Source organism: Apostichopus japonicus, chromosome 1 (genome assembly GCF_037975245.1).
Source record: "Apostichopus japonicus isolate 1M-3 chromosome 1, ASM3797524v1, whole genome shotgun sequence".
Lineage (NCBI taxonomy): Eukaryota > Metazoa > Echinodermata > Holothuroidea > Aspidochirotida > Stichopodidae > Apostichopus > Apostichopus japonicus.
This window is the reverse complement of record NC_092561.1, coordinates 10,940,280-11,053,842: the sequence shown is the minus strand read 5'-3', so window position 1 is coordinate 11,053,842 and position 113,563 is coordinate 10,940,280. Positions and strand designations below refer to the sequence as shown.

The window sequence follows — 113,563 nt, the reverse complement described above, 5'->3', positions numbered from 1 at the left end:
AACCAGATTTGTTCTATTTCTGAAATACAAAGAACAATGATTGTACTTGCATCTATATAGGGCCTACTGTTATATGGGTCTATATTAGGGACATGGTCAATCTTAAAGTTGTCGTATCGACTTTGGAGAGGTACAGTTGAAGTTTCAAGATGTTATTGAGTTTTCCAGATTAAAAGTTGTAATGTCAAGATATGACGTATTTTACCATGTACCTGAATACGACGCAACAAGTTCAAAGTTGCTATAACGGTTTCAAATTCAATAACGAATCGCTACATCATAATAACGTGTTTCAAATTTGTTATAACAAATTGAATTTCAAACTTGTTATTACGAATTTAGAATTCGTTACAACGAATTTCAAACTATAGTAATTATATGAATTGGAAAGTACGTAAACTACGTACTTCCACAGGTTCCTATACCGGGCCACCGTAAACTAGCTACACAAACCAGTGCCTAATTGGACACTGTAATTCTCTAGCTATCTAGCTACCAGTTGAATTTGATTTATTGTACAATTGTGATATTAAATACATCACTGAAACAAAATAGTGAAGTAGAAGGAATAAAAGACAAGCAATGCCAGTATAATGGTTATGTGCTTCTTATTACATATAATATACTTTTGATTACAACAAACATTAGTGTATTCAGTCCACAGCCTGGAAGATCATCTTAAAATCCTTACTACAATACTGCATAAAAATAAAAAAAATCACAATAGAAAAAAAAGAGAGAAATTGTTACATATCAGAAGGGAATGTGATGAAAGAAAATACCTTGTTGGAAGAAATGAGAAAAAAAATTGTTAAAAAAGATGTGAAAATTGCAACAGTAACTCCCTTCCATCTGGCTAAGATTATGAGATGGTTTGATTTATTCTACTTTTTGTGATTTTAATTTTTCTTACATCATGCAGATTTCACATAAAATTCAGAGAATGAAGAAGTAGAAAGAAAACTGCAATTGAAGTGCCAGAAGTTTATTTACATGTTTTTTTTTTTATATTAGATATGATGTACTTTTGATTATACAAAAGGCCTTAAGGGGTTTAATCTATGGACAGGAAGATCAATTAAAAAAAATATGAGTACTGCAATGATTGAAAATGAAAATACACAGTAGAAAAGAAAAAAAAAAACAAGAACTTAATTATATCAGGAAGGAATGTGAAATAAATAAAATACTTTGTAAAGGCACTGTTGGTGGTAAAAGCATTTAAAACAAAATTAAAAAATGTAAAAATGAATGTCTTTTAATCCTTGGTTTAAACTATGTAATAAAAGTCAGTGGTTTTCATTAGACCTAAAAAAAAAAATGCTGTGCAATGAAAACTTATGACTCATTTATGACAAAAAACAGACAGAAGAACAAATAATAAGTTGTTAGTAGCATATGTTGAATTACTGCTTACAATACCTCATTCTGTGCTGAGAATTGAATTACAGCTTTAAAAGCACCACACTGTGCTGGGAATTGGTCACAGTAAAATGGAAGCATATTACACTAAAAGGAAAGATAAACTACTGAAAATCAACTATTTTTTTGAAATCATCCAAATGTATTTAAAGATGAATCTATCTTAATCTGTTTGCATTGAAGAATTTGGGCTGAAGTTGTTTATTTCGTTAAATGTGGTGATGAATTATTAGTTAATACAATTAATTTCTTATGAGAGGAAGAATGACTTGCAGAACACTGCACAGTTAGTAACTTCAGAAAATCTTGTGGGAAAGGAATATGAAACAAAGATAAAAACAAACTACGTTTTATACTTGCTAGACAAAAATATTTATTTACTCTTAATTTTGTAATTCTTATTTTAAAGAGTACCATAATGGTATGTGATTTATGAATAAAACATGAAAAAGACGATAATTGATGAAGAATAAAATATCTCATACTAATAACATTTTATTTTCAGTATTGTTAGAGCTAAACATTAAAATCTTTTAAAAAACTCTTGCATTGACTAGTTCACACATATATCCAGCAATGATAACAACACAGATAAAATCAATTGATTATTTCATTTGCCCATCTAAAATGTTATATGTCTCAACTCTCAAAACCATTCTTCAAGATGGAAATTAAACCAGTGTTACTTTGTGACTAAATCTGGACCTCTAAATAGCATATCTATCCCTATCCAGGAATTCAAGCAGAACCTGTAAGCCTTAGCACAAAACAACTAGTGTATCAAGTTTGTTGCTGATACATCAAAGACATATTTAGTAAGTGTAATATCATTTTTTGTTGTTGATAAATGGTTGACAAATTAAAGAGAAATACCAGACATTTACAAGCTGAATTACCCTGATAACATCATCCATTGTGTTTTTGTCACATACATTGACAAAATATCACAAAAGTTGAATTTCAATATCTTCACAATACAAAATGATATAAGTATCTGGTTTTGTCAAAAGATCAGAACTTTGGCTAAGAAATCAACTTCAGCTACCAGAATATCCTTGTCGTTGATCACTGCATACTTTTGATGAAGCTAATTATCATTCTTAATATTAAGATAAGATCATATTCTGTGATAGTTCAATTAGTTTACAAGGTTGGATCAACTTGTTTGTTAGTAATTTAGTTCAGTTTTAAAGGGTAGTAGGAGTGTAGGGTAGTAGGAGTAGTTGGGTAGTAGGAGTGTTAGCTCAGTGGTTTACGCCGGGCCTTTCAATCATAAGGTCCTGAGTTTGAGACACTCAAAGATTAATGTATGTTGTCCAGTTACAGAGTGGTTGACAATTGACAATTCATAATCATGGACGTTAAATATAAATCTAAGAGACTGACTTGGGTCAGCTTGCGGCTTTGATAAGCCAATGATGGCTTCTTCGCAAGTTCCTGCTTGCAGGAGGATCTTAAATACATACATACCAAGGGTAACACAAGCAGTTTTGAAGTAATCCTCCAAGTATAACATCACAGCTTATTAAACAAATTTTAAATTCACAGACGCTGCCATCCCTTTAAGAACCTAAACACATGTAGGTAAGTTTTCACCAATCTAACTCTTTTCCTTTCCCTTCCTTGTGTCAACTTTAATGGATAGGTTTCAACATATTATATAAAGAAGACTGGTTAGTACTTACAGTAATATTTATGGCAAAGGATACATTTTGATAAAAAAGTTATTAAATTCCTGTACAAATTATGAGGGCATTTATTATCCTACATACCCTTCTAACATACAAACTCAATGCTTGGTGAATTGTGTTTACTTGTGTATATTTCATTATATATATGACATGTAGCCATCATGCTCTTCTGTTATATCATGAGTCATGACAGTGACTGGTTACAGTACTGCAGGTTAAAAAATCTGCTAAAATGTCTGCAGCATTACACATTTGGATACAAGTCAAGGTTGACAGTGTTATTGAGGAATTGTATAACTCCAATGGGGTAGTTTCTGAGACCACAAAATAATGGCAAAGAAAGGATGAATGTGGATACTTTATGATGTAAAGTGATATTAAAGTAATGCCCCCAAAAACCAACATAACGCGAGCACACAATGTAACTAAAATGCCTTCAAATACCGCCCCCCCCCCCCCACACACACACTTCTCTCTTATTACTTTTAAAGATAATAAAGGGATGACAAGAGATACAAAGCTGCTATTAATAGTTTCAAAGATTCAGGAATCACATTTTCTACAACAACTTGGATTCATGTAGAAATGCAGGGACATTTTTGGAGAGAGAATTTTATTACAATGTTACAAACATGTATAGAGTTTTACTCTGTGAAATCAAATTAAAAGCCAGTGAGGAATGCACATTTTACCTTTTCCTTCGTGCTTTCAGCATACAGTTTCTAACATATCCAACATGACTGGTACTTTAAGCCCCACCTCTGTTAAATGCCTAGCAGGTTACATGCATCCAATGTTATACATAGTACATGACTATCCTCTTTCAGCAATAAGCATCAATGGAGAAACTCAAGCACGAGTCAACATTTTACCATCTTCAGCAAATTCATCGCCTCTGTGCTACTTGTTGAAGTAAGCTTTGTCACTTTGTCCTTGGCAGATCTCTTCATTCAATAAATGGTCACACTCATACTGCGGTTGACTTTCTTACCAACCATTCGAGAACTGTTTACTACTGGATGTTGAAACTTTGCACTTGTCTTGTCTTTGTCTGATGTGGCATTTCTTGCTTCTTTAAGTTTTCTGTCAAAAGAATCGTTGAATTATGGATTAGGATTCAACCTGCAGTAACAGCTGGCAGACAATTAACATTCATAGTCAGTGTCCTTACTGTGGTCCTGTGAGTTAATGCAGAACATTCATCAGGCTGGTAAAGTAGTAAACAACCCCCCAAAATCCCTGCCAACTGCTAACACATCATTTACTATTGTAAACTGCAGCACTACAAATTTACCGTGTGTTTGTCATTGTGAACTCTATCTATAAATACTGAACGTATGTGTCCCTCCCTAACAAAGTCAATCTTTTCAATACATATTCCTGAAATAAGTTTCATTGCTTGCTTAGCAGCATGCATTCTACTATACTCAAACCCCCAAAATGTTGGAGGCTCCTGTTTTCTACTGGCAGCTTTAATTCTGTTCGTCTACACTCTTTTGCAGCATTTCTCTATACATTTTGCAGTAGATAATCAGTTTGTTAACAGTTTTAGATCTCTTTGACTTTCAATATTCCTGTAATCCTATCCCTTCAAGTAATCATCCATATTTATTTTTTCCTCCTTGGTCCTTTTTTCTCTTTCTTCTATTTTTCCTGTCTCCTGTCGATGTGTTCATCACATCTATGCTCAACCCACAGCCGTTTCAGAAGCCCAACAATCTACCTGTGCCACTATCGACTACAGCAGAGCTATTAGTAATTTATCGTTCCTGCTATATACCTTAAATGTGTGCTAATGTAGTCTTTTTTTGTTTCAGTTACATGCAAGGATCGAAATGCCAGGCTCTCTAATTTTTGTGTATTTAAAGTTCACACTGGGCTCTTTGCAGTAGATATGCAGTTTGTTAACAGGTTTTCCTCTCTCCTTGTTCTTCTATACTTCATGTCCTTCTCAGTTTACATGTAATATTGTAAGAACATAGTACATTTCATGTCAGTGCAATGTACCTTTATGTAACATACCTTGATAACACAACATTCTGGAATTTAGCAGCATTTAATTCCTTCTTCAGTTCTGTGAAGATGACATTGGACTGTTGGCATAGAATTGAATGCTTGACCAGGGTAAGAACGGACGGTCTCTCTGAAGGGTCTGATGCCACCATGTCCTTTGGAAAAAAACAAAAACAGTGAATGATATGAACAACAGAACACCATTTAGATTAGTGAAGGAGAAATAACTCACACACAGAAGAAACCCCACAGATGCAAACACTGTTCATATTCTAGTCTCATTCAAATTAATTTCTTTAAACATACTTAAAACAATACTCAGCATATTGGTAACAGCTAGGGGATGTCTAAGTTTAATAAGCTGTAATTATTGTAACAATAGCATTTTTGTAATCACACATGTGAATGTTAAATATATCTGCAAAGCATTTCCACATATTTTGTCTTGGTTCCCTCTCTCATAAAGCAGTTTGCGATTTTGGTTTTGAAATTATATTTGTCACAAAACAATTAAGATACCAATTTTCTGTGCATAGAAACACAGCTAGACTGACTGTTGTTATTGGAAACCTTCAGTGTTATACTTCTACAGTGACTTTGCACTGATCTAGCCCTCCCCAGTGCTACCTTTTTACATTTACACAGTGAGTGTACACTATGTAGAGTGTTACACCAGTGCAGTGTCAGTACACTGCCTAGGGTAATACATTTGTACAGTCATGGTAAATTATCTACAGTGTTACATTTGTACAATGCCAGCACAGCACCCACCATGTAACATTTACACAGTGAGTGTAAACTATGTAGAGTGTTATATCAGTGCAGTGTCAGTACACTGCCTAGAGTAATACATTTGTACAGACATGGTACATTACCTACAGTGTTACATTTGTACAATGACAGCACAGTACCCACCATTCAACATGAGTACAGTGAGTGTACACTGCCTAGAATAATACATTTGTGATTGCCTACTGTGTAACATTTGTATAGTGACACTAAGCTGTCTTACCTTTAACAGTTCATTCAAATCATGAGATAGATGTCTGAGTGGGCCAAGCATCCCTTCTCGGATCCTGTGCCATTCTTCACCATTCTTGGGTAATGGACCCCCACCGGCACACTCATAAACTGAGAGGGCCAACGAGAAAATATCCCCCTTTGGGAGATGAGAGTAATCCTGGAAAGAGAAAAATACAGAAATTTTCTAACTTTAAAGCCAAAAGTTTTAGCTATTTTCTGTTAATGATTACATTCCCAATCTAAAAGATTCATCTAGTTACCACAAAAAATGTTTCAAAAACATGAAAATCATGAAGTTCATGGCCTCCAAAAATATGTGGTTAGCCAGTTCTCAGGCTCAACAGTCAAGGCCAATAGAAATAAAACATTGAACCCTAATTCTTAAATGCACCAGTAGGCTAGTTACAATCTAGTCGAGGTGTTGGTGTTACTTGCCTTCAAGCCAACACAAACATTTCACTTACCTGTTGTGACATGAACAAGCAAACAACCAAAATGATTCATCTAGCTCATTCAATTACAAAATGGCCAAATTGCTAAATAAATCCACAGATGTTTATCAGGATTTTCTTACAGAGGAACCATAGTAGTTTATAAAGACAATATTTAAACTAAGAACTGCTACAAAATGGTTGAACACTAAATAATTCCCTGGTGCACAAAACCAACCGTTCTGTCATTTAAAAGTATCTCTGGGACTGAGCTGGGCCTGCGGCCTCATACTAATAGAGTTATGGATAATGGCACTTTAAGAATAATATTTGACAACATATGTCTCAACTCTTCAAGAAATATGGATCGGTATGAATTATAAGACAGGCTTGTATGCTTTTATTACAGTAACGTAAAAAACATGACAGATCAAGCCAGTTATCGTAGAAGTGTCTAGAATGACATTTTCTGATTCCAGACAAAATTCTAATCCTGCTAAATGCTTTGGGTCAAATACAACATGCTTCAGAATGACAAAACTTATGACGTCTTTGATGGCTTGACTGTAAAGGATCAATATATTTGCATTAGAAGCTTCTAATTTACGTGGATGACAAACTTCTCATTTAAGGGGACGAATTCCACTTGATTAAAATTGAAGAAAACAGGAAAGTTAATATTAATGATACAGATAATTTTAATATTATTATGTTGTAGTACAACTGCATGGCAAAGATCTGACTTACCTCTTGCAAGATTTCATTTGGTAGGTATCTTATATCACCCTCTTCAACTTTTGGGTCTAGTACTGAGGTCACATGACCAAGATCACCTACAGACACACAAGAAAAATGGGAGTAAAAAAAGTTCTATAAATTAATATGTGATGAAAATGTAAGTTATCTTATTATCTGTTTAAAATCATGCTTTGATATGACATGGCCATCTCTGATCAAAGGGGAGGTCTACTCTATGTTTGTTTTGTCAGATAGATGAACCAATAGCAGACAAGCTGGTTTTGTTCCACAAAACTGTGGAAACTCAATACTTTATGGTGACTGCATTGTCTGCGGAGGACAATGACATTATCTGTAACTTTTGACAGACTTACATCAACAAACAGAAAATAAATGAAATCGAACTTTCTTACTCTTAATAACGTGGCATTGAATCATTGAACAGACACGCTGTAATTTGGTACTTGTACCCTCTCTGTAAGTCCTGTGGAAATGGCAGTCAATGCACTATACTGGAAATGTATCAAGCTTGTGTCCTACTGATCTATAACAATTCTGAATGCACACTAACCAAACATACTTCTTTTTGCCCACAAAAAAGTTACCATACGTTGTGAAAATTACCAACAAAATAAATAAATGAAAGAACAAAAGAAAAATTTAAATGGTATTAAATGGCATAAGAAAAAAAAAGAAAGAAGAGTTGTTACCAATTTTATAGATGGGTGAGGTTGGTGATGAGGTGAGTTGCATCCTCTCATCCTCAGGGATCTCTTGGATATCTTTAAGCCTATCTTTCACACCAGACTGATGGGAGATGAAGATGTTTCCTATGAAAGGATAGAAAAAAAGTAGGATGGTGAAAGGAAATCTTCAGTTCAAAAAGCTGTTGGCAAATTTAACAATCCTTGTAGATCTTACTCCAAATACGATTGCAGTTAATTAAACCAAGAGCCCTTCCTATACTTCTCACCAAAGAAAGTTTAAAAAAAGCTTTAAAATGAATTCATGTTATCCGTCACTTTTTATATAGCATTAGTTTAAAAAAAGCTTTAATTTAAAATGAATTCATGTTATCCGTCACTTTTTATACAGCATTAGTCAAGTGTGTCAGCAATTTGGAAATTGCTTTTGTTAAATATTAAATTCATTACCGAAAATGAAACTATTGAATCTATGCAAGATTGAAACAAGCTAGAGTGAAACAAGATAAGATTGATGCCTTTAAGAGAGAAAGAACAGTACAATGACAAAAGTGTTCTAAATATAACAACACAGAAGAGGTCCCACTGGCATGATCAACAAACCTGAAGTAGTTTCTTAACAAGCAACGGGGGGGGGGGGGGGGGGGGCAGGGGGGGCAAGGCTGATCAAGACAGGACCTAGATAAGTATCAATGTGCCAAATTGATAAACAGTTTGGTATCTAGTGGTCTTCGCACTTTCCTCTGCCATCTTCTCTCCTCATACCATTCTCCATATTTTTAAGGGACATTTGAATGATTCTTACCTGGTTTGATATCTAAATGAACGAGGCCTTGGTTATGGATGTATTCTAACCCTTTAGCCACTTGGAGTAAGATCTCTTTGAGTTGTGGCTCTGAGAACATCTGTCCCTCTACATGATTCCTGGCAATTACATCAGCCAGGCTACCACCTGAAAAGGATAAACAGAAACATTTGATAAATTACAATAAAACCCAGAGAACCAAACACTCTAAGGTAACATCTAGCACAACTGATCGATCATTATTTACAAGGCCTAGAAGGTTTCATTAAAAATTACAATTTATGCCTCCAATGAATGTGAACACTTTCACCAATTCAAACTTACAACCTGTAACAGGAGTAAAATGATTATCATAATATACTTAGTTGATTTTCACTAGTAACAATACACAATAGAAGTTAAGCTTTTGGATCAGAATGGTATGGCTCAGCTGCAGCAACTCAATCGAGAGTTCGGACCAAACAATTGTTGTACATTTAAGTGAACAAGTTCAGTTGAGACATTTACAACAGGTTCCTATAACATTAATTAAGTTACCACATATCATGCTGGTATATTAATTTCTCGCTGTGCAGTGAGAGTTACATTCATGAAAGGTGTCTTAAATCATTTAAAAGTAACTCTAGACTCACCATTACAGAATTCATTCTGTATAATCATGTGATTATCTTCAGCCCATGCTGAGAAATACCTGACTACATGAATGTGAGCCCCTAAAACTGCATGTGCATAAACTTCATTTAGAGCCATTTTCCTGTAGAGGAGAAAATTTGATGAGTATTCGAGCAAGTTTTAACTCATAATATTACCTTAGAGAGGAATCTTTGAGCTGCACTTCATTAAAAAAATATATATCACTATAGAGAATAATATTTGTTTTTTCATAAGTGATTTTCTGAGCCCAGTTTGACAGATTACATTCTAAATATCACAATAAATTTGTAAAAACCTGAGAGTAGCAAGCAAAGAGTTTTCAGAACACATACATCTGTTACGATGTTAGAAGAATTTGTAATATGTAATACTATCAATTTCAGACTAACAGATGTTATTGCAATACATAGTATAGCTCCATCTTGCACTAAATGCAAAAAACCGTATGTTGTTGTGCCTGGCGATACGGAGCTCTGTTACATTGGACACACTACCAGCTGCATTAATATACTGTAGCTGCAGCCTTGCATTAAAACCAGATGACAATTCAAACTGGAATTATTACAAGAATGTACTCTAAGAGGTCTAATAAATATGTCTGATGTTACAATCAGCCAGTTATTGTCTTCCACCATTTCATCATAACAATGACTAGGGAGTAACAGTTGCAATGTTTTAACATTTGATTATAAGGCTAGAAGACAAACTGCTCCCTTGAAATACATTGTCATTCACACACCAAATGCTGATGTTTCCTTTGAAAGCAAAAAGACTGTCCCAACATTTCAGTGAATGTTGCGATATTTATACAGTACACTACCAAAGTGGTATCTGTTCAATAATGTGTTTGTGAAGGATATTAATGCAATGGCAACCAACACAATAATCAGAAGTTATCCACAGAAATAACTAATTGTAATGTTGAGGCTGTGTAATAATATACTTTCCACAGAATGATAACAATATGTTACACACCAATGACTGCACAGCATTAAGTTTTGTCACATGTGGTCAATGTTTGCAGGATAAGAGGCATCAAGATTGAATGTTACTACTTCAGAATCTGAGTGAAACGGCCTACAATTACCTGATCATTATTAATATTACTGTAGACATTCCCTCAAGGCATTTATGTAAGTACTGTTCAAAAATTAATAGAAAACTAACTCGAGAATTGATCCAGCCACAGGCTTCTTTGACTTCTTGACAGCGTAAGTACAACCATCCAGTCTGTTGACACATTTATAGACAGAACCAAATTCACCGCATCCGATCTTGCTGATCTCTACAAACTCTGCATTGTATCTTGATATGTTACTATCATGGATAGCAACTCTCTGTCAAACAGAAGGAAAAAAAGGGCCTGCTTGAGAGGTATTGTAAAGGGTCCTGTTGCCTTGACAACTACAATAAACTTTCAGCTACAGCTTTCAATCTGGTGGTAATTTACTTTAAAGGGTGTGAAGACTTGCGCAAAAAGAAACGTCTAATGCCGGTAATCTGACCTAGTTTCGAATGAGGTGTAACAGAAGTGTTAGGCACCACCATCGATCCCAGAAAATACACACACAGTTTGCTACCTTCGGTACTTAGACACTAGTGTACAGTCAGTTCATACAGCTGCAGTCAATCCCCACAGCACAGTTTACACACGATAGATACAGCGATGGACATCTCAGGTCCAGCTAAAGATAACAAGGTATCACGCTTCTTTACTGTCTGCATTTTGTAGCGACAGGAACAAAACGTCACTTGCAAGCAACGGAAAGTTAACTTTTTCAGGTGGCCGCACACGGTTTGGGGCGAGTCTTCAATGCCTTTAAAAATTAAAGACATGATAAAGTACATGAAAAGTCAAAACAATCTCTTGTAACCTTTTTCCTAAAAAAATCACAACAGTAATGATGAAACTACAGAAAACCCTGAAAGATTTGCCATTGCTGTAATTATTCAAAGCACCACACCTAATTTGCGGGACACATCTTCTGTACAGAGAACAAGACAAGTTTATAACTTAATACTTAGAAGTCTTCTGCCAATGAGTGGTAAGGAAGTGAATATCTAGCTTGATTGTTGGTAGCCAGTTAAGGGGAGAGTCCAGAGGAAAATATATTTTCGACTGATGTAAGAGGAACACATTCTCAGCATCCTGGTGAAATCTTGCATTCAGTTCCTAAATGGGTATTTGCAAGACACTGATAACTGAAATGACTAGTTTTAATGTACTTAGTGTTCACTTAGTGTTCTTCAGAGCCAACAGGTGTGATGTCATAGTTGCAGACTGACAGCATAATGTTTTGTTTCACTTTTTCATTTTAATGTTTTGAAACTGGATTGGATAGGGGTTTCAATGTTACCTGTGGGATGTGAAGTTAACAATATGCCAATGTTGGTACAGTATTCATGCTGAGATGCATCACAATTTTGAAGCAGAAAATTGCAGTTTAACTTTTGCAGAAAAATTTAAAACAAATTTGTCAGAGTGCTTTTATGACATCACACCTGTTTGCTCTAAATTCAGTTCTGTTGAAAATCATGTGAACTTCAATTGTTGTCATCTTGAAAATGGTGCTTAGGCATTGAAATCGGGATGCCATATGTTCCTATAGCTTTCATCAGTCAAAGCCAGGTAACTTCTTTTTTGGACCATCCGAATTTTAAGTAAAAATATTTCTATGACCTGATCACAACTAGTACAAGCATGATTAAAAAAAACAAAGCTTTTACGATTACAATGCACTTTATATCTTCTATGCAAAGATATAGAACTGATATAATTTAAGAGGCATATGTAGTTCAGCATGTGTTTTCTCAAGTTCTCTTGCACAGTACTACCTACATGTTACTACAGCTTTTACTTGTGACTGAGATGATTACATAGGTCTGTTTATATGATCACTTGTTAGATGTAGCCTCTAGGGGTTTTCCTATTGCTTAACAATAGTAAAGAAAAACAATTATATTCAAAGTTGAATTTCCCCCTGAAACTTCTACTGACTTTTGTTGAAACACCATTGGAGATGTATTTTGTAAATAAAGTTCTGAAAGAATTGATGTATGGAATTTAATTTGAAGAAATTGAATGCTTAGTCTTTATCAATTATAAATCTTTCCTAATGAATGTCTTCAATATACTGATTATAAAAGTGTAACACTAGTAGCTTATTGGATCTCTTCCAGCTTCAGACATCCAGCTTTTTTCTAAAACAGTGGTACTTGATTGTGTGAGCCTTTCTAGTTGTAACTTCAAAACACTTCAAATACCTACCTTGGATGGATTTTCAAATTCAGTGTCACTAAGATCGTATTCATCATCCATTGGTTCAAGTTCATCTGTGATACTATTTCTGCAAGAAAGAACATTGTAAATATAGGCTATGAATGCCACATTGACTCAAGTCATAATTTTTGCTGCATGTGTACAATGAATACTTTATTTGATTTAGCCTAAGAAAGTTGATTCCCTACCTAGTTAAAACAAAGTTCAATAGGACTAGGCTACATGTGTATCATGACAAGTTTCCTCAGAATATTATTTCTACATGTGGCAAATTATTGATATTACATCTGATGCAAGTGAACATATAATAGATCCATGTTAGGTGGTGCACTGAATTGTCACAAGGGGGAACAGGTAAGTAGGCTAAGGCAACATTACACAGCAAAGAGCAATTACATTTGATTTTAGACTCCAGTAGCAACAACCCTAATTTCTGTAAAGTTAGACTTAAATTTTATCTTACTTTCTCTCTGGTCGTTGACGTTTCTTAGCAGCTCCGCTTACATTCATAACAATTTGTGGGGTAAAAGGGTTGACATTTGCTGCAGCTCTTCGACGAGTTCGAGGTGCTATCACTCCTTTCGTTTCTCTACTTCTTGTGCCTCCTGAAAACAATCTGCCTGCTATGTTACGATTTCTTCTCCTTTCACTACTTTTTTGTTCTTGTTGCTGTAACAAAGACTTCGGTGTTTGAGGAGAATCAAACAGGCGTAAATTTTTCAGCCTCCTATGAGGCGGAGTGCCATTAGTACTAGGCCTAGTATTAGTAGTGTAACAAGACCTATCACTAGTATTGTTGGACATAAACGAGATGGTTTTAGAGTTGCTAAGCATACTAACGTCAGGTGAGACTTGGATACCTAAATCTGAGTCTACAGGTGATTCAGACCTTCTTAATGTCCTACGAAAACTGTTCTTGGAGCTTGCTTTTGGTGTCGCTAAACCTGGACTCCAACAGTCTGGGCTTCCTCCAAATGAAATGTCCCTGTTTTCGTCTGACAAATTTAAAATTGAACAAGAACTGTCCAGTGAATGGTAACCAGAACTTTCGTCCCCATCATCACTGTCACGACTAAAATTAAGCCTTTGAACTGGTGCTTTAACGTTAGGCATTTTCAGATCAAGGATAGCCTAGGCTACTTGCGAAAGTTTAAAATTCCAGGCTCACAAAAGTCAGTCTTTCTCTATCTACTGCTATTACTAACAAGCCTAAGCCAATCTAGACTTACAAATTATACAAGTTAAGATTACAGAGTAACGGTAATCCAGTCTGAGCACTTAAATTTAAAATAGCTGTCTTGCGCAACTTCAATCCCGGTTGATCACCAACAGTGATAACATGTTATAACGTAAACTCCAAAACAACATCAGTGACGTGCGATCATACTGTACTTGAGGTATGGTGTGTATGCAATACATATACACAGTACAGTATGGTAATAATACCTTACATACACTCACATACGTACACGTTGTACATGTTACTCTTTCATAAAATGGCGCCGACGTCTCTGTATGCCATATGACATGCGCGCGTTCAGAAAATCAACCAATCACTGACAAGGAATTGATTTACGATTTCTAAAGCGGTTAACTATAAAGGTTGTATTAGGGATTGAAGACTCACTGAAAATGAATCACAACAAACATCTTCGGCCAAATAAAACACGAATGGTAATTTTCAAGCTGATCAACTTATAACCCTTATATCCATTCATTCATTACTAATAACATACGATTTGTAGATGATAAACGCACATGAACTAATATCCAAAATTTGTGATTAACTGTTTTCACTTTTAGGGCATTACTGGATTACTAACACCATAGTGACTGGCTTCGTGAATGAAGAGGCGTGATTTCCGCGTGACATCATTGTTATGGGCGTGTAGACATGGCGGTAAACATATCTGTTGGTAAATAATGATGATTCATTTGCCCTTATTATGTGATGTCAAAAGTGACGTGTCTGAAATGACGAGAATTCCAGAAAGTTTACTCGTTCTTACGCGAATTCAAAGGTTACGTCATTGCCATTTGACCTTTCATACAACTATAGTGAATCCTGACAAATCACCAGATATGACATAGCAATTTTTCACCTTCCCCTCAACTGCAATATGTATATCGATCCCTTCTGTGTTCTGAGATGAAGGCGAGCTGTTCTAGTACAGGAGTAGTAGTCTTGGGCTCTTAGCCAAGTCTCTTTTTGTCAGTTTGTCGCGTGCAACCGTACATGCCTCAGTGTCCGTTTCTGCCTACCACGAATGTGCTTTCCCACTGTATTTTACATGCCCGAGGATCTGTCCGATACAAAGGTTTTAGACATTTCCAGTAGGGGCTATAGCGCTAACAGAGGCTAAATCTCAAGCAGTAGTACACAAATCTCGACTGTGTCCAAATCTCACATTGACTGCACGTAAAACTAATCTAAAAAAAACCTTAGTCCGTGATCACTGAGAGGTTGACAAAGTTTTGGCCCCCACGGGAAAACGCGACAACCTTTCGCCCCCAAATTCATACAACGTTTAGAGGGTGTATACGAAATTTATCACAACCCCCTTCACCGGGCTAATTCCTTTGTATAATAGGGGCAAGGGTTTCGTCAAGCACGAACGGATCACGGACTTAGGTTTTTCTTGAAAATCGCTTTACTTGCTAAGTCAATGGGTGTAAAATTGGCGCTATAGCCACCTCTCGACATTTCTCCAAAGAGGGGCGTGAACTTATACAAACTACAAAAAACTTTATTCATATTATTATTACGAATTTGGGTGTCAAGTGATACAGGGACGTAGCCATTGGGTGGGGGGGGGGGCGGGGTGGGAGCAGGGGGAGTGACGGCTTCTTTTGCAGTGTCGATTTTTTAACTGTTGTTTTTTGCCGGTATTAATTCGATGTAATACCGGTATTAATTCTATTTAACGTCGATATTGATTCTATTAAACGCCAGCTTATGAAGCTGCATGGTGATTGGCTGAGAATTAATGCTGGTAATCAGTGGGGTAGGAAGGTACTTTTGAGTGGGGGGCTGAAGACTGATGGCCGGCCTGGGGGAGGGGTCTAAGGGGAGGGGGTGTCCCCCTCCCCTTTGGAATTTTTTGCATTTTCAGGTAGCCTCAGATGCAATTTGGTGCAATATAGCACACTTCAACACCCACTCCATTTTGTAAACTTAATTTTGTATTTTCACCAGGCCTTAGATGCAATTTGGTGCTCCAAATGAGATTTTTTTTTCTCATTTGGAAATGAAAAAGGGTTTTTTTTACTTGCGAAGTGGGGGGGCGGAACACTTCCGCCCCTCCACATTTTTCACTGGGGGGGCTGGCGCCCCCCAGCCCCCCGGTTCCTACGCCCTTGCCGGTAATATATATAATTGATACCGGTAATAATTTAATTTCGTGAGGACAATAAATCAACAATTACTTCCCGTATGGCCTACCATACTCGAAAAGGTTCAGATGAGGGCTACTAGGATGATTAGTTCCTTAAAGAGTGTTCCTTATCATAGACGGTTACAACTGTTGAATCCCACCACACTGGAGCTTAGGAGGTAACGTGCACGACTTCATTCAGGTTTTCAAGATATTGTATGGATTTGACAATTTATCCTTCACTAACCTTTTCATGTTTGTTAGTAATAGTGGTTGTACCTGAGGTCATTGTCTTAAACTTTAAAAGTCACAAAGTAGGATTAATATTCGGCATAACTTTTTGGCTAATAGGGTTGTGAATGAGTGGAACGGTTTCCCTGAGAAAGTTGTACTTGCAAGAAGTGTGAATGGGTTTAAGAATGCTTTGGACAAGCACTTTAAGCATTGTAATCGGGTCTGAGTGTTTGTGTCTTCAGTTTTTTCCCTCTCCTATAGGTAGGGTCCTTGATGGGCACTTAATGAGTGTCCCTCCTGATCCTTTTTTTCCTACTTAACTAAGCTAAAACATTATAAGGCCAAGCGATTTTTCACTGAGGGAGGCAGGGCTTGGATAAACATTTTGGGGGAAGTGGGCCCAATTGACCAGTGGCGTAGGAAGGTACTTTTGAGTGGGGGGCTGAAGACTGATGGTCGGCCTGGGGGAGGGGTCTAAGGGGAGGGGGTGTCCCCCTCCCCTTTGGTTTTCTTTTGCATTTCCAGGTGGCCTCAGATGCAATTTGGTGCAATAAAGCACACTTCAACACTCACTCCATTTTGTAAAGAATTTTGCATTTTCACCTGGCCTTAGATGCAATTTGGTGCTCCAAATGAGATTTTTTCTCATTTGGAAATGAAAAAGGGGTTTTCTGACTTGCGGAGCGGGGGGCGGAATGATACTTCCGCCCCCCCATATTTTTCACTGGGGGGCTGGCGCCCCCCCCGGTTCCTACGCCCTTGCAATTGACAAACCTGATTTCTTCTTCGCTTTCCGAAGCAAATCTTCCAAAATCAAGGGGGGGGGGATAGCTTGGGAGAAATGTGCAAGACCCTAGTATCAATCGAAAACGTTGCCGTGGGCGTTCTATGGGCAGTACAGCAAATAGCTACGGGAAAATAGCTATGTGAAAAAGAAAGGTACACTAGCTAGGCTGTTCATACTAGGTCTTAACAAGACTAGTACAGGAGGGGAAGGGTCGGACCCAGTGGTTGTTTACAGTCAATGAACAATTCTGCTAACATTTGACATAGTCCATTACTAAATTCAAATATGATTTGAAATTCAGGAACTCTGACACAGGTTTGAGATTGGAGTAAAGGGGGGGGAGGGAATCAAAGAAGAAGCTTAAAGGATCTGAAGACTCGCGCAAAAAGAAACGTCTAATGTCGGTAATCTGACCTAATTTCGAATGAGGTGTAACAGAAGTGTTAGACACCATCATCGATCCCAGAAAATACACACACAGCTTGCTACCGTCGGTAATTAGACACTAGTGTGCAGTCAGTACATGCAGCTACAGTCAATACCCACAACACAGTGTACATAGCAGCGATGGACATCTCAGGTCAAGCTAAATTGATAACAAAGTATCACGTTTCAGAGAGAAATCATGTATCAGGGACAACGTTATTAGTTCATTTACAAGGCTTCCACCCTTTGAGTTGACCCCAAAATAAATTTGGTTTTCATGCACACAATAGGTTTTGCACTTACTATGGTGTATCAACATACCAAGTTTATCGTTAACTAAACTGTATGTACAGTTGGGGTTGTGTTTCCAAGGCAGGTCCATATGCAGCTTTCTGTTGGGGGTGGAGAGGGGGGGGGGTGGTTGGGTTCAATGTTATTAAAAAAGGAACCAGAATGCAAAAATGCATTGTGGTTTCGATGACGTAACATGAGCAGTTTTCTTATGAATCTGACTAAATGTATAGTGAGGGTGTACATGTTTACAAGGGTTTCACGATTTGACCTCCAAAGACTTCAAATGACCAAACACAATAGGCTTCTTCATCTCACTGTGGTACTTATACACACTAAATTAGAGGTGGGCCCAAGCTTCCAGTATTGAGATATCGTGATTACAAGGCTTTTACAATTTGACCCCTGGTGACCCCAAATGACTTCCACCAAAAACAAAAGGTTTCTAGTACCTAATGTGGTACTTCTATACACTAAGTATGAACTTGGTCCGACTTTGCCTTCTTGAGATATCGTGTTCACAAGATTTTCACAATTTCACCAGTGGTGACCCTAAATGACCTCCACAGAAAACAATAGGCCCTTATGTGCACATCAAATATGAGGTGTGCCAAAGCTTCCCTCCTTGAGACATTCTGTTTACAAGGTTTTCACAATTTGATCCCTGGTGACCCCAAATGACCTTTGACTACCACCAAAAACAATAGGCTTTTTGTACTAAAGGTGCTACTTCTACACACTAAATATGAGGTCCTCCCAAGCTTTCCATCTTGAGATATCGTGTTTACAAGTTTTTCATAACTTGACCCTGGGTGACCCCAAATGACCTTTGACTTCCACCAAAAACAATAGGCTTCTTGTACTTAATGTGGTACTTCTACACACTAAGTATGAAGTTGGTCAAACTTTCCCTTCTTGAGATAACATGTTTTCAAGGTTTTCCTTATTTGACCCCTGGTGACCCGAAATTACCTCCACCAAAAACAATAGGATTCTTGTACTAAATGTGGTACTTCTACACACTACATATGAAATTGATCTGACCTTCCCTACTTGAGATATCGTGATTACAAGCTGGGTGTCACAAATGCACTCACACACACACCATCATGAAAGCATAGGTTACGATTATCATCGAAACCAAAAAGGACCATTTAATTACTCAATATGCTGTTCATGTAGTGCGAGCTAGGGGGTCTGAGGCATATTATGATATTTCTGACGATGACACTCCCATACTATATTTAAGCAAGGAGCAAAGAAAAATTAAGCTGTTAAAAAAAAAAAAAAAAAAAAAACAAGGCTGAATTGAACTAGCACATTTTTTATTTTAACTTTGTGTAAATAGTAAATGAAACCTTTTCTGATGCTAATCTTAATCAATGAATACAACTGTGCGCAAGATTATAAGGTAAAATATGCTGTCAAAAGAAGGAGGCTGTCAAATGAAGGAGAACAGCTGGCAAATATCTAAAGTCATTTCTGGTCCAAGAACACAAAATAACTTTACATCAAATCAAATACTGAGTTGGTTCAATGTGGAGCAAACACCTATATATAAATGATCGAGGTACACTGGTCTGAGTTTATCAAAATATGGCAAGTACTGAAAGAAAATGAGAAATAATAGAAACAAAATATACTTCTGCAAGGTGTGTAGATGAAAGTAACAAAATGTGGACCTATATTTGTGCTCATAACTTTTGATGTGCAATAAAAGGAATCGGTGTCTTAGCCAATTCATAATTGTTCATGACACCCCCAGTTTGTAAACACTGCATCAGACTGTTTACAATTCTAGTCTGTAGCTTCTTTTAAAATCCTTACCAAACGACCAAAATATACTACAATGGTCACTTAAAGGGGCTTTCTGAGTTGAGCATCACAAAATGTTTTATAAATGTCATTTTTAATAGAGAAAGTTTTTCGGTAGCATGACTAATCATCTTTCAGTCCAAACATTATAAAAAAAATTGGGTGATTTGTTTTTTACTTATTACAGATTACGAAAAGTGTCCGGTTTACAACTTGTTTAAGGTCAAACTAAATGTTTTTAGTGCCCTGTTAAACTTTAATGTACAAAACCTAGGTGGACGCCTTTATTTGTGTAGAAAATTTTATTCTTATTTTGAGTACTATAAGATTATAGTGAAAACCATACTCAATAGCCTGCTTTAAATAATGTGAAAAATGTCAGGTTGGTAGGTTTAATATGTTAACGTTTTTCGGTGAATGGATGGGTTCCAATTACGTCATTGGGTATATGAGCAATTCACAATTTATGCAAAAGGACGTATAATAACTTTTAACACTCCAACAATTATCATTTTGCAGCAAAACCCATGAATTGTTCACTTAACATAAAGTTGAGCTATTTAATACTTTATATGATCAATATAATCCTACAATTGGTGATCAATAAATTGAACCAAAAGTGAAGAACTTGTCAAATATCTGCAAAAATGTCAAACTGCTATCTTGCAAGGGGACTAAACCAAGATTTTGCAGAATTGTCATAATTTGTGAAGTACCTGAACTTGTTGTCAACATTGCTGACATAATAGGTAACTTAAGCTCATGTTTCGACATTTCAATTTGACATAACTTTTTTTGTAACTTCTAGCAAAACCCCTGCTTTATGTCCATATTAGTAAATCAAATTGAAAAAAAACATGCAGTAACCAAAAGTATCATACCAAAATGATTAAATCTCTCATTTATGGACTAACAACCACCCAATAATAAATCTCATGTGAAAAAACTATTGCTGCCAATATGCTAGAAAGCTCCCACAATGGTCACTGAAACTCATGTGGTTCAATTAAGTATGGGTTTCAAATCACTCTTGGTCTACCCATGGAGCTATAAACAGATCCATGGTCTACCTAATTCATTGACAGGTGCAGCAAACAATAGCCCATTGTCTGGAAACAATTCAAATACTTTATCCCAGCCAACAAGGTGAAATGTTTCCCAAATGGTTCCATCTGGACTAACTTAGCAGCTCCATTGCCAATCCATTTAGTCCACATCAACGCTTTTTAAAAGTGCCAACTTAGAAGGAATATCTGATAATACTGGGTTCCAGATGAACCAATCAGAAAACACCAAACAAGTACTCATACAGAATCCTAGCTTACTGTACCTCACTTGTGATAATTCTGTAGAAATTACTTTCAAAACATGCAACTTACTGATATGTCTACTGGAACATGGAACATCATTAACCAATCTTGTCAGATGCTAAACAGAATTGATCACATTTGTCTCGTGATAAACAGAAATAAATGTTGTAGGGTTTTTTTTTGGTTGGTACAGAGTATAATATTAAAAGCCCTTGTTAAAATGTCATTATTAAAATCAGATTTAACAGTTTATCACGTCAAGATTGTAATAACATCATTAGTAGCAACAATTATACTATAATAGGGATTTCAATATTGCACTTGAAAAACAGCTTACGAAGGGATACTTTGTCTTGACAGAATCTCCCCTCTGCAGACCGTTTAGAAAAATGATTTCATCTATACCCAGCTACTTGAAACCCCCCCCCCCACCCCCACTACTACTCATCTAAAAACCTCACGGAAACAGAAAAAAATCGAACTCAATTTGGAAAAATATCAGCTGTGCAAGTGAAGCTATCAAAATATTTAACTAATGCATAATAACTATGTTTGAAAAATGATTTGCATAGTTCAGATGACAAGATCTTTGTAGGATATCAGGAATGTTCATTGGGCAAGTAAGCAATGCAGAATGGTGTCCATTCAAAGATATATAACGACACCAAGCCTAAGTCTGTGTACCGCCAAATCTGTTCAAACAGAATGACGATAATTGGATACACAAAATTAACAAGAAAGAAAATACCAAAAGAAGAAGAGATATAGTAAATATATGAAAATGACAACATAAGGAATGTATAGTTGTATCTGGCAATTAAAAGGACTCAAAGTAGCATCATAACACATACTGTAGTTGCCTAATATCACATTTTTTCTGACACAAACTAATTCTGTCAAAAATACTGAACACTTTGAAAAACATAAATTTATAAATTTTCTGAAGTTTGCCCCTCTTCACATATTTTGGCAACTGGATGGAATCTGAAACTACTGTATGAAAGAACAAAGGTGGTATAATATACCAACCACATGTATGGCATACTGGCATGGGTTAATTAAGTTATATCAGGACTATCACCTGTCCATAACTCCTTCTGTTCCACTAACAGAAGAAGTTCCCAATACTTCTTTCCCCAATATGCCTCAATTTCAAATGAAGTTTAACAAGTGCATTTCCCCTCACTAAGCAGAATAATTAACTTCTAGAGTTCTAAACCTCAGAGCACTGAGCTGTATATTCTTAATGCCCTATAGGAACAAGGAAAGTGAAAATAATTGATGAACAGTGATAAACCTGATAATTTACAATAAGAAACAACCCCCCCCCCCAAAAAAAAAAAAAAGAGAGAAAAAAAAACTGAGAGTTGCATAGATGATTTTTGGCAAGACCTTTTTGAGGGCTTTAGAATGTTTGACCAGAAAGAAGACATTAATGTATGAGTGGAAAGACTAAAAACAACACATGAAACCTATTGAAACAACTGAAAGTTAACTGATACCCAACTGATCTACCCAATACCACTGAATGTAACCATCATGTTACCCCCATCCCCCTGCCCTGTCCCCTACCTATTTTGCAACCGTGCTCAACATTTCAAACTATGCTCAAGAGATTTCCCTTACAACCCTTTTCATGCAAAGCCACTGGTTTTCTACTTACTCAAGGTTTTAATGTAATGTGCACATTGTACTGTATGTCAAAGTAATGTGGGTTTGTTGCACAACTTTGAGAATTATGCTAAAAAGCAAAATGCTAACGACACCAATTACAATCATGGACACACTAAAAATCTATACTTCAAGCAAATTTATTTTGATAAATGACTAAATATGAAAGGAACTGGGATTTAAATCAAACTTTGAAACTTAGGTTTATTTACTTGTACAGAGAAGTTACCCCAGAGCTAACATGCAGTTTGCTATGTACACTAGATCCCATGCGTAAATGCACACAAAATAAAAGATAAAGGCTGTTTACAAGTTGGAAATCCAGTCTGAATCTTACTTAAAATTTTGGAAGTTACCAGCAATATTCAAATCATCCCTCATTCCAACTGGATCACAAAGGCTGCAAAGTAAAATTGGTAGCACTTGAATAACATAATTTTACAATCTTTTTCAATAAAAACACTTAAAATTTGCTTACCCAACAACTATAAACTTCCAAAATGCAATAACAGAGATTACAATTATCCTGATATGGCGGGCCAACTTCAAACAATAACACACCATCTTCCCGACGCTTTAAAAATGAAACTGAAACCGTCTGGCCAACACTACCACTTCATTTCTCCCGCTCCAAAATGATGGCCCATAGCCAACCCACTTCATAAAGTTTAAGCTGACCGGTGAAAATCCTGTTGAGGGTAGATCTACCTTGGTAACTTGGTAATGTAACAGACTATACCCTTTAGCTGCTTGGAGGGATTCTTGCATCACCCTGCGTTGCTTTCCAAACCTATTATCGATGTACAGCACTAAACTCCCCGAAGAGACACAGGAGAGGATGTTGAAAATGGAGGTCTGCTTCACCATGCCGTCAGAATGGAGACTGCCCATGAGCCTCGTCGGTTTGACCGTGGACAACTTTGTTGCTACGGGAGACATGGATTTGACAATGGTGATGATATCAGCCGATGAGATGATCCTTATTTGTTCAAGAGACAGATTAGGGTTGAGGTAGTTGAAAGGCACATATTGGACATCTAAGAAACAACCAGCAATGTATGGCGGTAACTGCTGTACGAGGCTGTGCCATGAGCGCTGCCAGTGGCCACACAGATCTAATATGTATGCTCTTATCTTGACTGGGTAACGATTAGCTCGGAGAAACAAGGCTAGACCTATGAGATCGCTACCGGGACCACCTCCAATGGCACAGACGTGCAACACACCACCAGGCTGAGCGCACTTTTGCAGGAAATTGGCCGAATACAATCTATTGTGGTCAAACGGAAAATTCCATTCTGCAGGTATGGCAGGATTTACCCCCCGATAGAACGCCCTCAAGGAGTGTAATACCAGGTGTGCATGCCGCATCATGTACATGAACATGTAACCCCATCTAGGTTGCCAGTCAGAATAATCCTGACGGTCATCCTTGGAGACCAAGTTGTTATGAGAATAAGAACGAGAAGTCCTTTTCATTTCCATAACGCAGCGATCTTTCTCTGCTTCGTAACCCAGCTCTGTCAATGCACGGCAGTTGAAGTTAAAGATGTTCCTAATGCTCAGAAAGATAGAATTCAGATCAGTTTGGAAATGAGTAACGGTCCGCTGATCGCCAAACTTCAACCTTTTAAAGGGCACCGAGGTAGGCTCGCAACTCTCTAGCTTTCTCTTACGCGGTCTATTAGGCGGTGGTGTCATCAAGGGCTGCATGGGCAAAGGTCCTTTCAGATAGGAATTTCTGGTCAAGTGTCTCCTGGGTTGCTGAGATAAAGCAGGTGATATTGAAAGAACCTTGGTGTCTGGGGAGGATACACATTCTCTGCCAAGGGACACTCTGCGGGTGACATTGGGCATGTCTGGTGTTAAAGGCTCCTTGATATTAGGCTTCCCGGTGAAGTGACTCTTCGTCTGCTGAGATGAATCAGTTGACGATGGGATATGAGGCGTGTCTGGAGATAGAAGCGGACTATCGATTAGAGATTCAAATCCAGAGTCCTCGTCGATGATGCTTGGTGGTGTACTTCCGTGAGGGACCAACAGATCCCGGTCTTTGTCATGAAATGGGCTTACCTTCTCTGCCAGACTCACACTGTCAACATTAACCTGTCCTTGTATGACGATAGGTATCGGGGAGGGTTGCCCTACTCGAGCAGCAGTTTGTGGATGAACAAATCGAGGACTGGGAGATGATGTGTCATGGTAATCCGTGACCAGAGGTTGGAATGAATATTCGGAAGGACGCGGTGGTAATTGTTGCTTTTGAGGAGATTGGAAAGGAGAAAATCCGGATGAAGGAGATGATCTCAAGAGAGCAACACGGTCAACCCTGGAACTTGAGCGTTGCCATGGTAAATTCTTGTCTGGAAGTTCCAAAGGGGAGTATGTAGACTGAGGGAATGATTCCAAAAGAGGTTGGACTTTATCATCAACTTCAAAACTTGAGTGTTGCCACGGTAATTGCTCGTCTGGAGTAGGTTCCGAAGGAGGGTATATGGATTGAGAGAATGGTTCCAAAAGGGGTTGGATGCTATTATCAACTTCAAAACTTGAGTGTTGCCACGGTAATTGCTCGTCTGGAGTAGGTTCCAAAGGAGAGTCTATGGATTGATAGAATGTGTCCAAAAGAGGTTGGATGTTATCATCAACTTCAAAACTTGAGTGTTGCCACGGTAATTGCTTGTCTGGGGGAAATTCCGTGTATACTGATGCAGAGGATGATGGCGAAAGATTGACATGACCACCTACCGGGATATAGTCAACTGAGTATGATGAGGGCTTTAAAACATCCATGCTGGAACCTGCAAAGGGCACTCCAAATCTGTAAAAAACCAAAGAAAATGAGATGAAAATAATTCACAGATATTACTCAGACTGTCAAATGCATCATTCATAGACCAAGACAGGAAGAGCATTGATCTAACTCCCAGAATCATCAATTGCGATATGAAGTATTTCAGGTTATTTGGTTTAGTTTAGTCAGTGCATTTGCCTTATGAGCTTTCATGGCACAAGACTGCATGACAAATGTTTTTATCTTCTTTTATAACTGCAATAATGATATAATCTTGAAAACTCATTTTCAACTGTGGGGATATCATTGCATGCGTCGTCAGGATCTGATCCTGATGTCAAGATCACAGAGCTCTGTAGTGTAAATGCAGTTCAGATCCGGATCTGATCCTCCTATTTTGATGCTGGCAGAGACCAGGATCTGATCCGAAGGTCGAGATCAATTTTGTAATGTAAACACTCCCGCATCAACAGTGACCCAAAATATCCGGTGACCTCATTACGTCACATGCATTCCCATGTGAAATTCCAGTCCTAATTATCATCAGTGAGTTGTTATAGAACAACTCCCTGGTATCATGCATGTGCTAATTCCTACGTACAGTAGGGTGCTTTTACACTAGATCCCGATTAAATCCCCTGATGTTATCAGCCGATCATCTCTTCATGGGGTAAACTTGTGCATTGATCCGGATGCATTTACACTTGTGTCATACTCTGATCCTGTCCCGCTATTCACCGGATGTTGGTTAAAATTATCGGATTGGATATGTGTGATATGCAGCCGGGGATCATGTAGTACGTACACTCCAAAACGTTTGTTGTCATGGTTGCATTGCCTGAGGGTGACAATACTACGCTATGTACCGCCCACACGCAAACCATCTTAATTTGATCTCAACAGAAAACATCAGTTCTGGTACTCTGGCACTTAGGTAAAGCTCCACACTTAGTAAGAATTCAGTTTAACCACCTTTATAATTGGAGATTGCGTTGATAAGGTTTTCAGACTCAGACCTCTGGGGAATCCAAATGATAGTTTGACCTCCACCAAATATAACTCAATAAAGTGGAGCTACACGCTACTTACTTTATGAAATTCATCCAAGCTTTTACTTTTAAAGTTAGCGTATTTACAAGTATGTAAGACTTGGACCTCAAGTAACTATGGAGATATTCCCTCTATAACAAACAAAAGGGTCCCTGCATTCACTAATTGGAACAATAGGGTCACTGCGTTCACTAATTTGGATCCACAATCACAAGTGGAGTTCATGCCAGTCTTTGACCTCAGTCGACTTCAATTGACCTTTCACCGGAGTAGATCAAAATAATTACTTGTACTCACCAATGTGGATCTACATACCGATTATGTAGCTCATTTTACTCTCGGTTGTCAAGTTACGTTTACAAGGTTTAGTCTTTGACCTTTGGTGACTTTAGAAATTAACCTTTAACTTCTACAAGAAACAATGGGATTGTTTAATCCACAAAAGGATGATTAACTATTAAGTATGGAGCATGTAACTTCATTATAGGCTAGACGGACGGGGTCTTTTTGACCTTTTTCTGTCTGGAGCCAACTTTGGGCCCATGCCATTTCTTAATTAATGCATTGGTGGGCTTATAATTGCTTATGGGTGTAAACATGCAACCATAGATAATACCCAAGGAATATAGGATTCATGTGACCCCTCATGGGGGCACAGGGTGACCTTAAAAATCACAAAAATCATTTTCGGCTGAATAAAGTGCCTACTTTGGGTGATCGTAAGTTTCGTAACCAGAAAAATAAAGGAGATACAGTTAAATTGAGTGCAGATTCATGAATTTTGGCAAGAAGTAAGATACAGTAGAATACCGAATTTGAGCTCTCTACCTGGTACAAAGACTGAATTATGAGCTTTCAAAGTCGGAAAATATCACAAAAGACACTTTTCGCGAATCGCAAAATGGCCATTTCGACCAAATTTCAACGGGCCATATCTCGAAAACGACATGGAGTATGATTTTAATTTTTTGTATGTGTTCATTTGGGACATACTCAATCATTCTTACAAAATTTCATCTAATTCTGAGAGGGTCACCTGGGAACTTTTCAGAAAATTGGTTGATTTTAGGCGGAATGACCCAACTGCCGTAGTAACGATTCCAAAGTCACCCATTTCGAAATAAACATAAAATTACAGATATTGGTCTCTTTAAAAACTTGTGAGTTTGGCATACAATGAATTATAGTTTATTAGATTTAAGTGGACTGTCATTCAGTTTGTTTTAGTCTCACAAGCAAAGAAATATGAAATGGGTTCATGTGCGTCGTTAGGTATTGTTTCTGTTAAGAAAGGCAACGGTCTGATATTTGAACCAGGGTGGGAATTTTACGGTACGCCGGTACGCTAGCGTACTGGAATGAAAATATGGCTTACCAAAATAAAAAAATCAAATGGGCCTAGTACTACACACCCTTGTAATGAGCGTACCAAAAATTCTGACCGTAAGTGACTGCATCGGACTGTAGTAGGCTTATCTGCAATCTGCTTCTAAGTTACGGAGGATTAATTTGTCGCGCAGCTAGCAAAAAGCACCAACGAACAGGCCGCACACAGCTGGCTGCTAGCTCAGCGATCGTGCCTGGACCGTCACATACCTACGACTAACTGTGTATGCATCGCAAATTATTCCAACTTCACACATGAATTTCGTAAATTTGAAAGACCGAACTTACTTTTCGTACACAATTGGTAATTTCTCTACTGATTTTCAGAGTTTTTTTTACGATCTCCAGTCGATACATTTCCTTTGATCATGTATTTGAATAACTAATACCAAGTCGAGTATTCGACCCGGTATTGTCTGGTCGGAGAGTTCAACGTGATGGACAGGGATTGTAATTATTTCGATCGAACATGCATTGACTGGATTACCTGCGCCGCCGCTGTCGGCTCGATATAAAGTACACTTGTGCCGCGAATCAGGAAGTTTTCACAAAAGGATAACAGCGTTCAGGTCATTGTGCTGTGCTTACCGATTCATGAATTGTGCTTACCAACTGAGAAATCTTGGCTCATGTTGGTAAGCACATTTCATCAAAAAATGAAGAAATGCTTACCAACTTTTTTTGCCAAATTCCCACCCTGATTTGAACAAACAAACACAATGTAGGTATGCCTCACTGATCTGTACACTGTGTCGTATGCCTACTGCACGTTACAAAATGCTAGTGTTTGCACGGGTTATCCGGGTACCCGGGTACCCGCCCGACGCAATACTACCCGGTTCCTAATTAATTACCCGAATCCTACGCAAAGTGTGATTTAAAAAAAAAAAAAAAAACCTACGGTTAGGCAGATTTCCCATTGACTTAGTGTGGTGTTAGGCTATCATATGTCGTCGAAGATAACAGCAATAACGAAGGAACCCGCCTGACGCGATACTACCCGGTTCCTAATTTATAACTTGAATCCTACGCAAAGTGTGATTTAAAAAAAAAATGCAAACCGATGGTTAGGCAGATTTCCCATTGACTTAGTGTGGTGTTAGGCTACCATGTGGTTGGAGATAACAGCAATACCGAAATTATTCCATGGATATCTTATAACTGCGTCACAATTTCAGCTACTGTAGTAAACAAATGGCTATGCTAGATTACCCCATTGACTTAGTGTGGTGTTAGGCAACCATGTGGTCAGCGTAACAGCAATAATGAATGTGTTCCATGGATATCTTATAACTGCGTCACAATTTCAGCAAATAAGCAGATGGTTATGGCTTAGCTTGATTTCTCATGCATTGACTTAGTGTGGTGTTAGCCTACCATGTGGAAGAAATGATTATTTATTCATTCGTTCATTTCATAGAAGGAAAGGCTGACAAGGAATTTTACGACATGCTTATGGATTATAGATGGGATAACTAAAAATAATAATCGCAAGTGGCTTTTTACTAATCGTGTATTCCAAATGCCATCAAATTGCGCGAATCGCGTGGCTAATGCATGATAGATAGTAGTAGTAACAACTGAGCTAAAGGGATATTTTATGTTCTAATCCAATAGACGTGGAGAGCAAGCATAAGCAGTGGCGGCAGTGCGATGTTAACAACATTACTTCTAATTAGTATTAATGTTAATTATATTAAGTAATTAACAAGTTTATGACAGAAAAAAAGCAAATAGAAAATATTGAGGAAGGTTTTATACCTTACCTTACACATACGTTTTTGAACATGAAAACATTGTCAGTAGAGAATATAATTCATTTATCATAGCATCCAATATGTAATTTCTTGAAAATCGTGATACACGAGGGTAAACGAGTTTTTTCCGGGTACCCGGATACCCGACGGGTAACGGCTCTCGGGTACCCGGTTCCCGATTTTTGGACCTGTGTAAACACTACAAAATGCCCCCCAAATTTCAACTGGATAGAGCGGATATTATAACTTAACCGGCAATCTCGGGTCACCATAAGTCTGCGACCGTTCACATTACACTTTCTAAGAGCTCAAGAGGGATTGGAAGACATCCCGAAAAGAGGATTTTTCTTGAGAATGCGCACAGACTTGAAGTACGAGTACGCAAGTGTTCACACTAAGGGAATTAATCGCCCTTGCAGACTTGAAGTATGGGTGCATTCTTATATGGGAACAAGGCCTACTTTCCTGTGTGTGCAGACAAATTTGGCTTGACCACTGAAATTGTACACTGTGTGTTTAATCATGAATTTGTGCAGAGGTGCGGTAAGTAAAGCTAGCATTACCAACTCCTGTAGATATTTCATCTCCCCTGTTTTTGGCCAAAAACAGGCGACTTGGGTGGTATTTGCTATAGGCAAGGAAGATCGTAATGAACTTAACCACTTTTCAATAACTGCATTGAGACTGTTAATCAGTTCAGCTGCATGTTATACAAATACGCAGTACTTACCCGCCAAAATTTAAGAAACACTTCAAATTACATCTTACTAACATACACATCATGTGAAGAAATCAAACTACAGATGCAGAAAATGTCCAGAATTTCCCAAGATATTAAACTGTTTTGGTTGCTGTCTTTCATGATGGTGATTTCACAATATTTAACCAGAAAGCCAGAATGCTTCAGGATTCCTTGTCTTATAAGTTCATATTTAGCAATCACCTGATTGATAGAGCATGACCTGAGGAAAATTTGTCCTCAAGTCAAATACCGGAACATCAGAGAGACATACTGAGTTCCAAATAACTTGACCATTGCAAACATATATCCTTCTGAAAGTTGTGGACAGCAACGTAACAACAACCCATGCCCAGGCACATACCCACCAAGTTTAAAGTCTATCAGCATTATGGTCAAGGAATAGTTTGCCAAAGACTTTTTCTGCAGAAATTTAACCATGTTTGACATTTGACCTCCTTTGATCATGTTACCTTTGACGTTTGACATTAATTGATACACTGTAGACATATTGTCTGTGATAACCTAGTTGTGTAAGAAGAATTGGTCCACTTGGTACACATGTAATGGCCACAATGCTGGTTATTGGTTATTTGTCCTTTGACCCCAACATTTGAACCCATGACCTCATAAGTCACACACCCACTACAACCCTTGCCCACACACGTACCCATCAAGTTCATCTGCTTGTGGCTAAGGAATAGTCTGTGAAATGCTTTAGCACACAATATTTGCCAAGTTTGACTTCCTTTGATTATGTGACCTCTGGAGTTTCACATAAATAATACACTGTAAACTTGCAGCTTGATGTCCCACATGAATTAATGGGTCTCCGACAATTGTTTCCCCAGGCATAAAGGCCACAATGCTGTTTTGGGTTATTTGACGTTTGACCCTATGATAGCACAAATCTGACCACAGAGGCACTACTGTACATCCCACACCCTTACACTCACCCACCACGTCAATTGGCTTTATGATATATAGGAGTTTTTATTGACATTTATGTTTTGACCCCCACTTCAAAAAGTCTATCTCAAGCCAACTGACTCCTCCACATGAACAAAACTGTCTATTCCCCATGAAAACACGAGAAAACACAAGTCCATACCATATACGCATAGCAGGACCCCTAGCTACGGCCATCTTTATGAGTGAATATCGAAGTCCCATGTTTTAGCCAACTTGGTATGATTAACTAAATACTGATATGATAAATATTGTTTCCATGTTCCTGTATAAAATGTCAACTCCGCAAAATACAATTAGTTGTGTTTTTGTAGTTACGTGAGATCCTTAACCACCGAGGTGATTAGGCTATTTGCTATACACCTAACCATAGGCGTACGAGGCGGGGGAGCAGACTGCCCCCCCAAATTTCCAGAGGACAAGAAATTCGGGCAAAAGTCCTGAAAAATTTGGGCAGCCTAAGAGGAGAAAATATATAAATATATATATATATGTATATAAATATGCAGTAGCTTGCCCAAATCTTTTTCAAATTTTTGCCCGACAATTCCATGATTTTCTTTATTTAGCATCACGATGCCCGAATATTTCCGTGTAGCACCACCGTAAGCTTTTTGCACGATCAAAATTTTTTTTAACTAGTCAACTGTATACCTGGACATCCCCGACATTAGTATATAAGAAACATTTTCTTTTTCATGAATGGTGGTAGGGGGGGGAGGGGGAGTGCCTACAAGCCTAGAAGTACAGGTTTATCATATTCTTTGTTATATTTAATACTTTTTTTGTGAGACAAATTTCAGTCTCACCCGACACAGCGACATTATCCCGCCTACGTGATGTTGAACAATGTATGTTTTTCTGGAGGTAGCTGAGTACTGTGTTAAAATAATAAACACGGTAACTAAATAGGAGCTTAAAAAATATACTGTCCTATTTTTCACCTACAAAGTGATGTTTCAATTTTTTCTTCTTCTAATTTACCAAATTTTGGGGGAAGTGTAAACTTCTAAAACGTGAGATTATAAAAGAAAGAATGTTTAGATGCAACTTGCAAGGCCTCAGAAATGCCGTTTCCGGCAATCTGAGAGGCATTTTTTGCCCAAAATTTTCTTGTGCGCTACGCGCCAACCGATGGTGGCGCTCCGCTTAGATAGTGTCACAGGAACTTTCGGGCACAAAAATTTCTGCCCCCCCAAACTGAAATGGTCCTGTATGCCTATGCACCTAACTATGATAGGATATTAGTTTTTCGTATTTTGGGAAAATTCTAGAAAATACTTTCTTTTGCCCCTGCAATTAACACCAGATGTGGTCTTATATTCATAGATGGGTGTACTAGAGCCTTGTTTACATGGCATGAGTTACATTTGGCACGATATTCCAGTTTTGCGTGAATTTTTCGAAAGTTTTTTGCTCGATCTTACTTTTCGTACATAATTGGTAACTTTGCTACTGATTATCAGAGTTTTTATTTCTATACGGTCAAGTGAATAAGTTGTGCATTCAGTATAACCTCATCGCGAATGCAAGAAAACGATGCGGGGATTTCCAGCAGACAAATGTTTTCTTTGCATGATTACCAGTTGCGTCGCCATAAATTCAATCTTGGGGTGGGGAGGGGGGTGGCACAATGTCTATTTGTGATGCCGTCCTGGGAGAGGGGTCTAAGGGGAGGGGGTGTCAGAAACTTTTGATTAATTATGGGTCCTGAGATGCAATCTGGTGACATATTATAGTAACTTTTTGTTCAAGAATTTTCAGGCTTAGTCTGTCCGATATTTATGTTTTAATAGAGGCGGATAAAAAAGCTATACAAAAGTTGGAAATTTAAACCTTTTGTTCTGATAATGTTTTCAAATAAGAGTGTTGAAAATTGAAATTCATGCAGGGTAGTAGTGAAGTTTAAGCACTGGTGATTCACGCCGGGGCCTCTGTGACCTTGTTAGTGAGAAAACAGCTGGTTATTGTGATGGTCTGTGGAAAGAAGTTTTACTAGAGAACATTATACGTTTGTCCTTTGTAATAAATTCCATCTGCAAGGGTGCCTGGGGGGGGGGGGGGTGGAGGGGGCACAATTTTTATTGGGTGGGCACGTTCTCCCAGCCCCCCTCTTGGCAACACCACTGGGGATTACCATGTCAGTTGAAGGGAATCCCACACCTTAGAGGGAACACTGAACTGAATTCAAATTCATACCAAAGAAAACATTTACTAACATACAATAAAACTTTAAGAAAACGTGGAATGGCAATAAATTGCTCAAAACATTTCCCTATGTTCTGTTAAAGACTTGTAAGAGCCCCTTCACAACACTTAACTCAACTTGACCAAACTATGTTCACCGAAAGAAAATCATACCATTGGAGAATTGACAGATCTATTTATTGTAGCTTTATGTTTGGAGTTCTCATATTTGAAAGATTTTGAGACTTTGACACCTATTGAGCTCTCTTGACCTCTACCAATTTCAATCATGGGACATCTATCTACCAAGTATGACACTGATTCAACTTGTGGTTGATGAGATATCTTGTTTATAAGCTGTTTTTGACTACTTCCCATTAAGCCCCATCAACTCATGAAGGTTATGAGGTCAAAGTTGTTGTTGCAAAGAACATATACTTAATATGTAGTTACATCACCATACCAAGTATGAACTAACCCAGACATACAGTTGAAAAGATATTGCCATTATAAGAATTTTATGTCAAAATTGGTTCCATGAGTTTGTCCAGGGAGTGACATAACAACTCCTTGGCTCCCCATTAATGACCTAGATGTGCACATCAAGTCCATTTGGACTGTCAAACCACAACAACTCCCTGGTCAAACTTACAGCAGTAATAATTGACATAATTTTCCACACTTTGATACTTCAACAGGTTTTCAGTTTCCTAAACTTTGCAAGATCAGAAGATAACAATCCCAATGCAACCTGATCTCTGATGTCCCCTGTGACCACTCTACCCACAAAATTGTAACCAGTCTGTTTGTGTTGGCTGTTTGACACATGAGAGGTGAGAAGGCCACTGTGCTGTGAACTATCACTTGGTCAGTGAAGTAGAAGTTGTTGAAAGGATTAATTGCTTTCCACACAACATATCTTCCTAAGCTGTATCACACTGGAAGGACTTTATCATTCATTGGGATGTTAAACAGGAACTTCTTTCTCTGAGGAACTTGTGATAAACTTATGAAAACTAAATGTTTCACAGTTGACTGACTGGAAGAGTAAAGAACTGAACACAAGCTATAAACTATGTATTAAACTGGTTACAGAATGTTTGACCAACTGGTGGTTACATCAAAGAAAGTAATAAATGGCATGGGTTGAATGAGATAAAACGAGGTGAAAGGTAACAATGGAAAGATTATACTAATACCAAGGAGTAACAAAGGGTAACCCTTAATAGGCAATACAACTATTGTTCCCTTTGAAGTCCTGTCCTCTGTAAACTCAATCAAAACAGACCCCTCTATGCCCAATAAACTAAATTTACAAATTGGTTTAAGTCCCAATTCCTTTGTATTTTTTACACACACATACAGAGATAATTTTTTTTTTGGTATTGCAATATACTATGCAAAATGGACATATTGCTAAACAAGTTTAAAGATGTACAGCATTTTTTTTGCACACTGGAACCATAATGTTTTATGAAAGTTTAGGAAAGGTGACTGGATAGTAAGTCAAATAAACAGACAATTATATCAGTTCCTCACGTGCAACACAAAAGTCAATGGGAAAACAAGTCTTTAATGGCCTGATATGACATGTTCATCATAAATTTATCAATAATAATAACTTAGATTTATAATGCGCTAATTATAAACAAAATAGTTGTCAAAAGCGCCAATGGCAAATGGTGTTGAATGCCATGCACTCTTCTTTATATGTATCTAAGTCATCTACTCTGCATTTGATTGGGCCTTGAAACATCAACTTCGGAAGACAAACAATTACAATTATCAGGCATAACTATCATCAATACCAATAGCAGATATGGTATTATATACATCACTTTGAGCAAAAATCAATATATCACTTTAACTTCATTGTACAGGAGAATGATACTATAGTTCTGTTTTAATATTATAGCATTCACAGTACAGACAGCAATGAGTAATACTGTAGATAAAACAGTCAGAGCCTTAAAGGAATACCATTAGTACTTAAACCACCTTGCCTTTTACCACTTAATACACCAAAGATGTAACCACTTTCACTATTTAATTCATAAGGGAATACAAATATGAGCAGAAAATACAATTAACCTATGAACTGTGTTGGAAAATCCAAATGATTGATTATAATTCAGGTATGTTAATGGTCCTATGCAACAGAGAATGAAACTTATGCCAAAAGATATTGCATGAACTTTTAACCTCTAAAAGGGATAGCCTATAAGAGAGTTAAAGATGCTTACACAGTGTATGGATATACCATATGAAACAAGCTCAAAAGTAAACACAAGATTCAACTACTTGAAGATGGTATACCATCTGTGACAGAGTAACTTCTTAGAAGTCAATTCGAATGAATCACTATTAGAAACAGAACACATGGTGAACTTAATCCTATGTTCTCTATATCTCTAAGAGCCTAACAAGTTACATTTCGAATAATTATCAAAAATATATTAAGAGTTCATAAAATACAATTTTATACCAAATAGAAACCTACTGTAGATAGTTGATAACATGTTAACACAGAACTTTCCGTTGAACTTTCATTATACCAAACCAAACATGTATATCATAGCAATGATGGTTTATACATGGACAATGATACAATATCAGATAGGTTACAAATACAAGTAATCTTAATTGAACCAATTAAGACAATATCCAACAATTCAAATGATGAATTCCAAGCCATCGATGTTTACTGAATACACATACTAATTCAACTTATACGAATGCCAATTATTGAAATGACACAAAACCATGAAAACTTACCCTAGCCCTGTTCCTTAAATGAATAAATCAAGTAGAATTTTTTACAGCAATCTTTTTGATGCATGAAAGAACGAAACTAGTAAATCCAACGAATAGAATCCATAAAATGCATGTGCACACAATGATCTCAAGATGAAGAGTGGTAACACATGGGTGCAAACAGACAATCCAAGGGGTGGTGCATAAGTCATCACCATGAATTGTATAACTAATATTTAATAAGAATTCTCAAAGGTTCATTAACACTAGAGCCTAGAGGGCAGCTTAAACTAAAACTTAAAGGGGGTTGGGCTATCAAATGCCAATGTCACACAAGGCATATACTATTACTAATAGTCAAGTAAGAATTAAGACACAGCAGCCTATACTTCGAGGCGTAACATCATGTGCTACGTGTTTCATAGGTTAGCTGAAAATGGTTAAATAATAACTTTACATCGCTGACATTTACTGGTCAGAATTTTGTATAATAATTAATATTACTTGGTTGGCCCTGGCGGATGCTAGACCTAGCCTATTAGCCCTAACTAGTAGCAGTACTTGGCTTAGTAATACGACTAGTACTAGGCCAAGTAATTGGCCTAGGCTGCTACTGCTAGCATTATTATATGATTTGAACAAATAAGATTTATCCTTACTGTTGAATGTTGGTACAGGTACGGTCGCAAAATTTTGACTGAACAGATAATCACAAACTGCTGGGAAATATGGCGACGTTTTCTTCAACTTTTGAAATGATACCGGTTTACAAAATTCACCGTGGTTTTGCTGCAACGCAGTGTTCTCTACGTAAAGAGTCCGTTGTTTATGCAAGCAGACCACTTGTCTTTAAAAAATTTCAAACCTTTAATTCGAGTGCACAATGACATGTGGAGGAGTAATTCAAACTTTTTGCTCTGTCGCATTTGTGATTGGCTTTCAGTGTCATGGGCGTGGTCGCGAAAATACTGGGTAGGCATACCAGCCAGATATTTGAGAGCACGTGATAAGTCTATAAGCGGGAAGATGTATTACGCTCTTTTCGAGGGCCTCGATCTTGAATGATGACCTGGCTTAGGGTAAGAGTTTAGAATTTAGATTACGTGCATACAACCAGTGGCGTAGCCAAGGGGGGAGGGGCGTGGGGAGCGACGGCCCCCTCATGAAAGCTTTTCGCCCCCCAGTCGCCCCACTGGGATTTTAGGTGTCGAAAAAAATTTACATGTGCGAAAAATATATCACTGATCTGAATGGTCTCGAATCTCCATTATGACCACTCATGTACGACCCTTCGACCGTATGGAAAGCCATTTTAACATTTAATCGGGAATTTCAGATATCTTAAATTGTTTCTTATTTAAGATATCTAAAATTCTATTTCAGATATCTAAAATTAAATTCGAGATATCTTAAATTTAATTCGAGATATCTGAAATTTTATTTCAGATATCTGAAATTGAATTCGAGATATCTAAAATAGATTTCGAGATATCTGAAATTCTAATTCAGATATCTGAAATTGAATTCGAGATATGTGAAACTGAATTCGAGATATCCGAAATTGAATTCGAGATATCTGAAATTCTATTTCAGATATCTGAAATTGAATTCAAGATATCTGAAATTGAATTCGAGATATCTGAAATTGAATTCGAGATATCTGAAATTGAATTCAAGATATCTGCAAATCTAATTCGAGATATCTGAAATTGAATTCCAGATATCTGCAATTGAATTCCAGATATCTGTAATGCATATGCAGAAATTCCCGATTAAATGTTAAAATGGCACGTATGGAAAGCCATTTTAACATTTAATCGGGTATTTCAGATATCTGTAATTGAATTCGAGATATCTGAAATTCTATTTCAGATATCTGAAATTGAATTCGAGATATCTGAAATTGAATTCGAGATATCTGAAATTGAATTCGAGATATCTGAAATTGAATTCGAGATATCTGAAATTCTATTTCAGATATCTGAAATTGAATTCGAGATATCTGAAATTGAATTCGAGATATCTAAAATTCTATTTCAGATATCTGAAATTGAATTCGAGATATCTGAAATTGAATTCGAGATATCTGAAATTGAATTCGAGATATCTGCAATTGAATTCGAGATATCTCGAATTAAATTTCAGATATCTGAAATTCCCTTGTATTTCGAGATATCTGAAATTGATTTTAAGATATCTGCAATTATTTGTAGATATCTTAAATAAATTGGAGATATCTGTAATTTAATTTGAGATATCTGAAATTATTTCGAGATATCTGAAATTCCTTATTAAATGTTAAAACGGCTTACCATACGACCGCGGACCTGCAGTAGGCTAGAATTGCTGAAAAACCGGACGTGACATAGCGCATAGGCCGGGTTTTCACTTCTGGGACGTACCCTGATGCTCTTAAAACGGCTTAAAAAACAAATTTTCAAGAAAGGAGACAATACTATTGCTGAGAATCAGTCTATCACCCTAATAATGTTTCAGACGCAATATTTGATGTCAGTTTGACTTATAGTTCGGTCATTCAGTATGTTTCTTGGCGAAAGCCCAGTCAATCTTTCCTTATTTTCCACGCACAATTTGCAGATTTGTTGAAAAATGTCAATGCCAGTGTAAAAACTCACAATTTTGTGGTATGACTCCCAGGACGGCAAGTCGAGAAACTCACATGCAGTCGCGGCGGATAGCTTCCTTCGCCTATAGTATGACCGGGGACATTTTGGGTTATCGTTCCTATATAGGCCTATATCTGAGGCCCTGGGGTCATTCCTTGACCGACTTGGTGCAATATAATGTGCCCATTTCGAAGTAAATTTATTCACAGATTGTTAGTTGTCATGGGTTCGAGCAAATGAGGGGTATTCTATCCTGAAACATAGGGCAAAATGGGGCTGTGGTTTCCAGTTCGCCGCATCATTTGTCAACTTGCACTGGGTTCTAATGTTGATGTCAATTGGAATTACTAATAACAGAAATAATCCACCAAAAATTAAGGCCGCACATGAACTTTATTGCAGATTTCCTGAGTGACGAATTTGTAAATTTCTCCCGAAATCACGCAACTAGATGGCTACTATCCAGCCTGGCAAGTGCCATCTCCAGCGATTTGGCAGGTATTGAAATCTGAAATTTTCTTGGTACGCTGCGCGCCATGCGATGGTGGCGTTCCGCTTAGATAGTACTTGCGGCCGGAATACTCGAATCGATTAAGTCCACCTCCCCCCCCCCCCCACACCATGTTTCAAATCGGATGGACGCCCCTGCTTACAAGGCTTTGGAAGTGTCATTTCCGACGATCTAGGAGGCCTTTTTAGCTAAAAATTTCCGGTACGCTGCGCGCCAACCCATGGTGGCGCTCCACTTAGATAGTAACAAGAAGCCCTCCCAGGAAATTGTCAAGCCCCCCCAGCGCCCCCCTGAAAAATCCTGACTACGCCACTGCATACAACATAAGATATTGTTTGATCCATGGGCGCAGATCAGTCTTGAATAATGGTGGGGACGCGTGTCTGTTCTCTGATACTATATCTAAGTGGAGCGCGACCTGGTTTCGCGCGTAGCGTACAAGACATTTTTTGGCAAATATACCTCCCAGATCCCCGGAAATAACACTTCCCAGACCCAATGATGCTCCCAAACCTCCTTAAGTTTTAGATCTCATGGCTCAGAAATTTAGTTTGGGAAATACATGGGCGTCTGCAGAAAAAAATCAGGGGACAAATAATCCAAGTAGACTTTTGTATACGATGGGTCTGGGGTCCTCTCCCAGAAAACAATTATAGACTGCCGCTAATGCGATTTCCGTCCTATATTTAACAACTGTTGATAAATATAATAAAATGAGAATTACTGATAATTTAAGTTACATCGACTTATCTGCGCCCATGGTTTGATCATATGTTTTTCTTTGTTTCATGAGTAGACTGTACTTACTGAGTGTTTCAAAGTTACATTGAGATCAAGACATTTGCTCGCGCATGCGTCCATTAATATTTTGTTTCGAATTTTTCATTTGCTCCTTCTCTGTGAATGATCCGAAAATGAAGTTTGAAAATAAAAATGAAATATCCTAGAATTTGTTGAAACGGTACTGAAAATGCTAACCTATAAATCACTCGTGCAAGTCAGACGGCATGCGTCTTCCTTGAAATTTATGCGTCACTTCAAAGTAAAATTATACTTCTTTCCATTTTCTTATAACAAATTGGTTGCTTCTACTTTAATGATGTCAAGAGGTCAAATAACTTTAATCAAGTCAAATCAAAAGTCATTTATCGCCAAGTCACGTCAACTCACAAGTCAAGAAAATGTGACTCGAGTCAACAACACTGCCTCAGGATAAGACGTCCATTCGAAATATAAAAATGGTTTAGGAAGCTATCACAAACGTGAGTTCACTGTGAGGGGGGAGGGGTATGTGGGTGGGGATTTCCCATAAGTATTCGGACATATGTCTAACATTTTACGTGATTCGGAAAGCTGAACTGTCACCCCCAACCAAATAGTTTCCATCCTTATATAATGTTGAGTATTGATCTTTGCACGTGTAGAAAGTTTCATTGAAGAGAGGGCGTACTTCTTTTTCCTTTTTGTCGTAGATAAAAACGACTGAATCAAACAAGCGGATCGTGTATGCCACCCTTTGACAACACATGGTCGAAGATTCGAGAAATTCTGGAGTGCTGTTCGTGTCCAAAGTTATAATTTCTTGAGTTCAAAACAATACAGAGAAACTATTGCAGCAAAGATGGTAATTTAACATTTATGTAAAGTTGATTAAAGACTGGTCTTCAAAAATGAGACATTAACATCATGGTTTCGCCCGAGCCAATAGACCGTTAGCCTAAAGTAATTGTGTTTCACTTGCCCACTGTTTGTGTTAGGCAAGTAACACCATCGTTATGGCTACCTCCAGCACAATGTGGGTCGAATCTAGCCTAGGCTAATATTACTAGTAATGACTAAAGGCTCATTCCTACCATTACGCATTGTAACTCAATGCATTGTACTTAGGCCTAGCCTACCTCCGTACTGTTCCCAAGTTTAGAACAGTACTGATAGTGATACGGATAGTTTCGTGGTTAATTGTACAACTTTCAACCAGCAATGCAAGATTTAAACTATGAATGTAGGCCATATTTCAAAGATATGAGTGTCTTTGTCTAATGTCATGACTTAGGCCTGGCCTATGAATTTCAATTTCAAATTTATTTCTCAATTGTTTTTACAAGATACATACAATATAACATCACAGTAGAAAGGTTGGTACTAATTTAGAATCTGTACCATTCGACCCTACTTCCTAACCCCTTACCCTATTCCCTACTTCCTAACCCTACTCCCTAACCCTACTTCCTAACCCTAATTCCTAACCCCTAACCCTACTCCATAACCCTACTTCCTAACCCCTAACCTTATTCTGCCGATTCGAAGTAAGCTTTCCCATTCATATGGTACGGATTCTAAAGTTAGGCCGAAAGGTTACCATATGAAGGACACTAGAAAAACAGCAAGGCGGTTGTATCAGCTAGTGACCAAGATGGCAAGAATAATTATTACGATAATTACGGAAGAACACAATGATTGTATCCTCACTTTCCATTATTTGAAAACGAATGTAGCTAAAAATTGAGAATGATGTTAGTGATTGTTACAAATTGGCAGGTGCGTGCCATATTTAACACAGCACAGTGCTCGCACTTTGTAGCATTGTGAGAACCTGTACTTTAGCAATATTTGCTGACAAACTGCTATAGTATTTTTTTGATAGGTTAGGCTATTTCTCAAAAGCAGATTATGTGTGGTGCTAGCTTGTAGTCGAGTAATCGCAACTTAGATTTTTTGCGCGATTAATCAAACTTCCAAAGTGTAATCGTGTAGACTACTGGCGATTAATCGATTACGACTATACGATATTTTTTCGATTGGTCCCAGTGTTTTCTTTAATGCCTTACCAAGTACAGTAGGCAGTTACATGCTTGTCGACAAACATATTTTTATCAAATTGGCTCATAATCGTGAACGGTGGGTTTAATTCTTGTCATATCACTTCTAACAGCCTCTAATGTCAGTAACTCATTGATAGATTCATGGGTGAAACTATTAGGTTAAAACCTACTCAAACGTTTTGTAATTTGTAGTCATCTTATAATCTTATCTGTAAAAACATCAGGGGTTTGCACTAGTTAATTTAAATAGTTTACTAGCCTTGACTGAAGTTTGTGGAGTTGCCTGAGCTTAGTCAAGCCTGTCATGAGATCGGTGGTCAAAAACCATTTTCAATTGGACAGGAATGAATAAATGAGTACCACATTTTTGTGAATGAACTTAAATCCCATTTTAGTACAATTTTCTCAAGCTCAGTCCAGATAATTAAAGGCAATATTTGATTTAAATTGATCATTGTTCTAACTTCTCTCTGAAACTTTTTCAACTGGAGCAAATAATGCTGTGTGAAGTTTGTGAACATGAAAGTGAACCACGGTATTGGTTGTTGACAAAAATCAGCTTTGCAGTTTAAACTTGCTTCAGACTTCGCTAAGTACTGCTTTTATCACACCTAATACTAAACCGGGTACCCCGTATCCGGGTACCTGCCCGACATGATACTACCTGGTTTTTAATTTATTACCCGAATCCTACGCAAAGTGGGATTTTTTTGGTGTTTTGGCAAACCGACGGCATATTCCCATTGACTTAGTGTGGTGTTAGGCAACCATGTGGTCGAACGTAACAGCAATAACGAAAGTATTCCATGGATATCTTAACTGTGTCACAATTTCAGCAAATAAACAGATGGTTAGGCTTAGCTAGATTTCTGATTGACTTAGTGTGGTGTTAGGCTACCATGTGGAAGAAATATGAAAGAATTCTCACAATTATTACTTATTCATTCGTTTATTTCATAGAAGGAAAGGCTGACAAGGAATTTTAGGAGATGTTAATGGTTATAGACGAGATAACTAAAAAATATTAATTGCAAGTGGCTTTTTTACTGAACGTTTATTCCAAACGCGGCTAATGGGAACCCTGGGCCTGCATAATAGATAGTAGTAGCAACAACTGTTTAAGAGTTAATTGGATATTTATATGGTCTGATCCAATAGAGGTGGAAAGCAAGCATAAGCAGCGGCGGCAGTGCAATGTTAGAAGTGATGTTAATTATATGAAGTTATTTACAAGTTAATGAAAGAAACAAAAGCAAATAGAAATTATTGAGGAAGGTTTTATACCTTATCTTACGCCTAAATATTTGAACATGAAAACATTGTCAGTAGAGAATATAATTCATTTATTATAGCATTAGCATTATTATAGCAATATGTAATTATATGTAAATTGTGATACACTAAGGGTAAACAATTTTTTCCAGGTACCTGGATACCCGACGGGTAACGGCTCTCAGGTACCCGGTTCCCAATTTTTGGACCACTTGTAAACACCATGTTTTAATGATAGTCTTAGTCTTGGCTAGTAAAAATACTGATGGACTGAAGTCTGACTAGCTTTTGAGTCCCTTGCCAAAATGTCGAGCATAGTGTATTGTCTTGTCGCCGGAACCAATAATCTACTCCCCAATAACGAGTTGATGAGCATACTGTTACTGAGGCCTAGTAACTGCGGAGGGAATGCTAGTGCATTAAAAACTTGCTCATGATAGGATCTCTAGGCCTAAGTTTCGTCATGTAGTAAATGTGTAATGTTTGATCTTTGTATGACAGGTGTCACTACAGCCACTTCAGGTCCTTAAGGATAATGCCGAAGAAGAGAGGTCAGAAACAGCTAGGTTATCCAGCTTTGTTGGAGCCATTGCTATTGGTGACCTGATCAAAAGTACTCTTGGACCAAAGGGAATGGTAAGCCATATTATCATATATCCGTTTTCATTACAATTGACTTGACTTTTAAATTTACAGTATTATGCAGCTGGCCAACAGGTATTACTTTATGGCTGCAGAGTAAAAGAATAGAGAGATGATGCTGATAACAATCATCTCAGTCTGAATCTAGCCTAGAATAGACTACACTAACCACAGTTAAATTAAATTTAAAAAGGTTTTAAACTTAAACAAGGTCAACCGGATTGGCCCTACACCAGTGTAAATCTAGACAGAATATGTACATATGTAATAAAGATACACAGGTCTCTATATTTACAGTAGAGTCATTGAAGCCTAATACAATCAGTAATGGACTGCCACAAGGTTTATGGGAGATTCTCACCGGGGCATGAGTATGAGATTTCTTGATCTGGAAGCAAAACCAGTTTTCTGAGATCTTGAAACTCTTAAAATCTCTGAAGCAAGTTCAGGGTTGGTCTAACTGCTAAATTTATCGCTAGCATCTTCTTTCATTTTTTTTTCTCAAAAATCCTCATTTATTATGACATCAATTATTATTCCAAGGACTGCTTTACATAGATACTTTGTAACTGAAATCTCATATTTTTGTTTTATTTATTTGTATCTGATCTAATTTGGTCTATAAGTTGAGTCGTGTAAACTTGTATCTTTCTTGCAGGATAAGATTCTACAGTCAACTGACATGAATGCAGCAGTCCAAGTCACCAACGACGGAGCTACCATTCTGAAAGCAATCGGCATCGATAACCCAGCCGGAAAGATTCTAGTGGGTAAGTAAAACTACTGCAACCGGCCTGAACACATAGCAAAGTTCCTTCCCTTTCCACCCCCACCCTCCTATCACCAGGACGACCATTAACATATACTGATTTCACTGATTGAAGCTTTCAACAGAATCATTTTATATATTCTCTACGTTAGCTGCGACTTTAGCTGTTACAGATGATTCTTTTCCTCTTCATTGTAGATATCAGTCGTGTTCAGGATGATGAAGTAGGTGATGGCACCACATCTGTGACCGTCCTAGCATGTGAACTGTTGAGGGTGAGTCAGATGTACAAAGTGAGAAGGGGCATTTATACAGGCTAATGCAATAACTGCAGGAGACAATGGCATTTACGCAGGCTGATGCAATAACTACAGGAGGCAATGGCATTTATACAGGCTAATGCAATAACTGCAGGAGACAATGGCATTTACGCAGGCTGATGCAATAACTGCAGGAGGCAATGGCATTTATACAGGCTAATGCAATAGGTGCATGAGACATTGGCATTTATGCAGGCTTATGCAATAACTGCAGGAGACAATGGCATTAATGCAGGCTAATGCAATAGCTGCATGAGACTGGCATTTACGCAGGCTGACGCCTTAACTGCAGGAGACAATGGCATTTACGCAGGCTGACGCAGTAACTGCAGGAGACAATGGCATTTATGCAGGCTGATTCAATAACTGCATGAGACAATTGCATTTCTGCAGTAACTGCATGAGACAATGGCATTTATGCAGGCTAATGCAATAGGTGCATGAGACATTGGCATTTATGCAGGCTTATGCAATAACTGCATGAGACAATGGCATTTACGCAGGCTAATGCAATAACTGCATGAGACAATGGCACTGATGCAGGCTAATGCAGTAACTGCATGAGACAATGGCATTGACGCAGGCTGACGCATAACTGCAGGAGACAATGGCATTTATGCAGGCTGATGCAGTAACTGCATGAGACAATGGCATTTATGCAGGCTGATGAAATAACTACATGAGACAATGGCATTTATGCAGGCTGACGCAATTACTGCAGGAGACAATGGATGTAACATGATAAAAATTAATGAATTTTACTCATGGTTATTGGTTGTGCAGCCACTACAATAAACTTTTCAATTCACTGCAGATTTCACATATTCACATACATAAAATGTCAGATACTTTAATTACAAGCCATCGATTGTCGATTAACAATCAACATATCAAGTTTGAATTTTGCTGTAAAATTAGTCAATGGATTGACTATAAAGTAACTGACTAACTTTGGCTATAATATCCAGATTGGAAGAAACCATGCCATCTGAGAAGTTTCTTTGAAGCTCTGTGTAATGTAAATGTTACAGCCTGCTAGTTTGCAATATGCCTGATAAAGGAATGTGCAACTCCAGTGCACTCCTACTGTAGATGAAAATGTTTGCTGCTTGCCTACTTGACTGTTATCCAATTTGTTCTGATTTATGTTTAGGAAGCTGAGAAGCTAATAGGGATGAAGCTACATCCTCAGACCATCATCGCCGGCTGGAGGAAAGCTGTGGATACTGCAGCAGCTGCCCTGGAAAAATCTGCTACAGATAACGGGTAATAATATTTGCTTTTTATATAGCGCTTTACACCAGCGATAGGTCTCAAAGCGCTTTACAGACGTTATATTACCCCTGGTCAATGATAACCTGTCCCAGAGACAATCCCTCTAGTCGGCTGCAGTTATATACTGCGCCCGATGACAAGTTATCTCACAGGTACCCATTTAACCCCTGGGTGCAGAGAGGCAGGTGAGATAAAGCATCTTGCCCAAGGAGACAACGTAATAAACTAGGCAGGAATCGAACCAGCAATCCTTGGATCACGAGTCCGACGCCTTAGCCAATTGGCCACCATGCTCTCATTCCGGGTAGGGAGCATCTGATATGCTTAGTCAACAATTTTCAGCAATTTTTTGGAAAACTGATGTTATTTTGTTATTTTCAGTAAGAGAAAAAAGTTACTGCCCATGGAAATTATGGAATACCATGTATCAGAAGATAAGGTCACATTTAGATTTGCTACAACTCGTATCCTGTACAAACATTGGTTTTTTTTTTTTTTCTATTCCCAATTTTCTTTTTAGAAATGATCCAGAGAAGTTCAAACAAGACTTGTTTAATATTGCTCACACCACCTTGAGTTCAAAGATAGTCCAACAAGGAAGAGAAAAGTTTTCTAACCTTTGTGTCAAAGCTGTGATGAGACTGAAGGTGAGTCAAAACTTGAGCTTCTTTTTTTTGCTCGAATAATGAGGATATCTATTCTATTCTTTTGCCAATAATTTCCATTATATCTGAAAGTTTGTGGGTTATGAAAATCAAGATGAAGCCTTAGGTGACACAGTTTTTAGAATGGCATCTTATCTATATAACTTTCACGAAGGAATAAACATTCAATCAGTCAGTATCCTTCCTATCTTTCTCTCTCTCAGGGCAAGACAGATTTGCATGCTATTCAGATCATCAAGAAAAAAGGTGGTAACATGAATGACTCATATTTGGATGAAGGCTTCCTACTGGACAAGAAGGTTGGAGTCAACCAGCCAAAGAGGATTGAGAACGCTAAGATCTTGATTGCAAACACAGCAATGGACACAGATAAAGTCAAGGTCAGTTGTATATGAAAGACACTTTGCAACCTGATGTAAATTAGCTAATCAGTTCCATGATTTACTCATGTGTTTGTTGAGTTCCAGTGTCAGGTGATGTGATACAAACACTTTCATTATAGTGTTCTGTGTTCTAGTGTCAGATGATGTGATACAAACACTTTCATTATAGTGTGCTGTGTTCTAGTGTCAGGTGATGTGATACAAACACTCATTATAGTGTGCTGTGTTCCAGTGATGTGCTGGTAGGGTGAAAATCATGTTTAATCCATAAAAGCAAAATTAGAAAACATCTGTGGATAGTTATATCTTTAGAGCTACGTGATAAGTATGAATGAATATGTTTAAATTATTGACTAATACTTGAATGATACTACTTCAATACTTCCATACTTGTAGAATAGATTATCTGAATGAACAGGTTTCTTACACCTTGATGGCCAGTTGTATAACCCAATGCTTACATAAAACAGGATATGTTGTGAATTACACCACTGTCAACATTCTTAACATATATTTACTGAAGAAGCATAACAGTGCAAGACTACACAACCTATGGCTTTAAGATCAAAATAATCTACTCGCTTAGTTTATAGACCTTAAAATTTTATGAAGAAACAATTTCCCTTCGGCCTATCCATCTTGTGAAATGAACTTGTGTATGAAACTGTGTTGTTTTTGTGGGCTTTGGTTACTTGCCATATGCCTATAGCATATAATGTATTTAAAGGCAAGTAACTGCTGGGACGGGTGTACCTCTGGTTTCTTTGGTTGCGGTTTGTTAATCTGGTTCAGGTCTTTGGACCTATAATGCTACTTCCTTTTTCTTTATCACATCAGGTCTTTGGCTCTAGAGTGAAAGTAGATTCAACAGCCAAAATTGCTGAACTTGAATTAGCAGAGAAAGAAAAGATGAAAGACAAGGTTGACAAAATCGTAAAACATGAATGCAATGTCTTTATAAACAGGTGAGTGGTTCCCTTACAGTTAAATACATGAAAGCATCCTGTTGATAAATCAGTCATGTAAATGCTGGTTATACATGTATGCATGCAAATAATCAACTTGGTATGAGTATACTTCTTGGTACAAGTTTGATTTATTATTATTAGTTTAGGTATTTCCAGTAAGTTTCTATTCCTCCGAATGATCAAATACGAGCTCTGAATGTGTCAGTGACTAAAATAAGCTACTCTTACGGTGACAGTAATTGGAATGCTGAAAGTTTGATAAAAGAGACAACAAATATACTCATTTATGTGGGAAAAACTGTTTGTTCATAAATTTTAAAGTAGTTAGGCTTTTGCCTTTTGTTTCTTACTTTATAAGTCTATGTCACCTTAATTTACACATGTGTACATCATGTGCATATGAGACATACAAACAACTGTCTTGAAAAGGCTGCATTGTGAATTATTGCATCAAGTAAACAAACTGAACCTGCTTCCTATAAGTCAGAAACAATTTAGAGAAGGTAGCATAGTTTTGTGTAATTTGAGTGATAAAGAGCTTTTGGATAATCTGTGCAATGCATTTTGCAAGCATACAACCCTTTTTAATTCCCCAGTGAATGAGGTCGCCAGGAGGAACATCCTGTGGCGACTAGATCTTTATTTTCCCCAAATTCTGGTCGCCTAGAATGAAAATGTGATCGCCACTTTGATATGCTAAATATTAGTACAAAAAACACTAGGCCTAGGCTCAACATCAAGTAGAACTACTGTCAGCACTGACTACACTAACGTTGAACTATAGTATAATTAAGGTATAATTCCCGCGCTATTATAGGGTTGGGCGATATATCAAAAATTATTATCGCGATAATAATTTTTGAAGACGATATTTTTTGAGGATAAACAAATGACGATAATTTCTTGCAGAAGAAATTTGATATAAATGTGAAAAAAAATGCGATTTTCCTTTCTCCGTTTTATGTGTAAATGTTATTCTAGCATTCCATGGTTAAGAAAGTTGAAAAGAAATAAAGTTTATCAACTTCATGACTTTTGAAGTTCGTAAGAACCCGTCCTTTACAACATTCACTGTATAGAGAACAAAACTCTGAAAATCAGTAGAGAAATTACCAATTGTGTAGGAAAAGTAAGTTGGTACACCTTTCAAATATTACGAAAGATCGAGCAAAATACTTTCGAAAAATTCAAGCGAAACTGGCATATCGTGCTAAATGCAACTAATTTCATGTAAACAAGGCTCTAGTACACCCATTTATGAATTAACCATAAGACCACATCTGGTGTTAAGCGGGGGGGAAACGAAAGTATTTTCTAGAATTTCCACAAAAAAAAGGAAAAATTAATATCCTACCATAGTTAAGTGTATAGTAAATAGCCTAACCACTGCGTCGGTTACGGATCTCACGTAACAACAAAAACACAACTTTAATTGTATTTTGCGAAGTTGACGTTCTCTACAAGGACATTGAAACAATATTTAGCATTAATTAATCATGCCAAGTGGCCTAAAACATGGGATTGCAAGGTTTACTTTCATAAAGATGGCCGTACTGTAGCTATTGAGGCCTTGATATCGTGCTATGTCTGTATGGTATAGACTGTGCCTCGTGTATCATGGGGAATTAATTGTTTTGTTCATGCGGAGGAGTCGGTTAGCTTGAGGTCTGTTTTTACCTCCATGGTTTTTCTGACCTAAATGTTACGGGGATATTTACCTACTTTTCTTGAACGTCTAAGATAATATTTCGCATAACTTTACCGATCCTTTACTGACTGACATAATTAATTCTACAGTGGAGCCAAAATAGTTTACTCCATGAAAAGTTTTTTTTGGAAACGTGCCAAAAATGTTAAAAAACAGGTGTTAGACAGGGGGTTGTTTGGCAAGGTACCTGGTGAAATTTGCAGCACATGTAGCCAGCCTACCGTGATATTTAAGTAGGGTCAAACACTGCAGTTGTAAACTGATGTACGTATAGTGCACGCTGTTCATTGTTAGGCAGTCTAGAAACGGACTTTGCCAAACGTAGTTTGTTTCATAATATCGACAGTTTTGTAAGGGAAATCCATTCAATATTAATTTTATAGCAACGTGTGTCTAGTCAGTAGGTACATTTCAGTTTTTGGTTCCTTGCTAAAAGCAAAGGAACCTATGTATTCAGGTTGGCGTGTGTGTGTATGTGTGTGTGTGTGTGTGTGTGTGACGCTTTAGCTTGTATGCACGATAACTCAACAAGGGATTGACTGATCATGATCAAACTTGGTGGGTGGGTGGCCCATAGTGAGTAGATGAACCCTATTGTTTTTGGTGCCCACAAAGGTCACCAAAGGTCAGTTATGGTCCAAAAACCCAAAATACTAAAACTGCAATAACTCCCAGTGCCAATGTGCGACACGGTTGATATTTTGGGACAAGTTGTTAACTGGTTAGGGGAACATTTTGAAACTTAACGGTCATGTGATCTGAGGTCACCAAAGGTCAATTAATGTTAAAAAACTAGTATTTTTGCGATAACTTGAGAACGAATTGTCCGTTAGGGTTGGGAGTTGCTTCAGTGTAATCCAATTGTCGACCCACATCTGGGTGACCCTTGACCTCAATTTGACCTCTGGTGACCTTTTCATGTTTTGGGGATTTTTACAGTTTCGATGCTATTTTCAGATGTCAAAGGTACCTTCCGATCATAAATATCGATAGGTTGACCCCCCTGTGACCTTTGTGTGCGAACTTATATGGGGTCAAAGTTTTCGGTCGGAGTTAGGATGGCTGTACAGACTTGTCGTGTTGATTTTTGGAATCAGCAGATCAAACTACATTTGAAACCAAGGTCAAAAGGTCAAAGGTCACATTAGAAAAAATGTGCTTAGTTTGGGAGAAAACGGGCGAAAAAGAAAATGTTTGGTTTTGATGCTAGATTTGGATATCAAAGGTACCTTCCGATCAAAAATGTCAATGGGTTGACACCCGGGTGACCTTTGTGTGTAAAGTTATACAAGGTCAAAGTTAATTTTCAGACATTTAATGCAATAACTCCCAGTGCCAAGGTGTAACAAGGTTGATATTTTGGGACAAGTTGCAAATGGTATAGAGGAATATTTTCAAACTTAACGGTCATGTGATCCGAGGTCATCAAAGGTCAATTAATGTTAAAAAAACTAGTTTTTTGGGTGAGAAAATGGGCAAAGAAAAGAATGTTTGAATTTTTACAGTTTTGATGCTATATTCACGTCTCACCAATCAAAAATGTCAATAGGTTTACCCCAGGTGACCTTTGTGTGTGAAGTAATATGAGGTCAAAGTAAATTTTCAGACATCTAGTGCAATAATTCCCAGTTCCAAGGCGTGACACGGTTGATATTTTGGGACAAGTTGCAAATGGTATAGGGGATTATTTTCAAACTTAACGGTCATGTGATCCGAGGTCACCAAAGGTCAATTAATGATAAAAAACTAGTATTTTTGCGATAACTTGAGAACGAACTGTCCGTTAGGGTTGGGAGTTGCTTCAATGTAATCCAATTGTCGACCCGCATCTGGGTGACCCTTGACCTCAATTTGACCTCTGGTGACCTTTTCATGTTTTGGGGATTTTTACAGTTTCGATGCTATTTTCAGATGTTAAAGGTACCTTCTGATCATAAATGTCAATGGGTTGACCCCCGTGTGACCTTCGTGTGTGGAGTTATACGAGGTCAAAGTTAATTTTCAGACATTTAATGCAATAACTCTCAGTTTCAAGGTGTGACACGGTTGATATTTTGGGACAAGTTGTAAATGGTAGAGGGGAATATTTTCAAGCTTAACGGTCATGTGATCCGAGGTCACCAAAGGTCAATTAATGATAAAAAAACTAGTATTTTTGTGATAACTTGAGAACGAACTGTCCGTTAAGGTTGGGAGTTGCTTCAATGTAATCCAGTTGTCGACCCGCATCTGGGTGACCCTTGACCTCAATTTGACCTCTGGTGACCTTTTCGTGTTTTGGGGATTTTTACAGTTTCGATGCTATTTTCAGATGTCAAAGGTACCTTCTGATCATAAATGTCAATGAGTTGACCCCTGTGTGACCTTCGTGTGCGAAGTTATACGAGGTCAAAGTTAAAAAATATTAATGAGGTCACGGGTCAAACGTGAAAAACTCCCAAGTTGCAATAACTTGGCTACTATTTATTGGAATTTCGTCAAACTTGGTTGACGATATTGGTAGATAGTACTCCACACACTGATGTGTGTTGCAATTGATATCATGCATGTTTATAAGGGGGGGGGCCTAGCATTATTTCGTTATGAAAAGTTTGTATGCACAATAACTCAACACGGGAATGACCAATCATTACCATACTTGGTGAGTGGGTGGCCCATAGTAAGTAGATTAACTCTGTTGATTTTGGTGCTCATATCATGAATATTAATGAGGTCATGGGGTCAAACGTGAAATACTCCAAATTGCAATTACTTGGCTACTATTACTAGTCGGAATTTCGTCAAACTTGGTATGATGATAATGGTAGATAGTCTTCACACACTGATGTGTGTTGCAATTGATATCAGGGCTTAGCATTACTTTGGCAACAAAAGTTGGTGAGCATAAATTACTGTTGTTGTATTAGGGCTTTGTTAGAAATTTCCCTATGAATGAAACTAATGAACAGCAGCAAGGAACCATGAAATGTTTTCATTCTGGTTTTGTAAAGCATTGGTGAAATTTTCAGTTGCAAAAACTGATCGCCACAGTATTATAGGGCTGGCGACTAGCATCAATTTTTCGAGAAATTCTCATCGCCAGCCGAGAATTGTGGTCGCCAATGCGACCATGGCGACCGTAATTAAAAAGGGTTGCAAGCATATCAGTCATAAGTTTGTCACCTCTCAGTAAGAGAGGAAAGCACCAAAAAAAAAAATTGTAATGTTTATGCATTTCCATTTTAAGAACCATTGTATACTTTTTAATACTTTTACTTTTTAATTGTCTTTATTTCAACAGACAACTTATCTACAACTACCCCGAGCAACTTTTTGCAGATGCTGGTGTCATGGCCATAGAACATGCTGACTTTGAGGGAGTTGAACGTTTAGCTCTCGTGACCGGTGGAGAAATCGTCTCTACTTTTGACAGTCCCGGAAAAGTAAAACTTGGGCAATGTGACCTGATTGAAGAAATCATGATAGGTGAGAAATCTATGCCATTTAGATGCAGAGGAGGGGTGTGTGTGTGGGAGAAAGGGAGAAAGGAAGAAAGAGGAAACTATGGATGGATATATAGAGGGGAGGCATATGGGGGGAATGTATAGAGGGGGAATGTATAGAGGGGAGGCATATGGGGGAGGGGGTCTTTACAAGAGATATATGGTGATAAGGAATCACTTGAATCTCATCAGTGGAAAAGTGACTCTGATGTTGAGTAGGAAAATGGTACAGAGGTGTTAGCAAGATTAAATTAGTCCTATCATCTGTGAAAGTTGAAAAAGTTAACTCTTTACCGTATATTTTTTTAGGGATCTTCAAGCAGGTTGATATATAAGTAAAACATTCAAAGTTGTATGAAACAATAGGAATAACCAGTTACTCATACAAAATCAAGATTCTGGTTTTTGTCTGCATTCACAGGTGAAGATAGGCTGATTAAGTTTTCTGGTGTCGCACTGGGTGAAGCCTGTACCGTTGTCCTCCGTGGAGCCACACAGCAGATCCTAGACGAGGTTGAACGGTCACTTCACGATGCTCTCTGTGTCCTCTCACAGACGGTCAAGGAGACTAGGACCGTACTCGGAGGAGGTGAGTCTCCAGACCTAGCTTTTAATTTTGATTGAGTCTACTGGTAGAGAGCATGATGTCACTCATCCACAAGTGTAAAAGTTATTGGAATGCTTTCATTGGCTCAATTGTATTATAGCATTTAAAAATGGTGGGTGCTGTTCACCCGATCGTAAGTTCAATAAGGATGGGGCCCTTGTCTATTGGTACGATCGTCTGTTAAATAAGGGGTGCTTATTTACCTGATTGTAGGTCAAATGTATCTGGTTAAATGTAGCTCATTTATGGACCTTCGGGCGATAAAAAAATGGGGATCAGGCCCAGATCCAGGTGGTGGGGTACACACCCCTCCCCCCAAAAACACGTCCAAAAACTGCAAAGTATTTATTCACTTAACATTGGGTATATAGCCACAAACATCGAAAATAGTGGAAATATTATTGCAAGTGTTGCAGTCTGATTTAAGTAATTCTAAACAGAAGAAAAGTCCAGAATCCTGTATATTGAAGGTGTTTATATCAAATATAACCTTAAAATGGCTCTTCATATATTTGTGTATGGCATGCAATTGAAATGATTCAACTTTCTTTTATCAGGTGCCTCTGAGATGTTGATGGCTAATGCTGTTCAAGAACTTGCTTCGAAGACTCCAGGAAAAGAAGCCGTAGCAATTGAAGCTTTTGCAGCTGCTTTACGACAGGTTTGTATTTACCTAGCAGTTCTGCCTTCTCCAGACATCCCCCTACCTATATCCTCTTCCCTCCTTCCATTTCTTCTCCCCATCCCCTAGAAAGTAGAGAAGATCATAATTTTGTTTTTGCCATATCAGTCAAAATTTGTAAATGGTGTTTCGGCAAATTTGTATGCTTTACATTCTGTTTTGCATCCATGTTTAGCTTCCAACAATCATCGCTGACAATGCTGGATATGACAGTGCGCAACTGGTGTCTCAACTGAGGGCAGCACACACTCAGGGACAACTTACACTAGGTTTGGGTAAGTGCAAGATCGTTAATCTATCTTGACAAGGAAAATGATGATGAAGTTGTAAATCGTTTGTGGTTAGTGGAAATTATCTGATTAAGGTAAGAGGGCTGGTAGCTTCTGTTTGGTTTTATCGGAACTTTATCTTCGCTTGAAACCGATTCCATTAGATTTGAAGGTCCATGGCAAGTATTGCCCGGTAGGAGAATGAGTTGTTGCCTGATAACAATACTGATTCTAGATACAGATAGGAAATGTTGGGGCAGGTGCTAAAGTGGTTAGTGTATCCCTTCAAGAATTCTAATACTTGATATTTTGCTTTTCTAGGTGTCAGTTTGTATGCAAACAACAGGATACAAGTGTAAATGCAGTAGTGTTGCTACTTAAGATGTTTTTAATTGGACTGATTTTGGTAATTTTGTTATGCTTGATACTAATGTCCTATTATAATGCAGATCATTAGCATAACAAATGATAACCACCAGATGCTAAAGAGTTACTGCTGTTAATGCATATGTGTTTATAATTTGTTAATGAATTGATTTCCCTCGTGATGATATTTACAGATATGAAAGAGGGCACAGTCGGTGACATGCGCACTCTGGGAGTCGTGGAATCATACAAGGCCAAGAAACAAATGTTGACCAGTGGAGCCGAGGCAGCAGAAATGATCTTACGAGTAGATGACATCATCAAATGTGCCCCAAGGTGAGTTGTTGTCCCATTCTCAACATGTCAACAAGGTAGTTGTCATTGAGACCATTGTGCAGCTATTGAAAGTGTCTTTTTTTGGTACTATAAAAAGTGTTTAACCATTTCCAGGAACCACTGCATCCAAGGTAGAAGTGGATTAATTATTAACAGAGTGCGAGTATTGATGTTGGTTGTATAAGAAGAGTTCATACAATGTCTGTTTGAAGTATCAGCTGTCAAATCCATACATCCATGCTTGCTTAAAATGTAGTCTTCTTGTGAGTCATTTTGATTTAAATTACATTTGATATGTTTATGTTCTTAGTATCAATTATGCATTGCTACTGGTAAGGTAGAAGACCCTGTCCATTAGTTGGTGATAAAGAATAGGGAAGAGGGGAGAGGGTGGCAAGGTGTGCACCAGTTCAAGAATATACAAGTGTTCAACTAACAGTCAAATACAAAGAACCATATGTAAATCAATATAGATTTCTTTATTCCGTATTCCTGTAATCCAAAGATTATTCAACGCAGAAGAAATGTTGAGTCGATTCGTGGTTTATTAGCTTTGATATCTGGTAACTATCTGTAATCTGTTAATCTGTTAATCTGCTAATCTGTCAATCTGTCAGTCTGGTAACTAAATAAATAAAAACGAAACATACATTTGTAATTAAACAATCAGGAAATCGATTAATGAATAAGTCAATTATTGAAGAATAAATACATACATCCAAATCATACAGAATAAATAATCATGTATGCAACAAATATACAACGTTATATCAATAAAAACACGACTTACATAAAATCTTTGGTTTAACACTGGAAAATACTTCTTTCTTCAATACGTTCTTGATATCGACTGAACTCAAATTACGGTAAATGAACGTAAAGACAGAACCAACGAAAACAACAAATTTCAAACACATACTCACGCACGCACGCACGCACACTCGCACAAACACGCACACGCGCAGTAGCACTGCAACTTTACATGACGCACACTTCGTAACAATACACAAACAACACATCGTGTGAGCGCGTTTACACTCCCCCCTGTTAAATCATATGGATTTTACACACATTTACAACCAATCAAACAATTTAGTACACTGAGACAAAGTAATATATATATTCAAAGAAAAATCAACAATGAGACTAATCAGACATTCTCTTTACAATACACAATTTCGTAATCGGTCTTTTGAGTATTTTATTACGAACCTTAACCTCAACGCTTCTTACTTTCCCATCGCTACTCTTGAAAACTGTAATGATTCTAGCTAAAGGCCATTTTCCGCGTGGAATTGTTTCGTCGGTGAGGAGAACTATGTCCCCAATGACAACATTTTCTTTCGGAAAATTCCACTTATGGCGTTTTTGGAGGAGAGGCAGATATTCTTTCCGCCATCTACTCCAAAACAAAGAAGCAAGGTACTGTACTTGAAGCCACCTTTTACGGCCGTAAGAGACTCCTGCGTCGACTGGGTTGTCAGGCCCATGTCTCATCAAAAGTAGGTGGTTCGGAGTAAGAGGTTCCTCATCTTTTGGATCTGAGGAGAAGTCAGTGAGAGGTCTTGAGTTGAGAATAGATTCAACCTCAGCAAGTACAGTAGTAAGAACCTCATCAGTGATCGTTTGCTGCCTCAGGACGCCTCTTAGAATCCTTCTAACCGACCTGATAAGCCTTTCCCATGCTCCTCCGAAATGGCTGGCTGTAGGAGGGTTAAATTGCCACTCACAACCTTTACTATGAAGAAAGGCTTCTACGTCATCTTTATTCATAGCTTTAAAGGCATTTCTCAACTCTTTCTCGCCAGCTTGGAAATTAGAGCCATTGTCGCTAAAAATCTTAACTGGCTGACCTCTTCTTGCTACAAAACGTCTGAAAGCATTAAGGAAGGAATCAGCATCAAGGGATTCACACACTTCCAAATGAACAGCTCTGGAGGACAAGCAAGTAAAAATGCAACCGAACCTCTTTACGGTCGAGCGACCTCTTTTCGCTTCGAATGGCCCAAAATAGTCCACGCCAACAAAACTAAAAAGAGGTTTGTCAGAGGAGACTCTCTCCGAAGGCAATGCGGCCATTATCTGACAAGAAGGCCGTGCAAGGATCTTACGACAAATAACGCACTTACTTACTACACTCTTCACTGCTGTTCGACCATTCAGTAGCCAAAACTTCTGCCGAATGGCACTTAACGTCATGGCCAAACCACCATGACCTACCGACTCATGATAATATCTAATAATGAGTGTGACTACTGCTCCCCTAGGGGGCAAGATAATTGGGTGCTTAACGTCATTTCCCAAATCAGCATTGTCGAGACGACCCCCCGCTCTAAGTACATTTCCAAGAAGAATGGGTTTGAGTTTAAATAATCGCTGGTCACGCTGCCAGGATTTAAACGCCGATTTTTGGACCCACGAAATTATGGTAGTTTCACTCGCTTCGATTTCTGATACAGACAGATTTAATCCACTTGCTGCCAATGAACCTCTAGACTTATTAACAAAGCGAAAGACCCAAGCTAACACCTTGACTAACTTGGTCCACGATGAAAACCTGGAGATTAACTGCTCAGAAAAATTATCATTCACTAAAGTAGTTACATTAAGAACAACAGACTTTCCTATTTCTGTGTCTCCAGACAAATCAATATCATCATGTTTCAGTGAAGGCCATGCGCTTTCTTTCTTCGAAAGGAAACTTGGGCCGGAGAGCCACGTTCCTAAATCATACGTACCCCTCGAGCCATCATCGGCTGGGTTTTCTTTGGAGCCTACATGTCTCCATTGATTTGGAGAGGAGAACTCATGAATCTTGGACACTCGGTTCGCAACGAAGGTTTTAAATCGCTTATCCTCGTTGCGAATGTACCCAAGGACAATCATTGAGTCCGTCCAAAATATTACTTTGTCGAGATCAAACCTAATCTCTTGTTTGATCGACGTGTACAACGTCACTGCAAGAACCGCGCCCATTAACTCGAGCCTAGGAATAGACACGGGCTTCATTGGGCTGACTTTGGCCTTTCCTTGAATGAATGAGCAGCTTGCTTCACTGTCAGCACCTATCACGCGGAGATATGCTACTGCAGCATATCCTCTCTGAGATGCGTCACAAAACACGTGAAGCTGGACGCGCTGTGCGTTATCTAACTGTAGCCAACGAGGGATCTGTATAGATGAAAGAAGAGGAACATTTTGAAGCCACTTCTTCCATGTCACAAGTTCTTCGTCCGTCAAGGGTTTGTCCCAATCAGACCCTTTGCGACAAATATCTTGTAAGAGGCACCGTGCAATGACAACAAAGGGAGCAGCAAAACCCAATGGGTCAAAGATCGAGCTTGATATTGACAATAACCCTCGCCTTGTAAAGGGTTTGTCGGGCAACGACACGTTGAAGAGGAAATTGTCATTTTCGGCATTCCAACTCACTCCCAGTGTTCGCTCAGTTGGAAGAGTCTCCAGGCTATTACGTAAATTTGGAGCTCTTTCGGACTCTGGGATGCTTTGGAGAACGGCACGATCGTTACTAACCCACTTCGTGAGTCTAAAGCCGCCCTTACTTAAAATACTTCTAATGCGTTCCACAACTTCTATTGCAACAGTTGGATCATCGACTGAAGCCAGAAGATCGTCTACATAAAAGTTGTTCCTTATGAACTGAATGGCTTTCTTACCTACAATGTCCTGATTATGTAACTCGTTGTCCCTGGCCGTGCGCTGTAACGCATAGCCGGCGCAAGCTGGACTTGACGTGGCACCAAAGAGATGCACTGTCATTCTATATTCAAGCGGTTCACTTTCTAGATTACCGCCAGGCCACCACAAGAACCTGAAGACATCGCGGTCTTCGCTTATCACCTGCACTTGGTGAAACATTGCCTCTACGTCAGCAACTAGTGCAATTCGCTGCTGCCTAAATCTGTGGAGAACACCCACGAGACTGTTTATCGTGTCTGGGCCTTTCAATAAACACGAGTTTAATGAAGTATCCCTCCACTTCGCTGCACAATCATAGACTACTCTGACCTTGTCTTTGTGGGGATGAACAACTGGATGGTGAGGCAGATACCAAACATTACCAGCCTTACCTTCACCTTGAACCCGTTCGGCATAACCTTTCGCAATGTAACCTTCTACGGTTTCTGTATACTTTTGACGCATTACATTGTCTCTTAATAGCTTACGTTTTATGTTTCTTAGACGTGATTCAGCTAACGGTTTATTGGAAGGCAAGTAATGGTAATCTTCCTTCCACAGAAGTCCTATCTGGTAGTGACCTTCACTAGTAAGTGAGGCAGTAGATTCTAATATACCTTTGGCTCTCTTGTCTTGGACAGAATCACCTTCACCAATACTCGCATCGTCTACAGACCAAGAACTTTTAAGTAAACTTAAGATCTCTCCATTCGAGCAACAAGATATACGATGGATGTTCTTTCTATCGCTACGACCACTGAAACCTGTAGGACCCATAACAGACCAACCAAGGGGTGTCTTTACTCCATACGGATCCCCCGTTCCACCACGCCTCTCATCCATAACCCAAAATGCCTCGGGAACATCCGCCCCTATTAGTAGCTCAAGGTTGTATCTTGAGATATCCCCCCAGGGAATAAGTTTCAAATGTTGCCACCGGTTGAGGTCACGAGCAGAGGGGACACTATCATCACTATTGGGTAGTTTTGGAACAGAAAGAGCAGTTATTGACAAATCATTACTTTCATTCTCCCCTTTAACGGTAATATCAAATGTTGAACCGATCTTAGGTTCGACTCCGTTAACCGTCGAAGACGTGTAAGACGTCGGTTTTCCCTTAACACCCAACTTCTTCCTAAGGGATTCTGAACACAGAGTAGTGTCTGACCCACTGTCCAAAATAGCCAGGGTATGCACCCGATTACCATTGTTACCGGTCACTGTAACCGGCAGAATTCTCAAGAAAACGTTACTACCACAAACAGCGGTGTTTGACATAACAGAGATATTCTCTTGATTGGGTGGAGGATGAAGTAGATCATTGTGTTTGTTAGACTGACAAAACGTGCAAACGGTATCCCTTCTACATTTAGCCACCGAATGACCAGGAAATAGACACCTAAAACACAACCTCTTTGTCCTAACAATGTCTAGCCTCTGGTTGTAACTCATGTTGCAGAACGACTCACAGTCAAAAATCCTATGATCATCATCACAGGCAAAACACTTAAGAGATCTACCTTTCATAAAATTAGATTTCACGCGAGGTTTCTCGTCACTCACTACGCTACTCGACTTGCCTATATTCCTACCAAACATGTTAGACGAAATTTCAGCTTGACCTGTCAGATACGATAGAAGGTCATTAAATTCTGGTTCTCTACTCTCATGTATCTTTTGGGCGACATTTGCCCACCCAGTTTGAAGATAAACAGGTAACAAACTGTGAATCTTAAGAAGGTTACTTGTTGAATTTAGGTCATTTACATACCCCATCTGAGTTAAGGTAACGTAACACCTCTGCATTTCGGATATGAGCTTCCACAAGCTTTCTCCGTCATTAGCCTTAATCGATTTGCGACTAACCAATTTACTCATCAAAGAATTCAGAATCAGATGCGGTTGACCAAATTGACGTTTCAAAATTGCCTTCGCGCTTTCATAACCTTCGTCACCTAGAAGCGCGCAACTTTCGATGCAGAAACGCGCTTTACCTTTACATAGCTGCAGCAAATACTGCAAACGCGCGGCATCACCGCTCAATTTACTTGCCACGTTAACTTCGAAATTGGTTATGAAGTACCAATAATCTGTGGGGTCTCCATTAAACTCAAATACCTCAGCCTTCGGTAACTCTAATGCCAATTTGAGTTCGTTAAACCCGAATACATAGTTGGAATCACAACTAGAACTATACCTATTTGAACTTAAATGTGGAAGACCTTCACCATTCTTCATGTCTACGTTACTATTATTACCATCGGTAATATCATTAACTTCCTTAGAGCTAACACAATGACTAACGTTACTATTCTTAGTAAAAATACCGTTATCATCATTGTCGGTTAACCTCTTTTCCTCCTCGCCTTCGGGAGCTTCTGAGATCCTCTCGGGCCCTTTTCTGCTGAGGTCTACATACCTCTCGACTTCGATCTTTACGGCGATGAACTTGCTGACTACGTTCGCCATCCATTCTTCTTCCAAAATAAACTTATCTTCTTCCAAAAGCTTTTCAATCACAGCTTGGTGGGCCTCTTCTATTGCTTCTAAATTTGTATTCGCTTTCTCTAAGAGTTCCTTCACAGAGTCTATTCCTGCGTCCTCTCTAATGAGAGTAGAAATAGAATTAATTGCTCTAGTCAAGATCCCCTTCTTATTCCTGCGCCGTATTAACAGCGTCTTCATCGTAAGGGCCTCGTCTGTTGACATCTTCAATTATAGATTTTTATTTACTGTAAATCAATATAGATTTCTTTATTCCGTATTCCTGTAATCCAAAGATTATTCAACGCAGAAGAAATGTTGAGTCGATTCGTGGTTTATTAGCTTTGATATCTGGTAACTATCTGTAATCTGTTAATCTGCTAATCTGTCAATCTGTCAGTCTGGTAACTAAATAAATAAAAACGAAACATACGTTTGTAATTAAACAATCAGGAAATCGATTAATGAATAAGTCAATTATGGAAGAATAAATACATACATCCAAATCATACAGAATAAATAATCATGTATGCAACAAATATACAACGTTATATCAATAAAAACACGACTTACATAAAATCTTTGGTTTAACACTGGAAAATACTTCTTTCTTCAATACGTTCTTGATATCGACTGAACTCAAATTACGGTAAATGAACGTAAAGACAGAACCAACGAAAACAACAAATTTCAAACACATACTCACGCACGCACGCACACTCGCACAAACACGCACACGCGCAGTAGCACTGCAACTTTACATGACGCACACTTCGTAACAATACACAAACAACACATCGTGTGAGCGCGTTTACACCATATACTTCATTTCAGTTAACAAATTTTCTCACTCTGTGGTAACATTCTGAGGAATGGAGATACCTCTTCTTTCCTTGTGTCTCAGTGCAATGTAAAAGGAAGGAAAGGGGATCATGGGTCTTTCTGTAAATAAACAGAAGTCCATATATCTCCTTAATTTGGATTTGATGTTTATTGCATAGACACAATTATCCCTGGTAGGTGAATGACAGATTGTTTTGGATTTATTATTCTGATTTTGTTTCTCTTTGCAGGCAACGTACTCCAGATCATCATTGATGATGTTATTTCAAACTGTTCCTTGATGTACTAGGCTCTTCATCCGCTTGAAGAGACCGGACCACTTGGACAGCCTTCACCATAGGGCGGGCGCTCTGTAATTCCTTGCAGGGCAGTAGCGTGACCATGGTCAAGCTTTAAATAAGTGTCAACTTGTGCGTAAAGGTGCCCTATGGCAGCAGTATAGGCAAATTGAAATCCTGTAGCATTGTTTGTCAAGATATGTGTCGAAGGCCCTTCATCTGTTTAAAATCCTTGACAGATATAACATTGGCTGTATTTTTTTTCATTATATAAAACTGATGATCTATTAGTTGTCATAATCTTAACAGAACTGAGTGTTGTGTAACTGTTTTTACTTTTAATTTTGAAGCCTTTTGCTCCGCTTAGGAGCATGCAATTTTCTCCTGTAGATTGCAAATGTTTGTTTAAAGAAGTAGATTTCTTAATGTCAACTGCTAAGACGTACAACATTCCGAACAAACAATGTACTGTAGTGCTGTGTTGTATTGATGCTTCAGTTTTACATGTGAAATCTTACCAATGCTTTCCTAGAATTTCTTGACAATAGTGATCAGGTGACAATCGTAGAATGTGGCAAAGGATTCATATTTAGCAGGTCCATTAAAACTTGTTGAGGAGGGTGATGGAGGGATGGGGGAAGGGGGTGGGTCACAATTTTTTAGCTTGCACTTCAACTATGCAGGAGAGGCAACACTTAAAAGAGGTGTCCTGAAGATGATATGGCTAAACAGCTAAGTTTCAGAGACAAAAATACTGGCATCTTTGAAATGAAGGATTCACCCTTTCAGTGAGTAATTTAAACTTTGTGGAAACATGGAGTGGATGTCATGTAGTGTCTCTGGATTTGGCTCCTTCCTCGATTGTATCACAAACATCATCATGTCCATAACAATTCTTCATCTCACAAGACGTAACATCAATCATCATTTGGGAGTGTTAGCTCAGTGGTTAACGCAGGTGCCTTTCAATCATAAGGTCTCAAATTCGAGTCAATCCAAGATTAATGTATGTCGGCCAGTTACAGAGTTGTTGACAATGGACAATTCATAATCATGGACGTTTAATATGAATCTAAGAGACTGACTTCGGTCAGCTTGCGGCATTGATATGCCCATGAGGCTTCGTCGTGAGTTCCTGCTTGCAGGAGGATCTAAAATACATTTGAATGTTTAAAGGTCAAGTCCAGTTATTTACCATATATTTTCTTGAATCCTGGTAATGTCTTCTCTCTATGAAGGGAGAACTTCACTAAAATTCATAGTCAAATTAAGACTAACTACAACTGTTGTTGGTTATGAAGTCATTTCATGAATACTGCTAAAATAAGTTTAGTGACTTTTTTCTACACATTCTTTTTTATAAGCCATTTAAGTAAAGATGCTACAATTTCTTTTTACATGTTTGCTCTTTGATGTGAGACTACAAAATGTGAAATGTCTGTGAAGTTATGTATGAAATAAATGGTCAGGCATTTAAAAATGCTTCCAATAACCATCTTGTTGGACGTATATCTTTTGTTGGTGTATTTTACTGGGTGCAATATAGCTGAAGTGTTGCCCCTAAATTTGAGCATACTTAATCTAGTTCTAGTTGACCCTCTAACATATGGGTTCTAACCCATCAAAGTAATGTGGTGTAACCAATACACTGCTCTCCAACCTTGGGGTTCTAACCCATCAGAGTAATGTGATGTGTAACCAATACACTAACCTAGGGGTTCTAACCCATCAAAGTAATGTGTAACCAATACACTGCTCTCCAACCTGGGGTTCTAGCCCATCAAAGTAATGTGATGTGTAACCAATACACTTGTCTCTAACCTTGGGGTTCTAACCCATCAAAGTAATGTGTAACCAATACACTGCTCTCCAACCTAGGGGTTCTAAGCCATCAAAGTAATGTGATGTGTAACCAATACACTAACATATGGGTTCTAACCCATCAAAGTAATGTGTAACCAATACACTGCTCTCCAACCTTGGGGTTCTAACCCATCAAAGTAATGTGTAACCAATACACTGCTCTCCAACCTTGGGGTTCTAGCCCATCAAAGTAATGTGATGTGTAACCAATACACTTGTCTCTAACCTAGGGGTTCTAACCCATCAAAGTAATGTGTAACCAATACACTGCTCTCCAACCTAGGGATTCTAACCCATCAAAGTAATGTGATGTGTAACCAATACACTAACATATGGGTTCTAACCCATCAAAGTAATGTGTAACCAATACACTGCTCTCCAACCTGGGGTTCTAGCCCATCAAAGTAATGTGATGTGTAACCAATACACTAGTCTCTAACCTTGGGGTTCTAACCCATCAAAGTAATGTGTAACCAATACACTGCTCTCCAACCTAGGGGTTCTAAGCCATCAAAGTAATGTGATGTGTAACCAATACACTAACATATGGGTTCTAACCCATCAAAGTAATGTGTAACCAATACACTGCTCTCCAACCTTGGGGTTCTAACCCATCAAAGTAATGTGTAACCAATACACTGCTCTCCAACCTTGGGGTTCTAGCCCATCAAAGTAATGTGATGTGTAACCAATACACTTGTCTCTAACCTAGGGGTTCTAACCCATCAAAGTAATGTGTAACCAATACACTGCTCTCCAACCTAGGGATTCTAACCCATCAAAGTAATGTGATGTGTAACCAATACACTAACATATGGGTTCTAACCCATCAAAGTAATGTGTAACCAATACACTGCTCTCCAACCTTGGGGTTCTAGCCCATCAAAGTAATGTGATGTGTAACCAATACACTTGTCTCTAACCTAGGGGTTCTAACCCATCAAAGTAATGTGTAACCAATACACTGCTCTCCAACCTGGGGTTCTAGCCCATCAAAGTAATGTGATGTGTAACCAATACACTTGTCTCTAACCTAGGGGTTCTAACCCATCAAAGTAATGTGTAACCAATACACTGCTCTCCAACCTTGGGGTTCTAACCCATCAAAGTAATGTGATACACTGCTCTCCAACCTGGGGGTTCTAACCCATCAAAGTAATGTGATGTGTAACCAATACACTAGTCTCTAACCTAAGGGTTCTAACCCATCAAAGTAATGTATGTTATGCTCACGTCAAGAGGACAGTAATGGGGGGGGGGGGGGGGGGTGGGCTCTTCAAAGGCATCTTCAAACAAATATTTTTGCTCTGGCTGGCAAAGTTGCAGACTGTAGGTGCAAACTGATATCTTCTATAGAACAATAGACATAATCCTGCATTTTGCATTGGTTTGCCATTCAATCAATCTATCCTTCAAACTAAGTGGTTAATGCCTCTAAAACCATTTAGCAGGAGAGTTATTAACTGTTTGAAACCAATTGAGAAATATGTTGTCCTTGCTTTCATTGGTAAATCTTTTGAAGGTTTACCTTAATTCCTTCCCGACACCAGCTAAATCATCATTAACTAATTTGTTTGGAACCACCAGATAAACAAAGTCAAATCAAAATCCAGTTATAAGTCTCAATATAATGGCAGATCTTATTTTCTACCACTACTACAGTAAACAGCTGCATTAAAGTTCCTCACTCCTGGTTCACTTCTCAGGTTATTATCAACTCAATGTATCACAAGAAACCAATGATCAGGCATGAGACTCTTCCGCGGAAACGCGGATTTCCGATTTTTTTTCTTTTCATTTTCGCATTTTGTTTTTTGCCGAACATGCTGGACTGTAAAGGGAAGGAACACCGAATTTGACCAGTGGTGGAATCAAGTAGCACAGAGCAAGCAAAAAAGCCTTTTTTGGGTTCAAAAAAGCTAATGGATAAATTATACAAGCAGAATTCCACACTTTTTTTGGCGAGTTACGTGATGTGATAGATTCCATCTAGAGTCCATCATTTTGCATCTAAGCCCTCCTTACCTGGCAAAAATTTTCTCAAGGGTAGGGGGACGCCCCCTCCCCTTAAACCCCTCCCCCAGGACAGCGATCGATGAATTTCAGATTTTTTTTCCCCGGCTCAGTCTCATCCCTGAATGATGAAAATATACCACAACAGAGAGAAAATGTATATAATATGAGGCTTTTTTATTTTGTTTCAAAACTTACTGTACCCAAGGAATGTTGAATACAAACATATATTCTTCAGTACTTCTTTAATTTGTCTTTATGGCTAACCATATCTGGTTAAAAGTAATCAGTTTAGCCATAGTAATACAACTTTACATTGTACCCTGGTTGCTATGGGCCATGGTATGAAACTTCAGATTGTACGGTAGTTGAGATGTTCCATAGTTGTACAACTTCAGATGTTACTGTACATGTGAACTGCATGTTGTGGTAGGTACAGTATGGAATGAAATAGTTTGTGTATGTATCCTCAAGGATTCCTTCCTATTCAGCTCCATATTCACTCTAGTGACATTATAATTATAAAAACTCATTTTCAGTCTGAGATGTTAACATAAAAACCTTCGGAGATGAAACCAAACATCAAGGGTTCTTACATCTTAACACTTACTGTAGCAACCATCTTCTTACCAACGGAAACATTGTAACATAAATTTATGTTATCATTAATGATAAATCAATCCCAAGCCCACTTATTCATGACTTCCACGCTCTCTCTATTACTACTTAAAAATGAGATTTTTAAGGTTCCTAAAGAGACAGAGGAATACTTTTTAAGTGCAAGTAGTGCTACCTAAGATCTCCATCATGTTAGATGTTGCTTGAAGCAATGCACCGGGTATTATCAAACACTGGTCTTGTTTCAATGATACCTCAACTTTACACAACTAGCTTGTTTGCCCTCTGTCTCTAAAACTCTTGTCCTATTCTGAAATACAAACTACAGACGCACCACTAACACTGACAGTAGATCAAATGACACGATACTGAACAATTTTTGTATAGGAACAAGGAGACTAAATTTGCATCCAGTTACGAATTTCTAATTAATGAACAAAATTGTATCCCTTACACTTTAATTGATAGAAATCCTTTAATCGAGAGTCTATAATGGTTAAATCGTAGCAAGCCGCATTCTATAGATTTAAAGTATCCTGACTGGAGAATGGATTCACAAGTAAGTTTATAAGTCATTGGTAGCAGCTAGAAGGTTTCCACAGATGCAATCATAGCAGCTAGGGATCCTGACTATATATGAGTCTTTTCGGATTGCTAAATTCTTTGAAATGAGCAGTTTCATCTAAGTATTAGTCTTCTGTATTGGTTCCCATCTCCTTCCACATCTATCATCAGATTTTGGATTTGCAAGGAATGGCCCAGACAAGGTACATCCAAAACTTCTGCTGCTGGCTGGATGATCTATTTTTACAAAGAGTGTCATGGAGCTGTTCTGGAATTGTAATCTTGAAAATAGAAAGGATCATCTGTGTAGGAATGAAAAAGTAAAGGTTTTCTTACAAACTTTATAATGCTAAGCTGTGCTTAGTAAGCTCATGAGGGATGTTATTTCTCAGTGCTTGGCTTATCATGAATCTATTAAGGTTTTGGCAGATGAATAAAGGTTCCTTTCCATAAATTTCAAGCTAAACTTACCTATGCAGTACAACCCTCACCCACCTCCCTTGCCCCACCTCAAACACACCCTCCCCACCATTCTAGTTCTGCCAATCTGGGGCTGATAATCAAGTTGGCTCTGCCAGTTCAATGATATATAATACATAATGCCATGTACAAGTGTTTGCTTTTTTAAAAAAATAATCTGAATGTAATAATTTAGGTTCTTTGGCGAGAAAGTAAGTGAATGCTACAAGTTGAGTTCAAACAATCTGCTGTTAGAATCCTCAACATTTAAAGGTAGCATATAAGATACCTGCAAAACAATCTATTTCTTTATGCCACCAAACTAACATCAGGACAAAACGACAAACATTTCAAATCCTCGCCAATGCAAATAAAACGGAACATGAAATTGGTGGGACACAAGAAGTTCTGTATGGAATTAACCTGTTAATAGTTTGATAATTAGCAGCAGTCTAATCTTTGTAGCCACAGAGAACATTCAAGACTATTTGTTTAAATCGAGGGGTGTTCCAATATGTGTAGACATCACATCATTGGTCACACTCACAATATTAGTAAAAGGTTACAACACCATTAAAAATGCAGCTTTATGCTTTTCATGTAAGAGCTGTTCTCTCTTAAAAATTAAGTCCTATCAAAGTCCTGGACAATTGCCTTGCAAATCAGTCCTGCAAAATGATCCTCACTGGCCAGAATGTGCATTGATATCAACAGACAGGGAACGTACATTAGTCTATTTATCACAGTCAAGCTTCACCTTGTGAATGGCTCTGCAGCTTACATCCATAAACCAACGTTACTTACCTTAATGTTACTGTTTGCTATACGTATATTCCAACCCAAAGAAGTAAGAACAGCACTCCAAATCCCATAAACAAACTGGCGACTAATGCGACAAGCAATTCTTTGTAAAAATCCCGAGTGTATTTATTTGCTGTAACTTCATATCTGGATGAGTGGGTCAAGGAATTACTTTATATATACTATACAAGATTATTAGATAAATTATGAATACATAGTTTGATTGTAGACACACCATTTGTATTGATATTTTGTCGACCATTAAAGAGCAATGCTATCAATATAGTTCCAGTAATGTTATTAGTGAAAAAAAGTTTGCGTCCCAGGGACGCAAGCCCCCGAAAAAGTTTGCGTCCCGTAAAAAAAGCTTGCGTCCCAATCGAAAACCAATTACGTTTATTCAATAAATTATTGTATGACCTACTGTTACTAATACTAGTGTCGTATCACAGCCTATACTTTGTGAAAGTTATACACAATATAGGGCAGAAATGCTCAGTGCCTTAACTTCGCTATTTTTCAGGGGCGGCCGGGGTGCCCCTCCTTTCGACCACCCTGCCGTTTCAACCCATTTTTACCCCCAGTCCCCCCCCTCCTTCATCCGTCCTTCTACTTCCCTACTCGCCAACTCCGTAGTAGATCCGTGCTTTGACCTTGCAGCGATTCCAACAAACAACTCTCCAAAAATCCCAGTACCTACATTGTGCATATCTCTCGCTAAATTCCAGTTCACTGTACTACTGCATGTATATGCCTGTTCGAGCTTCATTTTCAACTACACATGCGCAAATCCTTAAAATCTGATCCAACATTTATCCTGGCTCTTTGCAAGCAATCATCTATACGAAAATTACAGTAGGTCTATGTGAATAGTTTTTTACGCAATGTAGATTTAAAAAAAATCAGTTCAATGTTCTAAAGTACAGTAGTTTACACACGAATGTTGCGCCAAAATAACATTTACTGAAGCACATGGTTAATTGGACCGAGGAAAATTTTTTGCAACAGAAACTACTGATGGTAAGAATGCACATTTTACATATTAGCAACTATTAATACAGAGAGAAGAAACATACTGTGAGCTGAGATATCCTGTTCAGGATCAGATATGTTAGCGTCCCACAAAATTCATAGATTGTCTCCACTCATTAACATTTTCTGAACAAAACAATGATTCAAATATTACCAAGCCTCTTCGTTGTCAAAAGGTATACGTACTGTATGTGACAAGGCCTAACGTTATGATATTGGAGTGCACACACATGATAGCATGTACCGCAAAAACTTCACTATCTCTATACAGGGGAAAGTAAGTTGCAAGTAATTGTTGTTAAACAACATACTCCGTGTTCACTGAGCACTACAGGTGCAAGAATTTTCACAGACAATGGATGGGGACTTATAACCAATCAAATCACGGGAATTTTGGAAAAGCATCATTGTCTATTTTTAGCATGAAAATCTCCGTAATGGGGTGTTGTTAATCCTGTACCTTGCAGTTGATTGTTATGATATATTTATTTTCAAACAAATTCAATGATCTGTTGGAGTAGGAGAACTTTTGCTTCTTGTAAGAAGAAGTTGTGGTTTTTGAAAAGAAATAATGTTCATTCCAAAATGTGTTTTGACAGTTTTGTTATGTTTTCCGTTGACCTAGTTGTGAGTGTGTATACTTGGGGTTTGCTTCTCAAAAAAAGGTTTGCGTCCGCGGGACGCAAGCAATTTGAAGATTTTGCGTCCCTGGCCAAAACATTGCGTCCCGGACGCAGAATCCTGCATTCGTAACAATGCTGTAGTTCCTATAACCCTTTCATATCCTGACAAATCTGGACCTACATCCATCAAAAAGGTTGACAGAGCTACAGAAATTTTACTAGCTATTAATATTCCCTTTAATGCTAAAAATCCATAACAGACTTTCTCATAAGAGCATCACCCATTCTTCTTTCAGCAAACAATTTTCAGATCACTCAGAAACAGATCCATTTTTTTTTCTTTCCACACAGCATACTGTACTACAAAGTATTTATGTGTTACAAGTAAAATGTTTACCTCCTTCTGCCCTACTTAAACAAAGGTTAGGTAAATCCAATTTATTTTATTATGATACAATGTTAATTCACTAATTAAAGCTTTTCAGCATCAGACTGCAATCAAAATGAGTAAAACCATGCTTTTCCTTAAATAATAACAATTATATACTTATATATATTAAAATAGAACAAAAACAATGTGGATTGCAAAGGATACACTAAAAACCATGCCATGAAGAAGACCCCAATGGACAGCAGAACCAATGTCAGGTGCGGGTAGATAGCCGGATTAACCGGGCTAACATACCTCGTCATACTCTCGATAGAGACAGACTGTGGAATGAAACAAAGGAAAATATTATTTGCAACACATACATTTAAATATGAAACAACTTTAAGATGATATGAATGTACTCAACTCTTGTAAGTGTGAATGCATAATATCTATATGGAGTTTCCTTAAAGAAATTGTGTTGGTAGTTAACATAAACAATGTAAAACACAAACAGCATTAACTAAGGTGGATGACTATACCTTCATGTTCTCGGCCTGTGTAACCAACTTGGTGACATTTCAGCTTTATCGACTGTGTGCTACCTTCAGTCAATAAGATCATGATTTTCCTTGAAAGAACTTTAGCCCTCATCCTTAAAATATTTTATATTTTGCAATTTCCGAGTGAAAGATTACCAAACACCTTACCATAATAATAATAATAATATTAGGCATTTAGCTACGCTATTCATGGTAAACCATATCACAGCGCTTACAAGTTACCATGGCTCGGAGCCCAACCCAAATTTGTAAGCTGAGATTTCCGCGGTAACTGACTATTTCCACTAAAAATACCACATCGTTAATGCGAGGTCTATTATCCATTTGGTCGTATAAATTATTGTTTCGCCAAACTGATTTAAGAAAAATGCATTATTCAAAATTATTCATAACTACTTTGAGAATGATGTATGATGAACCTTGCACTGTAATAGGACTATATTGTCTGGAAACAGAACACTGATAAAGACATACCACATACAGGTTGAGATTGTCAGACCTTTCTCTGTATGGAAAGGCCATTATATGTACATATTGATTGCAGCATTGTTACAAAAGCAGGGTCTGAGCCAGGACACAAGGTATTATCCAGGGACGCAGTCTTCAAACTGCAAACTTTATGTTTTTGAGAAACAAACCCAAAGTACACACACTCACAGTTAGGCCTATGCCAAACATAATAAAACACATTAAAGAATCATATAAGAATCTGAACAAACTACTTTTGATAAAATATACAGAAAACTGTTGAACACCAGATATGAAGAAACTCCAGTTACTGTTGGTTACTTCCTTCTCTGCTTTGCGTCAGCAAATATTGCGGCAGCGACCTCGAAGTCACGTAAAATTGGGTCCCTCCTGCATGATACGCTTTAATTTGGCAACGCAAGTTGTTAACAGACGAGCCCGAAAATTGGTAATCAACCGATTTTGAACGGAAAAGCTGCGTTCGCATGCAACTGAAGTAATAGGTGATGCCATAACAACTTGAGCAATTAAATCATAGTCTGGAAACATGTCAGATACTTGGTAGAGCTTTTGACATGCAGCTTGTAGCCCAGGGAAATTCCCAGAACGGAGAAATACTTTGACTTGATGAAAGTCAGGTTGCATTCGTTCTGTGTCGATGATAGGAGGGAGAGATAGTGGTAGTAGTGAGTCTGAATCACACAACTGACTTGAAGGGATGGTAACAGCTTCAGCCCCGAACACATCGCATATGTCACCTGCATGTCATCTACACCATATTCCCGTAGTCCTGCAGCAGTAGTGGGTATGTTGGTAGGGTTCAGAATTGTGTCGAGATTGACTTCAGGAGCCCCATTAAATTGGCTCAAAACTTGTTTTCCAAATTTATACACAATTCTGTGATATACTGCACACTTTCACACTTGGAGAGCATTCTAGCAGATTGCCAATCACTGACAATCACCCCGTTGTAGCTACCGCTGAATTCAACCTGTGCATACACATCTTTCACTTTAGGCCCATTTTCGTCTTGGAAAGTACTACCAGTGGCTGAATGCTTATGTCAACCACATCTCTCTGACTGCAGGGATGCAAGTTTCTCTGAGCGGACACAAATATTTTTAAAACATTGCGTCCTGCGAACATAGCTTTTAAAATTGGTGGGGCTTATTCGCAGGGCAGCCCTGCGAATAGCCAGACACATACACCTTATTCACAGGGCAGCCCTGCGAATAGCCGGACAAAAGCAACTTATTCACAGGGCAGCCCTGCGAATAGCCAGACTCATACACCTTATTCGCAGGGCAGCCCTGTGAATTAGCCAGACACAAGCATCTTATTTGCAGGGCTGCCCTGCGAATAGCCAGACACATATACCTTATTCACAGATCAGCCTTAGACTGGGTTAACGGGCTCAGTAATTTTTGGGGCTATTCGAGTTTGCTTTTGGGGCTATTCGAGTTTGCTTTTGGGCACCAGCTATCTTTTTGAGAGTCTTAATTGGGAGCCTCTATATTTTGAGGAATTTATTGGCCTTTGGGATTCCTATCTTAATGCTGTTAGGATTGGTTTTGGGAGCCTAGGGCCTTAAGATAAGCATTAGTACCGCCAACATAAAAATGTCATCCCACGATCATTTTCACCTTTGTTTTTGCAGAGTGACTGCTCATTTGCATGTAAAGGTGTGGGAGGTGGGGGGGGGGGTGTCACACCTTTGACCATATTGGCTTTCAGGCAATATCGGCTTTTGGGGAATCCCAAGATAAGCTCCCTTAAAATAAGCTTTTAAACTTGAACTGCTGGGGCTCCAAAAATTAGCTTATGAAGTGGCTAAGACTATTTGGGCCCAATAGGTTGGCTTTTTCAAGGCCCCTAAACTGACTGGTATCAATAGCAAAACCTAATAATAAACCTATTTTCAAAATCGTCACAGCCCTGCGAATAAGGTGTCTGTGTACGTTATTCGCCGGGCTGCCCTGCGAATAATCACTTCGTTTAAAATTCTAGTAACAATACTGTGTATGATTGAATCACAACACTGGGACTGGGAGTGTTGTGACCACTGCATGCTACAACCTTATGCACCAGCTAGTGTCGTTAAAAAACAGTAACATCTGTCATTTTGAGCTTGGTTAAGTGATCGAATAAAGAGTTTTATTTGTATATATCTGATTTCCATGCATGACTATGCCATTGCCTGTACCTTTATTGCGTGGTCAATTAACACATGAACATGTGGTAATAAAGCATGTTCTGAAGAGATGCACTGTTCTCTGCACTTTGTTCTGGAGTTCAGTCCCCATGTCATATTCATTCAGTGTGTCCCAAGTAAGTGATCGACTGAATCAAACTTTCCAATCACACAATCTACCTAGTATCAGTAGGGTACCGTTATTTTCCGCACACGTTACTTTCCGCTGAAACAAAACGGTGTTTTCCGCAAACAAATTTGTCAACGCAAACGTTTTTTTCCAGCGGAAAGTAACCTTTTTTTTTGGGAGGAACAGAATAACTTACTGAATTGATTAGGCACATGTAATGACTTAGGAAGATGGAGAAGATAGGATTTAACTGTAACAGGATAAATCTGCCATGATTTTAGTATAACTTGTAAGAAAGGCGGTGCAAAATGGGTGTTCGGTTATTAAAACAGCCCTTACTTATACAGCCATTTCCAGCGAAAATCAAAGATACCACCTTTTACAACTTTTTTTTTAAACTATCGTTACGCGGACTGCAGTTTTAATACTTTATTAGATAGTCAATCCTTCATAACGCGGGCGTCCCTTTGTCCTTTTATCGGCCGACCGCCTCATACTTCTTTAATAATCCCTAATTACACACCCGAAAGCCTCCTCTATATTAGGCTATAAGCAGCTTAACTTTTCTGACATAAACTCAGTTTAACCATCCTTTATCGACGTTCATTGATACTTTCATATGTTATTTTAATCATCCTGCCTGAATTTGGTATCCTAAAATTGCGGAAAAATATAGTACACAGGAAAGTGAAAAAAGAGGTGTTTTCCGCAGAATTTTTTCAGCGGAAAGTAATCAGCGGAAAGTAACGTATGCGGAAAACAACTGAAACCGTATCAGTACCAAACATACACGCGACACAACAGTGTATGGCCCAGTTCCACTACAATTGACACCGTATACACGAGCCTACATGATCTTTGCTTATCATTAACACGTTAGGCTACGCAGGCTTATTTGCTACGTGTACATCGAGCAAGGCTTAAGAAATGAATGCAGCCTTTCTTTTCAATGTAAGACCTGGAAAACTCTATTTTAGCCTTTGCTTCAGGTTCTTCAATGCCGAAGATTCGTTCGTCATCGAAAACCAAGATGTAAATGTTTCACAAAGGAAACATTTTGTTACAACTCACCATTTTGTAATGTGTATAGCTGAGTTCCGAGGGAAGAGAGAGAGAGCGATACAGGAAATGTACGGAAGACTATAAATCGCTTTTGAAATGTTAAATATGAGTGACGTATGTGCATCCGTAACTATTTTCAGCCAACTTAGTATTATATGGCGCCTATTAATAAAACGAGCGTCACTTAGGGGAAAAGGGAAGGGTATAATTGTCGCTTTTCACCATAATATATTTTCGAGGTTTAAATGTCGAATCTTCCTCGTCCTTTGTGTACATTTTCTTTTCCTTTTAGTTTTATGTAAATGTGGATAGTTCCTTTACCTCACGACACTTACTGTCAAACTTTGTGACGTGTAATCTCACATGTTTGACGTTTTTTTTGGGAAAAATGACTTTGCTTCTCTAATTTTCGACATTTTTTTCTGGAAATGTCGATGTTATGTCTTGTAAATTAGAAGTTTTATGTCGCGGAAATTTCGATATTTTATCTAAACAATTTTCATTTGTCGATATCGACACAGGGGCGTATCCAGGGGGGGGGCCAACAGGCGCGCGCCCCCCTATTGGCCGTCACCAAAAAAAAAAAAAGTTTAGCAAAAAAAAAAAAAAAAAAAATTGATGACGACCTTTATGTGAGATGTCGGTGATCGCTCACCCCCCCCCCCCTCCCGTATGCTTTATTTTTTGTTTGCCAAAAAAAGGTTCTGGCGAAGTTCGGCGGCATAATAGTTTTAGAAACATAGATGGTATTTGTGTTTGTATTATCACTATAAACACTAAGTGACATGCCAGCCATACTAAATTGTGCATTTTGTGTCCATATTTACTGGAAATGTTGCTTATTATTAAGGTCGAAAAATGGATCACATATGGCCATGGGCGGCGATCCTGGGTGGAGGGGGGATATATCCCCCTATGAAAATGGGTGGAGGGGATGTAATGCACCATATCCCCCCCTTCAAATGCCAGGGATAAGAATATTTTCATGCCTACATTTATGCATCTTCGTTAATGTACGGCTCTTTTTTAGTTTCATTTCTCGCCTACCATAAACGCAGTGCGATCTTTTCAAACAAAGCGTCTTTATAAAGCAAAAATAGTTGACTGTAGGCTTCATTGGCCCTATACCAACAAAATGTATTATTGCGCCCACGGTATTGATATCAGGTGCGTATCCAGGGGGGGGGCGTTGGGGGCGCGCGCCCCCCGGGTAAGGAAAAGAGGAGAAAAAAAAGAGAAGAAAAAAGGGAAAAGGAGGGGGAAAAAAAGAAAAGGAGGAGAGAAAGGAAGGGAAAAGAAAAAGAAAAAAGAGAGAAAAAGGAGAAAAGGAGGGAGTAGAAGATAGCCAAGACCTCGGGAAGAGAAAGAGGAACAGTCATAGTTAAAGCGCTGATCCCTATTATATACACAGGGTAGCCAGCGACAGATCAAGGATTACGGAGCGGTGTGCGCCTCACCCTACCCCTTACACCGACAACTCCATTTTTGACGTTTCCATTTTTCCTCTCTCACTAATCTATATAAATACTATATATGGTCTATCATAATGCGTGTGTGTATGGACGCCTTAAACAATTGTACAATTGTGCTATATGGAACCAACTGTGGCTGGTCTTGAACTCGACCGAGTCGTCGGGAACATGACGCATTTCGGGAAGGGGGCGACCGCACTCCCCCCCCCCGAGCAAATTTTCTTTATAACATCGCTAGTATTTTCAAAATAGACAATGCTTAGATGCAACTTACAAGGCCTGGGAAGTGTCATTTCCAGCGATCTGGGAGGCATTTTCGGCCAAAATTTTTCTTGTACGCTTCGCGCCAACTCATGGTGGCGCTTCGCTTAGATAGTTTGCCTATAGGCTTCACCCCTCCATTGGCAATTACTCGCTTCACTCCTGTTCGAATTTGTAAAGCAAAGAGCAGATATAACATCATATCAGTGAGCATTTGAAATGCATGTTCCACGATGAACAGCCTAAAAAACTGTCTATGTGTGTAGTCAAAGGCGTAGGAGCCCAATTGGATTTGGGGGCTGTAATGACTCGCCCGAAAAAAAGCCAAAATTTTTTCGCGCGCGGAGCGCGCGTCCAACATATCGATGCCAATATCACATAAGCAAGCATCGGTCATTACATCAAATGGCATCGTGTATACCTTACGGTCCGTGAAAGTTACACAGTATACCGCCGGATGCTAATGTAAACAACCAAATGTCTTATGTAGATAGAGAAAATGCATACAGATCCATCTATGTCAAAACTCTCTTTTACAGTAGTAATGTCGGCCAAGCTTACAACTTTATTTTAATTACCAAGGAGATCGTTTTTAAGCTATTCGTTGCTATTTATTTTTCTTTCATGCAGTAGGTGCCCGAAAAAATGGGAAAAATTTGGTTGCGGGGGGGGGGGGGGGGCTGCAGCCCCGCCTCCTATGGGACCTACGCCTATGTGTGTAGTGCTCGGTTTCGATATACCTGATATCGGAAATATCTCCTATTTTTCATTTCCTTCAACGAAGTTTCATAATAGCCATTATAAGAGGTTGCAATATTTCTACACCAATAAATTAACTGTCTGAATTTTCCAAAATTTCCTCACCAACATTCTTCATCATACTTCCTCTACTCGTGCAATTTTGACCTGTATGTTAGGGGTTCAAGGAGTTTTTCTATATTGGTTGTCCATAGATTGAATTTTGTGCAACATTATGGTTATGTTTTGAAGTGATTTTTATTCACGAGAAATGTGAATTTTCAAATTCTCAACAAATAATGGGCTTAAAACCTTCAAAAGTGGGGCTTTCGGATATTGTGGGCCGTGACGTAGAATCACCTACAAAAGCAATGATCCACAGGACATGCAATGAGGTCGAACATGATGTGTGACTGGTGACAATCTTCAAAAAGGTTATGGATGGAAAAAAACTTTTGGGAAATACTTGGTTCTCAGGCAAAAGTGTACATCTGGTTGGTCATTTTCAAGCCCGAGAAGTGCCATTTCCGGTGATCTGGGGGGTGTCAAAACCAGAAATTTTCTTGTACGCTCCGCGCCAACCGATGGTGGCGCTCCGCTTAGATAGTAATTCGCGCCCCCCGGGTTAGAAAATCCTGGATACGCGCCTGGATATAGTACATATATGCACCCTCATAGTATTCATATAGGCCCTATAGTAGGCCTACAAACGTACATGTTCCCTCGAACAGCTGAGAATCTCATGTAACCAGGGTAATGCTTAATACACGTTTCACCTGGATGCCCTAGCAATCGGTACCTAGGAATGTAACTATGTGTAATTGTGTATTGCATGTGTATAGGCCTATAATAGCCTGCATGAGGCCATTTTCTTCATCGAATAATATAAAAGAGCTCTCGAACATTCTAACGTTGCGCCTGAAACAAGATTGACAGGGGCAATTTTCCCAAAATAACACCCGAAATTAAAAAAAAAGTATTTTGGATCCTGATTATGAGATATTTCGGACTTGACATCCCTATTTTAAAGTTGGGTATATGCCGCTTGGAAACCTCGGGAAGTGCCGTTTCCGGCCATCTAGAGGGTTTGTTAATCCCAAAATTTTCTTGTACGCTTCGCGCCAACTCATGGTAGCGCTACGCTTAGATAGTCAACAAGGTCATATTCCCCCCCCCCCCCCCCCCACTCGGAAGTACGGATCGCCGCCCATGCATATGACACCATTTTGCATTTCAGCCCTTCTTCGAAAGCAAAAATTGTACACCCCTCCCCTTAAACCCATCCCCCAGGACGGCGATCATTCATGCCTGACGCCCCCCCCCCTATTGGAAAATCCTGGATACGCCTCTGTCGACATAATAATTCTAAATAATGCTCGAGAGTAGCTGAATGAGGTGATTGTTCATTTGTCGATAGTGCGGTATTCAGCATCTATGACGCTTGAGTTAGGAGTATGGGTTATGTCATAGGCGTAGGAGCCAAATTTGATTTGGGGGGCTGTAACGACTTGCCCGAAAAATGTAACCAAACTTTTTCGCGCGATCAGCGCGCGTTCAACATGTTAATGTGCATATCTTATAGGCATGCGTCGGTATTTACATCGCATGCCAATAACATACAATCATTTGCCATGTTACCCTTCCATATTGGTTATAATTAATGGGTAAGTCGTTACAATAATAATGATAATAATATTATCAGTTTAACCATTGAAAAACAAATTGCAAATTATTTTTCTTTCAGTAGGTGCCCGAAAAATTCTCAGCATATTGCCCGAATTTTAATCAAAATGTTTGGTGGGGGGGGGGGGGGGGCTGCAGCCCCCCATCCCCCCGCCTCCTACGCCTGTGGGTTATGTGTAATTCGAGACCTTCTGTTGGGGCAAACAGATTCTCGTTGGCCAAAGTGCCAACACTAAAACACTAAAACTCTAAAACAGTAGGAGGTGAGAGAAGACGTACATGGTACTGGACCGGTTAATCCTTTGATTATTGCTATGGGATGTTTGATCCGTATGGGGTTGCACGTTGTCAAATAAAAGAAAATAGTCCAATGTAGCAGTTGCTTCGGCAAACTTGCGTTGTTAACTTTGCATGGAAAATGACAATCCGTTATATCAGTGTCAACCTTGACAATTATGATCGGCCATGTACACAATGCTACTTGAGGATATGCGTATGAAAATAAGGTGATGGCGCACTTTTACAATTAGTGTGTAAGTTTCGAAGGTAAACAAACATCACTCAGTTCAAGACTACAAGGTGTTCACGTCGCTCTCTGAAAATTGGTAAAATACAAATGAGCACTTTCAATATTTGGCATCGCATAGGGATTACAGTATCGTGAACGGCGATGTCCAAGTAACCGTTGTCAAATTTCACAACAAACAGAATAAAACGCCCATAGAGTAACAGTTGGTGTATTCCGTAAGCAAAATTTCTTTTAAAAAACTAACCAACTGGTTAACTAATAAATAACGGCAGTATGAAATTTCCAGCTCATTAGACCTGCTAGGCCTAGACTATGAAAGTATGAATAGCACATGAGTATAACCTAGAACTTAGGTTTAGGCCATAAATGTTACTCAGTCCCCTGCAGTATACCAGTGATTTAGGCATACGTTAAGCTCACTTATTATTAGACTACATTATATTCCTTAATTTTACAAAGCTAAGGCTCTTATTCACCCTTTATGTTGACCATTGTAGCAACAATTAATTAATTGGACAGAAGCATTCCTCACTCAAAGAAAACAGCGAGTAGTGATAGATGGTAAATGTTCAGAATGGGTAGATGTGAAATCTAGTGTTCCTCAGGGAACAGTTACGGGACCCATGGACTTCCTAGTGTTTATTAATGACTTGCCTCAGAACTTAACATCTAGTGTGAAACTCTTTGCAGATGATTGCATCGTGTTCAGAAAAGTAGCCGGTCCTGAGGATGCTGGCATGTTACAAAAGGACTTAGATGTGCTCACTACATGGCAGTCAAAGTGGCAAATGGCATTTAATGCCCAAAAGTGTTATGTTCTGAGAGTGACTCATTCAAAATCTCCCAAAAAATTCATATACACACTTAATAATACAGAGTTGGCTGAAAAGAAAGAAGACCCTTACCTTGGGGTAACACTTACGTCAAATTGGTCATGGAACTCACACGTAAATAATACTGCTGCAAAGGCAAACAGAACCCTAGGGTTTATAAAGAGAAACTTACATTCATGCTCAAAACAGGTCAAAAACTTAGCATACAAATCTTTAGTGCGACCAACAATGGAGTACTGTGGATCTGTATGGGATCCGTCAACCAAAGAACTTAAACAGAAACTAGAATCCGTTCAAAATAGGGGTGCTCGGTTCATAACCGCTGATTACAGAAGGACAAGCAGTGTGTCACACATGAAACAAGAACTGAAATGGGAACCGTTGGAGGAAAGAAGAAGAGTGACTAGGGTCTCCATATTACACCAAGCCCAATCGGGTCGCCTTGCCATACCAACGCAAACAATTCTGCGCTCTTCAAGACACGGATCTTTCATTCAAATTCCCTGCAACAAAAACTGTTTAAAATTCTCATTCATGCCAAAAACTCTATTAGACTGGAACGCCCTCCCACAACACATCAAAGAAATCGAGGACAAGGATAACTTCAAAGCGGCTGTCGCCCAACACTACAGCCAGAAACCAATCACAGCATAAACAAGACTGCACCACCCTACTCGTTTTAATACCCCTTTTAGGGGAGTTGAGTAGTAACACTCCAGATCCAGAACATTAAATTTTGGCAAGGATCAGATTCAGAAGCTACTGTACAGCACACAGGCTCTGCATGCCAATGACATTTACATCCAGCCAACAGATATAATCTCTTCTAATGCAAGTCATTGGGATCACCTGTAGTGCTTAAGACTTACAGATCATAAGCTCTTATTTGTAAGGATAGGGTTTTACTATCTTACAGGGACTACCTTAGCCGGCGTGACAGATCTAAAGCCATAATGAGTGCTTCACAATGGTCATATTACATATAAATTACTTCTTAAATGCTACTAGGAACATAACTGTTCAAATAAATAATTGCTCTTCTGAGGAGCTGGACCTCCCATTCTCAGTCCTACAGGGGAGCTTAATTCACCGGTCCTGCTCTCTGCAATATACATGCTAGTACCCATATTGATCATATGTGTAGGAATACCACTGATGACTGGGTGTCTCTGAATGCTATATGCCAAGGATCATTCCTGCTGTAACTCGTTCAAGGCTGGCAAGTCTGTTGAAATTATTTAGAGTGGATGAAAGAAAATAAGACAGCAAGACAGAATTAATTAAATTTGGCAATAAGGTTCAAACAGAAAGTGTGTAACATCTGGAATTAACAATGAACAGTTAAAGCCTATTTTATGCATATATTTCTTAGGGGTTTAGTTGGACTCTTAATTTGTCTTTCGAAAAGCACATCAGGGAGAAGTGCAAGAAAGTTATTTACACCATACATATTAGGTCCATACGTATTCATTTGAGTAAAGTGTGTTTGGTAGAGATTGTTCAATCATAGGTTACAGTATATCACAGCTAGATTATTCTAGTAGCTTGTCATTGCTTACCCAATTTACGAAAGGGTTCAAAACTTTGCTGCCAAACTAATTTTGAATGAAAGGAAGTACGATAATAGTACAGCTTGTCTTAGTGATCTCCAATGGCTTCCCATTAAGTACAGAATATTATTTCATTTATTCTGTGTATGTTTTAAATGTGTAACCAGTCAAGCACCCAATGTTTCAATCATGGGGTACCTAGGAGTCAGTGAATCATCTGGGTACAGTCTCAGGTCATCCTCTGGTTCTTCCTTGTGCCTAAATTTAGTTGCGGAGTGTTTAAAAAGAAGTTAAAGACACACATGTTCTGCCGTTTTTAATGTGTAATTTGCTGTACTGTTAGGTTGTAAAGCACCACTAGATATTACATTGTTCTGTATGAGCGAGCGCTATATACTTTTTTTGAATAACAATAATAATAACAATAACAATAATAATAAAAAATAATAGTCGTAATAATAATCAAAATAAAATAAAACTGTTAGCAAACTGCTTATCCACTATAGAGAGCCTGTGTAATAGAATGTGTAAAAGTAAGTGTATTCTGTGCGTGTTTTTGTCCCTTCTGTTACTGTTACTTGTCATTTAGCCTCTGAAGAAGATCCTGCTAGGATCGAAACGTTTGGTCAACTTACTTTTACACATAGTAATAATAATAATATAAACCAACGAACCAGACAAACAAACACTATTAAATTATATTTTGAAGATCAGTTGTTGCTTCTGTAACTGAACAGTTAAACCATAACTTGCAGTTCTTAGACTTAACAAGTAGAACAACACTCTTTTCCTGTCTTTACTAGTGTTTCTTCAAGAATCATGTATTGTGCCTGAACTCTACCTGATCTGTGACAGTGTGTTGAATTAATTAGCATCTGAATTATAGCATATTTCAGGTTATTTCAAAGTTCTACAACCTGTTTGGTGACAAACAGAAATTTTCCTCATCATTTCCACTTTCACCTCTACTGGAAAACAAATTCTTAAAGTGCTATATGCTCTTATATTTGATTTCAAGGAGATTGTAATGCTATTCGATACTGAAGTCTCATACCAATGTAGGTCATAATGCTTCAGTAGTCAATTTTCGTTTCGTTCAAATAATGTTTGAAGCAGAAGTCAATGTTTTTGAGAATTTTGAATTCCTCTTAAAGGTGTAAACTGTTGTAAACATGAAAGTATGTATCTGTACAAGGAATCATTCCAGTTAATTCATAAATCACTCACTCAGCAATTACCTTCATTTTAGTAAAACAATCGAGATGGGTGGCTTGGTTTGGTCCCCTGCAATGTTCTTGTTTGAGAAATACTCCGTATAAATTGCAGACAAACTACAGGAAGTTGCTTTAAAGATGATGATAGACATGTTGACAAGATACAGGAAGTATTTCAATATAATGAATCTGTTACATACAGATGTTTAATTCATTAGGTCTAAACAGGGCGTTTGAATATAGATGCAACTTCTGTTGAAATGTATATTCAATGTGGGTCTCGCAGATGGTGTGTTGATCATGATGTAAGCAAAAAGGGCCAGTGAGTGGCTTTGTCGGCGTGGAATTCACTATAAAATCCGGCAGATTTTTATCCGATTATTAATCCGCAAACAAACAGTACTTATAATATGCCAAGAAATCTTAGAAGGAGGCAAGGAAAATTAATTTGAAAGCAATATGGAAGAATCAATTGATTTCTTGTTGAAGGAATCCATTGTTATTTCAATCAAAAATGATTATCTGCAATAGTCTGTATTGTGATGTTTTTTTTCTTCCTAATAGCTCTTCGTGATATCTATCCTTTTCCTAGTTGGATAACGGTTTTTTCAAAACTGGTATTTTTGGAGTCTGAGGAATTTGGCTGTTATGTGAAAATTTGCAAAATATATCTGCACCAACAGATAAATTTGTAAGTTTTAAGTGATAAGTTTTTTTCAATTTGATGTAATTTTCCCCCTAATATTCAGAGAACTAGTATTAATGTCCTTAAAGGCATTGAAGACTTGCCCCAAACCCCATGCCACGCTCTTAAAAAGTTAACTTTCCGTTGCTTGCAAGTGAAGTTTTCTTCTTGTCGCTACAAAGTGCAGACAGTAATGAAACGTGATACCTTGTTATCTTTAATCTAGACCTGAGATGTCCATCTCCGCTATACATACACTGTGCTATGGGTATTGACCGTAGCTGTACAGTATGTATTGACTGTACACTAGTGTCTAATTACCGATGGTAGCAAGCTGTGTGTGTATTTTCTGGGATCGATGGTGGTGTCTAACACTTCTGTTACACCTCATTCGAAACTAGGTCAGATTACCGGCATTAGACGTTTCTTTGTGCGCGAGTCTTCAGACCCTTTTAAGTCATGAGTCACTTCATTCCACTGTCATGTCATTACCAGTGATTGTCCTGACCCGAGACTCTGTATCATTTCTACGAGAAAAAAAAATCTTTTTCTAGTCACTTTATTTGAAATGTTCTTGACTGGAGTCATGACTCCTTAAAACACTGTAGTAAGGCTCACTGATATACTTTCTTATACAGTAGTTTCATTGTATCATTGGTGAGAATGACTAGAGGTAAACTAGGGCTTAACGCTCCTGTGGAAGACTACAATGTATTAGATAAGCTATATACTGGGCTGAGAAATAAAACAGGGACAGGTGGGGACTTGTTTCATTGCACTGAAAGAACTAGAGTGAAAATGGAAAGTTTGTTGGTTGTCAGTGGTGATTTGATGGGAGTTGCTGTTCATCAATATTTTACTTGAGGGGGGATTGGTCAGTTTGTGGGTGGGGGGACCCCGGGGGAGGGGGGTTAAGGGAAGACAGTATGGAAGTGGTTATACCAGTTGTTCTTGTTTTAAGTTGTTTGGAAAATAAAAATTGCTGTTCAGACATGATCAAATGAGAAAATTTGAACATATTTTCAACAGGGTTTGTTGTTGTAAAAGGGACGTTGGTTTGATTAGTGAAATTGTTTTTTCTTAATTTTCTCCTCAGTGGAAACCATTTATCGATTTGTTTCTCCACACACAGAGTTCTTGAACATGAAATGGCACATGGAGACGATAACCTAGACCAGGATGTTTCTCTGGCGTTCACTCAAGAAATAGCCCGGGCGGCTGTGGCTAGCCTTCATCCACTACAAGAAGACTTAGCTGAGTGGCTTACAAGATTATTAGGTACTGTAACCTTGGGTAAAAATCATTCACTTAAAAGAATGGCAGAATGTTAGTCTTGATATGAAAAATTGAATACCTAGGTGCTAATAATGTTTCTGTAGCTATTCCAGTTTTCAAGATATTCACCTATAAAATATGCTCAATCTTTGGAATGCTTCTTTAAGAATGTTAATCCATTGTTTGTTAAATTCTAATGACACAACTAAATTGTATTCTTTTAACTTTAAATCAAAATAAAATAAAACTGCTAGCAAATTGCTTATCCACTAGAGAGCCTGTGTAAAGAGAATGTGTAAAAGTAAGTTAGCCTGACGTTTCGATCCTAGCAGGATCTTCTTCAGAGGGTAATTGACAAGTAACAGTAACAGAAGGGACAAAAACACGCACAGAATACAGACAGGTTAATGAGCATGATGAACACAAAGAGATAGATGTAAGGAGATTAGTAGACAAAGGATGGAGAGAAGAATGAAAGAAACCAACAGGGGAAGAGGAGAGGTAGGAGATAAACAGTAGAGGGACAAAGAGAGGATTAAGGGAAGGGGGGAGGGAATTTATAACAGAGCATCAATTGGATGACATTCAACACTATTTGTCATTTATAAACACATGTGTCATTTGAGACCGTAAAAGTCTTGAGTTTTGCATTGCATCTGAGGAACTGATCTAATGGTCTGTGTATCAGACTGCAAGGTCCAGTCACTTTATCTGATGAGCCTCAACCGTTTTTCAGAATTATATCTCAAAAATTAAATTTACTTCAGAAAAACCACCTGTTCCTGGACTGTTAAAAGTGATCTGTAATGGTCTATATATAGCATATCAAAACCAATTTTGTGTCTACAGTCATCTTTTAACAAATTTTGTAAATTATATAACTGTTAACATTAGGCCTGAGTCGGGTACCCGGGTACCCAACCTAACATTCGGGTACCCTAATCGAAAACACAAAACGGGTACCTGTTTTCTGGGGGGGAAATCGCCAACTACCTCACAAGTACTTTTATGATTTCAATAATTCTGTAGGTCTGCATGTTTTGATTAAGCAAGACACGCGAATACGGAAGATTTATTTCATGAAATAACTTTCTTGTAGTGTAGATGGTTGTTTTAATTACTTGCTATTTCAAGTTTTAGCCATTCTTAATGATTCTTCTTCGTGTGTGGATAAAATCACGCCACACCAAAAACGAAAATTTTATACCAGTGAAAACTACGCAAAATTGAACCCTGCAATCCATCACAACAGCAACAGTGTACGTAAAATAAAAACATTCCGTCTTCAAAACATAGCACATCCAAACAATTGTCAATTTCCAACTAATTGAAAGTTGTAAACAAGGCTATGCAAAGTGTGTTTTTTTTTGCAAACTGATGGTTAGGCAAGATTTTCCCATTGACTTAGTGTGGTGTTAGGCTACCATGTGGTCTAAGATAGCAGCATAGAAAGAAAGATTGGGAAGGAAATTTACGGGATGTTAAGATGGATTATAGACGGGATAACAAAACAAAAATAATCCCAAGTGGGTTTTACTAAGCGTTTATTCCAAATGCCATCGTTTAGCGATGAATTGCTACACGATCACAGCCGTAATATCTGTTTAATTCAAGTTGAGAGCTGAAATTTTTTATGAGAAATCCCTTCATGGCAACTTTTGACTTGCAGGATTTGAAATCAAATTGCGGGAATCCCACAATCCTGCAATCCCGTGGCTAATGCGCACCCTGGATCGTAGTAAAGAAACACTCAGAATAATTTTTTGAAAGGATTTTCATTATTTCATGTGCATTTGCATTATAATTAATTACACATCAAAACATGAAATTCAGTTTTCAACATCGGTTGAAAACGTATATTGAGGAGGTGTTATGTAAGGTGGCATAGTGATATGCCATCATGTACATTTTACATTGTGCTCGTTCTGCGATTTTTGTACCAATATTACGTTCTGAGTTTGGGTACCTTTTACCCGACCGGGTAATGATAACGACTACATGGTTCCAATGTTTTGCTACCGGACTCGGGCCTAGTAAACATACAGCTTTTGTTGAGATGTCAGGGTAGTTGGGATTTTTAATAAATGATTGAACAGAACTGTGCTGGGAAAGCCTTATTGGGAATTTAACTGCATGACATTGTTGTTGGGATAATAACATACAGTTCTGTGAATATAACTGACTTTGACAGGATTTCAGTAGGGAACTTAATTTAAATTAAATTTAATACTTAGGAATTTGTATTGAAAGAAATGAACAAAACAGCTCTGGCTTGTATTGAGTAACTCACAAAATAATGACGTTAATTGTAAATACCACTATAAAAAGGAGACTTTTATGAACAGAAAAATTGGTATTGAATTATCACTGTCAGTACTGTCAGTACAGCATTTAAAAGTAATAGGTTAGTGAAATACCTTTCAGGCCTAGAATATGACAATTTTAGCCACTCGCTAAACAATGCAAAGTTGCGCATAAAAATTCTACTTGGCCGAAATGAAGTTGTTACTAGTATTTTCTTGAATTACCTCACACATCAATTTACTGTACCTGTGGCTTTTGAGAGAAGCCCAATAATATGTGCTGATAATAAACAAACAATGATACTGGTCTAATGTTAGGTATGGCAATCATAAGGATTCTTTGATGGACCATTGTTAACCGATAAACAAACAATGATACTGGTCTTATGTTAGGTATGGCAACCATAAGGATTCTTTGATTGACCGTTGTTAACAGATAAACAAACAATGATACTGGTCTTATGTTAGGTATGCCAATTATAAGGATTCTTTGATTGACCATTGTTAACCGATAAACAATGATACTGGTCCTATGTTAGGTATGGCAATCATAAGGATTCTTTGATGGACCATTGTTAACCGATAAACAAACAATGATACTGGTCTTATGTTTGGTATGGCAATTATAAGGATTCTTTGATTCACCATTGTTAACAGATAAACAAACTATGATACTGGTCTTATTTTAGGTATGGCAATCATAAGGATTCTTTGATTGACCGTTGTTAACCTATAAACAGACAATAATACTGGTCTTTTGTTAGGTTTGGCAAACATGAGGATTCTTTGATTGACCAAGGGTTAACCGATAAACAATGATACTGGTCTTATGTTAGGTATGGCAATCATAAGGATTCTTTGATTCACCATTGTTAACCGATTAAAACCATGTGTTTATGTTCTTAATATTTACTGGCAGAAAAATTACAGTGCCATGTTTTCTACTGACAATGTCAATATCTACTGGCATGTAGAGCGGAAAGAGCAAAAATTTCAAGGCCTGTCCTTTTATCAACTTTTTAGAACAATATGACTCAAGACAGAGTTTTACCTTTTCAACAAAACCTGTCATGTTCTGTAGTAGAAGGTCTTGTACAGAGCACAGCTGTTGATATTGAATATTCAGCAAAATTAATTGAAATGAAAATTCTGTGTTTCAAGTTAGAACATTTTTTCTAGCTAGTTTGTTTTGTTTGATTTTCACAGGTGTTCGGATAACAAATGATAATTTCATCGATTCTCTCTCCAACGGTGTCCTGCTCTGTAAATTAGCACAGCTGATTCAGGGGAAGGTCGCAGAGCGTTGCGGTGCCGGAAAAAATAACAATGTAAGAATCATTCTATCATTTGTATGACTTAATTTATCAATGCCCAGCTGTGATGGTTATAATGTTTTTTTTTTGTGAGGGGGTGGGGGGGAGGTGTTGCAATTAAGTGGTATGGTTAATTCTTATTTGATTCCTTGCTGGAGGCAAAAGGAATCTATGAGATTGGTAATGGAGTGTGTGTATGTGATGCCCTTGGCTTATAAACATGAAAACTCACAAGTACTGTACATGATGGATTAACTGCATTAACTTCACACTTAGTGTGTAGATCCACCTTACCTTAGCAACGCTATTGTTTTCTGTGAACTCAAAGGTCATTGAAGGTCAGCAGAGTTTGAACTGTTGGGACCTTTTGAGCCCAATAACTGGAATTTTAAAGTTTGATTAACTTTTTACTCGTTAGTTAGATCCACATTAATTAGATCATACAAGAATCGTGTCATAGTCTGTGAATATCAATGGTCATTTGCAGTCAACAGAAATCAAAGTATGAAAACCCAAATAGGTCTAAATTAGTTCACAAACGAATACTCAGACAGTAGCTCACTTAAAGTAAGTAGTAGCCAACACTTACAAATCAAGTTTGCAATGTTGCTTTTTAACTCATATAACATGTTGCAAGGAATCACTTCATCAATTGGCTGTCTGTTTTTTTTTAGGTGGTTGAGCAGGTTGTGATTAAGTGCTTATGTGATTATTATATATACTTATGTGATTACATAATTATGTGATTACAGTTGTGGTGTTAGTTGTTTAGTTATCTAAATTTTCAAATTTCAACTCGTGTAGCACATGTACGTCAGTGAAACCATTTTTTGTCAACAATGCTCAGGTTAGGTGTTTCAATGGTAGATGATCCTATATAAGTTCAGACACTTTTTTATAACATAATCTAAAAAGAACTAAAACTAAGTGGGTATATTTAATTTCACAGAGCTTTACAGGTCAATCTTAACCTAATGCATGTACCTTAATACTATATTGTGTTGACTTCACCACTATCTTGTGGGACTAATTTGAAAATCATATTTATAAGAAATGTAAGAAAAAGTGGTAAAATGTAAAAAATGGATGCGTGTGAAGTGTGCCAAAACTTTTCCACTATACACTGTACTATGTGAATTATTGTAAAGATCCCAAATATTATGTTTGTAACTAATTTTTAGTGCCAAATAAATTTCAGAAACGGAGGCCTGCATGGACTCACTCAACCGATTTTTCCTTGGTTTCCATAAGAAACAACAGAGCAAAGTAACAGAGTAGTAAATTTGTGAGGCAGAAAATTGTAGTTTGAGATCCCTAGGAACAAAGCAGTAAATGACTTGCTACTTGGAGACAGCTAAATGATCTTTACCATCAAATTTCTCTTAGTTTAGATTGTAGTTTCCCCAATTATGTGTGAATGCACTTGTGGCTTAACCAAAGTTACAACCTTATGTAAATAATACCTATAGGTTTAAAAATGGGTGCCGGTCTATTTATTTGCCAAATTTTCAGCTTTTTTGCTTTTAAAAACCTACCCAAGTATTTCACACCTACAGTACCATGTTTTCTGTCACTAAATTTGACAATAAGCTTGATGTTGGTATTTGACAATTTTCATTGAAAATTAACTCTTTTCTGAGGTTTTCAGTATGTACTTTGACAAAAAATACTGCAGACTCCCATCATCTTTAGTGTTTCAGTCTTTTTTATGTTTGAATGCAGAGATAAAGCAACAATGCAAACACGAAAAGCTGCGAAAAACCATTCTACTTCATTATCTATAAAAAATGTGAATGTCGGTGTGAGCAAATATGAAATGCGTCACTGTTCCGACGATTGTACTATGTGACCTTTGTAACTGGCCATGTTTTTGCCGTATCTCTGCAACTGAATATATTACCTGTGATGATGTTGTTGGCGCGATTACAGAATTTACCAACAAAGAAGATTCGATTCCATGAGAGAGCCCCCGCTGAGTCTTTCATCGCAAGAGATAACGTAGCAACATTCCTATCGTGGTGCAGAGAGTTTGGGCTGGCGGATACCTGCTTGTTTGAAACCGATGATCTAGGTAAGATATGCCAGGAAAGAGTTTACCAAAAATCTACTGCTCGTGGCAGTGCAGCAAACTCTGTGGACTTGCAGAAGGACACAAAGAAACCGATCAAATCCTATTTGTGGTTTATATCCGGTCCAGATGGTCTTTCATTGTACAGTAGCTTCAGCCAAACCTTAGACATTTTTAGTTGAAGGTTTAACTAGTACAGGCCATGAATCCCTTCAGTCAAGTGCCTTGCCCAAGGAAACAATGTTTCAAGTTTATTTTTTCCACTTTCCATATATATAAACAGTAACAGAGTCAATGAGTAATTTACTCAAATTATGATGAAATAACAATAAACAAAGTACAAAATATGCTATAATGGAAGTGGAGGAACCAGAAGTAAGTAGAAACTTCTGAAAATGAACTTTAGAAAATGTAATTATCTGGCCAGGACTCGTACTCCAACAGGTCAGACAGGACTCAAACCTTTAACTGACATTAGATCAGAGTCCATTACATTAACCATTTGACCACAGCACTGCATGATTGTGTAACCACATGGGGACCTGTAAGGTAAGCTGTAATGATAGTTCAATGCGTTCACCTAATAGTAACTGCCCCACTGGGAGACACGTACATGTGGCACACCATAGTGCACTGGGAAGGACTGTTTGAATTGTGTGTTCTTTATGGTGCGTGGATGTGACTCGTTATCAACGGTCATGTGTGAGAAGAGTCTTCATACAAGACTATAAACATAACATGCTGGTGTATCTTGAAACAAACACCTATTGATTGGTGGGGCTCTAACAGCCCCCATTGAATTTAACCTCTCTTATACTGTATCATCACAAATACAGAATATACTAAATGGTGGACGAGATGAATGCTGTCTGTGTTCTCTTACTTATTATGACACTGCACACCGTTAATGCCCTTTTAACTGTATCTACTGTTATATGTTATAGTCTTACAGAAAGGACCAAAGAATGTTTTAGTCTGTGTGTATGAATTAGCGAGGATGGGATGTAAATACGGCATCGAACCTCCCGCCCTCCTGAAACTTGAGAAGGAGATTGAGAGAGAAGAGAAGAACCCAAGACCACCTTTGGGCAAAAGTAAGAAGACCCTCGGAAAGCTGGATAAAGAGGTAACGTACCCGGTGGAAACATTCAGTAAACATTGGAGCATCTGTACCTCATTTAAGGAGTGTTAGCTCAGTGGTTAACGCCGGTGCCTTTCAAGCATAAGGTCCCGAGTTTGAGTCACTCCAAGATTAATGTATGTCGTCCAGTTACAGAGTTTGTTGACAATTCATAATCATGGACGTTAAATATGAATCTAAGAGACTGACTTTGGTCAGCTTGCAGCTTTGATAAGCCAATGATGGCTTCTTCGCAAGTTACTGCTTGCAGGAGGATCTAAAATACATACATACATACATACACGCATACATACACCCTTACATACATAATTATACAACACTGCATATGAGTCAACCCTACAGTCAAGGACATATTCCCTAAACAAAGACAATGTATGTTATCATTGGAAGCAAAAATATTGTTGACATTGTGTTAGTGGGCTAATTTGCCATTGTAAAGTAACTAGCCTAGGCCTGCCCCAATGTAAGGTTAACCAATTGTTATTGTCGGTCTTTGAGCAGGCTTTGTTGATTGCTCCCTTTGATGGAGATGAAAAAGGTGATGCTTTAAGGAACAATACATTTGAATGGGTGAAAAATTGGAATTGCACCAGGTTTCCAGTAATCATTAATCTGGTATTAAGTAGTATTGGAAAATTGGCAACAATCAATACATTTGTAACATCTTTTATCAGTAGTAAATGTGGTACACAGAAATACAGTATGTTAAGTGCTTTTGTATTTGAAACAAAATTCATATAGCTGAAGGCTCCTACCCAAAGTGTGAATGTAACTTTGTCACCTGTGGAGTTGTAAATTTTGGTAATCGATTTGCAATTGTTGATTTAAGCTATTGCAAGATTTGTTTTGAAGATGGATCTTTTATACACAGGTAATCACAATAAAACAGACTTTCCTGAGTAAACATGTTTTATGATTTTATATATGCAAAATGAATGGTTGGGGATTCATGCACCTGCTCGCTTTGTAATGATGAAATCACAAATAACTTCTCTAAATAAAGAGAGATTGCAGATTAAATTGATTGTATCAAATGGTTGGTTATTTTTGGTTACTTGCCATAGGTAGTCAAGTTGGCTTGGGTGTGTGTGTTTGGGTGTGTGCGTGTGTATGTGACTCCATACCTTGTAAACATGCTATCTCAAGGTAGGTAACCTCTGCAGTTCTCATATTTGGCATGTGGCTTTCGAATAATTAGTGCAAGAACCCCATAGTCTTGGGTGGAGGTCAAAGGTCATTTGGGGTCAGCAGAGGGCAAAATTTGAACATCTCCTGAACCTGTTTGTATACAATTTGGTGTAGTTCAGAATGCATATAAGGTCAACTTGAAATCCTTCTAAACACAATTTTTCGAGATAGGAAACTTCATTGGCTCTCATATTTTGCATGTGGCCTCCCTATAATGAGTACAAGAACCCTATTGTTTTGGGTAGAGGTCAAAGGTAATTTGCAGTCATTTGAAGGTAACACTCTGTAAAAAATTATCAACACAAACCTTGTAAAAAACATGATATCCCAAGATAGGTATATCACATAGCTCATATTTGGCATGTGTCTTTCTCTTATAGTGAGTGCAAGAATCCTATTATTTTTGTGTGGAGGTCAAAGGTCATATGGGGTCAGCAGAGGGTTCAGATGTCAAAATATCAAATGGTTCTCATCAGGTTAACTATTACAAATGCAAATTCAGCTCTTTGTTGTTAGAGTTAGCATGCAAAATATGTTACCAACAACAAACAATGTCCCTCTGTCTTTCTTTCATGATTGTGGTATTATGTCACATGATTCCCAGTCATCAACCATGTAAGCACTGACTCTGTTTAGATCTATACTGCTTTCCATCTGCAGTATGAACTTCAGCCAGGGTTAGCACTACATATGTAATGTATTTAATGTCAAGTAACTGCTGGTTTACTACTAGTTTTCCTATTCCCACAGGTCCAGTGTATCGCCAAGGTCTGTAAGGTTGATGTTCACCGGGTATCTGAAGGGCGATATAATATACTTGGAAAGCTAGTCTTTGTGCGGGTAAGTCAGCTATAAGCTCTTTAAAGGCATTGAAGACTCGCCCCAAACCGTGTGCTGCGCTCTGAAAAAATTAACTTTCCGTTGCTTGCAAGTGATGTTTTTTTCTTGTCGCTAGAAAATGCAGACAGTAATGAAACGTGATACCTTGTTATCTTTGATCTAGACATGAGATGTCCTTCGCTGCTGTATACACTGTGTTGTGGGTATTGACCGTAGCTGTATATAAGCCAGTGAGGCTTCTTCGCGAGTTCCTGCATTCAGGAGGATCTCAAATACATACATACATATTGACTGTACACTAGTGTCTAATTACCGACGGTAGCAAGCTGTGTGTGTATTTTCTGGGATCAATGGTGGTGTCTAACACTTTTGTTACACCACATTCGAAAATAGGTCAGATTACCGGCATTAGACGTTTCTTTGTGTGCGAGTTTTCACACCCATTAATTAACATAAATCCCTGTTAACAGAGGACAGTATTTAGCAATGTTATCTGTTGTATGCAACATATTTCTGTTATGACCCAATCTGCAGACTGAATAGAGAATAATATGTAACATTTCCCATAGCAATTTTTTTAGGTTTAGGCATACATTGTTTTTCTCAAATACAAGAGGGATCTATGTGTAACAAAGAAAACTATAAACCTGCAGCTGTGCAACAGTTTGATCAGTTAGTAATAGCATTGTGCTATGTGCCACTGAGTAGCTCATTCCCTGGTCTTGTCGTTTTATTGGAAAGATGTGCACATTTAATAGTTTATTTTTAACTTGAATTGAATGTATCTGACAACATGAGAGATGAGTTATTGTTGTCAACTTTCATCATAAAACAATGCATCTAATTAGCTTGACAGTTCTAAGTTTCATTTCAGTAATGATGCAAAAACACAAACATTGAAAGAAATGAAAATGTCTGATTTTCTTTGCCCATGGGGTTAACAATCTATGTGAAGCTAGTATGGAAAAGTCGGGGAGGAGTCATGATATTATTAGAATGAAATGGATCTTTAACATATTGTGACCCTTGGAGGTGCCCAGGGGATTAACAATCTACGTGAAACTAGTATGGAAAAGTAGGGGAGGAGTCACGATATTATTAGAATGAAATGGATCTTTAACATATTGTGACCCTTGGAGGTGCCCATGGGATTAACAATCTACTTGAAACTAGTACGGAAAAATAGAGGAGTTATGATATTGTTAGAATGAAATGGATCGTTATCATATTGTGACCTTTGGAGGAAACCTTATTTACTTAAGCAGCAGCAGGAGCTGATTGAATCATACAGATAGTTAGTCCTTAGTCTAAGGACACCTCATGTGTTAAGAAAGGTCCATGGATAGATGTGGGTTACCTGCAAGGAATCACAGAGCTAACTGGCTTTCTTGTTAAATGTTATTATCAACACAATGACATATTTTATCTTTCTCTTGGCTGCTTAAAGTTGATCTGTTATTGTCAGAATTCATCATGCACTGCAGTACTAATTCAAATATGTTAAAAGGGACAGAGCCTTATAAAAAAAGTTTGAAATGAAATAAATCACATCAGGTTTTGGAAATGCAAGATTGTTTCTTAAATTTGTGACTCCTCCTTCTTCAGATGTTACGTGGTAGACATGTCATGGTAAGAGTCGGAGGTGGTTGGGACACCCTAGAACACTACCTGATACGACATGAACCAACCAGCTTTAGACTCCACAGCAGGAATATGACCACTGAGTCTGGGGAACCAGTACCCGAAGACTTCTTTGTGATTAGTGGCCGGTATAAATCAGAAAGGACCTGAACGGAAATGCTCCTGATGTTACAGCTTTCGGACTTAGATGAAGTGTGTGTGAAAATATGAGACCAGTTTGGGATGGTGCAAATGTGCTATATATCAGTCAGTGATAAGGTCTTATATCATGGTTAAAAGAATGGTGTCTCATAAACATATTTTTATTTTTCAATTAGTACACCTTTCTCTAGGCTGTTATAGACTTGCAGATGTATTACCACTTATGGTGTCATGTCATGGTGTTACTAGCTGCCTTAAGCATGTTGAAGCACATTGCACCTGTCTTCTCATAGCCCTCAGTGATACAATGATGTTTGCAGCCATGTAAGCATAAATTTGCAAGACACAACTGTATTTATAGTCAAACTTACTGTCCACATTTTATAGTCTTTTTTCTCCTTGAGCTATGTATCTAGTTGAAACTGATACATTATGCTTTCATGAGTTCTTGTTTGAATATACTTAAGCCTTGGTAAAAGACACTGCTAATCTTGAATGCTTTACCTTCAGTAGAACAGCTACTCATTGTAACAAGGGTATCTGTATCTATTAGTCCATGTTATACTATCCAGTTTCAAAACTGCACCCCAACTAACATTGTAAAACATATTGAAGTTTGAAGCCTGTCTGTCATACTTTGCCTAAACCAGCTACCTATTGTGACAGGTGTTGAAATAATATATATATATATATATATATATATATATATTTCTCTGCTTTTCTCTTATATTTTCTGACAATCCATGTGTACTCCGCAGAGAAATAAATTGACAAAGAGTACTGTTTTAGATAATAATACTGTCTGTAGGAGAATCTTTTAAGGTACCCCCCATGTTATCTATTTGTTAAGCCCCCAACGTTAGATTTTGACTCATTTCCTACAGACTTCCTTACCCAGTTTCCACCTCCGCAGGTAACTTCTGTCGCGGAAAACCTCAGTGCCAAATATGCCCTCATATTACCCCGGGCACTGTGGTTAAAATTCTTGGTTCCCGCTTTGGTTTTAATAATCACAAAAAATCTAATCGTGATAATTTTGCAGGATTCCCTGTTTCCGAACACTTCAATCTTCATAGATATTCTCGCATAACCTTCAATGTATTTTAGTTGCCTCTAACTTCAAATCCGTAACTGAATGTCAACAAAAAGAAATTAATTGGATATTTCATTATTGTTCTACTTTAATGTAGTTCTAGTGTGCCGATTCTATTGTCACGAGTGAAAGCCTGACATGTACTGAAATGACAATTGTTGTGTTGTTAATTATTAATTTATTGTTAATTATTACCAGGAGTAGCCCAATCTTTTCTTTGTGAAATGTGAAAAGTATTGAGGTGGAGGGAGGGTTACGATAGTTCACTCACAGAAATAGTTTAACACTGCCTCTCTAATTTCTTTGGAATTGATATTTTTTTGCCAGGGGGTTGTTGTTTGACCTGCCAGTCTGTTAAGTTTTCAATCTCGGTTCCTCACTAGTTATACTACTGCTTTATCTCACAATCATGAATTGGAGTGAAACATCATCATAGTCTTAATTGCAGGCGCGTAGCCAGGAATTAGCCAAGGGAGGGGCGAACCTGTAGGCAAACTATCAGAGCCATATATCTAAACTATCTAAGCGTAGCACCACCATGAGTTGGCGCGAAGCGTACAAGAAAATTTTTGCCGAAAATGTCTCCCAGATCACTGGAAATGGCACTTCCCAGGCCTTGTAAGTTGCATCTTAGCAATTTCTATTTTGAAATTACTAGCGATATCATAAAAACATACAAACAAATATGCTCAAGGGGGGTGGTGGGCGGTCACCCCTCCCCCCCTCTTGGCTACGCGCCTGCTTAATTGTCTAATTGCAAGCTCAACTAAAACATTGGAGATAATCTAGATAATTTTGTAACAGCATCTCAGTGGTAAAATGTTATTACCTCAATTCATTATCATTTACCTGCACTGCCATTGCCCTTGTACTTTTATATAGCTGGATGAAAAATGAGGTATTAAGAAGATGTAAGTAAACATAATGTATTACTCTAGTTAGCCTTGGTATGCTTTGTGACCCATCAATTTATGGTTTAGTGTGGGTTTTTGCTCACCTCATCGTACCAACTGCAATTGTATTCATGTTATTCCTATAACTTATTCCATATTACATTCTTTCCCTCAAAGTTTTATCAGTAAAATAGCTATCACCTTTATCAAGTTTTACTGCCAGAAAATGTACCTTGCCCAGAACCACAGTCCTGCACAACACATGATGTAATCAGTAGGTCTTTGTAATAACCAAACATACCTTGCTTTCTGTTGGTCTGGCAGCAGTGTAACTCTATGTTAATGATGGAAGCATTAATGAAGTTTCCATATGTTATGTATATAGGTATATAGACAAATGATGTAAACTGATGTAAATGATTTCATGTGTATTGGAAAGACACTGTTGAAGTATTATAATGGTTAGTATTGCATACTGTTGGTGGATCATTATAATGGTTAGTCTTGCATGCTATTTGGTTCAATTGAAAATCCTTATTATTGTTAAAAGAAATGTCTCACTGATTCATCCTCAATCAAAATGAGATTAAATTTCATGACATGAATAACTTTATCATTCTTTATCCAGAATTCTGAAAGTAATCAATTAATGTAACACAGACGGTTGTATTTGAGTGAAACTGTGGCTATTAAAGGCATTGAAGACTCGCCCCAAACCGCATGCGGCCATCTGAAAAAGTTAACTTTCTGTTCCTTGCAAGTGACGTTTTGTTCGTGTCGCTACAAAATGCAGACAGTAATGAAACGGGATACCTTGTCATCTTTAGCTGGACCTGAGATGTCCATCGCTGTATCGTTTATACACTGTGTTGTGGGTATTGACCGCAGCTGTATGTACTGACTGTACACTAGTGTCTAATTACTGACAGTAGCAAGCTGTGTGTGTATTTTCTGGGATCGATGGTGGTGTCTAACACTTCTGTTACACCTCATTCGAAACTAGGTCAGATTACCGACATTAGACGTTTCTTTTTGCGCGAGTCTTCACACCCTTTAATTGTCAAGTAAACCATTGATATATATATATATATATATGTATGACATTTAAAGTATGTTGTCTCATATATATATATATATATATATATGTTATTAATATTAAGACATTTACTCAACCTACCAACACTGAATGTGTAGGCTAGTTTTCCTGATAGTTTTTCCTGCGATGTGACGAATATTCATAACATACGAGACGACATACTTTAAAATGTCACATATATATCAAGATGTGCCGTCCGAATCGCGACATGGCTGATTGCTGTAAGGTCACAAACTAATTGTATAGACCTCTACAGGAATCATTATTCCCCAATAGATAACCCTCAAAGCTCAAGGAGCACTGAAATATGTTTTCTGAAGAGTTTATCAAATCCAGGTTTTGTCCTAACGTTTTGATAACTGTATGCACAGGTTTTTGGTAGCTTACCCAAATGTAGCATGGGTGTATAAAGCACCAGCAAAAAAACCACTGGCTTTACTAGATGTTGTTTGACATCATCCACTGGTTGTATTAATATTGTAATGGCTTCTGAAATTATGTGCCGAGATAGGAAATGTTCTGTAAGAAATCTTAAGCTATAACCTAGGTGATAAGTTTTAAACTTTGTCCTTGGCAGTCAATGAACTGGTAAAACATGTTTTGCAACATTTTCCAAGTAACTCGATGCGATGGAATCAATGAATTAATGATCCGTGTATGTGGTAATTTAGTATTATTTATTCCATCTTTTACCTCATATTAATGCTAATAATTTATTTAGATATGAAATTTTATTCATCATGTATATCTTGCAATGTACATTCCATTTATTGATTCAACTGTTAACCGCTGTATATTGATTTTTCAAAGTTGGTTGGCTTTCTATATTTTCATTTAATTTCGATCAATTTAAAAGTGCAAAGACTTTGAAATTTTGAAGAATGTTAATTGCTTTTATTGGTTTTTTTATTTTAATGAAATTTAAATTTTAATTGTACTTTTCTTATTTTGTTTGTCTTTGTGTGGTATTGTTCAGTAAAGTTCATTACATAAAAGCCAGGAAGAATGAAATTCTTTGTTTAAACAAAAAAAATTCTAGTATATTATTATAATACTTATGGAAGAATTTGTTTGTCTGTGACTAGGCACCATTGTTGTGAGAAAAAAAACTTTGTGCACGCATGTATTAAATCAGGATAAAAAACACCCCACACTCAACATTAGCATTGCTTGAAAAACATTCTTGGACCATCACTTGAAGAGTGTGTTCCTGTGTATGTCTGGGTATGTATATATAATAATTATATATATATATATGAATGTGTGTGTGTATGATTCCCAAAGTGAGTGAAATTGAATTTGTGCTGACCCCACGTGGCGGATGTCTCACAGTGGTTAGTATCCCCCTCGGATAAACTACCCTGGGGATTTTATAATGGCTGACGCTGCAACACATATTACTCGCAGTATAACCTGCTAAGTGTCACAATTCGACATTACCAGGCATTTTACAAACTTTTGGATGCATGTAGTTATAATGTTTCCTCTACTGCTAAGTGCATTTTACTTTTTATGCAGTTTGATATTTGGTAGCAAAACCGTATTAAACAACATGGTGTTTGATAAACGTTTTTGCCTTTGCTTTGCCTTCAGTGCTTGAAATAGAAAAGAAGGGATTAAATTCACGATGTCCTTCATCTCATATTTTGGTTTCCCTCAGAGAAATATTACAGTGCGGAAATTCCTTGGCAACGTTTATGGTCACCTGCATTATAAGTTATCAAAGGCTATGTTAGTGGATTTTACTCGGTTCCTGGAGGGGGAGGGGAGGGGAGGGGGGGAGTAGAGGTTGGCGTCAATGGGCCTGGTTACTTTATTAGTACACAGGTTGGTATTTTCTATATAGGTAATGAGGCAATGAAAATGTGGTGAGCCAGTACGATGCTGGACCCGGTTTATTTGGGTTCCCAAATGGACTCTAACAGACTAAAACTGTAAAAGAGTACAGCAAACAGAAAGTAAAATGATTGGTTCGGTTATTTTAAATATTATGCTGTGCTCGCTTTCCACAGCTCACCAGAATTACAAGTACTGAGTATAGCAGCCAAAGCCTCAAAATCAAATCAGATTTAGAACTTAAAGTACAAGTTGAGATAATACACTAAATTACAACACCTTTAAAACAAACATATACAAATAAAAGATAAGGACAAAAAAAAAAAAATCACCCCTGGGAATATCCAACAGCTCCTGCATGCAACATAGAGAACGGGCAACAGTCAGATCCCAATAGGAATGACAATACCCCATATGAATACCCCATATTGAATGACAATACCCCATATAAATACCCCATATTGAATCAGGCTCATAGCGAAGAATTTGCCAAGGGAGGGACGAAGCCTGCAGGCAAACTATCTAAGTGTAGCGCCACTATGAGTTGGCGCGAAGCGTACAAGAAAATGTTGACCGAAAATGTCTCCCAGATCGCTGGAAATAGCACTTCCCAGGCTTTGTAAGTTGCATCTAAGCATTTATATTTTGAAATTACTAGCGATATCATAACAAAATTACAAAAAAATATGCTGAAGGGCGGGGGGGGGGGGGCGGGCGGTCGCCCCTTCGCCCCCCTCGGCTACGCGCCTGTATTGAATGACAATAATCCACTGCAATCTCACCCTAACGTTTTCCTAACAAGGCACGAGCGAGTGCTCAGTCCAAGCTAGTCAACCGGTCTAACACAAACTGCACAAGTGCCATTAATTCTAAAAGTACACACACCCAGTAGCCTAACACACCTAGCAACAATCCAGGGTGGCCTATGCCTCTATGGCTCTACGTTATCTGATACGGTCGACATGTCCCCGCATAATTTAAAGTTTATTTCTACATAATACATTTATTTTATCACATAATACAGAAAGTAATTTCATGAGGATTTATTTAATAAACACAATACATCATTTAATATTTTTTTCTGATCTTCAACATGGTAACGAGTGATTTTGTCTCTAGTATAAATTCCAAACTATAGAGGGAGTTATTGGTAGAGGAATCAGAAAAAGCATATAAGCTTTTCTAGTCTGGTCCCTTCCGAAAGAGAAAGATGCAAAATAATAACAACAGAGACACTCCAGATGAAATTAGAAAAGACTGGTTTATGCCACTGACTTTAGGCCCTTAGCCTAGGTCTACGGTATTATCTTATGTTGGAATAGGCTACGTATACTGACACAAACCTTTTACCATTTTTCTTAATTTTCATTTTATGCGAGCATGTAATTTCCCTTTTGGGGATCTAATAAAGTTGAACACGACCTTGTGTCTCACTAACAGTAATACTGATAACGTTAGGCCTAACAAGTAAAGTTTATGTCTAACGTTAGGCTAGCCATTGGCGAAAGCCATCGTTACTCGAATGTTAGTAACGTTATTTTGTACTTGTAGGCTTAAGAACATTTTGTTTTGATATTATATATGTCCGATATTTTGGCTTACTAATGTCTTTTTTTGGGGGGGGGGGGGGGGCAAGCAGGCAGCAAGATCTCTGACTGGTGGGGTTCTTGCCAACCACATTGAGTGTCGTAGCTAGGCATAAATAAATATAAAAGTTTAAACTGGAAAAGAAATTTGAGAAAATGAAAACAAGCAAAACAAAATGTATGAAAAACTAAAATGCACAACGAAATTTGAGAAAAAAAACGTGAAGCAAACAGAATTCTTTAGCGTATAGATATAAATGAATACCTGCCAACCTTCAAATGTGTGAACCTGGAGATTTTTGCCCCCCCTCCCCCCCCCCAAAAAAACAACTTTTGGGGAACTGAGAAACCTTTGAAAAAAAAACCTTTGAGATTGGTGCCTCAAACCGGGAAATTTAAAAATGTGTTCCACAGTACATCTCACATCTCTGTATTTATTAAAAAAAAACTATAATTGTATATTTTGTTGACTGGTTTCAAGAGTTAACTGATATTTGAAGATTTCACCTTAAGACGACATCTGAAACAGTGACTCTCACGGTCTACATTATGTTAGTATTTGTCAACCAAAAGAACTCGTTTACTGTAATATTCCCATTTAAACTTAACAGGTTTCCTCTCAGGAGTCCATCATTTCTGAGAAAGAATGGCTGGTGAAGATGAGGAGGGACTACTGGAATCCACGCAACTTCTCTGTTATTTGTTCAGATCACTTCCAAGAGAGGTGACAGTTTGACCACACTGGTCAAACAACTTGACTCCATCAAGATGATGTTCCAACTCAATTCAACTTCCCTACACATCTCATGAAGGTTAGAAGGTACAAATTTAGAATATGTGACCGGAAGACTCCCTTCCTTGGTTTTCTCGGTGGGATAAAAAGTGCAGAGTACATTAATTATCTCAACAGTTGATTGGGACGATTGCATATAAGACATTGGTGGCTGGAAAATCATCAAGGCTGAATTACTTGCTAACTTACAAGATGATCCAGAATCACATAGAGATCTTCTAAAGTAAAGGGTAGTACGTAATACTGGGAAATCATAAACAAAGGAAAAGAGCAAAGCGATTTCCCCCCTCTCGAACCAGTTCCGTTACTGAAATACCGTAACTGCAAATAAGCTTATGAATTCTACTAAAGTTAACTAAAATATCATGCACTTAATTGGTATCCTACTGTTTGTACGCTTATAGACATCATAATTATGTGCCACCTCTGGGAGTTTGCAGGAAGCCTAGTTAAGGCTATCACTGGTACATTCTGGATCACGACGCCCTATGACTATACGTTGCTCACATCGTCTCCACAATTTCTCCTTGCATGTCTTCTTTAAATGCAGATGGGAAACTCATTCTCTCATCTCCAGATTTTTCTTAAGTTCCTTGTCCCCAGACACAATGCCCAGTTCTTGAAGAGCTCTAAAGTTCCCATGATCTTGAGTTTCTGCCGTAGCGTCATCACGTAGATCACGAGATTCGTTAAATGCTTACAAGGCTTCATGAATATACGACTTCTAGAAATATTGAAACTGTAAGTGGTGTTTCAGATTCTTAGGGGCATCCTTCCAATTCTGATAAGGTTGTCGATCAGGGGCGCAACCACTTGCTTATACCGGGGGTGGAGACTAAGATGTTAAGTCGTGTAGGGGATCAGTCTAAGCGCAGAGGTGTCCCCTCCCATTTGGAAACTTGTGGTAAATTAGAAGGTGAGCATAATACGTAATACCGGCAGTAATGAAGGTCTGGTCTACGACGTAATTTAACCCCCCCCCCCCAAAAAAAACATAAAACAACTGTGCAATATTTTTTATTGTTAACCAAGCAACCGACTTTATATCGAAATAATTAATTCATTAAGTTTTAACATCACACAATTTTAAAATTGAATTTTACATCATTTGTTTAACTCGAACCTCTGTTCTTAAGTTATCGCACAGAATATTGTAAACAGCAAATGAGAGAGAGACAGAGAGAGCGGTGCGTGGAGAGAGCAATTTAAAACATGCAAGTGATTCTGGGAAAACAATTGTTGAAAGTACAGATCCCTTAGTATCAGTCCCACCCAGCCGCACACTTTCTGCCAATCAAATCGTCCAGATATGAAGTAATCAAGAGCAATTTTTTCCCCTCTTTTTTTTAAATTTATTTCTCTTACAACTATAACTTCACATAATATAGCTCTAGTGGTGACTTAGGAAAAATTCCTAGATGAAACTAAAAAGTATTTATTTTATTACATTCTGAAGTTTAAAAAAATTATACCAAGGGTACCAATATTTCCTCCAAACACTGCTTTTCATATTACGCAAAAAAATGTTTTTTTTTTGTAATAGAAAATAGTCCCTCAGAAACAATAGTAACTTACTCTGCAGTGGAATTTCTTTCCGTACTTTGCAGTTGAAAATGAATTTCTTAACTAAAATTATAATCAAATTCAGCTCTCTGGCAATGTCCGCACCAAACAACACTGTCTTAATGTCTATTACTATACCAATATCTTTTTTATTTAACATAGTTTGGAGATGATTCCAAAGCCTAACTGAGAGTGGGCAATAATAGAACAAATGTTCAATTGTCTCAACATACCTATGACAAAAAGTACAAGTATCATGAGTAATTGCTTTTATCAAATGCAAGTACTTATTGGACGGGATAATCCTCTGAAGCAGCCTATACTGAAACCACCTCAAATCAACATCACTAGAACACTTGAATGGCACTGAAAAATAAAAAGATCAATCTTCCTCAGTAATATTGATGGTAGCACACCATTTCGTATAGGATTTCTGAATCAACTTCGATTCCTCTAGTAACTTGTTGTAAATATCTTTCGAACGGATCATACCATTGTAAAGCATTTTGTTAAAGTAGCAATTGTTTGGAAAAGCAAAATCCATATTCCCATCCAGAGCGGGTCCATTCCAAGAAGTTTTAATGGGGTTAATAATACCATAATACTCTACAAAAGTCGTGGAAACAAGATATTTTTGGATGAAATTGTCAAAACTATAAAAACTGCCATCAACTGTGACAAAATCGCAAACAAACCGGATACCTTTGTCATACCAGCGCTTGTAATACACTAGACTGTTACCAATTTCAATCAGCCCATTATTCCAGAGAGGCAAAGTTAATATGGTCGCATCATCATTAATGGTAGATAGCTCATCTCGAATAAATATATATGTTATTTCGAAGAGATTTCTCCAAAAGGGTTTAGCAGATCTCAAACTAGCTAATTTTGTATAGAAATCTCCATTGGTAAAAAAAAAACATGTCGGTGCAAATATTATATTTACGTAAGTAACAAGAACTGAAGCTGAAATGATCACTCTTCAGAAGACGACCAAAAATGCTTATTTTGAGTGCCTCACAGTGTTTAAAAAAATCTATCATATTCAACCCTCCATCTGCATAACTGAGCTTTAATTGTTTACGGCTTATACGTTCTGGTTTATTTTCCATACGAAACAGAAAAATAGAGAATTTACCCTATTTCTATACTCCAAGTCAGGCAGCGGAAGTGACATAATATATTAGTTGAAACATGGTAACATAAGAGACTTAACAATTGTAATACGACCAAGAGCTGTAAGATAACGCTTTTCCCACAATTGTATCACATTTGAAACTTTATTCAATGCTTTATCGTAATTTTTTTTAACCATGCCCCCCAAATCTGTATTGAAAACAATTCTTAAAAGAGTGAAATCTTCACCTGTGTTCCAACGAGTAGCATACTTCTTATCAATTGGAATGGAAAGCCCTCTCAAACTACCCAGTCCCACTAAAAGGGACTTGTCCAAATTCCATTTGAGACCAGACAAATCTCTGAAATAGTCAAGTTTAACCATAACCCTATTGAAAGAAGTACTGTCACCATGCATAAAAAAGGTTGTATCGTCTGCGTATTGAACAGTTTTGAAAATCTGTCCCCAAATATAAATACCACGAATAGAATCATCATTGTTAACGAGGCTTTCCAAAAGTTCAGCAGAAAGAATAAATAAATAAGGGGACAGGGGGTCACCCTGCCTACAACCACGCTCAATGGGAAATTTTTCTGACAGAAAACCATTTACCAACACTGATGAGTAATTATCACTATAGAAAGTATTAAACCATCTAATAATAGACGGCCCAAAGTTAAAGAGATTAAGAACTTTTCTAATGAAAGTAACTGATATACTGTCAAAGGCCTTTTCAAAATCAACCCAAACAAAATACCTGGTGTATTATCTTACTCCAGGGAATGGATAATATCATACACTGTGCGAATACTGTCACCAATGTACCTACCACCAAGAAAGCCACTCTGGTTAGGAGAAATAAAATTGGGCAATACTTTTTTCATACGATTAGCAATACATGAAGATGCAATTTTATAGGAAACATTCAACAGAGATATTGGTCTCCAATTATTTAAGTAATAACGTGGTTTGCCACCTTTCGGAATTAGGGTAATTACACCATGTTTTTGTGTCACAGAAAGATGGTTTTTATACAGTTTTTATATAGTTCAGTGACCGTAATAAGAAGAGACCAATATCGTCCCAAATACATTTGAAGAATTCAACGGAGGAACCATCAGAACCTGGCGACTTATTTTTCTTCATATTCCTCAAAACTCCTGTAATTTCCTTATATGTCAGAGGCAAATGAGAGCAAATATATGGGAAGCATACATACTGATCAATCGTTGAGTCGATCACATCATTGACTTTCCTCAAGTAACCTTCATCATCAAGCAAAGAATTATTGAACTTCCAAATGCCCCTACCAATCCTAATTTCATTGAAGTTAAAAGACGTAGTAATTAAAGAATGATCAGTTCTATAACCTGCTGTGATAGATGGCTTCAACACCATGTTGAGTAAACCAGAAGAAACTAGGAACAAATCTAATCGACTTTGCTTGACTGGATTCCTTTGACGCCAGGTAAACCTTCTCTCATTAGGATGCAAAACTCGCCACACATCAAACAATTCTAAATCACTCTGCATATTTAATACTGCCTGTCTAGCTTTTGGATTATTAATATAGAGATAATTTTAAGTATCAAATTCAGGATCAACAACGAGATTCCAGTCCCCAACAATAATATTATGAGGGGTATTAAAATCCTCAATAACCTCCTGAATGTTGTTAAAAAAAATTGGAGTATCGTTATTAGGCCCATAAAGGACCACGAGAGTGAATGTAAGTCCTGCAGTCTCAATGATTAATGCAATATTAATGCAATTACCCCCATTATCAGAATGATGTCTACAAACAGTAACATTTCCTGTTGACTTACAAACAGCGACCCCCCTTGAATTAGTCGTCCCAGGTGAAATATAACAATCTCCATCCCATTCTGAGAGAATACTATCAACCAAATGTTCAACCAAATGTTCATCCCAATGAACGTCTTGTTAACAATAAATGTCACTTTTCACCTGTGTCAAGTAGTCAAAAGCATCCTGTCTTTTATTTTTATTATTAAGCCCCCGGCACTTGAGGGACGAAATGTTGAAACTATTCACCATAAGAATACTTCTTATTCACCACTCCAAGAAGCAACACATCATGCAAGAGATTTTTTATAACAACGATACAAACATGAAAAACAAAGAACAACACAGAACAAAGCACCAATACGGTGCTGAAAAACTAAGAAACACATACGAAAAAAGATAGCACGATCATCCAACCAGGAGCACACATCAAACTATAGCAGTTACCTCTATCGAATTCTCCATGATTCAAAACAGATACATGCAGACACTTCAGTCTGGGTCCATGTCTCTCATTTATATATTTTGTCTACTCCCATCGGTCTTCACCACGACTACACAGGCTGGTACGGATCACGGAACATAGGCGTATCTGACTCTGGTAGTTTCGCCCAAAGAGCTTTCCTAGCATCTCGAATGGCTGGAAGATCAATCTTTGATTCCACCAATCAGAAGCCGCCATTGTATATTAAGTATTTCTAGGAAAACAATATTTGCAAGATATGTATTTGAATTTCTAATTTATCTATTCGTTGCTCCTTTTTGTAACAACAAGAACGAATAAAAAGCCGTGTTTGCAAGTAAATCTGAGCACAACAAGAATTCGACAGAATTGAATACCGTTTTAAGATCGTGCTTCCAGCAGAACTGTGTTTATTGACATCATGAAGACTTTCGGCATCACAGCTTTAGTTTTGCTGTCATCAAGCATCTACTTGGCAAAAGCTTCTTGCTCATCGCGTAAGTGTCCTTCCGGATGGACATCATTTGGTACAAACTGTTACAGGTACAGTGAATAACAATAATTGTAAAGTACGTTAATGTTATACTCGTTTGTATTTTGTATAGTTAATTAAAAAAATATGTGCCAAATTAACACCTAACAGCACATCAGTTTACATTACAAACAGCATTGTTTGGTCATGTTGCACTATCATACACAACCGGATTGGAATTAATCCATCTAGTAAGACAATCACATGATAATTAAAAATAAAAAATAAAATAAAATAAAAATGTGATTAATCACATACAAATTAGAAATTTCGACAATTCTAGTTTCTCTTCCTTATTTTAAATGAAAATTGATGTCATGTTAACGAAGTGTTTTGTTAAAGTACTTTATTTCCAAATCCTGCCAATTTAATATCAGTCCAAACCATGCCGTTATGTAACTTGAAACTACGACGTTATCACATTAATTTAAGTCATGTTTGCATTATTACTTCAAATTAAAACTTAAAGTTAAAACCCCGTCCTGTTTATTAACTCTATCACCGTAGTGGTTATAAAGTATCTTATCTTAATTATTTGTAAAAGGTTTTTCAATGACCCGTTACGGACATGGACGGACGCGGAGACTTTTTGCCAAACGTTTAGTACCTCCGGAGTAAAAGGACACCTGACAACGATTGAGTCGAGCGATGAAAATGATTTCGTGAATAACTTGTGGAAGACCATGAGACCTGATAAACCTGCCTCAGAACCACAGGTGAGTAACATTTACAAGGTTGACGAAACCGGGACAGGGACACGTCCCCCTCAAGTTTGTGAAAAACTTGAAAATATCAAAAAAGTATCGTAAATTAGAAGTAAGAGCTTTTTGATAATGAAAATTACCCCGTTATCAGTTTTGTAATGAAATCTTGCCATTTTGCTATTTCCAAAGTGCCCTTTGTTGAGAAATAGCGGCAAAATTACCGAAAACATTCAAATACTGAAAATTGTGATATAGAATGCACAGAGGTTTTTGACGGAACTTATTTAAATGCACATGTGATTTACTCCTCTTCCCCAACCCCTTCAGTCCAAGTCATGTCGTGCCATCGACCCCATCTAAATACCACTTTATTGATTAGATGTTGCTCTTGGACTGCAATTAGCTAGAATCAAAAGTTACGACGAAATGTTCTCGTATAACCTCACGGGTGATACAAAGCAATACTCTACTACAATTTCTCTTGATTTCTAAATTTTGTTGCTAGATCTGTTTCAATTTTTTTCATCTCAATTCATCTCCCATGGGTACAGCTTCTTCTCTCCTGTCCTTGCAAGTTTTTTAGGCCCACGGCCCATGAAGACCTTCACTTCTCAGTATAAATGCTCAGAATGCACGAAAACTATTTTGGAGTATGGCCTTGATGTTAGAGAATTACCCTTATATAATTTGATTGAGCTAAAAAAACCTTAGCTTAATTTGACCGACGTCTGAAAAAATCTCACAAACTTCCGAAACTTTTTCGTGACCCACTTTTGCGTCGCTTCCCCATAGTTTTTGGACAGTCACCTTAGTGAACATAATCCCCTCTTTGTAAGTCGGGTACCGTCATATTTTGTTTTAAGTTCAATCAGATGGGTTTTGTCAACAGAGTCCTCTGATACCGGTATGCTCGTTTACAAATGGGAAGGCTTTTATCCTGTAAATCTATGATGTCACAGTCCCTCTTAGGATACAATCTAATACGTTCAACATTGTATTGTTTTCTTCTCATATTTTCAAGGTAAAATATTCATAGTATTGACAATTACACCAATGCCATCATTAGTTCATGCTAAGATTAAGACCTTCATTTTCTTAGATTCAGCAATTTTTTTTTAATTCGCCTCCATTACAGGAAAGAAACATAATAAATAGCGAATTCATTAAAAACAAAACAAGTTGAAGCACATATGGTTCGTTGGTGTCATATTTAGACTTGTTGAAGTCTCAGCAACTTTCCGTTGTGTAAAAACAAAAAAACATTGAATTTTTAGTATCTCCCAAATGGAATTATTTATTTCTAAACTGTAAGGGGAATCTATTCATCACGTATGTGTTCTATCAAATAGAGAAACAATGATGGTTTGTTTCTCCTATAAGATTGTGTAATTGTCACCATACTAGTAATTGTGAGACAAGACTAGTACTGTATTGTGAATAGCTAACTGAATTTTTATAACATTTTAATACAAATATCGGATCAACTATGCACTATTTACTGAAGACGAAGAAACCACACTGTTCAAATTTTACTAAGATACATGCGAACTTACATCTCACTAAAAATTTGAGATATATTACTTTGTTTAGGAGATATGCCTATTAGGGTTTTCAAGTCGTGTCAGGAGCCGCCATTTTGTCAACTTGTGAAGTCATAGTGCCATGCACTAGGAGGTGAAACCTGTCGCTTGGTCTTTGTTTTTCCTTTCATATTTTCAACGTGAACATAAACAGTGTTGAAAATAAAAGACCAAGAGCAGCAACACTTCATTAGCTCAGCTAAGCTTCTATTTGAGAAATTTGTTTTGATTGACAATATTTCTGAGCCGTTTATCCATTTGCTTGTGCGAAAATATAAGACGTAGGCGGGATAACGGCGACATTTCATTTTGAACCTTCTCGTCTCTTTTTTTCCTGGTCTATGCTCCTACTAAGCAGACATAGTTTGTTACAATGTTACAAAGTTCTAAACATTTGTTTTGAAAAAAAAAGAAACACGAATAAAGATTTATGTAATTTTTATTGAGATAAACAATGATAAAAAGTTTCAAATGAAATTGAAAGGTAAAAACCTAATGTTACCGGTAAGTTGTGTTCTTGAATACTTAAAATGCACAGCTGCCTTTGTAATATTTTTAAACCAGAATGCAGAACTGTATTGAGGTTTGAATGGATGACTTCATAATAACTTTTGTGTATATGAGTTCTTCAGAAACCGTTGACCTTTTCCTTTACAAAAATTGATACATTTATGATCAAAATGACACCTTCTAATGTAAGCAGAAAACTTGTCAAGTTTAGGCCTACATTTCCTTATCTATGTTGGTCACAGCGTTTTCACATTTGAGCAAGTTGACGTCAAATGACTGTCAGAAATGAATTTCCGCTCATTGCGTCGCTACATATCCTGAAATCCGGTGACTATTTCCCGAAATGGGCTGATTTCAACGGTAATCATTATTAGCCCTAACTACTAGGGATGCACCGGATATTCGGTCCGGCCGGACTATCCGGCCGGATAGTGAGCAATTATCCGGTTCCGGCCGGATATTTTTCAAAATCCGGCCGGATCTTTTTCAAAATCTGGCCGGATCTTTTTCAAAATCTGGCCTGAATTATTCCTTAAAAAGGTGTTGGTATTAACTTAAATCAATGTAAACTATTTCCATTCAAAGTAAGGAAAAATTAGGTTTAACATGTTTAATTTAATTTTCTCAATGGTCTGACCCACTGTTTCTAAAGATCAACCAAAACAATACAACTACTGTAATAATATCAAGCTATATACAACAAATACAGTTTGCAGTGAAATCATTTCTTGCAGCCTTCATCAGTTTAATATTGTGCAGTTAAAATAGACCATTCAAATACTTATCAGTCAAAATACTGTTCCATTGAATCTTTACTTTCCCATTATTGTTGGCATTCATGTTTTCTCTGAATTTTTATGTGTGAAACAATCTCTTATATGGTTAAATACGTCTGATTTTTTTTTAATTCCACAAAAACTACTTCATCTTAAAGTTCGTTTTTAAACCTTAAAATAACTTTAATTCTCATCGAAAAAGATTAATACCAGAGCTGACAATGAAAACAATTTCAAAAGTAACCATTCTCAGTTATCACATACAGAGAC

The 113,563-nt window shown here is 37.8% G+C and overlaps 5 protein-coding genes across 6 annotated transcripts; 2 read left to right on the top strand and 3 right to left on the bottom strand.

The window, feature by feature from the left end:
- Positions 1-591: 591 nt before the first annotated feature.
- On the bottom strand, positions 592-14,594 carry LOC139967261 (wee1-like protein kinase 1-A). Its single transcript, XM_071970862.1, has 10 exons — positions 13,225-14,594; positions 12,750-12,828; positions 10,649-10,818; positions 9,460-9,581; positions 8,828-8,974; positions 8,029-8,148; positions 7,328-7,413; positions 6,139-6,306; positions 5,136-5,281; positions 592-4,196 (listed from the first exon to the last, which is right to left on the bottom strand). Exons 1-10 carry the CDS (start codon positions 13,872-13,874, stop codon positions 4,064-4,066), a joined length of 1,821 nt encoding a protein of 606 aa, XP_071826963.1. The 5' UTR covers positions 13,875-14,594; the 3' UTR covers positions 592-4,063.
- Positions 14,595-19,181: 4,587 nt separating this feature from the next.
- On the bottom strand, positions 19,182-37,162 carry LOC139967302 (uncharacterized). The gene is made up of 2 exons (XM_071970964.1): positions 36,965-37,162; positions 19,182-25,490 (listed from the first exon to the last, which is right to left on the bottom strand). Exon 2 carries the CDS (start codon positions 25,460-25,462, stop codon positions 23,246-23,248), a length of 2,217 nt encoding a protein of 738 aa, XP_071827065.1. The 5' UTR covers positions 25,463-25,490; positions 36,965-37,162; the 3' UTR covers positions 19,182-23,245.
- A 3,750-nt stretch (positions 37,163-40,912) lies between these two features.
- LOC139967331 (T-complex protein 1 subunit beta-like) lies at positions 40,913-64,805 on the top strand. 2 transcript variants are annotated; one of them, XM_071971023.1, is made up of 14 exons: positions 40,913-41,067; positions 44,039-44,173; positions 44,838-44,949; positions 45,147-45,223; positions 46,422-46,534; positions 47,064-47,190; positions 47,412-47,588; positions 48,429-48,556; positions 53,548-53,732; positions 54,171-54,338; positions 54,914-55,017; positions 55,214-55,313; positions 55,868-56,009; positions 63,266-64,805. In XM_071971023.1, the coding sequence occupies exons 1-14, from the start codon at positions 41,065-41,067 to the stop codon at positions 63,288-63,290; spliced, it is 1,596 nt and encodes a 531-aa protein (XP_071827124.1). In that variant the 5' UTR covers positions 40,913-41,064; the 3' UTR covers positions 63,291-64,805. The 2 variants fall into 2 exon arrangements, with proteins under 2 accessions (XP_071827124.1, XP_071827115.1); XM_071971014.1 differs by lacking the exon at positions 40,913-41,067 and adding an exon at positions 41,260-41,307.
- LOC139967282 (uncharacterized) lies at positions 56,536-62,432 on the bottom strand. Its single transcript, XM_071970903.1, has 2 exons — positions 56,800-62,432; positions 56,536-56,634 (listed from the first exon to the last, which is right to left on the bottom strand). The coding sequence occupies exon 1, from the start codon at positions 62,415-62,417 to the stop codon at positions 57,156-57,158; it is 5,262 nt and encodes a 1,753-aa protein (XP_071827004.1). The 5' UTR covers positions 62,418-62,432; the 3' UTR covers positions 56,536-56,634; positions 56,800-57,155.
- A 15,978-nt stretch (positions 64,806-80,783) lies between the features above and the next one.
- LOC139967356 (growth arrest-specific protein 2-like) lies at positions 80,784-101,648 on the top strand. The gene is made up of 7 exons (XM_071971064.1): positions 80,784-80,968; positions 86,166-86,313; positions 89,820-89,941; positions 91,856-91,997; positions 92,939-93,120; positions 95,074-95,163; positions 96,769-101,648. Exons 2-7 carry the CDS (start codon positions 86,184-86,186, stop codon positions 96,952-96,954), a joined length of 852 nt encoding a protein of 283 aa, XP_071827165.1. The 5' UTR covers positions 80,784-80,968; positions 86,166-86,183; the 3' UTR covers positions 96,955-101,648.
- The last annotated feature ends 11,915 nt before the right edge of the window (positions 101,649-113,563 follow it).

What these genes read in the sequence shown, in the direction of transcription:
- LOC139967261 (XM_071970862.1), bottom strand. Translation starts at nt 13,874, where the DNA reads ATGCCTAACGTTAAAGCACCAGTTCAAAGGCTTAATTTTAGTCGTGAC. An exon ending in GTGGCTGGATCAATTCTCGA is followed by an intron (nt 9,582 to 10,648) that starts GTTAGTTTTCTA and finishes TCTCCTCTACAG; the next exon opens with GAAAATGGCTCTAAATGAAG. An exon ending in CAGAATGTTGTGTTATCAAG is followed by an intron (nt 4,197 to 5,135) that starts GTATGTTACATA and finishes TTCTTTTGACAG; the next exon opens with AAAACTTAAAGAAGCAAGAA.
- LOC139967302 (XM_071970964.1), bottom strand. Translation starts at nt 25,462, where the DNA reads ATGGATGTTTTAAAGCCCTCATCATACTCAGTTGACTATATCCCGGTA.
- LOC139967331 (XM_071971014.1), top strand. Translation starts at nt 41,275, where the DNA reads ATGACTAAAGGCTCATTCCTACCATTACGCATT. An exon ending in TGCAATGTCTTTATAAACAG is followed by an intron (nt 48,557 to 53,547) that starts GTGAGTGGTTCC and finishes TTATTTCAACAG; the next exon opens with ACAACTTATCTACAACTACC. An exon ending in ATCATCAAATGTGCCCCAAG is followed by an intron (nt 56,010 to 63,265) that starts GTGAGTTGTTGT and finishes TTCTCTTTGCAG; the next exon opens with GCAACGTACTCCAGATCATC.
- LOC139967282 (XM_071970903.1), bottom strand. Translation starts at nt 62,417, where the DNA reads ATGTCAACAGACGAGGCCCTTACGATGAAGACGCTGTTAATACGGCGC.
- LOC139967356 (XM_071971064.1), top strand. Translation starts at nt 86,184, where the DNA reads ATGGCACATGGAGACGATAACCTAGACCAGGATGTTTCTCTGGCGTTC. An exon ending in GTTTGAAACCGATGATCTAG is followed by an intron (nt 91,998 to 92,938) that starts GTAAGATATGCC and finishes TATATGTTATAG; the next exon opens with TCTTACAGAAAGGACCAAAG. An exon ending in TCGGAAAGCTGGATAAAGAG is followed by an intron (nt 93,121 to 95,073) that starts GTAACGTACCCG and finishes CTATTCCCACAG; the next exon opens with GTCCAGTGTATCGCCAAGGT.